The following is a 144,179-nucleotide window of genomic DNA, read 5'->3' as shown; positions in this document are numbered from 1 at the left end:
ATTCTTGGTAAGTCTCATTTATATTTAATTCAAGAGCTTAATGGAAGAACCGGCTAAATTGCAATTTAATAAATTTGAATAAATGAGAGGTAAATTTTATGCGCTCTCCTTTTTGTTTTTTCGCTCAATATTTATGTCTTTAATAAGTTTGCGAAGACATACATCACAAAACTTTTGGAAGACAATTTATTTGATTGCAGCTCGTTTAAAAGCAAAATTTGTGGGTAGCAAGATTTTAATGATTTTTGTAGGTAGCATTTTAATAATTTTACGGAGGATTTTTTATGTTTTTCATCGAATATAATTTTGTTTGAAAAGATGAAATAAATATCCATGTATTTAGGCTTACATTCATTAAATAAATTTTTGAACCATAATTTAGAGCAAGCTGGCATTAAATATTAACTAGGCTTGTTGGTCCGAAAACCGATAAAAACAGAGGCAGTGTGAGCTAAACTTTTTGTGGAGTTTTTACCGGAATTTGTGATTTTTAAAAAAAGTATAATTTTAAATAGTGCTGATTGTGGTCAAAAATTTTATATCGTTTTGTTACATCTAAAGGTATTTCTGAATTTAAAGTATTTTTATTATTTTTATTAGAAAGAAATCCAGGTATAGTTGTTGAAAAACACAAATTATTTAAAATTTTTTATTCAAAATTTGCAGCTTCAACCAAAAATATTAAACTTTAAAATTTTTTCATACAATCAGCTTTGGGCATTTTTCTATCTTAGTAAACCACGCGATTTTGATTTGTTACTTTATTATATTTTTTTAACATAATTTAGGTAACTTTTTCACTAATTTCTGACGTTGAACACCTATCAACTCTTTTTGTTTTCATTTTCAGCACCTTAGTCGTGAATCTAAATTACAAAAACAAAACGCTTGTTTAAAGAATAAGATCGCATTCACCTTCAAAAAGAATTTCTTTTAACAAAAGTAATCGACATTTGCGCAAAATGGAGGCAAAAACCTTAAAATCCTTCCATGGTCAGTACGAGAGAGATAGAGCTCTGATGTATTTCAACGAAAATATAATCTATATCAGCATCGAAATCTCTACTGGCAGGGGGCAAAATAAAGTTTAACTGCCTTTCACGGTGATTCGTGAATATATAGACTTAATCTGTCTCCTCTGAGTTATTCTGATTTCTATACAAAAAACTGTCATTAGTTTTGTCAAATATGTAAGCACACATATCATTTTGAATTTAACACTTAAAATGTGTGCACACATCTTAAAGATTGATAATAAGCCCCTTCTTATTTTCAAATTAAAAATAATCCAAAAAAAATCGAAAAATAATTGGTAATAGGTATATTATATTTATTGGTGCTGTTTTATTATGTACTATATATACTAATATACGTATCACAATACCTATTTTAAGTACTGGAGTAGAAGGTTTTTACAGCCCAACAAATGAGATGAATACCGGAGAAATTTGTTGATTATTTTAATTTATGCCTTCAAGAAACAGTCTCGAGCAATAAAATCATTCCAAATGATACTGAATATTGTTAATCTTCATTTTTAGAGCTAATTTGTTAATTTTCAATTATTGTTAATTTTCACTTCTAAAATGATGTTTTGCTTAATCTAATAACGCAAAGTCATCACGAAGAGCAACAAATATCAAGAAATAAAAAAAAACTGGCATTTTTTAAAGTTAAATCTTAACAATTGTGTCCACATATCTTTTTCAATTTTGTTTATGATTTCGTAATGTTGATCGTAACCGATTTATGGATTATTTAATTTTATTTCAACCAGCAAGAAGAACGAGCATTCAGCTAGCAACAATAATAATGAACTGGAAAAAAGCACAAAATAATATTTACTTTCATCGCGACTTAGCTCAGAAAAAAATTATTATTTCGGTTGTTTGGCTGAAACACAAAGTAATGTGAGCCAGCAACAAATAAATTATAAGTTGAAGAGGCTTAAGTGCAATCTTTTCTAGTCTTTCTTAATTATTGATTCGTGTAAGAAAAATATAAATTCTACCAAAATTATAGAAGCTGCTGTTTTAAGTTTTTCATTTTTACCAATTTTTTTTTCGCCCCACTCCTTAGCGGTCGATGAGGAGCAAGTGACTTACTAGGGTTGCTTGAGGACTATTTATTGCCGAGGCACTCAGCTGGTTCTTCTATCCAATTAATACTAAAGTAATGTCACTTATCTGGTTCTTCCATTGAGTTTCTTCAGAATTAATAGATTTAGTTGATGATATAAATGAATGTTATATATTTAATTAAAACTAAAATGAGAACTTTCTCATAGAAATTTTATTTTTTTAAAAATATCACTTTGCTGGTGTTTCATAATTTAATTAAAATAGAAAATCTGAAGTCACAATCAGTATTTCCGTCAAGGACTGCTTAGAGATATTCATTATTAATGAAAGTTTAGATATTTGTAAAATATTATTTCATTGGTTAGAATAATATTATCTTTAGGAAACTACTTAATCAAAGCTTCTTTATTTTTGACTTGATATATTCTTCAGTAAAGAAGAAAATAAGTAAAGAAGAATAAATTAAGATATAATTTTAGATAGTTTTTAATATCTACGAGTAAATCATTACAATATGATTAATGTCAGATTTTTTATACTGTAGTGACGTACAGTGTGTCAAAAAAGTTGACTACCCTAAGCAACTTTTGATCTAATGATCGGATCTTCACGCTCTGGGATTCCATCTTAATGGATCGAGGGGGTGATGTGAAATATGCTAATTAATCTGTGCAGACGATATTTTAAAGTCACAAAATCATACCCAAAAGCGTACTTTTTCTGAACAAATATGTTTTTTTCCCTATGGATTCGGATTTCTAACCTCTAAAATATGATCTCAATAGTTTGGTCACGAAAGCTATCCGAAGTTTGGACCCCTTAATGTTAATTTTACTTCTTGCCTAGTTCGCTATACCTCGAGAACTGCTTAAGTGAATTGAAAATAATTTAGCATACGATCATAAAATTCTTCAATTGAAAAATATTTCAATACAAAAAACATATTAATTTTAGTAAATATCTATTATTTTTTATTATTTTATTTAACGATGGTCGAAAAATTTTAAATTTTAAGGTATACAATTCTTTCATCATTTTCAAGAAGATAATTTTACATGGCAAAATACGAAAATTTGAGCAAAATCGTTTTTTTTTTTTTTTTTTTTTTTTTTGCATTGGTTCCTGAGAAATTGGATTTCACAAAAGTCACATATTTAAAGTTTGATTTCTCAGGAACTATTCGACCGATTTCAGTCAAAATTTGGTATTTTGCTATGTAAAATTGCCCTCTTGAAGAAGATACAAAAATTTGTATATTTTACAATTCAACATTATTAAATAAAGCAATAATAAATAGTTAGTAACAGTTATTATTTCCATGGAATTATCTTTGATTAATCAAGTTTTATAATTGCGCGCAAAAATTTATTATAAAGCTATTGGTACCATATTTCCCAAATTGGCTACCCTTCATATTCCGATGGTCAGAAATCTGAATCCGTGGAAGAAAAGGTATGTTTATTCATAGAATGTACATTTTTGCGTCAGATTTCGTAACTTAAAATATCGTCCGAACTTATTAATTATCATATTTTAGGTCACCACCATGTGCTATTAAGAATGAGTCCTAGAACGTGAAGATCCAATCATTAGATCAAAAGTTATTGAGGATTGCCCGTTTTTTTTTTAAAAAAAAATAATTTTTTTTCCCCGCACTATACGTTTGTACTTATATCAAATGTATAATGTTTTCTGTTGATACCGATATTATAATATTTTTTTTCATGGAATTATTTTTGCGCAACTGAAAAAATGTGTGCTGTATTTGAATAAATCACTGTAAAATACGTAAAAAAGTTAATTTAGGATTGGATTCTCTAAATTAAAGATCGCTCCTCTAATTGAATTAAGCTAAATTAAGATCCCTCTTCCAACTTGACACTTTGTTCTTAAACATTACTTACCTAATTTGAAAAACAAAATTAGTAGCTATCAAGTCGACAATTCCAAGCTCTCAAAGCAGGCGCCAATTTTCCAGACTTACTGAATGTGAAGGAGAAAAAGCAAGAGTAATTTGGAATATAAAACGCGAAGTTGCTGAGCAATGTAAATATGAAACGCAATGTAAGAGTTTTTCGTTAGCAACCTTACGTTTTAAATTTCAAAATCACTTTTATTTCTTCTCTTTCTCGCCTGGCAGGTCATGAAAATGGGCTCCCATTATTGAGCACTTGCTATAGGTTGACTGTTATTTCCAATTTGTACATTTTTGAAAAGAATGCAGTATTTAATCAAGTAATACTACTTCCATTATTTCATTAAACCAGAGTAAAAAGGTATTTTGATTACGTTTAAGGTTTAAGTTACTGAACATTTTCAATGATTTTGTTACGCACTACTTTATTTTAAGTTTTAATGAATAATATAATATTGTGTTAATTAATTTCCGTTGAGTGAGCGAAATAAGTTCTTCTCTTTTTTAACAGTACAACTTTCCTTTTCTCTTGGTAACTTTATTTGTTATAAATATTGAATTTCAAACATTATACTTTCTTTTAATTTTAAAATCAATACAATGTGATTACTCAGAATTTCTTATCTAATACATAGGAAAAGAAAGAATTGTTTTATCAGATTTATAAACGTCATTTCGAATAGAATCGTCTGTTACATTTTGCAGAGATAAATTTAGTTAATAAATATAATTATAGATTACTTGTTTCAATTCTCGCTTTTTTCTTGTATTTTTATCATTATTTTCAACTCATTTTCATTGCTACTTTCATTAAAATTTGAAATGCAAAAAATAAATATCAATCAGTTATAAAAATAATTTGGTGATATTTTTAAAGTATTTTTTAGTTTCAATTTCAAAACCTCACTTGGTTTAATAAAATTATTCGAAATTTCATACATTCTAAAGAAAACAAAGCATTCAACTATCAGTCATCATTAAACATGTTTTAGTAATTATATACATTCTGAAACTATTTCTCTTAATTTAATCTTTTAATTCTCAATGATATTCAGATCTCATCAAGTTACCTTCTTTTTATTTCTATTGTCAGAAATTGTTTAGACTCAAAACGCATCTAAATTTTTATTCCTTTCGAATGAAAAAATAAAGCAAGATTGAAAACATTAATTTTGAGAATACACACATCTGCTCCCACTTGACGTTCGCATATATATAAATTAAGAGCCCTACACTTTTCTTATAATGCACCCGAAATTACGACTAGTAGTTAAGATTTAATTTCACGGAAAAATAAGATTTATCTTTATAGTTTTCTCTAATTTATCTTTCAAAGCAACTGCACTAGGCCACTATTCCGTGAACATGATTACTGGGAAAAGTTATGTGTAATTTATTAAAGGAAAGGAACGCAAAGCAACCTTTATAGAAGTTGTAAAAAAAGAACGAAATAGTGATAAAGGAACCATCAAATTATGTCCATTCTTTTTGGAACATTAATTAAATTTAAAAATTATTTCACATAAATTTAGTCAGAGTGATTTTTCATAAAAGAAATATCGTGAGATAATTCAGGAAATTTTTTTAAGTAATATGTTTTGCACAATGTCAAAATTTGTATTGAATGAAATGATAAATATATGCACCGAATTGTTTTTTTAAGAGAGAGAAAGAGAGAAAGGATAAATAAATAGATAATTAAAGAATTATTCTTTGAACATTTTAGTTACCTGCTGATTTACTTACTTTTGGAGGTTTATTTACTCTTAGCTCTTTTATTTACATTTAATATTTTTCTTTGTTATGATATTCATTATGAATTACTTATGGAAGCTCAAATGTGTTAAGGTTAAAAGTTATAGTTGAATTTGAATGCAGTTTTACTTAGTTGCTAAAAAGACTATTCATACTAATTGGTTTTAAAAGCTAATATCTTGAGTGATACGTTTCAGAAATTTAAATTATATTTCAATAGCGTTTAAGACATTTACTAAATTTTTATAGTTCATTTTTTGACACCTCTTTCTAAACTTATGAATTTTTTTCTTGAAGTTACCAAATGATTGTTTCACAGTTATATTTTAATATAGGGGAAGCTACCTTAACAACACTGCCAACCAATAAGAATTTTCAATTTACGAGCTACTGCAGTAAAACAAAGACAACAGACTAATATTCTAAAATCCAAAACAATTTAAATGTTGTAGCTTCCAGCACAATATTTATTCGAAAAAATTATTTTGATAATGTACACGAAATTCTACAGTTTAAAACAGAAAATTCTATCATTTTGTATGATGTAACAGAATTATCAGCAATGTAGGTCATTTTTCCTGATGTATAATTTTTTTTCTTCATCCAGCTAAAGTTTTAATTTATTAAGAAATAAATTTTGGAGTTATGAAAATATGTCCCACTTTAAAATATTTATAAGGTTATAAATTTTTAAACATGTCTTTAATTTTATATATTGCAGAGTAATCTTACTTGTTAGCAAGCAAAATATGATGCTGTGAAATACACATGCGTTAAATACACGTGGATTTCAAATAAGGTATATTTCAAAGTTTCACAGAGCTGTTACATTTCTGTTTAAAAAAAACAACTTTTATTACTGAAAAGGCATCTATACGTAAAATATTTTCACAATAAAATCAAACATACTGATCTTTTAGACAAATAAAAATAAATCACTTTTAGGCAAAGGATTAAAAACATATTTTTTCAAATTTTTCCATTTTTCTACTTGCAAACCAAAACTATAGATTTAAATATACTATGAAAAACATATTTACTGCAAATTATTTTAATTAAAATATTCTGTACAAATTTCAATTTTAAATAGATAAAATCAAGAACTGTAAAGGAAGATTTCTTAAAATTGTAAAAAAAGCTTTGAAACAAATATAGTCGAATTTGAAAAACCCATGTTCTCATTATTGAGTATAGAGTATTCTTAAAACTGAAACAGCTTTGAGAATCCATCTTCATTTGTAAATAAACATGAAGGCAAGATATGAAAGTGTAAATTACTGTCCTAAAGACATTATTTATTCCTGAAATAAATTTAAAATGAATGGAAGTATGGTAAACTTTTATCTAATTAGATTTCCGTTTAAACTATTTGATCGTTATAATCTAATAAATCTTAATATAAATTAACAAATCTTAATATAAATTAATAATTCCTAATAAAAATTAATAAAGCTTGAAATTTGTCTCAATTTTAGGGTGATATGTTATTTTGTCACAATGTGCCATCTTGATGTTATTTAATTTTGAACTAGTCACTATACTCGATAGTGCAAGGGTTTTCAATTTGACTATCATTTCTTTCGGTGCTGTTTTGTTATTTTTTTGATCAATTTTGAGTAACCCATTTTTACAGTATATCACTTGTTGGTTAAACATATTGAAAGGTTTTCTACCAAATATAGTTATCACTCGTTTAGCGTAATAGTTACAATTATTTTTATTCTAACTGAACACATTTTAGTAAGAAAATCTTTTCAACACACAGAAATAGAATACAGTTTAGTCTTCAGTGTAATTTTTAAACATCACAATTTTCTTGAATATTTAAAAATGCGCTCCATTTGGAAATAAACCCCGTGCAAATCATCCTTTTTTTCCTTTAATAGGAATTTTTTGTCTTCTGAAGATAAAAATAAGAATCACTTTCGCTAAAGCAAATTATCTGTTTGAGCTAACCAATTAACTAGATTTTTTGTAAAGAAATTGCTAAATTCCTTTTTATTAATAAGCCAATTAAGATTAATTTTATTAATTTTTTGAGCAAGAGTAACTGGTAATTTTTCGTCGAAATAAATTTTTTTGAAATGTGTTTTTTCTTTATCAGCCAAAAACTAGTCTCGATATTAGTTTATTTAACAAAAAGTGCAATCTAAGGACTTCACAAGTACAGAAATTTTCACTTTTCGAAAGTATCGAAAAATGAGTGACGTATTTATAAAATTTTTCATGAAAAAAATAAAACTTTAAAATTCAAACTTCAAAATAGCATAAAAATAAATATTTTACGTTGTTGTCATAAAATATAACCATTCTTTTAAACTCAATATTTTTTTTTAGAAAAATGATTTAAAATGTCTTTATAAATGTCAGAAATGTCTATTTTTAAATTTAGAGCTGTTTCTGTTCGCGATAAATTCATCAAGCTTTATCTGAGCTAAAAGTAACATTTTAAAAGATTGAATTGCGGAAACTTTAACCGCTACTTGTACAGTTTTTTTCCTTCATTTTGACATGTTTAGCAAAATAAATTGGACATTGTCGATAATAGAGGAACAGTTTGCTGATAATGTCTGTCAAAGCAAAAGATGGCGTTGACATCTGGAATTGATTATCAGATAAAAAGAGTTACCCACTTGAATGTATTCTTTTTTCCGAGCTCGTTAGGACTTCACATGTTTGTAGAATGATTGAAATTCTTTTGAAATAATAGAATTATATTTTCTACATATTAGCCTAAAATAAAAGGCGAAAAATGTCAATACATATAATAAACTTTCCTTTTTTAGGCACGGCCTATTAAGTTTAAACGTTTAAAAAAGTATTATGTTTATTTAAGCGCAAGTCATCTAGGGTCATCAACTGATTTTTCTGTATTTATAAATTGCAAGGGAGACAGGTGAGGAACAGTTCATTATTCTCCAATCGCTATTGATTACAACCTTCAATTGCTGAATCCTAATTACCCAAGTAGCAAATTATTGAAATATATTTTTTTTTTAGCTTTTCTTATTGGATATTCATTTGATAAGGTCCAAAACATAAGATCCAAGCTGAAATCTAGCTTAGAATCTAGCCTAGCATGAATCTAGCTATGTAATGCAGCATTACTTCGTGTTATTTAGGTTTACTGTCAAATAGGCTAATTGCCTCGATAATTACAATATATCGAAATGGAGCCGTGATGGCTCAGGGGATAGAGCGCTCGCCTTACATTTTGACGAACCGGGTTCGAATCCCAGTCGATACGAATTCCGCATCCGACTTGCACCGACCACAGTGCTGACGTGAAATATCCTCAGTGGTAGACGGATCATGGTTTAGAAACCCCTTGCCGTCAGGCTAACCGTGGGAGGTTATCGTGATTTTCCTCTCCATGTAACGCAAATGCTGGCTAGTTCCATCAAAAAGTCCTCCACTGAGTCAAATTTCTCCCAATACTCGATCCAGGAGCTCCCTTGTCTTCTGGATTGGGTTCAGAATTACAAGGCCTAGGAGTTGAACATTGGTAGTCGTAAACCTAAAATTGGGTCAGCTGTTCAACCACTGTAATAAAATAAAATTAAATATTGAATTCTATTTATTTTATAAAAATACATGGACCACGTTTTAGTTTCGAGATATCCTTATAAAATATCCTTCTGATAAGATCCAAAACATCTGATCTAAATTTAAGATTTCTAGTTTAGTAACAACGTGCTATTTAATGATACTGAAAGTAGGCTAATCATCTCGATAATTAAAAAATATAAGTATATTTTTTTCTATTCAGATTTTCTATTTACCTTATAAAAAATACATGGACCGAACTTATATGGTCCTAAAACATATAAAGATTAATACATAAAAAGCTTTGAAATTTAGAAATTTTTCAGAAGATCAGAAAATTTTGAAAATTCATTAAAATTTTAAAACTTTTCTGCTAAAAACAAATTACCTCTCACAAGTTGTGCATTGAATGAAATATTAGCAACAATTTTTTTAAAAATATTTCGACCATATTTTCGTTTTCCGAAATATTCTTGAATTTTGCAACAATAATTTCTCATATTAAAAGCGGAATGTTGCTGTTTCCTTTTTTCAATAAAAAAAAATGAGTAGAAAGAAAATAACAAAGTCACACCAAGGGAAACATCGGTTTTTATGAGTGCCTTTCTTTGATAGAACTTAAATTATTATTTTCATTAGTAAATAGATGCCTATTTGGTGTGGTGAATAAAATTTTGCCTATCACTTCTTCGACAGGGGTTCGATTCTCAAAATGAAAACGTCATATCTTACTACATTTTTCTTTCTCAGAATGTGTTTTTTATCGAACTTTCTGTAATATGCTCTGTGGAAACAGAGCCGGAGAGAAACTTCATGTCTAGAAACCTGTAAGTAATCAACTAAGTTTTACATACTTTGTTTCTGTAAAATTAACAAGTCCCATGTGACCATTTTCAATATTTTTACCGATATTTTCCACCTTTAATTTTATATGAGACTACTGACAAACCAATTCTCTAGATGGATTCTCAATATTTTTTACCAGAATACTACTTTTTTAGAAGATAATTTTGAATTCATATACTCGTAGATCACTTCAAATTTCACGATATGCAAAAAAAATTTAACTGTTTTTTGCAAGATAATTTGGCACCATTGTCAAACATTTTACAATTCTTTACTCGTGATCTCACTGACAGAGAAACATTTGATTAACGATGAAATCATAACTGCTATTGAAAACCCTGAATTCATACTTAATAATCCGTGACATAAGCTGTTTATCTCCAAATAATAACCATTAATCATTCCTAAATCTCAAATCACAGGTGTCTGTAATAAATGACTTTTAGACAGATCGCTCCTTCACCTTTGGTTAAAAAATATAATCGAAATGATAGAAAGTTTGAATACAGATAATAGAATCTTTCAGAAAAAAGATTCCTTTTCAAATATATTGAATTCAACACATGCATATCATTTTACCGTATGTTTTATTTCTGAAAAACTCAATTTATCAACGAGTTTTCGAACATTTTCATTTCAGGGTAATAAATATAAGATCTGAACAAAAGTATGGGAATTCCATATTCTTTAGAAAAATAATAATGAAAAGGAAAAATATTGAAATCAAGATTATGAAAGTTTCAATTAATGAAAGACCATACGCTGTTTGTTAAATAAAGTACTTACATTATTATGAAAACATTTAGTTTCTTGTTAAAAAGCATTTATATATACATAAAAAAAATTATTGATATCTCAAATAATGCTACATTTTATGGCCTAGTTATATTTTTTTATAAAAATTTCATTCAATCATGTAATTTTTTTTTCAAAGTGCACGAATAAATAATTTTTGTTAAATTGCCGTATTGTGTGGTAATGATATTTCTGGTAAAAAGAAGTAAAATGCTGGTACTAAAAATAAAACTTACATTATTCAAATTATTCTTTTAAGAAATATTCAGTTCTGATGGTAACAGTTAATAGGAAAATCTGGTTTTCAAAACTATAGTTTATAGTACCACACATTTCGTATAAAATACAAAACTGAAAAGAAAACTTAACCCATTAAATGGTTCCTATGCCATGCTCTAACCCAGCTATTCCTGAAAGGTGTTCCGTAAAACCGTAGGGTTCCGCAAAATTTCAGTGTTCCGAGAACATACTTTCTTCCTGCAATTATGTGACATTGCATAATAATATAAATTCGGGTTCGGGAATATAAAATTTGAAATTAGTTTTGCTCTTAAAGCTACAAATTTTTTAAAAGGCATTTTCAGCCCATTTTTTGTCGAAAAATACAAGTTTAAAGACGTTTATAGTATCAAGTTTATAGTATATAAAAAGGATTTTATTTTATATCCGTCGTTGAACAGGCAAACGAATTTTGGGTTTACGTCTACTAATGTTCAACTCCATAGCCTTGTAATTTTGAACCAATCCAGAACACAAAGAAGCTCCTTGATCAGTACCCCCAGAGGTAAGGATTTGTTACGGAAGCATGGAGGACTATGCAACATGACAGATTTAACGTGCAGCAGTCACCATTTACTACACGGGCAGTCTTCGGTCGGTGGGGATCGAACCCACGAACTATTGAACATGGGCCCAGTGCCCTACCAACCAGGGTATCCCGGCCTTTATATAAAAGGGATTCGCGTAAATGTTGAGACAAATTCCTTTTCAGTTATTTCCATTATCAGGATTAAAACGGCATAGGAACTCATGCCCAAAAATGTCGCCATACGCCACATGGGACACGTCCTTATTATGAACTGCTTCTTCGCGTGCTTCTGAATAGGTCGTAATAGAGAAATGTCCCGCGACACATGCAACGTCATTTCTGAGTATGGGTTCCTACGCCATGATGGTCCTGAAATGTATCCTAACTCTTCCAGAAATTTGTCGCAACATTTGTGTAGCTTCCTTATATATAACGTTTCTAAACAGGTACATTTAGTCCGATTTCAGATTTAAAATCAGCGATGGGAAATTATCCAATAACCATTTAGACATCTTATGCAACAGAAAACAAAGAAAATCTTCCCCAAATTCCAGATTAATTTATTATTTCTATTACTTTTACGAAATTATTGAAGCTAAATGCTGGTAAGAAAGAGTAAAATTGAAGATATTAATACATTATTTCTAAAAGCAATACATTGAATGAATTATGAAAAAAGATATGCATCATTAATAAAAAATTGCGCTGGTTTTTCTAATCAAACTTAAATTTGCTTTTCGGCAAACTTTCAAATTCAAATTTTCATAATAACTATTGTCGATGTTTTACCAGTTCTTTTTGATTTAAATTTCGATGAAAACAATAATGCAGCTTTATTTTCTATATTTTCATACACCAGAACTAATTCAGATCTGTATAAAATGCCTATCCAGCCCTGATAAATCAGAAATCTCATTTAAATTTTAATTTTAACGCATTGAATGCTCTCAAAATAATTAGTTGTCCTTCATCGGTAAATATGCATAGTTTTTCTTTATTTTTTAATTAAGGTCACAATTGCTAATAAACTGTATTTGTGAAATCGGAGTTCCGATAAAGAAAGTGAATCCCTTAAGGTTACTACGAAGAAAGAACAAATAGATACCGCTGCTCTAACCAATCATGATAAAATTACCAATTTTTACCACAGCGCTTGCGTCAAAATTACCGAGATTTTTGGTGTTCCCATACAACCAGAAACACTGTAAACTTTTCTATATTCTGGTAGTTTTGACACTACTTTTTTTCGTAGAGTGGTGTGTTCTTTATTTCTTGTTTCGTGTTCTTTTATTTTTTAAATCATATCTTTAATCAGTTTCTGTCTTTTTAAATATTTTTTTATGGAAAATGTTTTCTATAAGAACAACATAAATTTAAACATGGTATTTCATATCTGTATGACACAAAACATAACATTTATAAATCGAAAGTGAAAATTTTTAATGATGCTAAGCAGAAAATAATTTTTGTAACTTTATGATGAAATGTATTTTCAATTAAACACAGAAATAATAGAAAAATAAATACACATTTGATAAATCAAAGCAATCTTTGCATTTAAACTAAAAGCTCACTTCTTTAAATCTTTAAAAATCAGTCAGAATTTTATTTAACGATACTCTACAAGCCATTTACTGCAAATTATCTCATTTGACAACTTTGAAGCAACAATAAAAAATATTAATTAAGCTTTTCACATGCATTAAATACCCGATATATTTGTTCTTCTTTCATTTATGTTTACAACCCATGTACAAGCATCCTGTCTTGAAGTCCTTTATAAGCAGGATGAAATTCTCTCCCCCTTCCTCTGCCCTTACCTAGACTAAGGAACGAAAATGATTACAGGCATGATTTTCGAAATCTTATTTGCTCTCAACATAGTAATTACGCTGCCGTTCTTAACGTCTATTTTTTTTATTTGTCCATTTTTTGGGCTCTCTCCTAACATACCATCCACGAGTTTTTAATTTCACGGCAGCGTAGCTTTGCGTAAATAGAAGATTAAGATAAGCCCTGCAGGCGTTGAAAAGTTAGAGGGAAAGAAATTTTTAGAAACTGAATTATAGTGCATATTAGAATGTAAAGCTCTTCTCTAATTTCATTTCAGACCGTCGCGTAATGTACAGTTATTGCCATGGAGGAAAATTTATGATATTTGTTTAATTAGCCACTATGAAGAGTTGTATTCGCCGTAATGAAAAGTGGAAAAGTTTTTGAAAATGAAATATTTCAAATCAACAATTTTAATTAAAATTTAATGAATAAGTTATTATTCTGTCAGAAATGAGCACTTCCTAATTAAAAAAAATAAAACATGGATGTTTCGTATGAACTCTGAATATTTTTAATAAGAAGCGTTTAGAGTTGTCCCATTTCGTTATTGGAAACACTTCTTAAAACTATGAACATCGTTTTTAAAAAGTAATCCTTGGACAAAGTGTGTTTATTTTTCTATCTTTTTATGTACCATATTTTGTCTTAGTTATTCAAATATGTACAATAAATAAAAATGATTTAAACACTTTGATGAGTAATAACACATGCAGGAACATTTTTTTCCTATGTCTGTTTAAATTCAGTTTCGCATAGATTATTTAATTTTATTGCTCAGCGTTTTATGAATTTACGTATTTAATTGAAATGAAATATTACAATTCAAAACTTTTAATTTAAATCTAATGAATAGGTTGGTATTCTGCCAAGAATCTTCACTTTATAATTAAGAAAAATAAAACATTCTCTCTAAACACTGCATCTTTTTAATAAAACTATTTAGAATGACAATATTTAATTGTTGTAAATACTTTCGAAACTCTTGAATATTACATTTAGAAATTAACTTTTATACAAAATACTTTTACTGTTTAGATAGCCCTTTTATTTTTGTGTAGCATCAATTGTTTTCATCGGTCAAAGATGCGGGGAAAATAAAAATTATGTGAACAACTTTGAATTGCAGTAACGCATAAAGTCAATAGTACAAAAAAATAATTTGTCTTATACATATTTTATATGTTTATTTATGTGCAGCTTTTATCTACTCTGATTTTTCATGCATGGCCTTATGGATTATTACTTCAGCTTCAGAAGATGATCAGATTTTTTTATTCTCTTTTTTTTCTATGTCCTGTTATTGACGTATACAAAACTTAATTTATGGGTGTGTATTTTTTTAAATATATCAACAATGAACGAGATTTTTCTAATTGTTTTCTAAAGTACAATATGCGGTAGATAGGTAAGTGATTTATTTGTATCGCACTAGAACTGATCAATGAGCTATTGGCGACGGTTCAGGGATGATCCGGAGACATTTTATCGCAATTTGCTAAAGAGATTCTTTTTGAGAGGCCACTTTATCAATTTAGACATAGATTTGAGGGTGCTAAGAATTTCTTTAGATCCAGGCTTATCGACTGACCACAGAACTTACGATTCCACGTAAATCGCATGTATTCGGTGAGTCTTAGCGAGATCAAGGATCAAATTCTGAATCCTTCGGACTGGAGTCCCAAAACTGGACAACCATGGCCGAATCATATACATATATAGGAAAAATAATTTTGTTGTCTATTTTTATATATTAAGTAAACATTTTATCAATATGTAGTTCCATTTATTTTTCCGTGCTTGTTTATATATATGTTATACACCACTACATGTAGTGTTAATATACATTGTAATTTCGATTTTTTTTTCAAGCAGAAATACTGTCAGAAAATTTGGTCCTGAGTTGAACTATAATTTCGGTATGGGAAAGAATACTATTGAGCAGATTTTTTGCAACCTGGAAACGATGATAGATTCAAAAATTTTTGTTCCAGTTGAACCATTATCATTGTTAAAAAAGTAGATACTCAAATATCACATTATTTTCTTCGTTTTTAACGAAATTCTTTCCTGGTATATGCTCCGAGAAAAAATTTCGTCAAACTGATGAAATAACAATCATCATTTCTTCGATGAAACGAATTTCGTCAAAATTAAGGAAATAACAATCATCATTTCTTCGGTGAAACGAATTTCGTCAAAATTAAGGAAATATTTGTTCATCCAATTCCATTTCGGAAAAAAATAAAACCTCTTATTGTCTATTGTATCTAACTTTTTTAATAATCACTTTAAATTTGAACCACATAGGCGGCACAACACAACAAAGATTGATTGAACAGAGAGATAAATTACAACCCTACCCGAAACAGGAATCGAACACCGGCTCTTTCAGGTATGAGGCTAACTTCTTAACAACCATACAGACCGGTCAGCTGAATTAGTCACTTTATTTTCGATTGACTAGCGAGGCTTTGGTAAGGTTTCGAATAGAGTAAATATTGTGTCATATATTTGCTCTTGCTTTGTCACGAATCACTTGATTTTGTGACGAAATGTTTCTGAAAATTAGTATCAGTAGCAATAAAATTAGTAGAATATTGTTCAAGGATTGATGAATCGTCCAAAGGGAAAGTTTTATTTCTGAGAGTGATAACTTTCAATAAAATTTAAATTATTTCAAACTGCACGAAAATTTGGTTCAACTTGAATTAATATCACTGCAAAATTGCCCGATATTGCTGCGATAATTTTCAATAAAATTTAAAATATTTCAAACTGCACGAAAATTTGGTTCAACTTGAATTAATATCACAGCAAAATTGTCCGATATTGCTGTGATAATTTTCAATAAAATTTAAAATATTTCAAACTGCACGAAAATTTGGTTCAACTTGAATTAATATCACAACAAAATTGCCCGATATTGCTGTGATAATTTTCAATAAAATTTAAAATATTTCAAACTGCACGAAAATTTGGTTCAACTTGAATTAATGGCACAGCAAAATTGCCAGATATTGCAGTTCAACCTACTCTAAAAATTTCCGTCAGTGTACGTGATAAAAAAAATACAGCTAATAAATATTCCTTCCAACAAAAATACAAAATTTATTTTGGAAAATAAGAATGAGCGCATTTTTTTAAATCCTATAATCACTAGCTCTCGAAAAAGTTTATTTTAAAAAGATATTTAACAGTAAGTTTTAATATTACAAAAAATCCGTTTCATATCATTGAAACACACAATAGCCCCTCTGCGCAGCTTCTGCTACACAAGTACGGCTCATATCGCCGAGGCCAGAAGTCAGGCTGTTTATTAGCTCCTTCTTCAGATAAACTTAAAGCAAACAAATAAAAATACATTGGCTCTTTCTCCGCATCAATACATTTAAAAGTTTTTTCTTCCGTCTTTTGGCAATAAAAAGGTCCATGTTTTCCCCTAGAGGGATTTTTTTCCGACTTTTTTTTCGAAACTTGCTCAGTTGGAATTCACTATGATTTTCTTTTGAACAATCACAGCACGATCCAGTGCTTTCTTCCCCGGATAGCGTTTCTTTATTTTTTCCTGATAACTTGTTCCTCTTCTATTTTCTAGCGTTGATTTATGGAATTTTTTTATGTTTGTGTCCTTCTCTAAACGCACCATTCCATCAATTTTTTTAATGATTTTTTTTTCAAGCTGAAAACATTGATGCTGAATCAAATGTCAGTATAAAATGTTTACAACCATTAAAAAAGTATAAATTTATTTTCATTTCCGCAGTTAGCTATTCACACGAAAATAACCATAATACATTGAATATAATTAAAATTAAAGTTTTTTTTTTTTTTTTTTGAAATGAACGATTTATTTTCATGCACAATAATCTACCAAATTATATCTCATAATTGTGTCACATTTAATTTGTTTTCTTTTATTTAAAACTAGTTTGCGAAATTTCAGTTAAGGGAATTTTTGAAAAATCCCATACCACGCTGTCAAGAAAATTATCTTAAAATTCCGTACTGTTTAGTAATGACATTTCCGGTGAAAACAAAATAAAATGAAAACAACTGTAGTTTCGATTAATAAAACAAAATATACGATATTTAAACCATTCATTTGGTAATTTTTCATTCATATGACAACCGTTTACCGAAAATTCTTGTTTTCATAATTATTGTTCTGGATCTTTTTCAGGGCCAACAATTTACCACTGTAAAAATGCATTAAAACGGGAAAGAAATAATTTGCATACTGCAATTTATTTAATTTCAACCTTGTGTTTTTGTTTAATTTCTTAAAGAATAATAAAAACAAATCAGTATTATTTAATTTAGTTCGAATTAAGTGAAGTTTGCTACTCTTCCAACAGGTGGCACCACCACAACGCTTTACCACACATTTAGTAATAATTACAAAATTTAAAAGTAAATTTAGCAGAACAAAAATCTCTCCTCATGTAGTAAATGATGGCTGATGCAAGTTAAATCTTTCGGATCACAAAGTTCTACATGTTCCCATAGCAAATTATGCCTCTGGGGGATACTAAGCTGGAGATTGATCGTTTTCTTGTTCAGGTAAAAATTATGATGTGTGGATGAATGAATGAACCAGCCCTATAAGCGGATGTGGCAGAAGTAGAATTCTTGGCCATTAATGGCGCCATTGTAAGACAAGAACAATCGCACCACTTCTCTCAATAGCCTACGACAGCAACAACAACAGAATAAATATTGTTTTCTTGCCATGTTCTAAGGTACAATGGCATAATTACCAAATCATCAAATCAATTATTAAATGTAACCTGATTTATTACCAAGTATATGGTAAAAACATTTGTATGGCAAAAAAACAACATATTTATTGTTAATTTTACCAAAATCATCATCAAATTGCTACGGTTAAAATTACAGACTTTGGTGTTGCCAAAGAGACAGAAACGCGGTAAACTTCACTATATTCTGGTAGTTTTAATCATACTTTTTTTCTCAAAGCATTATTTACCTTATATTTCATAAAATAATTAATGCGTTTAAGTTTCTTTTTATAAAAAAAAAATATTTACTTCTAAGTTTATGAAAAAAAATGAGAAACAGTGCTCTAAGCACATTGAACAAGCTCATAATGCATATAATTGTTTTGGCAAAACGTATAGGCCGTCAATATCGTATCAAAACACATTCTTCATTGTAGAATTTATAAAATAATTGTTTGAACAGATGAGATTACTTACGAATCATAACGTAATAATCATGTGCTTCATAAACTAAATCTATTACTTATATGTGTTTAGTGCATAGTGTTTTGATTCTTTCTTATTGCATAAAGTTAACAATGACTAATTGAATAAAAATTCGCTACTTTCAAAAATATTTTGAAATCTTTTATATGCTTCGGTAAGTGTAATGCTGTGATTTATTATTTCGCAATACATGTATTTTTTTTAAATCCATGCAAAAAAGATTAGATATTATGATTGCAAAATATATTTGCTCTAGATTAATATGATTACAAAATACATTCCTTATAGATTATAGGATATAAGAAATATGGAATAAGTATGCTGAGAAAGAAAATATGATAAAAACTACCAGAATATGTGAAAATTTACTGTGGTTCTGGCTTTATAGGAGCACCAAAAAGCTTTTTTTATTTTTTTTATCGAAGTCTTTCGAAAATGATTTTACTAAAATTAAAAATAAAAATAATTTTATAGAATGTGATAAAATTATGCAAATTTGGAAAAATTTGATACTTTCATCTTTTTAAATTAGATAGTGGCATAAAAATCTTCAAATTTACTTCTCAGTTTCGTATTTTTCACTAAATGTATCGTAATAAGAAATATAATTTTAAAATTCTTAATAAATTATGAATTCTTTATAAAAAATAAATTATGGTAATAAAAAATCTAATTTAATTAATTTTGAATTTCCGGTAAACTGTTACCATATGATCGTAAAAATTACCAAATGAATGGCTTAAATACCGTTTATTTTGGTTTTATTAACCAGTGATATTTTTTAGCAGAGAGGTCATTACCACACAGTACTGTAGTGCTGTAATTCTTAGTGGATGAGAGCAACTTGTAGTTTCCATAGAGCAAGAAATACTGTAAACTATACCATGTTCTGATAGTTGTTACCATACTTTTTCTCTTTACTGCTTTGTAACATTTTTAACCAATTTTAAAATGTTTGATTTCAAATAAATGCTGATAAATTTGAAGATTTTTTTTACAACATGAATTTTACTGAACATATTGCCTCAAGGTTGGTAGTTTCTGTTGTATTTTTCTTACAATATATTTTTTTTTGATTTGTAACACCGTGAACATTAAAGTTCGTATGAAATTTACAGTTAAAATTGTGGCAACCGAAATGCTAATACTTTTTACCGTAAAGTTTTAGGATGCTTAATTATTCCTAAATTTATATTTCTTAGAACCAGAATTTCTTGTAGTACACAAATTTATTTTCGATTTTGTATGCACAAATTGTTTTCACTGATTTAGTAAGTTCACATTCTTTCTTTCGTTTTATTAGTTGTTATTACCAATATTGAGAACTTGTAGTAGCAATCTTTAATGTCCAGATTGATTTACCAGCTTATTTTTATCAACAAAACTTCTATACTGGCATTTATTAAACTCACTTTATTTATTTCATTTAAGAAAGCTTATATTTTTACGGGATACTTTAAAAAATGGCAAATACATTTCTTCCATAAAGAATGTTGCATTTAAAATCTGATTCTAAATAAAGCTTGCATTTGTTTTATAAACAGAAATAAAATCTGTGATCAGCATCTTAGAGGTTTCCATTAAAAGATTGGTGAACGAGATATATTTTTATTAAATAAATAAAATGAAAAGAAATGTATCTGAAGGAAATAAATGTGTCTTTGGTAAAAAACTGAAAATTTGTCTCAGTTCTCTATGGCTTTTAAAAGTATCGATTTAGTGTAATGTGTTTCTGTAATCCTTATGAGAGCTCGAAGTAGAGAGAAAGTAATACGAGGGGCTAAAACTGGATTTCAGAATAAAACGAAGCAAAATATAATCCGGTTACTTTTGATGTTCAATATTGAGTTACTAAATCGGCTAGATTCAATTTACTTGAAGAAAATACGAAACATTGGAAAAATTATTTGATTTCTTTCACATTTTGTTAGTATTTCTTTAAAAAAAACTTTCACATAAAGTAAAAACTTATTTAAGATTTACTCTTAAATCCTTTTCTGCTAACAATTGCTGGCAGTTAAATAACACTTCATCTTTCTTTAAAATATTTCGAAATATTTTTAAGAAATTAAATTATTTTTAATTTGTTTCCTAGTTTTTAAAGAATGATTTCTAATCGTTATGTTAGAAAGTGTTACAACACATTTTTTCTTCTGAAAATTGGAAAAATTCATTTTAATTTGTTTCAAAATTCAGTTATTTATTCAGTGAAAGGTGATAAAAAATTAATGAATATACGATTGATTTTTAAACCTGATTTATGAATATACAAATAATGAACTTTTGTCTTTGATCTAATAAAGCGTGAACAAATTTTTTTTTGTATCATAAAAATGCTGCAAACTTATATTTGATGCAACTACTTTTACGAGCCGGGATAGCCTGCTCGGTAGGGCGATGGGCCCATGTCCGAGAGTTCGTGTGCTCGAACCCCGCCGGCCGAAGACTCCCCGTGTAGTAAAGTGACTGATGCACGTTAAATCTGTCGAGTCTCAAAAGTCCTCCATGTTCCCATAACAAATCAATAACTCTGGGGGTACTGGATTGGAGACCGATCGTTCTCTGATTGTTCAAAATTACGATCTGTGAATGAATGAATGGATGTATCAATGGGTCCGCCCTATAAACGGGTGCGGCGTATGGCGTGGCAGAAGTCGTATTCTTGGCCATAGATGGCGCCACTGAAAAACAAGAGCTATCGCACCCCCTCTGCCTAAACAGGCATACGTCAACAACAACAACTACTTTTACATGTTGTACTAAATTACCGTACCTTGGTTTTAAATAGAAATATTTCCCATGGCGTGTTAAGAAATAATAATATTGAAAAGAAAAGAAAAACTTACACTGTTGATCTTCATTAGTTTTTTTTAAAAATCTAATAAAATTGTTGGCTATTTACAGATTTAAGTGAAATTAAAACTATTTATCTTATTAAAATACTTTATCCCTTTGCCGATTTGACATTTTCATTTTTACGGCTTTGAAATGTTCATACTTGTTTGTCCAACTTTGGTTTGAGCAATTCTCCCTGCCTTCAAATCAAAACTGTGAAAAAAAAAAACTTAAAAACATAGTAAAAAGTACCGGCACTCAGGGTGATATCACTTTTTACTGTAAAATAAACGTTTAAATTTTTATAATATATTATGAAACGAAGAAATCTGTAATTTACTTCATCACTGTGATGCAGTTAATATTACCGTAAAAATTACGGGATAAAATTTTATTTTAAGAATGGATATAGCAGTAAAAAGAAATTTGGCACTCTGAGTATGCCAATACTTCTAAACGATCACTTCAGGATTTATTTTTTACAGTGCATAATGTTTTTTTATGCAGTATAGAATATTTTTTCAATGTTTTCTTCGTTTTAACTTTAGATAACTACGTGTTTTTTAGCAGAAAAGAAATCAATACTGAATAGTTTGTTGTCAGAAAATGAAAGTAAGTTTTCCACATGTTCAAACATTTGAGAGGATGAATGAAACTGCGTGCAGATGGAAGGATAGGTTAGAAAACGTTTTTAGGTTTTCAAGCCTAAAAACTAATTTTTCGAAGTAACATTGACTTCTGCAAAATAACAAGAAATTTATGATCAGACTATACAGACGTTTACATTCTGTAATTAGCCACGTCTTTTGGGATCACTCATATTTGAGCAAATAGTAGCTTCTTAAAAACAAAGACAAGTACTTGTATAGCAAACCTGCTAAAAAAGATACTAGAAAAAAAGATTTAAAGTGTTATGATACCAATGTTTTGAAATAAAAACAACACTCTAATCAAGCAAAAGGATTTATCATATTATTTTCTAATCCAGTATAAGAAATATTTCATCAATATATCTCCTTTTGTGATCATATAATTGATTTTTACACTTTTGCATAATTTAAACCTTTTCGGAAACAATTAAATGTATACTATAAAAATTCTTAAAGTCAATTACAAAACGTATCATAAAATTAATATAACAGTAAAATCCATTTTCACCGGTAAATGTTTTACCGTAAGTCCTACAGTAATAATTATTTAGAGTGATTTACTAATTTCTCAGTAATTATTGGTGTGGAAATTATGAAACATCAGATTTCTGTTCGCATATTAGATTTTCGTTATGTTTATACCAGCATTTTGAGGGCTGGCACATTTTACTTTAATTTGATCCAGAAAGTTTTACAGCATACATCCTCGTTAAAAATTAACAAGATAAAATTTTGTATTCTATGAAATTACAAGCATATAAATTCAGAGTTTCTTCATTTTGATAGATGATTTCTTATCCTTTAGTTTCTGCAAAAAAAGGAAGAAAAAATTCAAAAACATCTTTAAACGAAACAGTTTTTGATTTAAATTAAATAGTATTTACAGTTATAATGTATATAATTTAACTATTAGGAATACAAGGTGGGTTAAAAGGTGAAGGTCCACTTTACATTGTTTATTTTAATAATAATGGCATTCTTTCTTCGCTGATAATGCATCAAAGTTATTTATCTTCCCCATTAACAAACAATGCAATTTCTGTTAGAAAATGCATAATAATTATCCACGAAATAATTTAAAAATAAAACTATTCTCTCACATATTTAAGTACCCCTAAAACATAAAAAATTAGCCATACATTTTAGGAATATGCTTGAGATTCAATTGATGTCTCTTTGCTACAAACTTATCAAGTTAATATAATATAAATATTTAACTAAGATATTCCCCTTTTCATTCTAATTTCATTTAAAAGACAAATATCATAGACAAATGAATACTTATAGAAAAATTAAAATCCTAATTTCTTATATTTTTGAGATAAATTATTATTTCTTCTTGAGGAAGTAGTCTTTCAAATATATAACATTATATATTTCATTCTTATTGTTGTCTATGCTGTTGTAACATTCATTTACTAAAGCGCCATTAAAAAATTGTAGACAAATATTTAAGGTGAATATTTAAATATTTAGTATATATATATATATATATATATATATATATTATATTTATTGAATATTATCAATATATCTTAGGCATTAAGTCGGAGGGGAATATTATTTTTTCATTTATTTTTGAAAACTAAATATTTTATGTCTTGTACGTGTTTAAACTACATAAAAATTTGTTCAATTTGCTTCAATGAAAATAGATGAATTCTGATTTTTAAATTTCATTTTGTAAATTTAAACCAGTAAACCTAGAACTTAACCATAGCCTAACAAAAATATTAAGTATAAATTGTATTGTTTTATCTGCGTGATTGTGATATTATTAAGTAAAAGAGAGAAAGTTATATGCATATTCTATTTCTGACACACACTTGTAAATCCTTCCATAATGAGGGAAATTTAAATAGACAATAAAAATATAGGATGTTAAAGTGCTGTTACATAAAATTTATGCTAAAGATACTTGCATTTTAGGGGCGTAGTCATTTCTAAGAAATAAAAAGAAAAGTAATAAATTAAAATGAAAGTATATATTAATAGTGCTGTCACACGTGATTAGCACGAAACATTAACTGTAATTTATAAACCTTAAAATTATGCCATTTAATAAAATCTTAATAAATGTAAATCATATCTTTTTATTCAACTAACTTGTCCAGCGAGTGGAAAAAATGATATTCTAATTATTCCTCCTATGATTGTCATTAAGAGTTGCATAGAATTAAAAAGAAAACAGTTATACACTTGCACCAACGTTTAGATTTTAATTAAGACTTCCTAAATTTTCAGGTTCGCGCAATCAAAAAGCATGAAAATAATTCAGATAAGAAGTGATGGGGAGAATTTGAAACCATTCACAACACCTCATAGACTCTTTAGCATTCATTGGTTCAAAATTAACTAATGTTTTACTACAATTGCTTTTATCTTTTTAACTCTGAAAAGTGTGAATTAGGGGGTACCCCTAGTTGCACATCCATTTCATCATTTGAATTCGTTTTTTTTTTGAAATTCTGTTTCAAAAAAAGTTTTTTTGAGCTCAAAATTAAGAAATAAAAAAATTATTTTACTAATAGTATTTTTATTTTCCTTGCTTGTGTGAAATTTGTTATTTACCAAACTTGCAAAAAGCTGTATAACATTTACAGTAATCTTCTTCAAGGCAATTTATCTGGAATACTTTTATTAAGTAAATCATTTACAGAGTCAACGTTCAGGTACCAATCTTCTGGGTAATTGTGAGAAACTTTAATACTGTAGAATTTTTTATTAAATCCGTAAAGCTTTAAACAGCAAATAAAGTTTAAAATTGCTCAAAAGTTTTCAACTTGTATCGGCTGTATGGAAGAAGCTAAATATCTCACTTTTTAAAATGGAAAAAAAAGGAAATCATAAAAAATAAAGAAATTGGGAAAAGAAATGTGAAAAAGAAATTTTAGAAAGTAATAAAACATATGGTTAAATTAAACGTTTGTAAAAACTTATCTCAATAGTAACTGTTTCGATACGGATAAAAGATTCCGCGGTGTCAACATAGTGTTAAGTAAATATCAAAGCTTCCTGCACATATTTTTGAAAAATATATTTTAATTAATCAATTTATTAAGTAGCTCTTCATCGATTAGGTCTTAACACAGTATTTGTGAGTTACGAAAAAAAATTTTTTTTAAAAGTATTTTGGTCATAATTGTGGATTCACATTCATAAAAATTTTAAATTTTCTAATTTTTCTTATATTTACCTAGAGTCGTCGATATTTCTGAAATGTGAACAAGATATTAAAATAATAATAAGTTCTCAGCAAAGTTTTTTCATATACTGAACATATCGAATAATGGAAAATATCGAATTTTTTAAATAAGGTATTACGTACCCGCTGTTTTAGTCCCTTTAGAAAATAATTGTAATTGAAATTACAGTGCAAAATACAATAAAATGAAGTGAAAACTTAATTTTTAAAGCTTAATATTAATAATAAAATCCCTAATTATGATATTGCATAAAAAATTTAAAAATACGAGTGGTGGGAAGTGTAAAAAATCTTTTCTCTAAATAGAGATTTCTACACTGATGAAGAACCCGATTTTTCATCACTAAATGATTAGAAATCCACATTGCACTCTAATTAATTGATATCAGATTACAAGTTCTACAATTACTTTAGTATTTTCTTAAACTCAAACAGTAGCTGTTTTATCATTATTTTCTTAGAAATAAAATAATTATGATAATAAAATCATGAAAATAAAGTCATGAAAATAAAATCTCGAAAAATAAAATAATAAAAAAAACTATTTTTAAAGCTGTTCATTACATGAGATTAAAGAAGAAAACTATTTTGTTTTTAAAAGTATAACACTACGATTTGCAAGCATGATTAATCGTCTCGCAAAAAAGTTCAATAAGTGTCATTAAAAAAAACAGGTTGATTTTTTTTATAAATATTTTTTCATGTTAGAGAATAGAAATTAAAAATTATTTTGTCGTTTTCGAAGTAATTATCAACAACGGAATCATGACAGTTTAAACATAATTGAGTCGCCAAGATCTATACGTCTCGCAAACGATTTGCGACGTAACGATTAAGCAATTAAATTAAACATTATCACGATATTTCAGATGAAAAGCTATATAGCCTTGCCGTCCCAGCAAAAACATAAGTTCTGGCCATCTTCGAAATTACTGACGGTACTGATTGAAAAGTGAAGGTGCAAATTACTGTCAGCTGGGTTGATTGCTGGGCCACCCTATGAACTTTTGCCAACATTGTAGGAAGTGTTGGGCCTGTACATTACAAACAGCCGCATCCCGTCAGTCTGAATCTACCCAATGGGCCACCAACTTAAAGTTGTCTGCTGCCGCCAGTGAAGCGGTCGAGCGAGCAACTGTAACTGTGAATTTATTGTTTAGAAAAAGAAGCACGTTGGATTCTTATAATTTTCAAAAAAGGTAAGGTTTTATTTTTTTCTATTACATTGAAGTTATTATTTTAATCATTTTTGATTTACTATTGTTCAAATATGTTTACGACGTGCAGATTTCGGTTTACAAAGAACCGCGTTTGAAGTGCTGTTTTGGCGCTATGTTTTAGATTGGCAATCATCTTTATTCAATTAATACATCATAATTAACATCTTTATAAGATAGAATAATAAAAAATATTAAATTTAATTCAATGAAAATGTACAGACAAATGTTTTATCAACACCAAGATCGCCGCCAAATTTTTAGCGACAATCGAGCAGTAGCACGCCAAAAACAAATATAAATTCTGTTGTATGATGACTCTTTAAGTGCAATTCATAATATGTTGTAGCATATGATATAAATCAGGTTTATCTAAGTATATTATGAAAATAGGTTTGTATAATAATCAAGAATTTTCATTAAAACTTATTTCTTTATGTTAAATAATATTTAGATTTTAGTTAACTAATTGCTGTTAGTAATATTAAAAATTGTTTCTGTTATATGTATTTCATTTTAATGAAATTTTTGAGCTAAATTCAAGTGTAAAAATAGGTAAAGGTTTAATAATTTATACTAAATAGTTAAAATTAAGATGAAAAATTTATTTGTACATGTTAATTTAAATAATAGCGAAGAATCGTGTTGTGAATTCTTAAACAACCTAAAAAAAATATAGATTATGGAAAGTTTTTTAGCACGCAGTTGCTCATACTTAATTGTATATTGGCTAACCCCACTTATACAAAAAAAAAATATTACAAAATTCTTTTATATTTTGAAATCAATGTTAAGTTACTTCATAATTTTTGTTAAGAGTTAAGTGAATAATGTTTTTATTGTGAATTTCAAGTTAATATTCATATAAAATAATGCCCGATTTTTATAGGGATTACAAAAATATATAAAAGTTCAATACAATATGAAAACAAAGTTCATACTCAATAAAAATAACAAACAACTCTTTTTCTATTAGTTTTAAAAATGTTAGAAAACCTGTTAGCGCTCTCCATGAATTTCTGTAGGTTTTCTTATTTCTTGCTGTGTTTATTATTAATTTAATGAACTCGCACTCGTATTGGTAACATGCGATCAAAATTTCTACTTTTCGACTAGTTAGAGTACTAAAATCTACAGGAGCTCTGTACTTGTTGACAATTTAAATTACAATCATTTCCTGACCGCTATAGACAGAATATAATACCATTTTATTTACAAGTACAACTTCTTAAAAGGATGTTTGACCACTTTCGAAGTAGCCGAGGTGCTTCAAATTTAACTTGTATTCTATTGAGAAAACAAGTTATAACTGCTTCCAAATCACTGAAAGCTAAATTTATAATAATTTTTTGCAGAGAATCTTTCAGTGGAAATAAAAGTTTTTCAATTAACTCCTTGAAAGATTTTCAATGCTAACCTTATATTTTGTGATCCTAGAGCCGAACTTAGAAAATTTTGTTGTTTTATTGTTGACAATTCTGTTAAGAAAATTTCCTGACCTACAAGTTATTTTTCTCATTCTAATTTCTGAAAATTTTCATTCAAACGTTTTGAGTGCCCGTTGTGTAATGCTTTTTAAATTTTTGCTGAAAGTTAAGCGAAATTTTTTTTACTGTATATCTCAAGTTAATATTCACATGAAAGTAAGACCTTTTTTTTTCTTTTACCTCTTTAAATGTTAGAAAACCTGTGCCACTCCTCCATGAATTTCTGTAAGTTTTATTACTTAATGTATTTATTATTTATTGAATTATCTCGCTTTCATGTTTGTAACAATGGTAACTTGCAATTGAAATTTCTACTATTTTCCAACTGAGTGAAGTACTGCGTCTCTGTTCTCATCAACTTCACTTTCCAAGTAGCTGAAGTGCTCCAAATTCAACTCTTATTCCATTGACAACTTACATCTTATCACTTAAAGGAATTTTTTTTTTTCTTAAACTAAATATCAAATCCTTATATTGAGCTTTGTATGGAAGTGCTAGACTAATATAATTATTAATAATAGTTTATTAGACACAATATGCTTTAATATTAGATTCCATTGAACACTAATTTAAACGTAAATTTACGAGTAGTTTGAAACACGGCTTAACGAAAAAATCTAGCCGCTTTTTTTTATTGATAATTTTCTTATTTTATTTTCATAATCTGTTTTGGCTTGAGCAAAATAGTTGTTGTTTGCCTGTCAGTCTGACCACAGCAAAGTGAGGGTTTAAACGCACATATTTTAAATTATTGTACTAGGGGGCGAACCATATGGAAACGACAAAAATTTGATTATAATCAATTTGAAAAGTTTTTTTCAAAATAAATTAAATTTCAAAAATGACTTTTATGTGAAACTGTTCTATTTTACATAAATTAAATTGAGAAAAGCAACTATTACCAACCAATTCCCCTGATACAAATTTTTAAATTTATTAATAGTTAAAATGATTTATCAATTAACTTATTTTTTTTTTCATCATCTGCAGAATCTTTGATGTGCATAAATAATTTAATATTATTTTGAGAAGTAATATTTTAATTATTATTATTTGAATTATGATTTTAAAGAAGGATTAAGGACATTTTAATGTATTAAGCGAATTCATTTATAAAGTACAGTGAATTCTCACTTATGCACCAGTCTTTGGGACCAAGAGAAAAAGTGTATAAGATTTAAAAAACAGTAAGTTCATGCAAATAAGAAAAGCTTCAGATTCAGCAAAAGCTAAATTTACAATAATTTTTTGCCGAGAATCTATTAGTGGGAATAAAAAAATAAATTTCAATTAACTCTTAGGAAGATTTTCAATGCTAGCCTTATATTTTGTGTTTTTTTTTATTGTTGACAATTCTGTTAATAAAATTTCCTGGTCGAAAAGTTATTTTTCTCATTCTAAATTTCCTGGCCTACAAGTTATTTTTCTCATTCTAATTTCTAAAAAATATTTTAATTTTTATTTAATCTTTCTGGGTGTCCATTGGGTAATACTTTTTAAATTTCTGCTAAGAGTTTAACGTAAAATATTTTTACTGTATACAAGGTAATATTTACATAAAAATATGACCTTTTTTTTTTCCTTTTAGCTTTTCAACCTGTGCCAGTCCACCATGAATTTCAGTAAGTTTTTTAACTTTTATCATATGCAGAATCTTGGATGTACATAATTAATTTAATATTAGGTACTTTGAGAAGTAGTATTTTAATTATTATTACTTGAATTATGATTTTAAAGAAGAATTAGGGACATTTTAATGTATAAAGCAAATTTATTTATAAAGTGCAGTGAATTCTCCCTTATGCATCAGTTTTTGGGACCAAGAGAAAAAGTGTATAAGATTTTAAAAACAGTAAGTTCATGCACATAAGAAAAGCTTCAGATTCAGCGAAAGCTAAATTTACAATAATTTTTTGTGGAGAATCTTTAAGTGGAAATAAAAAAATAAATTTCAATTAACTCTTTGGAAGATTTTAAACGCTGACCTTATATTTTGTGATCCTAGAGGCGAACTTAGAAAATTTTGTTGTTTTATTGATGACGATTCTGTTAATAAAATTTCGTAGCCTGCAAGTTATTTTTCTCATTCAAATTTCTAAAAAATATTATTCTAATTTTTACTTAATCTTTCTGGGTGTCCGTTGTATAATGTTTTTTAAATTTCTGCTAAAAGTTTACTGAAAAAATTTTTTACTGTATATCTCAAGTTAATATTTACATAAAAATAAGACCCTTTTTTTTCCCTTTTAGCTCTTCAAATGTTGGTAAACCTGTGCCAGTCCACCATGAATTTCTGTAAGTTTTATTACTTTTATCATCTGCAGAATCTTTGATGTGCATAAATAATTTATTATTTTGAGAAGTATTATTTTAATTATTATTATTTGAATTATGATTTTAAAGAAGGATTAGGGACATTTTAATGTATTAAGCGAATTCATTTATAAAATACAGTGAATTCTCATTATGCTTCAGTCTTTGGGACCAAGAGAAAAAGTCCATAAGATTTTAAAAACAGTAAGTTCATACAAATAAGAAAAGCTAGATAGAAAAGTTTCAATAGCTGAATAAAACTACAAATAGTCGTGAATAGCGGCTAAACCTTCTAATTGTTTTTAATGATTTCGAGTAATGTTTTTGTCATCTCTGTTTCCGCGTAAACTGAGTAATAGTAATCGCTATAGCTTTACATTCCTTGACCAAAAATTAACGTTTTAATTGGTGGTGGGAAAGACACTGCTAGATAAATTTTGAAAGCATATGGGTGGTATATATGGTGGTTTCAATGTGGGTGGTGTGATAGATAAGACACCTTATTCAAATTCATATAAAAAAATGTCTTCCTAGAAACAATAAAGGTGAAAAAAATCCCATAGGGAAGAAAAATGAACTGTATTACTAGATCCAGTAACTTATTTCCTTTTATCTGTAACGAAGATTGTTTATTTGCTTTAAACTGAAAACTTTTTCTAAAAAATGGGATTATTTTTTTCTATTTAAACAAAAAATAAAATCAAAATTTTAGACTTTTAAAAAAAAATTGTGTGCTGAATTGAAATATTTATTTTCTGAATGATGCATAAAGAATTATAATTATTATTATTTTCCTATATAATGATCAAGGTCCTTTGAAAACCTTTGTATATATGCAAAAGGCACATAAAAGAGGTGGCGCAGAAGTGATTGGTCACTGTATGTAGTTTTATATTTTAATAATGGTTATTAATTTTCATTTTAATCGTTCACTTCCCTATTCAATGAAAAAAAGTGTTATATTTATAAATTTTATTGATGTATATAAAATATTTTTTTAAAAATTTTATTAAGTACAGTAAGATTTTGATTGTGAAAACACAATCATATTTAAAAACCTACCTTGTTAACATAGCTTAAAAACGTGTAGGTTAAAGAGAAAAAAAAAAAGTAACGACAAAGTACTGATTTGAAGCATCTTGAAACTAACCTGTACAATATTGAATGCCTTCTAAGACATTATTTGGTAGAAAAAATTTTTGCGATAAGAACAATTTTTTAGTCCAAGCAAATAAAATGCCCCGTAAAAGTTAAAAAATTCTTAATAAAATGTGTAAGTAAATTTAATTTATGGTAACTAAGAAATAATGTTAATAACACCTACATTTCACTTATTTATCTATTCTTCAATAGTACAAAATATTTTTATTTGGCAAAAATATATACACCTACCTTTTTAAAAACAAAAAAGTTTTCTTGAAACAGAAGTTTAAAATGTAAACACATTAGGAATCTCTAAACTAACATTTAAGTGCGACAGAAGCAAAAAGATTATAGAAATCTTACGATTTTATGAGTTAAACGAGATGAAAAACATCAGAACCAGTTTAATTGCATATTGAAATGTTGAAGTTTTTAAAGATTCTTTTTTAACTTTCCGCCCTATAAACGGGTTGTGGTTGTGTGACGTGGGCGACCCTGCTTCACCACAGGTGCCCACTGGGTAACGAGAAGAAAGTAGTAGTTCTGGCATTCCTGTGGCCAATGGGACAACCCCCCAATGCCTGCAATTTAAAAAAAAAAAGGGGAAAAAAGTCTATAATAAGGAAACGCCCATTGTAACGCTCCTGTCCTTGGGCAATCAAACAGGTTTAAATGTTTTCAGTCTAATTTTTCTCTGAATTATTCATTAGATTTAAATAAGTTTTGTTTCTTTTTATTTGTGGCCCATAATGTGTGTATCCTATTACAGAGCTTATTTGCTAGAATTCGAAAAGTATATGTTGAAAGTGGTTAATGTGCAACTCCTGCTATTCTAATCTACAGAAAATGACAACTAATTTTTCTGTATCAAATAAAAATGCAGTGTACCTCCTCGAGAAGGGCCAACCGTCCTCACTGCCCTTTGACGACACTGTCTGATAATATTCCTTTTAAAAAATTTAATGTGTAAATGATGATTACACACTTTTAAAATTATTCGTGTTAATAAGTTTGATTCAGATACCATTACAAATATTTACTTTGTTAATTCTCAACTGGTTAAATTTTTAAAAGATTTTTTTAGTATCAATAAGTTTATTAAAAGATTTTTTAAAAAAATTTGAAATGAATATTTTTTTTAAAAATATGTACCTTTCAATATTTATTTTTAATTAATCGTTTATTAGTTAATAGTTTAAATTATGGAAAAAGCCTTCAAGTTTAACAATATTTTTTTCTATTGCACAATGTTTTCTATTGCACAATGATTTTCTATTAGCATGTTTTTTTTCTTTGTAAGCTACAAATTTTTCTCATTTTGATAATGGGTGAGAACTACTTTTTGAAATATACATGTAAAATAGTAGGTATAGGATGGTAATTTTACAGTCGTTAAGAATCGAATTCAGCTGTTACATAATAGTACACATTTTGTTAACTATTTACGGTGTTAATTAAAAGCCCTTTAAAAACTCGGGTGTACCCTTTTTTTTTTAGGAAGCACCTTTCCCTTTTTTATTCCTAGGCATAGTAATGGAGTATTTAACAAATATTTTTTGTTAAAAGAAGGAACTAAATTAATAAAAAAATTTGAAGAAAAGAAATTTCATCAGAGATGTAAACAATGTTATTAATATTTATGTAAACTTTTCTTTTTTTGTTTTACATCTATACCAGTTATATAAAGACATTACGGAAATCGTGACATTGGTCAAATCTGTCGTTATTCTTATCTAGTTCTTGTGTTTTTTATATGAGGAAAATATTAATTTCACAAAGCATCACCATTAAAGTAATTTAAGAATTTATTGATTTATAAAGTTATTACAGAATTGTAAAATTATCTGCCTTTTTAACTAGCAAATTTTGAGCAACCTTTTTTCATATGGTTTCAATTCTGGTTTCAATTCAATACATATTGTTTTGATGCCTATTTTAATATAAAAAATGTTGTAAATTTTGAAATTTTTTTTGTCAAGGGTATACAATTAAAAATTTAATCATAAAAGTAAAGCGAAAAAGAAATACTATTGATACATTCGTGCATGTAAGTAATATATATTTAAAAGTAATTTTTCTTCTATACCTTTCCTTGAAACAATAGTTTACATTAGAATATCATAATTGTTTTAAATATTAAATGCAATAAAATTGAGCACCATAAAATTAATGAAGAAAAAACTGCATGTTTTTTAAAATTAAATATTTTCTGAGAAAAGGTGAGCACAAAATTAAACACCCTGAATAACTTTTCATTTAACAGTTAGATTTTCATGTACTAGTTGTCAATCTTAATGGGTTCGTGAGTCAATATTCAATAATTTCATTCAGAAAGGAATTTTATGTTCAAAATCTTTCTAAATTATAAGACAGGTGTATGTTTTGCATGGTGTTACTAATTTGAAGACTAATTTGATGAGTCAAAATTTATCAATGAAATGATAAAAGCAAAAACTTTTCGATAGAAATTTTAGTTTTAAAAGCTCATTTTCACAAAAATACTTATGTTTTTAAAATATACGATTTGCATAATTTTTATTTTATTATCCTCTCTTTCAGGAGAACTCTTCTGTGCTATTCCAAGTGATTCTATGTAGACAAAGATATGATTTCTCTGTTGTTTTTATTATTTTTAATATTAAATTGAAATTTGTGTAATATTTGTATTGATTAAGGTTATGTCTTTGTATTTATATGTCTTTGTATAATAAAATGTTTGCAAGAGACAATGTTGATTATTCATTTAACTAATTTCAGGGTACATTCAATTCATTACATGACTGGCTACATTGGTACATTTTTGTCCAATACACCTATTTTTTGTTAAATTTGCTGCAAGACTAAATATAATCAGTAAACATGAATTCATGATCATCTCTGGACAGCCTCTTAATATTATCGGCTGTAGGTTGTATTTATTTTTGTATAGGGTACAATAGTATCACTAGATTCCTTAAGAACACAGCTTTTATTTTAAAACATATATATACTGACTACAAGCTATTATAGACATATATATTGATTTCAAGTTAAAACTTGAAAAATTACTTGTGAGATACAGAATTTTCATAATTCTGGACAGCAGTTTTATTATTCTGCTTTTAAGTAGAATATCACTGTAAAGAAAAGATTATTACATATGTTTACCTAGTTTAAAAATGTATTGATAAGTGGAAGCATAGATTGTGCACAGCAAATCTTTAGGACTATGGGGTTGAACTGTGTAAAAAATATTCTTTGCATAAAACAATTTAAATGAAAAAATTAACCTAGAAATATTTTCTTAGTTCATATATTAATAATTTATTCAGAAATGTATTAGATAGCTAGATATTTATTTAGCTAATTGAATTAAATAAAAATTAGGTTTGTGGGTTTTAATTACTCCTGTAACTAGGTCAATGACCTCTCGTAAACCTCTATAAACTAAAGGGATGCTGCTGGGTGTATATAAATTGCTGGCCCTCAATTATTGATTCATTGATTACCCTCTACTGGAAAATGTCGGGCAATCACTCACCCAGCGCGTTTTAGACAGTAACTGCTGGGTTAGGTACTACCGGCCATCGATAGGCCGGTATTGTTGGCTCGACAGAAGGCCAGCCATTCACTTTAGTACAGTTGAAAGTGACTTTTGCCGGCACAGACCCGTCGCTTTAGCTGGTGGCAAACAGCAGTTTTGTGGAGCTGGACCTACAGATTTGTTTTTGCTGGGGTATATTAGTAGTATTCATTGTTTTTACATATTTTCGGAAATGAGAGAGATACCTTTGAAAGACGTTTTCAAGAATAAGTAACAAGATTAGACTACACGACTCCTAATGGTGTAGTTTCACTTATTAATTTATATACCTACAAAAGTCTCATATACGTTATTCAATGAGAAAATTGTGAGGGACAGGATTCCAAATTTCCAAATTTCTCATTTCCAAATTTCAAAATGCGAATAAAAATTTGCTAGTTTTAAGTTGAAAAATTTTAACTTTAAAAAAAATTTATTTTGAATAAAATTTGCTTGATATTGTGGTTAAGGATAAATCTGTAAAAAAAAAATCATCTATGTAAGATTAAATACATTAATTTTTTTGGAAATCAATTCTGATTGTGTTCTATGACATATCCACTACCTTCAGAAATGAACTAAAAATTGTCTTAAAGAAACAGGACCACCTGTTTTCCCCAACAAAAGTTTCCTTGATATTTCAAAGAGGAGAAAAATGGTTCGCACAAAAAATACATAAATAATACTTCTTAAAGACATTTGACTTCTTACCAAACAAATCTAGGAATAAAATACAATGTAATTTATATTCATAAATTGAAATTCGGTTGCAAATTCTTATTGTTAATTAGAAATGAAATAATAACTATTTTTTAAAAGTTATCCAGTATATCTAGTATGCTTTTAAGTTAAAACAAATACAGTCGATGAATTTATAATGATTCCTTCTGTTGACAAAACAAAACAAAACTGAGCCTTATAACTTAAAGTCATTACATAATTAAGGTAAAAAAATAACATAAATAAAGAATTAAACTCAAAATTAAAAAAAAGAAAAATGGTTTATTTACTTTCTGTAATATTTCTATTATAATCGGGAGGATAGAATAAGATTAATAACAGAATAGAAATAAGAATAGAACGGATTCAAACTGAACTCAAACAGTTTCATATTTAATGTGCAATACAATCAAAGAAAATACCAATTTAGAAAATTTATCTGAAATTTTTTCACAGCAATGTTACTAATTTGTTAAATTGGAATATTTTATTTCAAAGCGAAAAAAAAAAGTTGATTATTATTTTCGGACGGATTTTCCTTTCATAAGAATTAAACAAAAATGTAAACTTAATATTGATTGCTATATTTGAATAAGATGCTTGGTTTAGACGTTCTAATAAGTACTAAAATAATATCACATTTATATGATAGAAAACGGAGCTTGTATACTGATCGTTATAATGGAAATTTCATTGTATTTGGAGTTTGTTCTTAACACTGTAGACTGTATTTAAAAAAATAGTGGTTTTAAATAAAAAGATATAATATTAAATTCTTATTTACTTTAAAAGACTAAGGGAAACTTAAGATTTATCTATAGGATTAACAAAATGAATTATGAGTTTTTGCTTACCATTATAAACATCTATAAGAATGCATTTCATTTTAATAAATTAATTGCACAAAACATTTTCATAACAAACTAAAAGTAATTAAAAGTAAAAGGTAAACCCTATGTAAAAACTTTGTTTTTTTATTTCTTCTTTTCAGTCGTCAAAATTGAATAAATAGTACGTATATTAAGCAAGTTTTAATAAAGAAAAGAAAAAGAGGAAAACTAACGTTTACCGAATATATATATATATATATATATATATATATATATATATATATATATATATATATATATATATATATATATATATATATATATATATACACACATATATATATATATATATATATATATATATATATATACATATATATATATATATATATATATATATATATATATATATATATATATATATATATATATATATATATATACACACACATATATATATATATATATATATATATATATATATATATATACATATATATATATATATATATATATATATATATATATATATATATATATATATATATATATATATATACACACATATATATATATATATATATATATATATATATATATATATATATACATATATATATATATATATATATATATATATATATATATATATATATATATATATATATATATATACATATATATATAGTGTGTGTGTGTGTGTGTAAGAAACTTAGAATTTCGAATACAAAATGTAGTTTAAAGTTAAATACTATACAGATGAAAAAATTAACAGAACCATTTTATATTTTTTTGAAGTTGGAACCAAATATAAATTACATTTATTGAATGTAAATTTACAAAGGAAATATTGAACTCGTTACTTTAATTACTTTTGTGGAATTTTACAGGAAACTTTATGTAAAGACTTTTTGTTGTATTAATATATTCTTATATTAATATTTAAAAATATATTGTTTCAAATTGTAAATAAATTATCACGATAATAAATTTGCTGAAAAAATATTTAATCTTTAAAATCATTATTATCTATTTTTGATTTGGATGCATTCATTTTAAAATACTTATATATTCTTCGTGTTTTTCCTTATCGTAATGTTTAATTAAATATCTGATCAAAAATACTTAAAGTTATTATAATTTTTACAGAATTTTCCGTTTTTCATGTTTTTATTTTGTATGTATGATTAAACTTAGTAAAAGCAAAGATATTTTCCTTTCACAGATTTTGCAATCAGAAGTATCTATTTTTTTCCTATTTATAATTAAAAATTAAAAGCATCTATACATATATGCACACAATAAATTAGTGAGTTACAAAGAAGTCAATTAAATAATTGTATTATCCGGAAAACTAGTAAAGATTTTCTGAAGCTAAACGTTTGAAAAAGACAATATTACACACTTTGACGCACTGTCAAAAAAGAAATATTTAACGAAATATTCATTACCTTCAAGGAATTCTGCAAAGTACAAATATCGCAGCATAAGAAAAATAATTAGTAGCAAAATATTATTATTATTATTCATAGCTATATTTTAAAATGAAGTAAAAGACGCAAGATAGAGTTCTAAATTTCGAAAATACTAATAAAAAGAAGAGTATGTGTCTATGCCTCCCCCTCATGACTCCAGAATCTTCTGCCCTGACATTCAGACAGTGAGTGCAAGAGGCGATTTTATCCCCTATCTATAAAATCATTTAAAATATTCACTAATAATAAATCATAACAGACTAATTAAATAATAACTGATTTTAAAAAAACCTATATATACAAGTTTAAACAGCTTATACTCATTTTGGACAAACTGCATAGTCTCAAAGGTGACGTTCAGACAGTCATGTTGTTTGGTTGCCTGCAGGATTTCAACCAAAGAATTCCGGGTTTGTAGTACAATGCTTTGACCATTATAGCTGTATATTTCTGTCTTGGGAAACTTAAGAAGCTTTATATAGTGACCACAGCAATGACTCATCATGATACTATAATTTCCGATTTGAATGATACAAAGGTTTGCAATTTAGGAAATATGGCCCCAAAGCTTTTATCAGAAGAACAGTAATTTCAATTTTACTTTTACTTTAGTTCGCTAATGCGTAAATATTTTTGAACGAATGGAATGTATGTTCGTATTAGTTTTATTAATTTTTTTTTAGATTTATTTTACTTCATTTTAGAAATCGTTTCAGTTTTATAAATTTATATTAAACGTCTTTTAAGTTTGCGAATAATTTAATAGTGTTGATCAATACAAGTTGATCAGTACCCGTTCTAAGTACGAGGTGAAATAAAGTAAATACTCAATAATCAGTACTGTAAAATACTACAGTAATGTTAATTTTAGCAAAAATTTTATTTTTTGTGCAGGGTTCAACTAAATGAATTTAGTTTTCCTGTACATAGTTTTTCTGTTTTGTTCAGTTATATTTGATTTTAAACCATTTTGTTATTTCGAAACATGCTTTATTTCATAACTATACAAAAAAACAAACATCTGGTTTCAAATAGTTTCAAAAATTCTACTTTGGTCAGGCAGTTTGCCAATGTTACCGCATAAGTGTTGATCATTTTATTTTAAACCGTTGTTGAGCCGACACAATGTTTTTGGTTTGCGTCTACTAATGTTCAACTCCGTAGCCTTGTAATTTCGAACCCAATTCAGAAGACAAGGGAAAACTTGTATGAATTATTAGGAGAAATTTACAATCGCGATCATCCTAACCCACATTTGGGCTATTTTGAGAGGAAAACCATGAAAACCTTCTAAGGTTAGCCTGGTGGCAAGGGGACTTTAACCCATGATGCGTCTATCAGTGTGGATATTTTACGTCAGCGCTGTGGTCGGTGCAAGCCGGATCGTACCAACGAGCCATCGTTGGGATTCGAACCCAATTCACGTCATTGGAAGGCGAACGCTCTATCCCCTCATCCTTTACGACTCTAATGTTGATCATTGAGTTTATTTAACGTAATCTTTAAGAAATAATTAAACATTAAAGGAAGATCAATAAATTCGTTTTTTATTAGCGAAATCTATATACTAGCAAACATCACTGATATATTATTTGAAGTATTTGATAACGCAGAATAACGTATATTAAAATTAAAAAAAGAACGAAAATTCTATTTTTCGAACATCGCTCTCAACCGATGTAATTGAAATTTGTAACTAATAGTTTGGTTAGGGTGCTAAAATTGCGTGGTTAAGCGCAGAAAGCAGGTGATCACCTTGTTTCACTCTGCATTTTTTATATAACCCTCTCCGTAACTTTAAATATAAATAAAAAATTAAAATTTCTTTTTAACAAAAGCAATGTAAAAAGCATGTTTCAAATTAGTTTAAACATTACGAAATGAAAATTTTAAATTTGTTGTGCATTGATAGAATGTGAATTACTTAGTTTTTGGAAAACAACAACGCCAACCTGAAAATTTTTTATATCAAAATGAAACTCAGAAAAGTTTTTTTATAGGTCTTATGTACCTTACCTTCAATCAGACCAACTGCTAAAATATTATATTATCATATTATTTTTAGAATGAAAATTGATTCGAAAATTAATATTATCAAATTAATTTTCAATTCTTAAACTACATAATTATATAAATGAGCACTCCCTTGGAAAGGCATGTTTCGAAGATAAAACCTTTCATGTAATTGGTTGCCTCTTATTTTGAAAGAAAGAAATTTAATAAAAATATAAAAAAGTATCAAAAACTTATCAATTAACAATTATACGTATGTATAACTCTATCTGGATGACACACAAAATTGTTGAAAATAGATATTATATTCTTTAATAATAAGAGTTATTTATGTTTAAGGACATTGATAACTATCTCGGTATAAATTAAATAATTCAATATGCCATCTGACTAAAACACCTGGTACATTTCTTTGAAAATTATTTAATAATTAATTAATCTCATCATTATCATTTATATTCTTAACACAATATTGCGCATAATGCATGTTATTATAAAATAAAAATTTTTAGAAAGTGTTTTCTTTTTTAAATAATTTTTTTTTATAGTTACAAATTATCGCTCACACAAATTTTAAGCATCCATACTGTTTTAATTTACCTGTAGTTGTTGTCATTGCTGAAATGTGAACAAAATATTTAAATATTATGATCGCTGTAATGCAAATTATATAATCTGAAATTATCAAAAAATTATCTATAAAGCTTCATTTTATTTTAAATATGATTTTACGTACCTGCTGTTTTACCTTTAAAAAATATATATGATTAAAATTACAGAATTGTATCACATAATCAAAATGATTCTTCGTCTTACGTAGAAACTGCCCGAAATGTCACTCAAAATTCAAGGTGAGTTTTTAGAAATAATTTTTTTTTAGATTGAGAAATTATAAATATTATTAATTTTGTCAATTTTGTAAATGAATTTACAAGTTATAAATTATGGGAAGATTTAATAATTGCCAGAACAAACAATCAAGTTTTGTTTTATCTGAAAAATCGAGAATTGTATTAGTTTAGATAATGTTTAAATTTAAGATTTTTCACCTTAATTAAAAAAGTTCTTAGTTAAAAAAGCGCTTAACTTGATTTAAAAACTTGATTAAAATTTAAAAAAAAAGATTAATTGTGATAAGTGGAATAAAATAATTACGTTCTGTCCAGATAATTATGACAACTCGTACATAGCCCTGCATTTTGTAAGTATCATTAAAATTGAAAAAAAGCAAGTAACTGACTAAAACAGCAACAAGATCTTGATTGAAATTTGTATTTGAGATTGCATTTTTGTACTGCGCTTTTAAATTGCGCTATTGTTGCTTGCACTTTTAAGTATCGTAAAAAGGATTTTCATCCAGTTGCAGTTAGTTATCACTCATTTGGTGATATTTTTCTGTACTTCTCATTTGTTATTCAAATTTATTCAAATAGTTTTTTCAGTTGTAGTTGTATTTCTTTTTTTATTTCATGATTCCTTCTTAATTTCATGTTTTTATGATATTTTAAATCGAAATTTATGTAGGGACACATTACCCATGAACCAAATTTTGATGATACATGTCCTTAATAGAGAGATTAGGCGAATACTTTAGAGAGACAGTACCAAAAAAAAAAAAAAAAAAAAAGGAATTTTTGAGAGAACTGTGGGTGTCCTTAAATCTCTTGCGTTTTATATAAAAAATAAGCCTCAGTATGTTATTTAATGAGAAGGTTTTTTTATTCAGCTTAGGGAAAAATCTATAAAAACATAATTAAAAGATGAAATGCAATGTTTACCAGTCACTTATTTCTTTGTAAATTAAAACTGATTATGATCATATAGCAATTCCACAACATTTAACAATGAAATAACTATAAATTTCATTAAAATATTTTGAGAATTATATAAACCAACAAAAATATCTGAGATAATATTAAGAAAAGATAAATGATCAACACAAAATTAGTGTTTACAACTAACCCAAAAGTTTGCTTACTTACCGTATAAATCTAACAAAATATTATATTTCAAAAATTTACATTTTAGGAATTGTAAATCAATTGAAAATTAGTAATAATCAGTTATATTGAAAAATCTAAGATAAAATTCTAATTTGCTTAAACAAATCTAACAAAACGTGGTGTAATTTTATTCTTACCATTATAAATATCTGTAAGAAACAATTTTATTCAATTAAACATTGTATCAAAGATATAACTAATACTAAACTAATAAAAACCAAACCTAATTACACCATATTCACTCATTTTGATTTTAGTCATCAAAAGCTGAGTAAATAGTATTCTTATCAGGCCACGTTTAAGGGCGAAATAAAAAACGAAAATAAGTATATAAAGCATACTTTTAAAAAACAAAATTACAAAAAATATATAATTCATTAATTATAGAAATTTACAATTATAAGACGTATTTTAAGCTTTTATGGTTTTATTCAGGTTTTTTTTTTTAACTAAACAACAACTGTCTAATTCCGTAATTGTCAATTTAATTTTCATAAATGGATAATCTTCTTACCATATAAAAAACTGAAACTCTTTCTGTTTTTAAAAGTTAAAGATTTTTTATAAAGCAATTATTTCTAAAATGAATGCCTGTAAATCTGTTTATGCATTTATTTCTAATAAGATAATTTTTATAACTAGTTAGGAATTAAATATGTTTATATCAATCTTCGAATATCCAATAAGTTTTTGCGTGTTGTAATATTATAAGAACAATTTTAAAATTAGGCTATAATGATTTTAAAAAAAAGGTAACTAACCCTACATTTAGACATAATTGTACGATGCACTGTGTAACAAAAAGTATTTTCTTTTTGAATAATTATTCAATAAATTGCACGAATAAATTATAATTTGAAATCAAATCTTATATGTTGTCACATGAAGCAAAAATAGCAAATCCAATCCATATTATTAGTTTATGAAACACGACTACGTTACACTTATTCATACAACGAAAGATTAATAACACTTGAACTGATAAATTACAAATAAGTTACTTATCAAAAGAGAAAAAAAGTGTGTTTTGTTCTTACTATCACCAAGATCTGCAGAAAGAGTTATTTATAAAATTATTAAACTATAGATATGTATAAATAGCGATTCTACTAAGCTCTTAACATAAACTATGGTTGTGTGAATTTACTTACAGTTTTATGTGGAGACATTTTATTGAAAAAAAAATATTTGTAAATTGAAAAACTAAATATAATAAGATAATGAACTTAATGAATAAGATAATTAAGGTAATGCTACCTTTCTTCGTTCTATATTTACAAAACTTTTTTATAATTCTTTCTCCTTCAGATTTCTGATAGGACATTTTATAAAATCTAATTTAGGTTAATAATTTTGCAGATTTGTTTTATCTCTATCATCTTGATATGAATAAAACTGGAGCGTGGTATAAATAAAGATATTTTTCCTCTTAATCTTTTGATTTTTGAAGTAAGTATCGCTCCCATATTTTTTACGTTTGTACAATACATGTATCTAATCATATGTGAGCAAAGTAAATTATCAAAAACGTTATCTTAACACTTCAAGACTCATCACTTTTTTGGACAAAAAACAAAAATAGAAACTTGACACTACGCACAGTCGAAAAATAATTCAACAAAATATTTATTACCTTCCAAAAATTCTGAAATTAGAAGTATTTCTACATAAGAAAAATGTAATTATCTTTCTTTTAAATTATAAAAGGCATGGAATTATTCTAAAGTTTAAACATATGATACAAGTAAAAGGAGATGATTACATGTCTCTGTGTCTTTCTTATAACTCCAATATCCTTTAAGCTTACGTTCTGAAATTTACGTAGCATGGGGAAATCTTAAATTTTAAAAAATTCTTCAAGAAATTCACATTGTCTTTTCAAAGAATTTTTCTCTCTGATATAGCATTAGCCATTGCTAAATTAAATTGTAGATGATTCTGCTTCTTGTTCCTAAGATTTGAGTGACAATATCAGCATTGTTTAAAAGTTCACAGGCTCATTTAAACAAATTGGAACTTACGCCATGTTCTTGAATATTTAATTATTTTTTATTCATTGGTATTATCTATTGACATATACTGATACTGGATATATGTTGTAACATATATTGATTCCTGAAATTGCCTGGTATAGGCATTTTCAATAAACAATATACTCGTAGATTGCATGTGATAGCCATTCAGTCAAAATATTATTTCTACAGTTACCTGAAAGTATACATTTATTTTTACTGTTGTCTCAATTTTAAATTGCATTTCTATTTAGCTAAATCTAAAATCTGAGGAAATTGAAATGAAGAAAATATCATCCACAAAAAGCGAAAATAATGGTGAAAAAGTCATACTATTTGTGACGATTTTAATGTTTAACTAATTTATGACAGGTGTCATGTTAATTGGTGCTGATTTAGCTGGTTTTGGAAATAGGTTTTTTACGGCCACCTGAAATGGATAAGTAACGGAAAAAATTTGCTTGATTGTGGAAAATTATGATTATCATAAGCTGATCTTAAGCAACAGCATCATAACAAAAGTTATCAAATAAACTTAATTTTTATTTTGATAGGATGAGCTTCTAAAAATTTTGATAGCATTTTTTTTATTCCAATAAGTGAAAGCAACTGGAAAGAGCAACAAATAATAAAAAATAAACAAAAAATTAGACTTATATCAAATTTTTTAATTCCTTAATGTTTCTTTCAGTTTTGTGAATGATTTTGTAATGTTGATAAATGCTAGTTTAATGATTATTTACTTTTAGAGTTCTACTTACTTATTAGAACATGTATTCATCTAGTTTCATTATGTATTTAAATAATCTTTGTGTAGATATAATATATCTACTTTTAATATATATTTAAAGAGGACTTGCAAGTTGATTGTTTATATAGTAGTGGATTTTCAATTATAAAATATTAATTAATAATTTATTTCTGAATGAAATAAAAAATACAGCAATTAATCAAAAAATTACGAATACAGCAAAATCATTCATTTTTCATATTGTAAAGTATTAATCTTTCATTTTATGGAAGAAAAAAGTACCTCAAATTTTACAGTTTTGTAAGAAAATTAAACAAAGACGGAATTTAATAAACTTTATATATCTTACCTCCAATCTTGCCAACTGCAAAAATTATTTTGTAATAAATTAAATAACTTTGGAAAGTAATTTTTCTTCGGTTTCTTGCAAGATCACAAAAAACTTATTTCAAACAAGATAACAGCTTTTAATATACGGGCGTCATATATTAAATTAAAATTATTTTGAGAAAGGAAGAAATTGTACAGTTGCAATTTAATTTTAAGTTTATAAATTATTAATTACCTTAAAAATTACTTAAGTAAATGGAATTATCCAATTTACATAAATATTCTTAGAGTAAAATATATGTATATGTTACAGTTAAAGCATATAATGCAGTTATTTCATAGAATACCTAGTTATTCTGTGAAATAACTGATCGTGTTTGTTAAAGTGCGTAATATGTTATTAATTTGACACTTTAACTAGTTATTCTATGAAATAACTAGGTATTCTATAAATTAACTAATGAGAGACAGTTAAAGTGTAAAATAAACAATTTATCTAAAATGAAATAACTAGGTATTCTATAAATAAACTAATGATAGACAATTAAAATGAAAAAGAAGCAATTTATCTAATTTATGCAGCGTTTAAATGGTATTTATGGAAACGTACCATAAAATCATTTGTTACAACAAGGATTGCTAAAATGACACTTGGAATTAAAAAGAACATTATTTCTAAAACAAAAACATTTTTTGTTGACACACTGGGTTTTACACGAAAATTTTTTAAATCCCTGACTAGTACCTAAACTTTGAGATGTAGCATATAGATTATTTTATACTTTAACGGGCTGCAGATCGTTATTCTAAGAAATAACGGTAACATATGTTTATATGTTTAAAAATATTTATATATATATATATATATATATATATATATATATATATATATATATATATATATATATATATATATATATATATATATATATATATATATATATATATATATATATATATATATATATATATATATATATATATAGGGGAAAGTTGGACAAAACGGGATACCATTATTGTTTTTACTTACTACGGAAAATCTGTTAAAGAGAACCACTCATTATTTTACTTATACTTACATCACTTATTGAAGCACCAAAAAAACATATTTTAAACTAATTTTAATGACTGTGAAATAGAAAGAAAAAATTATTTTCCAAACTCTTACGTATCCCGTTTTAGCATACCTGGGTCGGACAAAATGAGATAGGGTTTACAATGCTTAATTTTTCGTATAAAATTAACTAAAAAGCATAATTAACTGACAGAAAACTGCTAAAAATGCTGCTAGAATTTCTAAAAATTGTATTAAGGGGATTTTATTGCATCTAACATTTTTATATTGACTGTTGTTTTATAAATCCATTCCTTCAGTCCCTGACATCCAGGGGCTGAAGGCGATGAGTTGTATGTGAGGAGAAGGTTAGGATCGTTACATTATTTTCTCTTGCCAAATGTACAAGTTCCAAACTTTTAATGTGACAGTTGTGTCCATCAGGCTTCTTATGCCTAGGGTTGGAAAATTCTACGAATAACCCAGCTGCACTGATGCATGTTTCAATAGTAACCAAAACTCCTCAGTCGGTTGAAGACAAACTACCCACTTCCTGTCTGCCTCACTGACTCACCAATTTTGTAGGCTTGTTTGGCACAGTCAGAATTCCTGTTTCATCATCATTATAAATATCATTTGGAGAAATCTTATGTCTACTTAATAGAGAATTCAAAAGTTAAAAAAACTGCTTAACTCAGTGCGATTAAACCCTTTTGCTCGGGCCATACTCGTGATTCAGGATTTCGGAGGCTAAGTTCTTCATGTTTGGGAGAAATGATTGCAACCAACACTTTCCAGCCATTTTTTTCCTGTGTTAAAATTATGCTTAATATTTTCTCTCTCAGTTAATTCAAATGCTTGCATTCATATGTCCGTTAGAGTTATACTAAATAATCTCTCTTCTAGAGCTATTACATGTCCATGCATTTTTTCTTGTTCAGCATTGAGTACTGTCTCATATCTGTCCAACTTTTTCACTGCTGCCAATAAAGGGGTCCATGTACTTGTACGAGACTTTTTTACCATTCTTTCAATAAAGTAATAATAATACAGTAGAAGTTATAGGTCAACAAATAAATAGATGTATAAAACGGGACATAAAAAACTCTATACCGTTTTATCCAACTCATAAGTGTCCCGTTTTGTCAAACTCAGACACATGCCTGAACATGAAAGAAAAATTAGATTGACTATACATGAGAATACTCGTTAATACTCGCTTCATTAGATGCTCGCAGAATACTCGCTTCATTAAATGCAATACTTACCGGAATTGTAATCCCATATATATAGGCAGTACAATGTGAAAAGCAACGCAATTAAATGTAGAAAAAGGCAAAGAAAATGGAGTAAAAAAGTTCTGAGACCTACAACTTTCTATCAACTAGTGATCTCGAGATGGGACGCACTGAAAATGATATAATCACAGTCAAATAACAGGTTTCTGTCATCGTCCGCTGGATAGCTGCATTAGTCTGGCCCCTAGGCGACGTATCCGGTTTTGTCGGACTATCCCGTTTTATCTAACTCTCCCCTATATATATATATATATATATATATATATATATATATATATATATATATATATATATATATATATATATATATATATATATATATATATATATATATATATATATATATATATATATATTAAGATATAAAAATATTTTCAGGATTGAAACCTAAAGAATGTTTGCATATGTGTCACAATAAAAAAGTAATTTCACTTCAGTTTTAATAAAAAAATGAATAAAATAAACTTTGTTCGGAATCATAACAAATATCAGTAAGTAAGTTCTCACGAGTCATTCAGTCTTTTTAAATAGTTGTGCAACTGTTTTTTTTATAGAAAATAACCAAATTTGCAATGATACTTACTCACGGTTTTAGATTCTGCAAAAACAATAGTAATAAATGAGTCGTAATAAATAATAACATTACTTTTCTTATATTACTTCTCAGATTCGTATATAAAGACAATATTGCTTTATAACACAGTTTCTTGGTAATATATGAACTATAAACATATCATTTATTGTTTTTTTAGTCTTTGTGTTCGAAGTAGAATATAATCATTTTAAATTACATTTAAAACATATAAAACAACACTGAATTTTGCAATAAGTAATAAAAAATATTCTTCATGGTTAACTATTGTTTTAGATAAATGTCTTAACTATCTATTTTTTGTCCAATGTTTGATCTCATTCAGAAAAAAAATCGAGAGTATATTTTTTCTATAACTTTACTTTTGAAAAAGAGAGCCATAAATTACCAAATGCTGAAGAAAAATATATTTTCCGAGAATCGAGGCAGTAGTTTTCTGGGAACTGGTTATTACATCTTAGAATGATAATGATCTTAACCGAATAATATTGTCTTGTAGAACTACGAGTATATCACCAAACAATAAATTACAAATGCCTCTAATATCGACAAGTTATTTTATATTTGAAATATGTTTATTTTATTCAAACAATCTTGGAATATTTTACATGGAAGACATATAAACTTTATGCAAACAAAATTAGCATTATTTTAGAATGAAAAATATTTTCTCGCTTTTTGGCCTTGATGCTTGTTCTTGGTTTAAGGTTACACTCTATAAAATTTCGCCTCAAGATTACGGCTAGTGACCGGTTAAAAATGTTCCTGTCTTTTAACGAGAAAATAAAGTCATGGCCGTTAAGTTACTAAACCAATAAAAACAAAAAGATGTCTCTAATTTTTCCCCCTATAAATCTTTCCACTGATCGAAAATTAATAAAAAAGGTATCTTTACTTCTGTTAAAATTGCCTCTTGTGCTGGTCTGGACGTTGTTTGAGACAGGGGATTGGTTTGTTAAATCAAGGGAGATGAGGGCATGGAAAGAACAAAAATAATGGGTTATTGCTATCTACAGAGGAGTTGGAGCGATGAGCAAATGTAGGGAGAGTTCCAGAGAGGTTTTTTTTTGTCGTCGGCTAGATTCGAATCTTGGACCTTTGTGCCTACAGCCTAATGTTGTAATTAACATGATATAGGATATGTACACTGCCGAATATAGTAGTTATGAAGCTTTATATAATAACCACCTGATTAACTTTGCTGAAGTTCGTTACAATTACGGGTACAAAGATTGTTCATAAAATTGAATTATATAATTTTTCAAATATAAATTTGCTTCTGCATTTATGAAGGAAATGAATCATCAGCAATTAAAAATTAACACAACTCAAAAATTAATGGATGTCGTTTTCATTCAAAAGATCTAAACCTTTACAGCAAATAGTTCTAATTTAAGAAATTCTTCTTGCTATTTCGACTTATAATTTTATATCTCTTAAAGTATTAGAATTCATAAACTATAGTATTAGTTTAGGGTGGGACGACATCATTAAAAACATCTTTAAACATCTTTATCGTCAGTAACACATTTAAAAATATTTAATTTATTTACTGAAAAACACAACAAATAATTTAAGATCAGCTTCACTCTTTTAATTAAAGAAAACTTAAAAGTGCTTTATTTATAAAAATTAAAAGTAGGAAAACAAAAACATAGATTTATACTGAAATTCTCAAATATTAAATATTTGTTGTGTTTATAATGATAAAATGAAGAGTTTGTCTCTCTTTCTATGTGTAAGTCTATCTTAAGCCAAATAAGCTACCGTTTTGAAATTTGGACAACAGCTGCAAGGCTTTAGTTTAAGAATACTTTTAACTTAAGATTCTAAATATGTTTCAAACGTTTCATTTAATTTGATCGGAAGCTTTTCGGTTGCAAATTAGTCATAAATACATGTTAACTTTTGACATTTCTGTTTTCTCAAATATTTTAATGATAACACTAGTCATGTTTGCTAGATCACTACTTTATTTAATCAAGAGATGAGTGTGCTAAAAGACTGAGCGTGCTACAAGATATATTGCTCTAACAGTACCAATTTTGGTCAGAGGTACTACAGATATTATAGTAATAGATACTGTTTTAGTAGGTACAAAATATACTATTATAGGCATTTAATATAGATATTTCTGTAATTGAATCTTAAAACCTATGAAAGAAAGAAATTATTGTAGAAAATTGCTGGGTTGAGGTAAATTTTGATGATCATGAGTTAGCCTCGTGTAATAGTATCATGCTGAATGACAATGAATATAGTTAATCAATATTTGGATGATTAACTTTGCGTACTTTACTTAATAAAGCGTACTTTACTTAATTTTATAACGTAATGTGAGTGAGAAGTGAAAGAAATAATAGTAAATTGAAACTAATTCGGAAATATGTTGACTTTGCAATTGTTTAGTTTTACGAGTATTAGTTTTGTGAAAATTTCAATTTCTTGTAGCATATCGATTATTACTTGTAACTTTTCACCCTTATTTTTTTTATCCTGTACCCAAAAACTGTATATATATATATATATATATATATATATATATATATATATATATATATATATATATATATATATATATATATATATATATATATATATATATATATATATATATATATATATATATATATATATATATATATATATATATATATATATATATATATATATATATATATATATATATATATATATATATATATATCACACAACAGAGAAAGAGAGTTTATACAGTTTAATGAGTTTATCTTACCAACAGGTTTGAGAGATTCTAAAGAAACATTTGAAACTATTTAAATTAATTTTATTTTAATCGGTTAAAAATACTTAAAATAAACGAAATATGACGCATTTTTTATGTTATAGATAGTATACTCATAACAAAATAAATGGTTACCTGGTAGTAAAGCTGAAATATGAAGAATAACGATTTATTTTTTTAATAAACAGATTTCAGATTTTTTAGCATATTTGTCATTTGTGATAAATCTGAAAATTGAATATACTCAGCTGCAAAACCAAATTTTTATTAATATATTATTTTGAAACCTGCACATATTTACAAAAAACGTGAAAAACGGGGTAATGTGTCAGTAATAATATGTATCGTGCATTATGTTAGCGATCAAAATGTGGATGATTTACAAATTAAAATATAGATGAAAGTATAGATTCATTTTGTTAATATAATTTAATTTGAAAGTATAATTCATTATATATTGAATTTCAGTCCACTTACGAATTTAAATTTATTGCCACACTTTAAAAGATGTTATTATTTTATAGCTTATTTTGTTCCTTTAAAAACCTATCAATGCAAAAATCTATACTGCAAATTTTCTTTTGCATTAGTAATGCAACTCTTACTGCTATTCAACAAATAAAATGCTGACAAATTAAATTAAAAGAAAAGACTTACCCTCTGGTATATAGTGTACTTTGTAAAATTGATAAGAAATATAAAGCATTAATATAAAATCAATAATAAAACTGAATCAGTATATTTTTTCAAAACAATCATGCATCACTTTGAAATAATTATGGAAAGTCAAATACTCACATGGGTTTAAATCTAAAACATTAGGATATTACATTTGTTTTATTTTGAAAAACAAGTAGGGCTTATAACTTAAAATTGGGAACACCTCAAATTTCGTAAATGTTTTGTTCAATTAATTTTTAGTGCTTTACGTAAATTTTTTATTAGTAAACAAGCTTTAAATGCTTCTTTTGCAATTGTATTATTACTAAAAGTGATTTCAAAGTCAATTTTGATTTTATTAATACATAATTTCTGGTAAAAAAAATAGTTGAAAAGTACTGATTACAGTGGTCATTTGCATTAAATGCAACTGCATACAAAATTCTTCATTGAAATTACTTTAACATATAGAGAAAACATGGAAAATAACAAAAATTAATTAAAAGAAAAAGATTTATTCGGGCAAATCCATTGCTAAAAATCTGTACAAAACGGGAAAATTGTCTCTCTCTTTCTCTTTTTAATAAATATTCATTTTATAAATTATAAAAATTGTGCAATTAAATATCAACCTTATAAACTATAAACTTCTTTAAATTATCCACTCTAATATTATTAGCTTGCGCACAATTATTTTCTTGAAAATCTTTGGTAACTAACAAATCAAACGCGTTTCAGTTTTGCAGTACGAAAGAGCTACAAAACAAACCCTCTAACTACACTTTTAACTCCATTTGCGCTTCTGTTTTCATATTTTGTAATCTGTCAATCTTATTACGAAAATACCTTGAAAGAGAACTTTAGGACTTATGAACTTACAATGGACAATGAACTTACATGTACCGGAATCTTAAAAGTTTCCGGTACATGTAAGTTAATTTGAATTCGCTACTAGCTTTAAAGATTTCGTTTCGTGTTTTTTTCTGTTTCTTCTTCACTTTTTGTTCTTTGCGTGATGTATTCTTTATTTTATGTGTTCTATTTTTTTTGTGTCTTCCTGACGCTGTTGTGTTGATGTGTTTCGCTCCGTACGTGTTGTTACAATATTGGAGAGCATTCATTTTTGCGGATGTGGTCGTGTGAGATGGTGGGGAGATTGAGTCTTTTAATTTTCTTTTGTTTTCTGGTTTTTAGGATATATTTTTTAAAACATTTTGGAAGAAATTTAATTTTGGTAATTTGTCTTCTTGTTTTTTTATTAATCTTTGAAATTTTTCATGTTCTCTCTATAAATTTGCAGCCTATGCGTAGTAAATGAAAGTTATTCATTTTCTTAATTTTCTTCGTTTTTCTTTTTATCCTTTTTGTATTTATTGTGCTATATATATATATATATATATATATATATATATATATATATATATATATATATATATATATATATATATATATATATATATATATATATATATATATATATATATATATATATATATATATAGAGAGAGAGAGAGAGAGAGAGAGATACATATATATGTATGTAGTATAATCAATAAATCAGTACTGGGCAACACTAAAAAATCGTGCACAAAACTAGATAAATGCTGACACCAATAATGAAGCCTAAATAATTCAAATGTTTTTTTTTTATTTATTATTATTTGTTTACTTTCTCGTTAGCTTTACGTTATTAGATTAAGCAAAACGCATTTTTATTATTATTGTTTCATTTCTCACTTCCCTTGCCGGCAATCCTGCTTGGGATGCCAAGTGAATTTTATGGCAGAGGGTTATCGTTTCGTCTTTTTCAGTTGGTACCATCTATGGCCAAGAATACTACTTCAGCACACTCGCGTCCCAACCCGTTTTACAAGGTGGATCCATTTACGCATTCATTGATTCTACCACAAATCGTAATTTTTGCCTAAAACAGAGAACAATCAATCTCCAATTCAGTACACCTAGAGGTTTGTTATGAGAACTTGAAGAACTTTGTGATCAAGATAGGTTTAACGTGCACAAGTCACCTTTTATTATAAGGTGATTCTTCAGCTGGCTGGTTTCATACTCCTTTTCTCATGAAAGCGAGTCCAATGACCTTCTATCCCGGATAAATTTTTAGTAGTTTATCACGTCGAAATAAAGACTAACTGCATTCAGTAATGTCTGGTATGATGCTGCAACTCAATACAAATCATGATATTTAAATTTTACTTTCTCGTGTACAACTTTCTCGTGTACTTATATTCAAGGCATCATAAGAAATCTATCATAAAAATGTTCAGAATTGGTTAAGCGGTAATCTGCTCCAAATTAACTCTAAAATACATTGTACCGATATAACAATATAATTGATACGTTTTAAAACTTCATCTATTACAATAACGCCAGTAGTGCCCGTTACCAAAAGCTAGCATTAATGGTGTTTATCATAGTTTGACGCCTTTTTACAGTATCTCGTAACGAATAAAGAACATTTTTCCTATTTTTTTTTTCCTAGTAAATGGCTTATTTTTAATTTCAGATTTTTATCCATTGCTAAAATTTGATTAAACACCATTGACGCCAATAATTCGTCGATTTTTTGCGTTCAATAAAACGAATTAGTTCAATTTCACTACTTATTTTGCCTTTTATTAAATTGCTTATTATATTACTTCAATTACTAAATATAGTAATTAACATTGTTGTCAATAATAATAGAGAAGATTTCGCAAGTTTACATCAGCTTCCGTTCGCTCTCGTACGTATACGATAGATTAAGTTTTAAAGTAGCCAGATCATGTTATTGGTCGAAAATGACATAATTACATGTGGGCAGGGAGATGTTATATATTGGCTTGCGTTTACTTAACTTCGGCTACATATTTCCTTTTTCACGAACTTATTTCATTCTTGTAAATGTTTAGATTTAAATTTTTATATTGATGACGTTTGACTCTAATAAAAATTGTCAAAATTTAACTCGAATAGTAAATAGTATTCCGTTTGCACAATTTTAATATTTAAAAGACTTATTTATTTAGTTGTATGCATTATACATAATCGTATGGATTATACATTTTACGGAATTTGCTCATGCACATTTGCGCACATGCCTCAACTCTGGAAATGCGCGTGTGCCTGAGAATGGTATCTAACTACACTGGTTATCATAAATTAAGGAAAAATCACAAAAATAGCGATAACTCTTTCAAAAGTAAGCCAAACCGTGCAAAATTTGCATATGTTGTCCACTAAGAGTAGCTGAGTAAAATTGCAATATGCAAATTAGTGGCGCTGCACTCGGCTTACGTCATCTGCCTGGAGCATAAAAGTCCAAGTTTGAGAGAAAGCACACAAATTTTACTGTGATTGCGACATTGAAAATCTGAGATAGCCAATTCGTAATAATGACCTCTAGGCATCATTTGCCTGAAGAACTACGATGGAGAGCCATCGGGAGACTAGAGGCAGGGCAGAGTCAATCAGAAGTGGCCAGATGGCTAAATGTGAGTCCATCTGTGGTTCATAGACTTTGGAGGCAATTTCAAACCACAGATTCGGCATCTAGGAGGTTCAGTCAAGGACGGCCAACTGTTACGACCAGTGCCGATGACCGATATTTGACATTAAGTGCACGCAGGAATAGAACCGCTACTCCGACACATCTTAGATCCTCTCTTGCTGCAGCCACCGGAAGGTTGGTGTCAACGTCAACTGTGCGCAGAAGGCTCCACGAAGGTGGTCTGTATGCGAGACGACCAGCCATTTGCGTGCCGCTCACATCACGCCATAGGAGAGACCGTTTGCAGTGGGCCCGACAACATGTCCACTGGACGTCAGATCAATGGAGGCCTGTTCTCTTTACGGATGAGTCCAGGTTTAGTATAGAAAGTGACAGTAGACGTTATTTGATATGGAGAGAACCTGGGACCCGTTATCATCCATCAAACATCCGTGAAAGAGATGCATACGGAAGAGGCAGTGTCTGTGTTTGGGGAGGCATATCCTTAGGAGGGCGCACATACCTCCATGTCTTTCCAAGGGGAACCGTGAATGCTCAGGTTTATCGAGACAACATCCTTGATGCTTATGTGCGCCCATATGCCGGGGCAATTGGTGATTGCTTCCTGTTACAGGACGATAATGCAAGACCACACAGAGCTCGCATTGTTGATGATTATCTTCAACAGGAAACAATTACTCGCATGGAGTGGCCAGCTCGATCCCCGGACTTGAATCCTATCGAGCACGTTTGGGATGCTCTAGGGAGGCGTGTATCTGCCATCAATCCGCCCCCTCAGACCCTTGCCACGCTTGCAACTGCTTTACAAGAGCAATGGCTCTCACTTCCTATTGAACTGATAGACCGCATAATTGAAAGCATCACACATCGCTGTTTGTGCTGTATTGCTTCTAGAGGCAATCATATTCCATATTAAAGGTACTTTTTCTATTGCAAACCGATACTTCCAATTTGTTTATTTTATACATGTGCTAATTTCTATACTACTATTAATGTCTGATAATTTCTTTTTATGTTGTTTAATACCTTACTATGTGTTGTATATTGTGGGTAAGTTTCATAAAATTCCATGTGTAATTTCTTGAGTTATCGCGATTTTTGTGAATTTTCCTTAATTTATGATAACCAGTGTATGTCGGTAAGTAGCATCTTGAATATACGCGATAATTGGCAGTTGCTTAAAATCTTGTGCACGGAAGGAAGCATAGGGGAGCTAACATAAACAAGTGAAATCTCCCTATCATTAATAATTTTTCTACGTTACTCCTCAAAGAATAATTTTATATAATTTTGCCATTGTTATACATATATATATATATATAAATATATATATAAATATATATATATATATATATATATATATATATATATATATATATATATATATATATATATATATATATATATATATATATATATATATATATATATATATATATATATATATATATATATATATATATATATATATATATATATATATATATATATATATATATATATATATATACCAGGGTGATTCTAAAAAGATGGGCAAAATTTTAGGAAGGGATAATTAACACCCAAGCAAACAATTTTCATCAAAGAATGCATGGTCGAAAACAAAACGCAAAACCGCTAGAGGGCATCAAAGTTTATGTTTTTATATCAGGCAAAAACGCACAAAGAACGATGAAGTTAAGTTATAAAAGTAAATTTATTGGCATGTGATTACAATAATTGTTCAAAACAGTGGCCGGCAGCGGCTATGCTGCTATGCACGCAGTACAACTGCGAAGAAAAGATAGGGCATATCACGAACTTTCCCTGCAGCGGCCAAAAGCTTGGCGACAAGTAACGCAGAGCAGTAACTCACAACAGGAATGGAGCTTTTACGTTTGCATCAAGCAACTTTCCAAATGCGACAGCACCTTGGCGTTTTGCTTTCGACCATGCATTTTTTGATAAAATTGTTTGCTTGGGTGTGTACTATCACCTCCTAAAATTTTGCCCATCTTTTTAGAATCACCATGTATATATATATATATATATATATATATTAACTTAAACATTCAAAAACAATGTAATATAAACTATAGAATGTTGGCTTGCCTGGAATGTAGTTAACTACAAAAATATAAGAATAATAAATTTAAATACATTTTATACGAAAGCAAAATTATAATTGTTGAGCCTACTAAAATTTTTAAGCAATTTAAATAATTTTTCAGCCACATACTTACATGGATTATAACCTGAAAATATTTAAATGTATCGAGTGGTGTATAATATTTTTTGCAATAAAATATTGTTTGTGACCTTTTGTTTAAAAACTCAGAGATATATTGCTGAGCTAAAAATTCAAACTTTAATTCTTACTTGTTCCAAGGATTTCTTCCACAGCTGCAAATGATAAAATTTTTTTAAATTCATAGTATTTTGAAATAAATATTTAAGTGGTCTCTAGTTGAAAAATAACCGTCATAAATTAAGTAATGTACATGCACATAGTTAAAACTAGAATTTGTTATAATCAAATACGAAATTCAATATTTATTTTTAATCCACATTTCCTCAAAGACATATCCGTCTGCAATTAATTACATCGCATTTTCAGTAAATGAAATAAAGCTTAATGTGATAAATGTTGCTAAAACTTTATTTTAAATCGTATAAGTGTCTAAACAGCATTAATATGCCTTGAGATTCATTCATAGAATTCAAACAATTTTAATATATATATCACATATCATATTATATATCACATTTATTTTATATCATATATTATATATCACATTTATGATGTATCATATATCATATATCAAATTTTAAAATGTTATGAATTGTATTGTAATCTAATTAAGATGTATCTTTACTTTTATGAATTATTTTACGTAGTTCTTACAAAAATAATAATGCGTTTAGAGTAATTAACTAAAAGAGATTCAGTTTAAATTTAATTTTTACATAGTTTGGATTATATTTTGTTTTTGCAAAATTAACTTACCAAAATCCTTTACAACTAAATACATAATATTACATTTAAGTAAAAATAAACTCTTAAGTCATTCTAAATCACACATTATAATAAAATCAGTTTTTGAGACCTAAATTTTCAATGAGCTATACCACTTTAAAACTTTTCCTAAAAAAGTGACTTTTTTTAAAAAAGGGAAAAGCGATCAAACAACAAACTACGGTACACATGCAGTACTGCAGATTTAATAATACATAACGTATCATAACTAACTTTTCTGTTCCTCTTCTCTAATTTTTTATTTTTTTCAATTTTTATTGCGAAGTTTTTCAATTCTTGTTAAAAATCTAGATATTAGTTCAGTGGTTTCCAATCTATTTTGACTCATCTACCCCTTAAACTATAACTGGAAGCTCACTGTCTCCCAATACCAAAATACGAACAGTTTACAGTTATTAAAATTTAGTTTCTTCTTAATATGTTTTAAAATGTTAATAATAAAATATTAAAAGTTATGATAGAATTTAATTTTTATGCTCCCAAACTGTTTTAACAAACTATATTTGTGCATAAACTAATTAAAGAAAGACGCGTCTTTCTTTGCTAAATTTTGAATACATGGAGTAGTGTTACAAATTTCCAATAGTCACTTACAACATTTTGGACTGGAAAGCTTGATTCCTTAGGATATATCAGCAGGAATGAAAGTAATGCCTTGAAAGCACATTCTATGACAAAATTTTCCATTGAAGATCAAATTTTTGTGACTGATTTCTTTTTATCCGTAGTTTGAAAATCCATTTTTCAAAGCGTCCGAAACTTTTCCATCAGAAATTGTTTAAGACGATATTTTACAGAATCCTACTCCTCACTTGTAAATTCAGGTAAGTATTCTTTAGATTAAATTTTCTGAAGATGCAGCCTTGTTCAAAGCAAAACGCAAGAATGAACCTTTGATGAGAGAAATTTCTTCCTGGTTGTAAACCATTATTTTATTTTATTTTACTAATTAATTTACTAGCTATTTTATTTTACTAGTTTACGAATTATTTACATATAGCATGTTGATTACGTCTCGGTAACCATTTAAATTAAATCTTTTCTACATGAAGAAAGAAATTCAAGTAAAATATCTCATCGTATGGTATAATCACCTCTCGTAAAAAAATCATATTTCCAGTAGTAAAAGCTAAAATTTATAGTTATTAACCATTAATTAGGAATTTTTCTGTTCATTTTTTAACGGTTTGCAACAAATTATAGATTTGAGAATTATGGTTCTTATTATAGCAAAATTAAAAAGTAAATTTAATGAAATGAATGACTTTATGTCAGCTGTAAGATATCATACCAAACTTTAACACATTTACCTAATTTTATCACATATTATACAACTGTATTTTGTTGCTAATTTTGCCAAGACCATTACCAGAGCATTTCGATTAAAATTACCGAACTTTTTAATATTCTTAAAAGTACCAGAAGCATGCTAAAATTTACCATGTTTGTATTGTTTATACCATACTTTTTTCTCAATATATATAAAGAGATTAAATTGAGTAATATATTGATAACAGCATATTTTTTGAGTGCAAAATAGAAGATAAATAACAAATACTCTAGTGAATTAAGAGTTGCGGAAAAAGAATAGTACAAAATTCTAAAATAAAGAAAACGTGGAAATTAATTAATCAGAAAGAAAGACGCAAAATCTAAATTCTCAGCTTAAAATTAAAATAAGTAGGGGAGAGTGGGGTCAATTGTAACAGTTTTTACTTAACTACTTTTAACTAACAAAAAATCCAATATATTATTAGTATTAATTGACAGATGAGTAAAGTAGACTATCCTCTACTGGAAAAAAAATAAATACCTTATTTTAAATGTTATTATATTAGTTATTAACAATTTTTGACAGTCGTGCACTTGTTACAATTGTCCCCACTTACGGGGTCAATTGTAACAGTTCACAAATTCAACTAAAACATAGCTAATTATACATATTGTCATAGTTGTGATATATTTTTTCATTGATCAAAATAGTAGTGATATTTTAGGAGTAAAAATAATAATGAGCAGAGACCTAAAGGGTTAAACTTTTAACTTTAAGGCGTTAAAAATTTCAATTCATGCTGTGAAAGGTTACAAATAAAATAATGCAGATGCAACATAACAGAAATGATATAAGAAACTATTGGTGGTTCTTAAAGAGTTAAGCAATGGTTTGTAAACATAAGATTATTTATTTTAAGCTGTTACAATCGTCCCTTCACTTATTGTTACAATCATCCCCAAGACCCCATTTCAGCTTCATTTGTTAAAAATAATGCGAGTTAATTAACAAAAGTAATCTTTTCTTTTTGAAATGTTAATTAAGGTGTCCACTTACATATTTGCTTAATAATTTTTATTTGTTTAAACAAAATTACTTTGTTACAATATAATATATAATACCAAAAAAAGTACTTACGTAGCGGGAAAATATTTTTTGTGATGTAACTCTTTCAAAAGTGCATAAAAATGGTTGCCAGCAGGGGTCATCATATAGATCTATTAAATACACCTTGTGCGCCACCTAAGAACCAAATCTTGAACCCGTCACTCGAAATTTTTGCTCTGTTACTATCGTACCCTGTTACAATCGACCCCACTCTCCCCTATCAATTAAATTTAAGTAATTGATCAAAATTAATTAAATTTAGTTATTAAATCAATTCTTACATGATGGTATGTAGTCCACTAAGAAAAATAAAGTTGAATATCCATTAAATAAGCATTTTTATTTATTATCTTAATTATAAGTTATTAAGTAAAAACTCTAAACTGTGAGATATTTAAAGTTATACTTACACGGGTTTATATCTAAAAATTAGAAATGAAATATTAAAGTATTATTATTATTATTTATTTTTCATACCTATCAAAAATAGGTATTATAATTTTTCATTCGATATATCAGACCGAAAAATTTTCGGATCAAATTATGGTATAAAATACCGGCACTTTGGGCACATCATCTGTAAAATACATTTTACTGTAATGAAATTTAATTTTATCGTAAAATATTATACCTTATTTTTACAGAAATAATAATTCAATTAAAATGATTCAGTGATTTTATGAAAATTCAGATGTAATATCAAACTTTTTTATCGTAACATGTTTCGTTAAATAGTACCGACTCCCTAAATACTTTTTACCGTAATATGATCCGTAATTTTTTACTTTTTACTGTGTATTGCTATATATAAATACTTATATGTATGGAAATTATATATATTTATATATATATATATATATATATATATATATATATATATATATATATATATATATATAGACTTACCTCAACAATGAAAACTATTTTGCGACTTAACTATTCTTCATAATTTAATTTTATTTTCTAATAATTTTTAAAACAGTTTATCATAATTTATAAAATAAACAAATTTATAAAAGTTTTAAAATAGTTATAATAATTTATTAAAATGTCTCCTATTATACCTTGAATGGAATAACGTTTTTCATGAGAATTGAACCAATGCCTAGCACATAGTTTATATTTCAAAACAGAACAAGTTAATGTCCATAATATATTAGAGTAATATTGGTCAAGAACTATTAGAGTAACACTGTTGATCATAAATGGGAGGAGCTGCATTAGATAATTTTTTCAACAGCACTATCTCACTGCAACGAAAATTTTTATGCGAGGCAAATATAATAGAAAAAAACATGAGCAAAATTTTTATCATTCATATATTTTGTTTTCATCTATGAAATGGGATATGTTTGAAATTTTTTTAAATAAATAAAAGTTTACAGAGCTATTACAGAGACAAAAAATAATGCGTGAAATGAATAATAAACACAATTATTTTTCGTGAAAATTTCCAAACATGCTTTCATGATAATCAGATACAATAGCTGTGTGTAAACTGTTCCAGGATTGGGATACATTTAGATATTTTTAACTGTTTAAAAAAAATCTAAAATCAGTTTAAAAAAATCCTTATACAACAAAAGGAAAATATTCAAAAAAGTACATTACGTTAAAAAATCCCTTTTTATCTAAAGACAGCTATGCTAATTGTATTTTATAGCAAATAAATATTTATTTTAATAATAGTTCCAAATTGTATGTAAATTTGTAAAGGTATGCGTCTGAAAACACAGAGTAAACTTTTGCACGCAAATTAGTATAATGAAAAACATGATTTTTTGGAACAGGTATTAAAGTGTCAAAGCATAATTTAATATTTTGAACTTGAATATAAATTGAATATATATTTTTGAATATTTGATCTTATATTCAGTCATGAAATAAATATGTATTAAAAGTAAAAAATAAACATTATATGAAAAAGCTTTTGAGCAACCTAAAAACTCATAAAACTAAATAAACAGCCTTTACCTATGCCATGTAATGGATTTGCTGCAAATAAAAATTTAATAACATGTGATTGAAGAACAGTTATTTTTTTAAAATCAAAACAGCTATTATTTTTATCCTATAATTCTTAGAAATAATTATTTTAAATTTTTTATACCGCAGATCAGAGTTCAAATTATAAGCTAATACAGCATTTCTTATGAAACAACGCACTAAACAACAATTGTGCATTTAATCGTACTTGGGAAAAAAAAAGATTTTTTTAAAATATTTTAAATTTAATTATATTTTCTTAATTATATTTAATTATATCTTCTTAATTATATTTAATTATATCTTCTTAATTATATTTAATTATATCTTCTTAATTATATTTAATTATATTTTATTTAATTATATTTCTGAATGCTGCAAAAAAACTTTAGTAATTGCTCTCTGTAGCCTAACTGCTGGCAGTGATATTGGCTTTGTTGCATTTAGGCGTATAATGGTCTATCACATCAATTATTTTCCTGCCTTTTTTAAATTATTTTTGATTTAAAAATAGTTTACGAATAAAAAAGAAAAACAGTTATAAAACGCGGGGTTTCATTTATGTTTAATATGTAAACGTAATTTTATTTGAAATTTTTTTATTATAAGAATGAGAAATAATATTCTAAGCCGTAGTTAGAGCTATCTTGTTGAGAAGGTTCCGGTCTGCAGTAGAAGTTAGTTCAATTGGTAACAGAAAAAATTTAGAATTAGTGAAATTCTAGTATCTACTAAAAAAACTTCGATGTATTTTTCATGAAATAAAATTTGTATTAAGTTATTAAACAGCTTACTTGAAATTAATACATTTCCCATCACTTACTTAAAGTATTTAGTTGCATATGCTGCAGTACAAATACTTAGAATGTAACGTCAGCAGCTATTTCTAACATGAACACATTTTACTTCGGTTCAAAAAAAGTAACGAATGCCATATATTATAATTAATTTTTCCAATTTTTTAAAATATTTTTCTCAGAATCTCAAATTTTATATTACTTTTATTGATTTTACAATGTGCTTGAATATTATTAAAAACATTTAGAATAATCAGTATAATAAAAGTAAGTTGGTGATTGCAAACAATATTATATGATCAGCTAATTACAAAATATTAAAAAATTATCGACACTCATTCCACAAATCTATCTATATTTGTTGTCAAGCAGCTTAGTCTGCTCCATTGAAATTTTAAAACATATTTCGTTAAATTTTAGTTTAAATATCGCTTAAATTTGTTGTAATTTTAATACAATAGTTAATTGTCTGAGATTGTATTCATACTTAAATGCTAAACATTGTGAAAATGTTATAAGGAAACGGGTAAAAAACTTTTTTCTTCGGCTTGGCCTGTTTAGCTTCATGCATTCTGTAAATATTTTTATATTATATATATAGAAGTGAGATATTTAAGTGCTAAGAGATTAAGTTTGATGAGTTTTGACGCATGCATTTTTCAATTAGCAATTTTTCAATTATAAGACAATTGAAACCTGTAGAATAATATTAAGATTTATATATTGATATTTTTTGTCCGTTACATAAGAACTTTCAACAGCGCATTTGAGTAATGTTCAAAAGAAAGCAGATTCCAGTGTTTTTTTTTTTAGCTCGATTTTGGAACGAAATTTTACTTGTCTCTGTGTGACCGTAGCGTTCTTGTTTCTGACTAGTGAACTTCAACAGTTTGTCTTGTACTCGAAAAAAGAAGCAACACTGACTCTTTTTTCTTCTCGTTTTTTTCGTTATCCAGAGTAAATTCCTGTTTAGACACTATTATGTGGGAAGTACAGGTTATCCTCAAAGTGATTTAACGATTTAGTCTTTTGTCCTGTCTTTTTTTTTAATTCCTAGTTGATGAAGAGACTGGATCTGAAATTTAATAATTATTTTAGAGAGGCACTTGTTTTTTTTTGTCTGTGATGTTATGTTTTAAATTCTACCTGAATATGTTCACCGACAATACCAGTAATTGTTTGGAGCAATTACTTCTGATCAATGCTAAATCGTGTAGTTTAGCATTATATTTCTTTTCGAAATGCTGCGTATTTGGCATAGATTCAGTAATATAAATTCATTTTTTGGTAATAATTTTTTGTATGAATCATTTTATTTACTTAGAAAAAATGAACTTAGCATGCAGAATTATATTATAATCACCATATCATTGATAATATTGAAAAAAGAATTTACTTTTCTGAAGGTAGTCAACTACAAAACATAAATTTATAGATTGTTAAATTCTTATGATTTTTCAAAATTAAAAATGTGCATTTAAATAAATATTTATTTATTAAATAAAAAAAATGATCCAAAATAACGCACAACTTACGAGGATTCAAGTCTAAAATTTAAAACAAGTAAAATTAAGACATTAAAGATACACAATTATTCACATTAAAGATATACAATTATTGAAAATTTTTAAATATATATATATGTAAAAGAAATATTTAAATAACCCACAGATCATATGTTAAATTTTAATAGTAAATTAATAATCATACAATAATAAAATAATTTGAAAAATGTACTTTAATTAAAATTTTAAACTATTAAAATTTAAAAAAAAACCAGTAAACCAAATGCTTTTTTTACGAATATGCCAAACGACTTAAATTATGAAGCAAATTAAAATTGAGATTATAATTATATTAAATTATAAGCTCAATTTTAATTTGCTTTATAATTTATATGAAATTTTTTATTCAATTCTAACTTAGTTAATATTCAACAGAAACTTATTCAGTGTCAACTTGATTATTATTATAATCAACAGGTATCAATAATTCAATTTTAACTTGCATGATAATTATAAAAAACATAGGTTTTTAGTCAACTTAATAAAGTTTTCTCATCTTTCTCCAACCAATTATAATTTCAATGTGCACTGAATAACATACATTTTCTCTTTCAAAATCATAAAGTGTAATTTCAACAACTTTAACCTTACGTACGAAGCCAATTTCTGCGTTTTGGTAACAAAAATGTATTTGTATACTTTCCGTTAAATTCGAAAACATTTATATTTTAAGTTTTTTCTAGACTATAAAATTTTATTATAATTTAAAACTATGGACAAAAATAATATTTATTTACGATATTTTAGTTTTAGAAAACTCACATTAATAATTAATTTTAATTAATTAATTAATTAATGTATATATTAATATGTAACATTAATATACACAATTAATATATTAATGTATAGTTTCGTTAATAAAGTTCATAAAAATGCATTTTAAAATAAGATATTAAAATATTTGTTAGCAAACAACTACTTACACAATTTCAGTTTGTTTTCTGATTTAAAAATTTTACTAACAAGCTTTGTAATTCAAATATTAATTACAGCAATTGTTTACATTTTATAAAAAATACTTGTAACAAAATTTAAAGATATAGTTTATCTGTTTTAAATAAGCATATTTAACTATATTACATACTCTCTTCATTTTTGCAAACACTCTTTTTTCGTTTATAAAACAATTATTTACTTCCATAATATATATATATATATATATATATATATATATATATATATATATATATATATATATATATATATATATATATATATATATATATATATATATATATATATATATATATATATATATATATATATATATATATATATATATATATATATATATATATATATATACAAAAAAAAATTTTATTTACATAACATTTTAAAATACTTACCAAATCCAAATATAGGGGATGCTGTAAATCGTAAAAAAATTTTGTAAAAAACAAAGTGAGCAAGTCATATACTACAGAAATTGGTAAAATATTAATTATCATAGCCTCTCCAGCATATATGAAAGAAAATCATCGTGTCAAAAGGTGTCGTATGAATAAAAATAAGGTGTTACTTGATACGTAAATTTGGTGCTTGTCTTATTTATATTTAAGATCTCTAAGTCTATAAACAAAGTTTGAATAATGACAATTACGATATATGTAAATCAAAAAACACTTCTGATGAATAAGTATTTTTTTTTCTCAACCCATTCTTTCAAATATGTTTCAATAGTATTTTTTTAAATAAAAATTCATAAAACGGACAAATATTTGTATTCCCTTCAATAAATTTAGTTTTCAATATCTTTGTAAACGTAACTATTTCTTGCATTTGTCAATATATGACAAAAAATAATATTTTACTTACTCTACACCGCATTCTCAACATTTAATGCTGCCTCGAGTTCTATGAATCATAGAATTAGACTTTTAGAATGAAAGCAAAAACATGTTACTGTGCATTGCATAAATGATCAACTCTTCCCCTATTTTCAGTCAAAAATCTCCCTTTAAGTGTATTTAAACGATTCGAAAGTTACTTTTACGTTACGTATAAGTACAAGAACACTTTTTTTCTGAAATTAAATCTAAACAAAATATGGTAATTGATGTGTGATTCATCGCAAAATATTGGTTATAAAATAATGTAAGTAATAGTTACCAAAACAACTCATTAACTTGAAATGCAACTAAAAAGGTGGTTTGATTTACTTACACTCAGTAATACTTGCTAGAAATAAAATGTTTATAATTTTAGGAGCCAAGTAAAAAGCAAAAAAAAGTCACTATTAGGAAATTTTGGATACGTTTACAACTTACTTAGACCACATATGCATAATGTAACAATACAAAGGAATGACATTGTATGTTCCAAAACTAAAAAGAGAGAAAAATATTTCGGATGTTTAAATCTTATAAATATTTATATAAGTATGCTTTTCAATAGATCATACGAGCAGGTTTTGAAAGATAAGTGTAAAGTTATTTCGCTTTTATGCCTGCCTTTTATGTTCTTTTATTGCACTTCATTTGCAGATCTTATCTGCTATTTATTTATTTAACACAATTATGTTTACTGAAGATAAATAGGATTTATATTTAAGGCTGTAAGGAATCACTAATAATTGAAAGTATTAAAAAAATATGTAAGCTCAACTGAATAAAAACGCACCAAATATTTGAACAAAGTAAATAAATGAAATCAGCCACGTATCATTTTATCAACTTTTACAGTTAACACTTTTAAAAGCTCGAAAAAGTGTCTTTAATTTGTTTCACGGTCGCTTAAGATAAAAACATGCTTTAACCCATTAAGGAAATTAGCGAAATTAAACTTTAACGATTCTACATTATAAATAGTGTTTGGAGATATCTTCTACACATTACACAACATAGTATTGCACTCTATCTATGTTACTTTTATCTTTCAATATACTTTCGATCAAAACGAGATTTTCAGTCACGTTTTTAAACAAACAAAGAATATTCAATTTTGTTAGGCTACCAACCTCATAAATTCATTCTAAATGAATAATTTAACACCCTCGCGGCTTCTTTACAATTAATAAATTATTTAATATTTAAACCCTCGGTTATCTGAAATATTTTGTTATCTTTAATCATTGGAATTTAAAGTTTGTAGCTAATTCCAATCTATTTTTTACTGTGAAATATGCCTCAAAATATATTATTCACAGTATTAATATCAATGAATATTGAATATTAATGATTAAAATTTAATTTGATGTCTTTCTTTCAGACCACTTAATATCTTTGGAGTATTAATATGGAAATATTACTGCAACGGAAATGCTGCAGTAGTTAGTAAACTTCTTTAGAAGCTTGTACATTTAATATAAAGTTTTGAAATTTTAGGTTGTACTTTGACCTATGTGTTCCTATTCCATTTATATAGAAATATTATTTTTTTGAAACTGGAGCACCTGTCAGTAGATTTCCCAAAATTTAGGAATCCTTTTTTTACAGTCTTATATTTTTGTTTTACAATGCAAAACATATTGTAAAAATATATTGCAAAATATATTGATGCAAATAGAGCATCGGTTCAAAAAATTCCTTTCAAGCTGAAATACTTATAATGGTTACATTGGGAAACCTAAAACATGGTAGATGAATTTTTTTCAATTTATATATTATAATAGCATTTTAATCTATTTTTGCGAATACAGGCCCTTTATAGGAAGGGTTGTAAGACTACACCGTAACCTAATATTATTTTAATATGTTTTAAATTCATTTTTGAAATAATAGTTTCGATTAAAATATTTATATGACGGTAATCAGCCTTACAATTTCAAATGAATCATTTTCCTTACTTTCACTAATAATGCCGCTTAGTTAAAGTATAGATGAAAATAATCATATTTACTTTATTTTTAATTAAACTCTGATATATGTTCGGTAAATATAATTTATTTAATTGCATGAATACGTTTTCTGTTTGAATCTAACGTGTTGATTCACATTTTATAGTTCCTATTTTGATACTTTACATTGCATGTCAAATTTTATTTTTGATTTTTTTCCTTATATTTAAAATTTTTTCAACAAAAGGGAGCGATATTCTGTGGGATTTAAATAATTGTAAAATTTTATACAAACTTAAACGAATTAATCTCGACAGTTCAAATGAATCACTGAGCAAATTAAAATATAAATAATATATTAGTGTCAGATTTTCCACACAAAAATGTGGATTCAGCTGCTTTTGAAATACCTCAACATTTCACGTGTCTTCAATTATTTGTAGAAATACATTGAAATATGCATGCTATTAGCTAATTTTTCTGCACCCTTATGACGGGGATGTCAGTGAGTTATGTTTCAGTGGTCAGTGAAAAAAAATTGTTTGCATGTAACCTAACAAACAAATGTCTACATGACTGACAAATGTCTACAAATTGTTATGACGTACAACAAAGAACTTATGCCTGTGGTTTATGATAACAAAATAACAGCTTAAATCTCCTTCAGCTTGAATTTCCCTCTTCCCGTTAATTTCTCTAGATTTGTACTTGTTGAATTAGGGTGGAGTGACTTAACGTTGATTGAGTGCGCGGATATTTTTTCATTTGCACCAAAAGACCTATCTTTCTGCTTTTTAAATTTTAGATACCTAGCAAACTCCCTATTTTGAGCATCTAGCCTCTGTCATTGTTTTAAATTTTACTCTATTTTTGTCTATATGTTTTAGCTCCTTCTATGTCAAGCTGATTGTTTTCATTCAGTTTTTAACTCACACTCACCAAATTAAGCATATGGCTGTAAATGTATAACGATATACGAGATTATAAATGTATTTTGAAATTTACTCGGGCTTACACTTAAATCTAAAGAAAATATCTATTTTAAATAGAGTGGAGAAATCCCAGTAGTTAACCATAACTAATATATTATTCGAATCAAAACAAATATAATGGTTGACTGTGTTTTGAATGTATTTTGAGAACAAATAGCGTATTATGGTTTTTTCTCTAATTAAACTTATCCGTGTTGTTGTTAACATTTACTATCCAAGCGTATGCTTTGGATTTATGTGACAGGAAGAGAAAACTTTTAGTGTATTTCATATAGAGACTTAACAAAATTCTTTACTTAAACGCATTTTACTTGGAATATAAATAAAAATATATTATAATGAGTATAAATATGATTGCCACGATAAAACAATAAATATATTAAAGTTTTTTTGAAAAAAAATATTGCTTTCCCTTACAGTTTGGGTGATAATAGGACGCATGCGACTTACAAATGTGTGTGTTTTTTTAAATTTTATACATGATATATTCATTTTGTTATTTGTTATTATCACTGAATTGGAAAAGCCAGAGCACCAGTACCACTTGTGACTCAAATTAAAACCAAAATTAATTAAAAGTTTTTAAAAAATTAAAAGTTTTTCTACTATTTTTAGCGATTCTTCATTTTTGAAGGGAGATGCTCAATTTGCTTGAAATTATGGCAAAATTAATCCTTTACCCAGTTGTTTATAAAGGAGCCTACATTTTGCCATTTTGATTTCTTTTTATTTGATATTTGTTGTTGTCAAGTGAATAAATGCATTATGAGTTGAACAATTCAGCATGTTATAAAATATAATACTATGGCAGTGATTTGTTTTCATTTTACAAGTATATGCATTTAACTGTTGGTCAAGAGTTATCCACAGATCTTTTACTGAAGTTATAAACTAATCTCATGTCCAGCTTTTTCTCTGTCCTTTTGCTAGTTTCATGATGCATAATCATGATGCATTTATAAGTTCAGTAGACAAAAAAAATTATCTCCCTGAATAACTTTCGTCCTAATGATCGTATTTTCCCGAACCAAGTGCAAATCTTAATGGTTCCTCAATATGCTAACTAATTAATAACTTAGTTAGTTAATTAATAACTTTAGTTACTTAATTAATTAGGAAGCTTTCAGAATGTGAACGTTGAACTCTTTATGTGACATTTATTTTTTTAGAGTTGTTTTAACGTCATTTGTATGAAAATTTTGTACTAAAGTCAAATTTACATAAAGTAATAAAATTTATGAAGAATTGTAGGGCTAATAGCTTTTACACCTCTGTTCGAGTCTCTTAAAGAGGGGAAAAAAGATCCAACAAAAAATTTCGAGAACCTGAAAAAGATAGCGATTATGATGCACAATCATAAGGTCTTATAAATTTCACGATATTTCGTTTCGATAAAATTGAAAAACTTAGTAAATGTTAAGTGGTATTTTTAGAATTTTTAAAGAAATTAGCTACCTATTAATATAAGAGTTCACTTGGGAAACTGCCTATTATGCATAAAATACCCTACTTCCCTACTAGGAGGCTCAAGAATTTTCACTTAATAAGATTTGCGAAAGACACTAAGTGAACTTGGTTTGATGTAAAAAACGTGGATATTATTTATACATTCATTTTGTTAGTTTAATCAAAAAGTACAATTAAAAATATTAAGGAAAGAATTTTTTTTTATAATACCTCTATTTAAACAAGAGTAACAATTCTTAAACTTTCAACAATACTTTTTTAACTCTGACTCTTGAGATAACTTCTTTTGCCGAAGATTTTGTCCCTTTTTTATTATTAGTTAAAGCTAGGTTACGCATTCTTGATAGCTTTGCATTTTATATTTGAAATTTCAAGTCGAATGACATGCATGAATTGACCCCAAGTTCAAAGAAACAAAGTTAAAGAATTGCGAGGCTTATTTTTAACTAAAAAAAATTAACTACTCCGATCAATGAAACAATTATCAATGAATCATTAATATTCTTGCTTACGAATTATGAGAAGAAATTTGTATTGATATTTTTTTCAAAACGTGTGTGTGTTAAAACTATAATAGCCTAATGTTAGGAAAAGGAAACAATTTTGGAAATGATGATTCTAAAAATAGCATGGTTTTGGAATATTTTTACATCTTTCTATTTAGTTGCTGTTTATCAAAATGAGACATATCTAGCATTTTTTCTGATATAGCAATATTTTTTGAATTAGCTAAAGTTGAGAAACATTATAAAAAACAATTTAAGCCCAAATTTTTGACATTATCTTTTTTAAAAGGGAAACTTTCTTAAAGTTAGCGGACAAGAATAACTTTGAACGTTAAAATGAAATTGCATGTCCATAATTTTTGCTCATTTAAAAAAAAACAAAACAAACTGTTGTATTTTTTGCTCTGCACTTATATGCATTTACTTATCATTACTCAAATAAATAAGAATTGATAAGAAATGACGATCAATAATTGATCTTTATTTATCGAAAGAAGTAGTATGCTTAGTAAATAGTCGGCTGTTCTACATCAAATAATTTTGATCAGTAGAATTATTTTTAATTTCTTAACAAGATTTAATTCTCTACTAACTGGCAATAGCTCTAAGTTTATTTTCAATAATGACGTGACAATAATTTAAAAAGGAATTTTACTTTAAGGGAAAACATAAATTAAAGTACTGAAACAATTTATTAGTATATCAATAGCAAAATAATATTCGTACAGAGTAAAGAATAATATTTTGAGAAATGTTAAATAGTTGGTAAAGCAATTCTGCGAAACTGGGGCTTAAATGTAATTAACACAATTATTTAAAGTTTAAGACGATTCATAATTTTAAGATTCTTAACTTTTAAGATGATTAAAAATGTAGACTATGTATTCGTATTAATAATTATAAAATATATATTGAAAAAATTAATAAACTTAGTATTCCAAACTCGAACTCAACGCATTTACTCAACGCGTGCGTAAGTCAAGTTCATCGTAAGTTAACTGAATTTAAATATTAATAGCCCCATTTAAGTATTTCTTTATTGTCTCCATATTTCTTTTAAGTAATTAATTTTATTTTTTCTCGGCTTCTAACAAATAAAAACTATTGAAACTTAAGATTTTGCGATAAAAAGTTGGTATAAACCATTTATTCTTCGTAATCTAAAATTTTTTTACCCACAAATAAATTAAATAATAAAAATAATAAGTAAATATTAAAAGTTAATTTCTGCATGAAATTATCTTTGGGTAAATGGGTTTTATAAGTGGATGCAATTTATTTTTGAATTGTTTAATTCGTTTTAAAAATATGACTAAAAACGCAAAAAGTAAAATAACATTAAGGGGCCCGAACTTTGGATCGCTCTCCTGATCAAACTATGGGGACCATATTTTGAACCTATATACCCCTATATTTTGAAGGTTAAGATTCCAGATATGAATAAAGAATCCAGATAGATATATGTTTATTCAGATTGAGTACGTTTTTGTGCCCGAATTCTTAACTTAATAGTGAGCACTAAATCATTTAAATTTTTGAGGTCACCAAGAACCAATAGGATTGACATTTATAGTGTCATAATCTGATCATTGGAACGAAAGCTATTCAGGGTGATATCGTTTTTTTGGACACTGTGCATATATTCAACAGTTGATCAAATGTTATCTACAGCTCTTTCACTGAAATTATAACCCAATGTCATGTGCGGCTTTTTCTATGGTCTTTCACTAGTTGATTGATCATGATGCATAATATTCATTCGAATAACGCTCTTATTCTTTTTCGGAGCATAGTTTACAATTGTGGTATCACTTTTAAAACAAAAACTTGAACTGTAAACTTTTTTACTCGTCAAATGTTCTGGGATTTCCTGCTTGTTTTTCCTTCGAATGCCTTACACAGTGATGTTTCGTGTCATAAGAAGTTATCCTAAATTCTAGAAAGGAAAAAGTGATCACGAATAACATTGTGTTCTCTTAGTTCATATGTTAGATCATTTACAACTCTCATATTTTGATTTTCTTCGGGCTTTGAGCCTTTTTTTCCAGTAAGAATTGAAGCCTTTAACACATTTTTCTATCAAATGAGTTCCCAAATTTTTAATTCGTATTTTTTATTCCATATTTCCTGAAATTCACGAACAACAGCAGGTTTGCTCTTGTGCCTTTTATCTTGTCAAGTTGAGTTAGTACCTAATCGATTAACTTGCGAAATTTCACAGAATTTTTCAAGTAACATGATTACTCGAAATATGTGTAGGTCAGTTTATTGATCGTACAAACTACCAGTTGATTAACCAAGAGATTTGTACACTTCAAGTAATAACAGTAAACCTTCCGATTCTTGAAAAGCTGTAATATCTAAAATTTGCCAATCTTTTAAATTAATTCCCCCCTTTTAATATTTGAGATTAGAAATTTTGAGTTGTGAAATATAATATGGTTTGAAATGAACTTATTATACCTTGACGTGGCTTAACTTGTAACGCTTGAAACAGTTTTCATAACATTGGCATTTTTGATCTTTCTTGGAATGAATTTTTGTCTCTTGCTGAACCCCCAAGCATTAATTCTGTGTAACCAAAAAACTTTAAAAGTTTTTTTGGTGCTGATTGAACTTAAACCACAAATAAACTTTTTCTGGTAAACAGTGTATCTAAACTATATATTTATAACAACATTATTAAAAGAAGTACGTAAGATTATTTCCTTTTATTGCTGAATTAGTTTGTCTTAAACGATTTTCTTGCAATTTTTTATGCAAAGCTTGAGCTTTAACAAAACACTGTATTCATGTGGAAAATCAAAATCAAAAATCAAATATATTCAAATATAATTAAAAAAACTTCACAATTCAAATATTAAGACTCTTTGTTTTTACAAAATTTTGATTTGTTTGATAACCTGGTTGGCAGTTTTCCCAAAGAATGCTCATCTTTTTTCCTCTCTAGAGGCATAACACCTTAAGAGTTTTCACAGATTAGCTTAAATATTTTAGATGATCAAAGCGATTAATACGGCATTTTAAAATATTGAAAAATATCATTTAGTCGGAATAGCTTTAAAGAAGTTTGCAATTAATTCATATTATGAAATTAATTGCAAACTTCTTTAAAGCTATTCCGACTAAAATGCATCTCTGTTATTTCAACTAATTTTGTTGCAACAAAAAGTGGTTCATTTGAAAATAGTTTTAGGAGTTTTGCATCCATTTAAAACTCTCAGACATATTTTGTAACTAATTTTGAAGCTTGATTGGAAGAAAGAGTTGGGTTTTGAAATAAAAAGATGAAGCCAATTACTTTACTTATTTTCTTTTTAATCACAAATCTAACAACAATAAAATACTCCATGGTTATTTATTATATTATAAAAATACAAATATCTTGCTTTTTCTGTTTTAATTGGATCTAAATTTCTTACATTATTTATGTGATGCGTTTGGCTCCAATACTAAAATGTTAAGTTTTTTTAGTATATAGTAGCAAGAGTATATTTAAACTGTTTTATTTTAGCTAGGCTATCTTTGACATCTTTGTAAATCTTTGCATATTTTGGAAATACGCTTAAATAAAAATGAAGACATTAAGCACTTTAATGCATATATTACTTTAATGTCATTTTAAAATAATATACAATAATGAAAAAAATATTGAACTATTCAGGAAGACATTGATTAATTGTTCCTGATTGAACCTCTCTGTCAAACTCAGTTTTAAGCATGGAACTTGGAGAGTAATTTTCTTTTTTCTAGTTATCCCCTGTAATGAAAATGTTAAGTTTAATTATAATGTATAGAAAAAAAATAAATCTAAAAACGATTTTTTTTATTTATATTTTATCTCTCTCTTTCAAAACATGTATACATTAGTGTAGAAAAATAACCAATTTCGTTTTCCTAAATATGAAAATTGTCAGCTTCTGTAGATCAACAGGCTTTATTATTCCGATTGATGATAAAACTTTAATTTTACATGAAAATCATAAATCTGAAAGAAAAAAATATATTTTTTCAAGAACAAGCCAGCTGAAAAAAAATAATGATTAAATCCGTTCCCCAGAGCCTAAATGAAAATTTTTTATCAATGTTGTTAAGTCAAAATGAATATGGTAATGTTTAACTCAAAATTACATATGATAATAGCTATTCTAAAGAAAATTACATATGGTAATAATTACAATACTTGGAATTGTATATAGTACTAAATAAAGGTACCATTGTTATGTTTGAGATTATTTAAAAATTGTGCAGTGAAAATGGAGCAATACGTATAAGAGCTCGTTATATTGGAAGAAATTCTAAAGCTGTTTGCGAGCGAAACAATGTTATATAATACTTGTTCATTAATTTAATATATTTTTAAGAAGCATTTAAAAATTCAAATTCGTGAAATTATCAGTTAAACGGCAACAAAAGTAACAAGGTACATTACGGGGTTTGGTGCTCTTCAATCTGCTTTCTATTGGTGTTTATTCTCACTGTGACACAGAGTGAAAAATATAGTCTAAACTACTAGAATGTGGTGAAATTCACCGTATTTCTGACTGTATGGGAACATTAAAATCTCGGTAATATTTTCACCGAAGTGCTTTGGTAATATTTTTGGTATAATTAATATTAAAATAAAGTTTAATAATATGTTATAAAATTTGGTAAATGTTTTAAAATTTGTTATTTTTATCATGATACATTAGAGTATTGCATTAAAATCAGTTATTTAGTTAAATTTACTTTCTGGTTTCGAATTTTTTTGCTTAATGTGAGGCAATAAGAGCTATAATTTTGTAAACCAGAATTTACGGTAACCGTGTGAACGGAAGAATTGCTATATGAATGGTTTAAATATCGTTTAGTTGACCGAAATTATAGTTTTGCTTTACCAGAAATATCATTACCATACAGCACAGTAATTTACCAGATTTTTTTTCTCCGTGTAATAGTAATCAAATAGGGCAAAGACCTTAAAAATAATTATTTTTTTAAAAATGAACTATTTCTAAAGTGCTAAATATTTTTTCATGCCTTATTACAAAACATAAAATTTTTATTATAAATCAGTGTGTATAGCCAAATTCGGAACTAAAACATTCAACATTCAATGATAATATTTCTGTTTAGAAAAAAAAATGGATTAATTGAGTGAGAATTTGTAAGAATTGAATAAATTTCGTGAAACTGTTTTTTTCTTTGTCTGTTTCAATAGTAAATACAAATTGTTTTTGGTCTACTCAAATCTCTTTTGTTCTCTGTAGGTAATCAATTACACATTAACTACTAGAATAATATTTTCTTCAAAACTACGTGTTCTCTCGACAAATTCATTCCTCATGGAAAGTTACGAATTACCCTGCATTGTTAGTACCTGTTACTAATACCCCTGTTACTATTATCTAAATTTATTATGCATTATTTTAAAAAAAATCAAAAAAGGTTTGAAAATTTAGTTTGAAAAATGTTTCACTTTCAAAATTAGCATTTAAGATGAAAATGTTTTTTCAGTTTAGAATACTTCAATCCAAATTAATAAGTCGCAATCATAAAATTGGTTAACTATTAAACTTATCTCAATTAACATAATTTCTCTAGTCACACATTTTAAACTACTTTATATTTCAGTATATTTATTTAACTCTCTAAGCAGATTCTTCATAATCATCATTATTCGCTTAATTATATATTGTAAAGCTAAATTTGTATCAAATTACTTAAAATGTTTTATTTCTAAAAAAAATATTGATTGTATTCATTTTATGAAATATATTACATTGCTTCAATAAAAATATGTCTGAGCACATTTCTTTGTTATCGCAATTTACAAGCTGCATGACCATTATTAATATGGGGAAAATAAAAAAAAATAAAAATAATAATTAATCAGTATCGAACTGCACCACAAAATTATACACAACATTTAAGGCATGTGCCGACAAAGTTTAATAGCTTAGTGGAAGAACCAGTTAAGATCTACTTTCATGAATCACTGAAACTAATATTCAATGGTAATATGACATAAAAATAATATGGTTTCAGCAACATGTATATGTTTAATCTAAGAAAATTGTGTTTGGTTTAACTTTAATCTTAACATAATTAAACCACTTTAGTTTTTAGTATGCTAGCATGATAAATCAATCTTGCCTTCTAATAAATCAATAATAAAATAGTTCGGACACCACTTTTTTTTCTTCTTAAACTGATTATAGCCTCTCTAAAAATGACACTTACATAGTTTTTCTACTAACTTCTTCAATTAATAAAGTTAACACAATTTTAATTAGCTTTTCCATTTTAAATTATTTGAAGCATTTCTCAATGGTTTTTTATTACTGCATTAAACAAAACACTGTTCTTTGAAGTTCATCCCTTCATATAGAGATGAACTGTACTTTACGTGATATTCCTCGTGGCCAACTCATGGTAGTCAAAATTTTAGTAGTTTTCTCAATCAAGTAATTTTCGCCGATGCATATCCCATTCAAGTGACAGTAAGACAGTTATTTCCATAGTATTGGTCTTAAGACTGATTAGTATTGATGCGATTTTAATAATCACCAAATACTTACTGAGTGAAATAGTATCACTTTTCCATTAATTTTGTCCTTGAATTTATAACTAACTTTTTGTTTAATTTCAATTACCATGGGTTTTTAATTATTTACTTTAACAGAAACACATTTTAAAAGATTATTATGCACAAAATTAACACATGTCATCACATAGCTTTATAATTATAATAAAAATTAAGAAATATTATTTAGATGACGTAGTCCATGAATTAATGTTTATTGAATTTACCTTAATGTTTATTGACACCTTAATGTTTATTGAATTTATTTGACACAGTGAACAAAAAAAATTGAATATTAAAGTACCTGCAATAAACTTTTATTTATTAACAAGTGCTATAAACTAGCAAATATTACTGATCTTATATTTAAAATACTTGGAAAATTGAATCGTCTGTAATTTAATTCAAAACAATGGATAACGCTTAACCAATCAGAAAATTCCATTTTGTTTTTGCATTATCGCGATTGAATGGTTCGTCATAGAAAGTTTAAATGTCAACAATGGCCTTGCCAAACTTCTTTGCTTTCAGTCTGATTGTTCAGGTGCCTATAAAGGACGCACAGACAGACATACATACAGACAAGCAGACGTTTTTATGCATATAGATTACCAGGAGTGTGAGAAAGGTCAAGGAAAGGGAAAGGACTACCAGGAGACTCTATAAAAAAGAAATGTTAAATTATTATTAAACCACAAACTACGTAGATTAAAATTTAACTTTCCTAAATGCTTTTTTTAAACATTGTTTTGAATTTTTCCCTTTTCCTTTTTTGTAATGATTAAAAATTACCACGTATAATATTATTATTTGTTAAATTATTATTTTAAAGAAAGTAATTTAAAAAAAATCTTTTTGTCTAAATATTTTGAGGATGTTAAATAAACGTTTTTATAATTTAAAAAGCTAACATAATGGTTATGTTAAATTCATTTTAAAGGCTTTTCATATAGGGGCTCATATAAAGTTAACTCTTATGCATAGTTTATTTAAAAAAGGTATTATAGTTCATTGAAAAATATATATAATTTCAAACTCAAAATGAATTTCATAAGCTACATAGGCCACTAGCGACATTAAAGATAAGTTTTAAATTTATCTTTTTATTATAGTAGGTTAGAAACTAATAAGAATTTTAGCAGAGAAGTATTAACCCTTTGTAACTTAACAACTCTGATTTAAGAAATATTTAAGCGGATGTTACAATATATCATATTAAGCGTGTAAAAAATAATCAAAAAATTAAGACCATAAAATTAAAAATTTATTGATAACAAGCATTTGTTGAGCATCTCCACTATCGTGAAAAATAGCACAAAAATTCCAATATATTTAAAACTATACATATATATAACCCAATATATTTAAAATTTTGAAATTGTTGCTTTCATGGTAACAAAGTCTCACACCACATTTTTCAATCCCTCCTTAGCCAACTTGTAAAAAAAAATTGTATATCCTGCAATTATGTCGTGGAACAATTCTTGCTGAGCGCATTACTCGAATAATATTGGCAGCTGCACCAAGACGTGGTTCCCCCGAGTTTGTAATATTTTCTTTACCTGAATTTGGTTCAAGTTTATAGGTAAATCCAGCTCATTATATAATTGAATTTTCATGTATGTTGCAGATGTGTAACGCGGTGTTACAAAGGGTTAAGACTCTATTGGAAACAAGTACATTTGTAAAACATACGTCAGTAAAATGTAAAATGATCCAGTGGAATAAAGTTTGCAAAATGTCAATGGATAAATGGATAATTTGGTAATGGATAGTGTGATAATTGACAAAAGTGAAGTATGGCAATGAAAAAATGGGTAACATGGTAAAGGATAAATTGGTTAAAATAGGAAAGAGCGTAAAAAAGGAATAAATGAAAATAAATTTTAAAATTTTTTATATTGCTCAAAATTCATTTAAAGGAGATGTTTATAAGATTATAATTTATGTTTTTAGCTGTGATTATAAATTTGTACTTTGTAATGAAAAGTTAATTTTTGATCAGTTCAGAAAACAATGTTGAATTTTATTTAGAAACTTTTCAAAAACCGATATCCAATAAAAATTTGCGTAATTTCTTACTAATTCTGAACCAAAAGATCCTTTAGGGATGATTTTTGAAACCCATAAGGAGTTTTAATATTTTTCATACTTTGGTAATGCCTGAAGGTTGTAAAAAAAGTGGCAATGCTTAAACTTAATGCTTTATTGTAGAATTAATGGTTACTAATGTGAACAGAGCATATTTTCTGTGCATATAAATTCTTAGTTGTTTTATATATCATCGATAATTGTATAAATTTTGCTAAGTAATTTGAAGGTCCTATTTCATGAAAATGAATGATGTGAGAAAGAAATAATAATTAATTCAAAAATAATTCATTAAATTCATTGAAAGAAAATTAAATAATAAAACGTTTACAGCATACTATCACAATTTATTCAATTAACAGGGATATATTTCATATAACTGACTTTTTATCTGAAAAGAACACTAAAATTAATATAAGTGGAACACTTGCTGTGTTACTTGTATCTTTACTCCTTTTGTACGATACTATTAATGACTGTTTTATTTCACTTATTAAATGGGTGTAAAAAATATTTATCTTCATAATTATCACCATTCATGAAAATAAATATTCATTTTTAAGAGAAGGTTTCAATCACGGAACTCAAAAATTAGTAAATAAAATAAGATTTTTCTACCAATTTTAAATAAATTTTCCGTAAGCTTTTAAATTAAATGCCTTTCTGTAAAATTCACGTGTTTTATTACTTAACTTTAGCATTATATCTCAAGTTTTATTTATACATTAAGAAAAAAATCGAATCGAATCAGTAATTTCATACTATATGCTTAAGAGTAACAATATTTTAAATAAATAAATAAAATTATACTTTTTGAATAACGCACATTTAAAAAATTGCTTTTAGATGTAATATGGTAATTAATTAGAAATTTTTTTAATATTCTTCATATTTTTCCTTGTTAATCATTGTATTTATTCATTATACAACCAATTCCGTTGTTTCTCTCTTCTTAGTACAAATATATTAATTTTTTTTTCCAAAGTGATTAATCTATTACGTTTAAATTACTTAATCAAAAATGTAAGACATGTGTTTAACATACAGTTATTAACTGCTAGTTTTTACCATTTGTTTGAGGCCACTTATATAGATTTTTTGACATTTATATATATATATATATATATATATATATATATATATATATTACATTGCTTTTTTATAATAAATTTTTTTTTCTAAATTTTCTGCAGTAGTTCTTATTTCAAAGCTTCCAAAATTCTCCTTAAAAATTTTATAATAACACTGATTAAAAACGAATCCTCATCAGGTGTCATGATCACTGTAAAATAAAAAAAATAAAAGATCTAGTGCATTATTTTTTATTGAAAAGCGAAATTTTAACATAAAAATACATGACTATCATTTAGCATTTTATGACAGGTCGCTCTAAAAATTAAAGATTCAAATTCATTTGAGAATCATATATAATGTATATGTATTCATATATATATATATATATATATATATATATATATATATATATATATATATATATATATATATATATATATATATATATATATATATATATATATATATATATATATATATATATATATATATATATATATATATATATATATATATATATATATATATATATATATATATATATATATATATATATATATATATAGATATATATATATATATAAATATATAAAATTATTATTTTAATTACTATCATTATTATTGATATTTAATGAAAAAGCTCTTTTGTGTCAAATAATAACTAGAAAAGGAAATTTTACTTCAAATTAAATTTTTTGTAACTTTGTTTCGAAACTGATTATTACATTGATATTTAGAAAGACACTCCTGTACAAAAAATATACTAACCAGTAGTAGTCTTTTCTGAAAATTAAGAAGAGATTATATTGAATATGCTCACAATTAAACAAAATACTTTTAACATAAAATTGATTAATTAAAAAGGAATCTATATGTAGTAGTATTTGATTGCTTAAAGCTATTTTCTAATTTTATTGGTGTTGAAACATTTAAAAACGACCTCTCAAAAGATTATCAGTAAAACGAAGGTTAAAGAAGAGCTGAGGAAAGATTCATCATTGAACTTAATAATATTTGACTTGTGAACTTTCCTAAATTTTCGATGGAAACTTAATCAACTCTTGAAAATCCTTAATCAGTTTGAAAAATATTTAAATGAAACTAAAATCGTGTATATGAACAAACTAATCAGTTTTTTTTTAAAAAAAAAATCAAGATATTATGGATCTTTCGAATTAAATCAAGTACTTAAAGCAATTCGATTAATTATCGAAAGAGAGTGAAACTGGAATCTCTGTATATTTGTTGTTGAAGTTGTAGTTAATTTACGTCGCACTAGAGCTGCACGATGGACTATTAGCGACGGTCAGGGAAACACCGCTGAGGATAATCCGAAGACATGCCATCACAATTTTTGTCCTCTGCAGAGGGGATGGCACCCCCGCTTCGGTGGCCCGCCGACCTGCACACGAAGTCGAGCACTTTATGGTAGAGCAGTTTAACGAGAACAAATACGGCACACCCTCTGTCCCTACGCAGACTAATCCAAGAGGTGACCCACCCGCACACTGACCGTAGCCAGTCATGCTTGACTTCGGTGATCTGCTGGGAACCGTGTCTTAACCATAAGTCCACAGCGGGACCTGTATATTTGAATTTTATGGTTTGAAACTGTTTTATTATTTTTTTGGCAAACATTTAAAAACAAAATTTCAAAAGGTAATCTTGAGAAAAAAGATCAAGGAATAAAAAGAAGCTTAGGAAAGAACCCTCATTTAAACTAGTATTAACCCGGGGTAGTGTAATTTTCGGAGTTTTAAGATAAAAAATTTAAAAACGTGAATAATTAAAAAAAAATCAAAATCATTTTTAAGATACTGAAGTTGTATTAAATAACACTTATTCAAGAAAAATATTAAGTTAATAAAAAAATAAACCATTGGTAGATAAAATAAAACATTAGAAAATAAAATAAAACATTGGTAGATAAAATAAAGCATTGAAAAATAAAATAAAACATTGGTAAATAAAATTTCAAAAGAATATAAATAAAAGAAATAAAGAAGCTGGGTAATGGATTATCATTCAAATTAATACTAACCAGGAGTTGTAGACTTTTCTGAAATTTTAATTTTAAAATTTAAGATCGTTAATAATTCATAAAAAACAATTGAAACATTGAAAAACAAAATTTAAAAAAAATCAATAGTTAAAGGGAGTCAAGAAGTTAAGAATAGAATCATCATTGAAATTAATACTAACCAGGAGTTGTAGACTTTTCTGAAATTTTGAATTGAAAATTTAAGATAGTTACAAAAAACAAATGAAACATTGAAAGGCAAAATTTAAAAAGAATAATCAATAAGAGATGGTTAAAGGAAGTAAGGAAGCTGGTAGATAAATAATCGTAAAATTTAAAAGGAATGTCATTAAAAGATGGTTAAAGGAAGTAAGGAAGCTGGTAGATAAATAATCGTAAAATTTAAAAGGAATGTCATTAAAAGATGGTTAAAGGAAGTAAGGAAGCTGGGAAATTTAAAAAATTTTAAAATTGATACTAACCAGGAGTTGTAGACTTTTCTGAAATTTTAGATTTAAAATTTAGGATCATATTTAATTTCTTAATAATAATTACAACATTGAAAAATTAAATTTCAAAAGAAAATAAATTAAAGATGGTAATAAGAAGTTAAGAAGCTGGGTGATGAATCATCATTAAATTGAATACTAACCTGGGATGGTAGACTTTTTTGACATTTTAAATTGAAAATTTAAGATGGTAAATAATTCATAAAAATTAATTACAACATTGAAAAACAAAATTTCAAAAGAGTATCAATAGCTAAAGGGAGTCAAGAAGTTAAGAATAGAATCATCATTTAAATTGATACTAACCAGGAGTTGTAGACTTTTCTGAAATTTTAAATGGAAAATATAAGATAGTTAACAAAACTCTAATGAAACATCGAACAAAATTTAAAAAGAATAATCAATAAGGAAGTAAGGAAGCTGAGTAATTGAAAATCATTAAAATTGATACTAACCAGGCGTTGTGGACTTCTCTGAAATTTTAAATTTAACATTTAAAACATTAAATTGAACATTGAAAAGCCAAATTTAAAGGGCATGTCAATAAAAGATGGTTAAAGGAAGTAAGGAAGGTGGTAGATAAATAATCGTTAAAATTTATACTAACCAGGAGTTGTAGACTTTTCTGAAATTTTAGATTAAAAATTTAGTATCATATTTAATTCGTTAAAAATGATTACAACATAGAAAAATTAAATTTCCAAAAAATACATAAATAAAAGATGGTTAAAGGAAGTAAGGAAGGTGGTAGATAAATAATCGTTAAAATTGATACTAAAAAGGAGTTGTAGACTTTTCTGATTTTAGATTAAAAATTTAGGATCATATTTATATCGTTAAAAATAATTAAAATGTTAAAAAATAGAATTTCAAAAGAATATAAATGAAAGATGGTTAAAGGAAGTAAGGAAGGTGGTAGATAAATAATCGTTAAAATTGATACTAAAAAGGAGTAGAAGACTTTTCTGAAATTTTAAATTAAAAATTTAGGATCATATTTAATTGGTTAAAAAAAATTACAACATTAAAAATTGAAATTTCAAAAGAATGTAAGTAAAAGATGGTTATAGGAAGTTAAGAAGCTGGGTTATGATTCATCATTAAATTTGATACTAACCGGGAGTTGTGGACTTTTCTGAAATTTTAAATTAAATATTTAGGATCGTATTTAATACGTTAAAAATAATTACAACATTGGAAAATGAAATTTCAAAAGAATATAAATAAAAGATGGTTAAAGGAAGTAAGGAAGGAAGGTGGTAGATAAATAATCGTTAAAATTGATACTAAAAAGGAGTAGTAGACTTTTCTAAAATTTTAAATTTAAAATTTAGGATCATATTTAATTGGTTAAAAATAATTACGTCATTGAAAAATGAAATTTCAAAAGAATATAAATAAAAGATGGTTACAGGAAGTTAAGAAGCTGGGTGATGAATCATCGTTAAATTTGATACTAACCAGGGGTCGTGGACATTTCTGAAATTTTAAATAGAAAATTTAAGATGGTATACAATTCATAAAAAATAATTACAGCATTGAAAAACAAAATTTCAAAAGAGTATCAATAGTTGAAGGGAGACAAGAAGTTAAAAATATAATCATCATTGAAATTGATACTAACCAGGAGTTGTAGACTTTTCTGAAATTTTTAAATGAACATCTAAGCTTAAAAAAAATCAATTGAAACATTGAAAAGCAAACTTTAAGAGGAAAATCAATAAGAGATGGTTAAAAGAAGTAAGGAAGCTGGTAGATAAATAACCATTAAAATTGATACTAACCAGGAGTTGTAGACTTTTCTGAAATTTTAAATTGAAAATTTAGGATGATAAATAATTCATAAAAAAGTAATTATAACATTGAAAAACAAAATTTCAAAAGAATATCAATAGTTAAAGGGAGTCATGAAGTTAAGAATAGAATCATTATTGAAATTAATACTAACCAGGAGTTGTAGTTTTTTCTAAAATTTGAAATTAAAAATGTAAGATAGTTCACAAAAATCAAATGAAACATTAAGAAGTTTTTTTTATAATAATCAATAAAATAATCAATAAAAGATGGTTAAAGGAAGTCAGAAAGCTGAGTGATTATAGAGCATTAAAATTGATACTAACCAGGAGTTGTGGACTTTTCTGAAATTTAAAATTTAAAATTTAATTTATGTAATTTCTCAAGAATCATTTGAAACATTGAAAAACAAAGCTTAAATGGAATATCGGTAAAATAGGGTTATAGGTAGTAAGGATTCTGGATGATTCATCATCATTAAAATTGATACTGACCTGGAGTTGTGGACTTTTCTGAAAGTTTAGATAGAAAATTTAAGATCGTACATAATTCGTAAAAATTAATAAAACATTGAAAAATGAATTTTCCGAAGAATTTAAATAAAAGCTGGTTAATGAAATTAAAGAAATTGGGTAAAGAATCATCATTGAGGTAGATACTAACCAGGAGTTGTTGACTTTTCTGAAATTTTAGATCGCAGGTTTAAGATCGTAAATTACAAAGAAATCAATTGAAACATTAAAAAGCAGAATTTGAAAAAAAAATAGATAAAAGAAGGTTAAAGAAAATGAAAAAGCAGAGGAAAGAAATATCATTGAAATTAATACTAACCAGGAGTTGTTGACTTTTCTGAAACATTAGTTTTGGAATGAATGGAAATTGGGAATGAAAATTGAAAATTAAAAATAATTTTTAAAATTTCGATTTTATTTGAAAGCAAGTTAAGCATCAGATTAATCACTTTTTAATTAATATAAGGTTTTCTTCATATAAAATATATTTTAATAATTTTAATTAATTTTTAAAAGACAATGAAAGAGGATTCTCTGCTCATGACAATTTTATGGTTTCAAACTATTTTTTAGTTTTCCTTGAAGTTGAAACAATAAGAGGTGAAATTTTAAAGGAATATATAAAAAATAGTAGTTTAAAGGAAATAAATAATCTGGAAAAATTATCAACGTTTAAATCAGTACTTACCTGGAGTTGTGGACTTTTCTGAAATTTTAGATTGGAAATTCAAAATCCCAAATAATTTATAAAAAAAACTATTTATATGAAATTTAAGTCTTAATTATAAAAAAATCATTTATTTTTTTAAACCATTATTTTAAGGTTCTTCATATGTAAACAAAATACACAAAACAATTGAGTTTATTTTATAAAAAGAGTAAGAGAGGTATTTCTGTATATAAGAATCTTATGATTTGAAATTATTTTCTTGTTTCTTTAGAGTTGAAACATTTAACAAAAATGAAAAAGAATATCGAAAAATAGATGTTTAAAATAAAGACAGAATCAGAGGAAAGAAACTCATTAAAAATATTACTAATTAAGAGTTGTGGATTTTTCTGAAATTTAAGACTGAAAGTTAAGAAATTTTAAAGATTTTATAAAAAATCAATTTTTCTTATAAGAAACTAAAGTCGCATTCATGATTATCAATGCGAATAAATTCACTTTAGTTATAACTTCACTTTATTTTTATCGGAGAAAGAAGTATAGAAAGTTTATAAAAGTAAAAGGGGAAAAAATATATACTAATTTCATATAAAAAAATGATTTTAGTATGAAATTCAGAATCAACACAATTATGTTTTTTTCATTCAGAAGCTATATTTTATGCAATCCACCTTAATTTAAGAAAGAAAATAACTTTTACCAAACAAAACCTTCTACAAAGCAGAAGGATTACACATCGCGCAAAATAAAAAAATTGCCCTTGCTCGATAACTTTTGATAAAAAAAATAGGATTCCAACTTAGCAGGTCGCAATCTAAACATTTGGAGTGTCTAATCTTAAATTTAAATAAATATTAACGCAATATATATTTTTAGCTAACGTTGTGTCTTTTGTTCATCATGCCTATTTTTCCCCTGGTTCAGTTTGACTCGTAAAATATGAAAGGTAGTCGCAACCTGGAAATCATTGTCCCAAAAGTTTAGGCACGAAAAAGGTCTGAAATTTTTAACTCGTGATGTTCATTTAACTTTTTTCGTATTTCCCCATCTCAAAGAAATTATATTTTTAAATTTTTATTTTTTGCTAACTAAATTAATATTTTTGTTCAAAAAGTTTTTGGAAGTATGTCATGTAAATATCAGCTGTAAGCCCCTCACGTTTTGAGGGCGAAGATCCCGAATCCATCAAAAAAAGGTATGTTTATTCAGGATAAGTTCCTTTTGTGATACAAGCTCCTTTTTCTGATTTGTGTCTGAGTTTTTGTCTGTGATTCATATGCACAACTTTATTAAACATTCAAAGTTTTGCTCTCAAATACTTAAGATTGAGTGATAAATGTAAAATCTGATTTTTAGATAAAAATATTTAGGGGTTTTAGTTTTTTTTTACTTTGCACACTGTATATTTCATATGTCTAATAATGTATAACAATATGTACGGCTAATTGTAACTATTACCATTAATACATTTAATAATTTTATATCTGCCACATGTCACATTTTCGCAAAACACATAAGGTAATTGAGCTTGCAGTTTTTTTATAATCTGACGGTAATTAGAAAATTATGGATCGTGAGCTATCATATATTAGTATATCATACAACATGTGAAAATAGTTTGGAAGTGGTCAAATAACTCAAGAAATATATTTCAGATTAAAAAAGTGAAAAAAGTCACATACAATATTTTTAAAAGGTATGCAATGGTAATCGAGAACTTTTAGTAGAGTGAGAGGCAACTTTGAAATTATAAAAATGAAGCCTAATTATTTCATTACAGATAGGATTAGTCAGAAAAAACAACCCTATTTGAGATGAGGGTTTATTTATATTTCTATATAGATCTTGCTGTAATTAAGAAAAATAGTTCGGGTGCATTTCAGAAAATATATTTAAGATGCTTTACTTATACTTCATAAATACTAAGATATTTAAAATATACATGAACCTATTTTGAAAGAAATTGATTTATTTGTATTTAGTTTCAAAATGTATAACAATACGTTCAAAATTGAAATAAACCAATACATTTGTGATAGCAAGTATACGTAAAATAGTGTTACCTGGAGTTGTAGACATTTCTAAAAAAAAGGCTTGAATTTTAATAGCTTGCTTACACTAATATAATAAAAATAGGTTAGCAATTGACGCATATGTACAAAGGTCAAACGTAAATAATTATGTAAGCAAGTTAATACTTTCGAAAGAAAATTAGTGGATTTGATTTTATGTATCTTATTTATTTGAAGGAAGAAATGATACCTGACTTATGTATCATTTATATATTTTAATAAGAAATGTATTCAGAGTGTTAAGAGTTTTAGCAACTTTTAAGAGTTTAGCGTTTTTAAATATTCATTATAATATTTTGCTTCTACAGTTTAAATAAAGCTCGATTAAAATGTTGAAAGCATGTTTATTTATGTTGAGTGTGTTTTTTAAACAAAGGTTGGTAGAAATTAATGAAAAGTGAAGGGGAAAAATGCTAGAGGATATTACAGGCCTTTATTTTCAAATATATTGTTTTTTTTTATTTAAAATTGATGCATACGTAACCTCACACAATTTTTGGTTTTAGTAGATTTATACGTTTTTATAGTTCTATAGAATTTCAAAAAAATGTTTTTTTCAAAAAGTTTTTAATCCAGGTTTGTTTCATAATATTATATGGTTACGTATGATTACGTATGTACATTACAATTTTTGCTTTATTTTCTTAATAATGACTTAATTTTTTCTACATTTTCTGTAATTGTTCTTATTACAAATCGTCCAAAATACTCCTTAAAAAGTTTATGATATTGATTAAAAATGAATCCTCATCAAGAGTTGTAGACATCACATAAAAATAAATGAGTTAGTGTATTATTTTTTATAGAAAGGAGAAATTTTCTTTATAAATTACGTGATTGTCATTTTGTGAAAAGGTTGTTCTAAAAATTAAATAAAGATTCAAATACATTTGAAATACTACAATAATTTACACAATAAGCTATTCTTAGATTCATCAATAATAAAAGACTTAAATAGCCATAAAGATAAAAAAATATCTTTTATTGATTGTAAACTTTTTCAAAGTTCAGCGATACTTGAACTTTTGAATATTCCTTCATTGTGAAATTGAATCCTCATTAATCTCGTTCTGAGAAATCTCGGCATATTTTTTTGTTTGATTTTAAAGTGATTTGCACAATATGATGGGCTGTTAGAATGGTTAGAATTCAAGAAAGTCATGTGTCACAGGTTCATATCTTGGCATTGGCTGAGAAGTCCTTCGCTCTTGCTTCTTTTATTTATGATATGCTTAATAATTGAATTTTTGATTTTGATAAATTTTAAGAATTTTTGACTTTATAGATTATTTTTAAAAAGAAATTCTTAAGCCAGGGCATTTTCCAGTGAATTTTTTTGACGTTTCCTAATATTATACAGAATAAGCCAGAACAATTCGATTTCCATAGTTATAATTGACTTATACATAATTAATATCCTTGACCAAGTGAGGATAAGAATTTTCTCAATTTGACAAAATACTCTCTCTGAATGTAGTTATAGATTTCGTAGTAAGAAAAGAAAAGTTTGAATGTTTTGAACATTCATTTTTAGTGTGCTTACCAGGAGTCGTTGACATTTCTGAAATATTAAGAAAAAAAGGATAATTTAATATTGTATTTAAGTTTTTAGTATGGCAAATATGAAACTTATATTTAATGAACGAAAATTCCTAATACTGTAGTTTAGGGACTTTTAGTTTATTTTCTTTGATACACAAACAATAGACCACTTACACTTTTAATCAAATTTTAAACAAATATTGTCAACATTTATTGAATAAGCATTAAAGCTTAATTACTCTTTTTAAAGCGAAATAAATTATTTGTATTATGTTGTGTCAACGCTGTTTATAAGAAAATGTTTTGAAATAATTGGTACTATTAATAAAAGTTGTTTTTTTCTATTTGAATCGTTTTATGTCTTCCCTATGAGTAGATGTTCTTTTTAACATAGTAAAACTGTAGCAATAACCATAAAATGTTTGTTTAAATTTAAAATGTCCATATAATCTCTATAGAATGAATTATTAAGCATTTTCATTAAATACACATGGTGCAGCAGAAACAAAAAGATTTGACAAATGTAACACATCATAGATCCTATTTAATTTCTTGTTATATTTGTGTTAATATATTTTTGTCTTCTACTATAATTATAAAATATTTTATAACATAGATCGTAATTTAGTTTTTTTTTTTTACATTTTTACACAGTCAAGCAGAAGATCTGTCAAGTATCTGCTATTTTGGAGTTCATTAAGCAAGGAAAACGGCATTGTGAAATAGCTTGTTTAATCTGTACACAATCATTGCACACAAGACAGATTAAAGGTAGAAGACTTGCGAGCCATTGCTAAAAATTTCAATAATCCTTTTTGTTTCTACATTACATCAAAAAATGGCAACTTTAAAGCAGATTAACAACAACTTTTATGATAAATTAATTAATTAATTAATTTTATTTGTTAGTAAAGTTTGACTGTTATTATTAAACGTTATACTTAATTAATTAATTTGTTTTTATAAAATTATATAAAAAATTAATTTCAGTGTTTTTTTTTGTCATAGCATCGTTTTTATAGTATTTGTTTCAATCTTAAATACTGTCAGAATCCTATTTTTGATTAAAAACAGTGTTCTGATAATGCTTATAAAAATAAATTGAATATATTACACTTTTGTTTCCTCAAAACTATTGTACAGTCAGTATATTTTACTGACTGTATAAGCGTTTTATTTTAAATTTAAATAAAAAAAAAACAGTCTTAATTTTAAATTTAACTAATTATTTCCGAACAAAAAGAGACAAAAAATAGCAAAAAATATATTTCACGATTTCATGAAGTGAAACTACTTTACGTTATTAAAGCATATTGTTTTGAAGCTTAAAAAAATCAACTAAAAGAGTAAAAATATAGTATTATAAGAAATTCAAACAAAGTCAGTATAAGTCGTTCAAAATAAGTTCGAATTAAATTGGAAGTGCAATCTAGAAGATATTTAAATATAATATTTACAATAATTATAAACATGGGTTTTTCAGGACTCAAAATTTCTGCACTTTTAAAGCTTTTCTTATATTAGATCCCCTTAAAAGTCGTATTTATTGTACAGTAATATATTTACAAAATTTGGGAAAACGTAATAGTTTTTCCCATGCTTACCGGGTGTAGTTGACATTTCTATAAAATAGAAAAAAAATGTGAACATTATTATTTACCAGAAGTAATTTTTAAAGAAACTTAGCAAAAACAGGATAGTTAATACTTCCCACATGATTTTGAATGTTCAGAAAATGGTTTAAAATAAAAAAAGATTAATGTTGCAAATGTTTCTTCCGATATTTAAAAATAAAAAATAATATTTACGGCTTCTTAAAAAAAATTAAAAAGAACTGTTATAACTTAATGCCTCATTTAAAAAACATGTTATTATGAATGAGATATAGTGCGATATTTAAAATATTTACACATTTTCTTAACATTCAACTCTTCTACTCTCTGTAAACAAACATAAAGCTTTGCGATCTTTATTTAATTTCCTTATTTAAAAATTATATTAATCTTTTAACTCAAACTTTAAGCAAGAAAATAACGACTAGCTATTATATTTTACATAATTTTTCTTCTTCATGTTGCTTATTACTTAGATTAATAAACTTTTAAATTTGTATATTTTTACTGCGATTAATAGTGAAATTGGACTTCAATTTGGATATAATTAAAGAAATTAGGTTTTCTATTAAAAATTAATTGTAGGCATTCTTGCAAAAACAGGAAATTGATTTATGTTATTTCAATCAGTTAGATAATATATTTTTTTATTGTTAGACAAAATATAAAAACTTAGATTAGAGAAAATAAGTGTTAGATGTTAAATAAAACTTACCGGGAGTTGTAGACATTTCTAAACCGTCATGAAAAATTTATAATTAATAGAAATTGCGTTTAACACATTAAATAAATCTTACATCAAAACCCAATATAAAGGTTTTAGTTGTTAGACAAAATATGAAAATTCAGACTAAAGAAAATAAGTGTTAAATGTTAAATAAATCTTACCGGGTGTTGTAGACATTTCTAAACCGTCAAGAAAATGTTATAAGTAATAGGAATTGTATTTAGCACATTAAGTAAATCTTACATCTAAAACAAATACAAAGGTTACGTTTAAAATAAAAGTATATATTACGTCTACACTGTAAGAGTTTTCATACTCAAATTATAGTAAAATGAACGGAATGGTAGACTTTCTTACAAAAACAGGAAAAGGATTTATGTTATTTCAATCAGTTAGGAAATATTTTTTTTGTTCGACAAAATATAAAAATTCAGAGTAATGAAAATAAGGGTTAGATATTAAATAAAGCTTACCGGGAGTTGTAGACGTTTCTAAAATCATGAAAAATTTATAATTATTATAAATTGCGTTTAACACATTAAATAAACCTTACATCTAAAACAAATATAAAGGTTTTAATTGTGAGACAAAATATGAAAATTCACACTAATGAAAATAAGTGTTAGATGTTAAAAAAAACTTACCGGGAGTTGTAGACATTTCTAAACCATCAAGAGAAATTTATAATTAATAGAAATTGCGTTTAGCACATTAAATAAATCTTACATCTAAAACAAACATAAAGATTTTAATTGTTAGACAAAATATGAAAATTTAGGCTAATGAAAATAAGTGTCAGATGTTAAATAAAACTTACCGGGTGTTGTAGACATTTCTAAAAAGTCAAGGAAATGTTATAATTAATAGGAATTGTGTTTAGCACATTAAGTAAATTTTACATCTAAAACAAATATGAAGGTTACGTTTAAGTTAAAAGTATATATTACGTCTACATTGTAAGAGTTTTCATACTCAAATTATTGTAAAATGAACGGAATGGTAGACATTCTTACAAAAACAGGAAAATGATTTATGTTATTTCAATCAGTTAGGAAATATATTTTTTTGTTCGACAAAATATGAAAATTCAGATTAATGAAAATAAGTGTTAGATGTTAAGAAAAACTTACCGGGAGTTGTAGACATTTCTAAACATCATGAAAAATTTATAATTATTATAAATTGCGTTTAACACATTAAATAAACCTTACATCTAAAACAAACATAAAGATTTTAATTGTTAGACAAAATGTGAAAATTTATGCTAATGAAAATAAGTGTCAGATGTTAAATAAAACTTACCGGGTGTTGTAGACATTTCTAAAAAGTCAAGGAAATGTTATAATTAATAGGAATTGTGTTTAGCACATTAAGTAAGTCTTACATCTAAAACAAATATGAAGGTTACGTTTAAATTAAAAGTATATATTACGTCTACACTGTAAGAGTTTTCATACTCAAATTACAGTAAAATGAACGGAATTGTAGGCATTCTTACAAAAAGCAGGAAATTGATTTGTGATATTTCAATCAGTTAGGAAATATATTTTTTTATTGTTAGACGAAATATGAAAATTTAGATTAATGAAAATAAGTGTTAGATGCTAAATAAAACTTACCGGGAGTTGTAGACATTTCTAAACCGTCATGAAAAATTTATAATTAATAGAAATTGCGTTTGACACATTAAATAAATCTTACATCTAAAACAAACATAAACTTTTTAATTGTTAGACAAAATAAGAAAATTCAGACCAATGAAAATAAGTGTAAATGAAATAAAACTTACCGGGAGTTGTAGACATTTCTAAACCGTCATTAAAAATTTATAATTAATAAAAATTGTGTTTAACATTTTAAATAAATCTTACATTTGAAACAAATATAAAGATTACGTTTAAAATAATAAAAAATATATATTACATCTACACTGGAAAGAGTTTTTATTCTCAAATCACGGTAAAATGACCGGCCACAGTCTGTCCATCTGATTAACCATAAAAATTATGGTTAGGAACATGTTTTTTTTAACATTATACTTGCGCAGTTTACAACAGGTATGGTTAAAAAACCGCAAAAAGAAAACTGTGCGGTTTTGTTACCGTTTACAACTAGCATAGTTCTTGAACCATTAAAACGAAACTTAAATGGAAATTAGAACTCTGTGGTTACTACCCCATTTATGCCTGAATAGTAATTTCGTATTCTATTAGCCCATGGTCAACGTTTGAAGAGTGCAGAACATTCAAAACTGATAATGTATTGAAGGTATGAAAGAAATATGGTACGCTGATTTTCGAACCCCTAGTCAGCCGATTATGAAACTGGCAGATTAGATTGTCATCTATTAGGTCTCTGCCTCTCCTTTGGTAGCTCGATGATCCGAATTATATAATTATATCAAACTTTTATATACATTATTTCTTATAAATAAAATATTTTTTAAAGTTTAAATAACTATCCTTGTAAATAATTTTATCTATATCTTTGAAAATATTCAGAAAAACAACTTATGGTGATTAACTTCGTTATTAGAGTATCCTTCCTGTAAACGGACAACTCTCATAAGAGGACATTTTTTTGTCCCAAGAATGTCCGTTTAGCCGAGGTGTCACATAAAAATGTTTTAAAATATGATATAATACCTTCAAAAAATTTTGAATCTAAGAAAAGTTCAAATGATAAATATTTACTCTTTCTCGCAAAGCAAAAAATTTTAAGCATTAGCAATAAATGATTTTTTTAAATAAAACTTTTCAAATTTTAATTATTCCTTACAATTTTTCAATTAAAAATTAAAGATTTTATTATTAATTTTATTACTACTAGAGATTTGATTTTCAATCATGAAATGTATCTCTGACTCTTAAAAAAATAAATTTAAAGAGTAAAAATATAGTATTATGTGAAATTAAAACTAAGTCTGTCTAAGTCGTTCAAACTAAGTTCGTAATTAAATTGGCAGCGTAATCTAAAAGATATTTAATTATAATATTTACAATAATTATAAACATGGGGATTTCAGGACTCAAGATTTCCGCACTTTTCAATTTTCCTTACATTAGACCCCATTAAAAGTCGTATTCTTGCACAGTAATATGTTTATAAGAGATGTGAAAGCGGAATATTTTTTCTCATGCTTACCGGGTGTAGTTGACATTTCTATAAAATAGAAAAAAAAGATGTCAACATTATAATTTACCAGAAATAGTTTTTAACGAAACTTAGAAAGAATAGGATAGTTAATACTTCCCTTATGATTTATAACGTTCAGAGAAGGGTTTAAAATAAGAAAGATTAATATTGCAAAAGTTTATTCTGATATTTTTAAAACAAAAAATAATATTTACGGCTTCTTTAAAAGAAATTTAAAAAAACTGTTAAAACTTAATGCCTTATTTGAAAAACATGTCATATAGTGCGATATTTAAAAGATTTACACATTTTCTTAACTCTCTTAATAGTTTTCTTCTACTCTCTGCAAACAAACATAATGCTTTGCGAACTTTATTTAATTTCCTTATTGAAAAATTATATTAATCTTTTAACACAAATTTTAAGCAAGAAAATAAAGACTAGTTATTATATTTCACAAAATCTTTCTTCCTCAAGTTGCTTATTACTTAGATTAATAAACTTTTAAATTTGTATATTTTTATTGCGATTAATAGGGAAATTCGACTTCAATATGGATATAATTAAAAAAATTAGGTTTTCTATTAAAAATGAATTGTGCACATTCTTACTAAAACAGGAAAATGATTTATGTTATTTCAATCAGTTTGGAAATACTTTTTTTTCATTGTTCGACAAAATATGAAAATTTAGGTTAATGAAAATAAGTGTTAGATGTTAAATAAGACTTACCGGGAGTTGTAGACATGTCTAAACCACCATGAAAAATTTATAATTAATAAAAATTGCGTTTAACACATTAAATAAATCTTACATCTAAAACAAATATAGAGGTTTTAATTGTGAGACAAAATATGAAAATTCAGACTAATGAAAATAAGTTTTAGATGTTAAATAAAACTTACCGGGTGTGGTAGACATTTCTAAACAGTCAAGAAAATGTTATAATTAACAGAAATTGTGTTTAGCACATTAAGTAAATCTTACATCTAAAACAAATATAATGGTTACGTTTAAAATAAAAGTATATATTTCGTCTACACTGTAAGAGTTTTCATACTAAAATTACAGTAAAATGAACGGAATTGTAAGCATTCTTAAAAAACAGGAAAATGATTTATGATATTTCAATCAGTTAGGAAATATTATTTTTTATTGTTAGACCAAATATGAAAATTCATATTGATGAAAATAAGTGTTAGATGCCAAAAAAACTTACCGGGAGTTGTAGACATTTCTAAACCGTCATGAAAAATTTATGATTACTAGAAATTGCGTTCAACACATTAAATAAATCTTATATCAAAAACAAATATCGATGTTACGTTTAAAATAAATGTATATATTACGTCTACTCTGTAAGAGTTTTTATTCTCAAATTACAGTAAAATGAACAGCAGCAGTCTGTCCATCCGATTAACCATAAAGTTTATGCTCAGGAACCTGTTTTTTTTACCGTTATGGTTTTGAAACCATTTACAACTGGTATGGTTAAGAAACCGTGAAAAGAAAACTGTTTCGGTTTTGTTACTGCTTACAACTAGCATAATTTTTAAACCATTAAAATTAAACTTAAATGAGAATTAGAACTTTGTGGTTACTACCCCATTTATGCCTGGATAATAATTTCGTATTCCATTAGCCCAAGGTCAAAGTTTGAAGAGTCCGGAACACTTAAAACTCTTATTGTATAGAAGGTATGAAAGAAATATGGTGGCATCAACGCAGAGATTCGGACCCCTGTTCAGCTGATTATAAAATCGACAGGTGAAATTGTCGCCGATTAGCTTTCTGCCCCTGTAAGTACACAGCTGCGCAGATCAAAATGGGTTCATAAGGTGGGTCCCAACGGGAGCGGAAACAATACTGATTCTTAAACAGTATTAGGAAAAATATATCAATAAGTTTTTTTTCCGACTCTTAACATTTTGAATATCATCTTCTTATGGTTATTTGACTGTTTTGGTTGTATATGGGGAAATAACAATGAAATAAATAGTTATTTAACCATTTTTGCCGCGAAACTTGAAACAGTTTATGGTAATAAAAAGAAAAGTTTGCGTGTGCCAGATGTTAACTGTGTGTCAATTTCAGAACCAGTTACGCCTAGAGTCAACAAATTTAAACTGTCAGCTAAGAATTTTAAAAGTCGTCCATATATTCAAATCAGTGCATTCTGGATGGGCGTTTGAAAATCAATTTATCATTTACATCTAACTTCAGATATCACTCATTATAAGCACGATGGAATATATGAAGGTTTTTCCCTCAAACGTTAAGAACTGTAACAAAGAGTAGCATATTTTTTTTCCGAAATATGACGAAATTTAAATACTTTTCAAAATACTACTTCAACAAATCAATGTGGAAATTAATTTAACTACTTTTCAGATGATGAGTTTATCTCGTTATGCTTTTACTTCATTTTATATCTTTTTTTCTGAAAAAAGTGTCGAGTAGAAATAAAACACAAAATGCATTTTGTCTTGATACGTAAGTTAATAATTCTCATATATAATTCTCATTATTTTCTTATTCTTAAAACGTATCTCTATATGATGCATGTTAATGTGATTGACATAAACCCTTAATCATAATAAACTAACAGAAGATTTTATCAGATAAGTGTTATTGCTTATAATTTCTACATATTTGTGTTTCGTGAAATTGCCAATGTAGTCTCTAGTAGCATCTTCAATGATAAAATCTATTGTGTCACAGAATTAAATAAACAGAAAAATATATTATAGTTAATAGTCTATTTACTTTCAATTTTAACGTAGTTTATTTACCTATGCACTATTGCCACACAACGCGATGATCCTGGAAAATCCGGGAGGATTATCCTAAGACATGCCATTAAAATTTTAATCCTAAGCGGAGGGGACATCTCCCCTCCTTTGGTAGCCCGACGATTCGCGTGCTAAGTCAATCACTTTACTTTCCCACCGAAAATATCTTTTACTTTCTTATCAATTTGAAGACTGTGTTTAACACAGTTATTTAATTATTTTCTTTGATCTGCAGCTACATCTAGAACTATATATTTATATCAAAAGTTTTTATACATTATTTCTGATCAAAAAATATTTTTTAAAGTTTAGATATCTCTCCTTGTAGATAAATTTATCTATATCTTTGAAAATATTCAAAAAACAATTTAGGGTGTTAAACTTGGGGTACCCTTCCCGTAAACGCAAAATTCATAAGCGGATACTTTTTTATCCGTTAAGCCTAGATTTCACTTGAAAATGTTTTAAAATCTGATGTGATACCTTCAAAAAATTATTTGAATCTATGATAAGTTCAAATGATAAATATTTACGTTTTCTCGTGAAGTAAAAAATTTTAAGCATTGACAATAAATACTTCATTTAAATAAAACTATTCAAATTTTAATTATTCTTTAGAATTTTTCAATTAAAAATTAAAGATTTTATTATTAATTTTATGATTACTAGAGATTTGATTTTCAATAATGAAATATTTTGCTGACACTTAAAAAAATCAATTTAAAGAGTTAAATTATAATATTATGATAAATTCAAACTAAGCCAGTCTAATTCATTCAAGCTAAGTTCGAATTCTATTGGAAGCGTAACCTAAAAGATATTTTATTATAATATTTGCAATAATAATGAACATAGGTTTTTTCAGAGCTCAAGAATTCTGCACTTCTGAAGTTTTCCTTATATTAGATTCTATTAAATGTCGTATTTCTGGTACGGTAATATATTTACAAAAGATGCGAAAATGCAATATTATTTTCATGCTTACCGGGTGTAGTTGACATTTCTATAAAATAGAGAAAAAAAACGTATGAACATTATATTTTGCCAGAAATAGTTTTTTAAGAAACTTTGAAAAAATTGGATAACTAATACTTCCCACAACATTTTGAATGTTTAGAAAGGGGTTAAAAAAATAAGAGAGATTAATATTGCAAATGTTTCTTCTGATATTTCAAAATTAAAAATAATAATTACGACTTCATTAAAAAAGTTAAAGAAAACTGTTATAACTTAATGTCTTATTTAAAAAACATATTATTGTGAATGAGATATAGTGCGATAATTAAAAGTTTTACACTTTCTCTTATAATTCAACTCTTCTACTCTCTGTAAACAAATATAACGCTGGCTATCCTTATTTAATTTCCTCTTTTAAAAATTATATTAATCTTTTAACAAAAATTTTAAGCAAGAAAATAATGATTAGTTATAATAATTGATATAATTTTGTTTTCTTCATGTTGCTCATTACTTAGATTAATAAACTATTAAATGTGTATATTTTGATTGCGATTACTATTGACTTTGTAATTAATTCGACTACACTATGGCTTTAATCAAAAGAAAATTGGCTTTCTATTAAAAATGAATTGTACACATTCTTACATAAGCAGGAAAATGATTTATGTTTTCTTCAATCAGTTAGAAAATATTTTTTACTTGTTAGACAAGATATGAAAATTCAGACTAATGAAAATAAGTATCAGATGTCAAATAAGACTTACCGGGTGTTGTGGACATTTCTAAACCGCCAAGAAAATTTTATAAGTAATAGGAATTGTGTGTAAATCTTACTTCTAATACAAATATAAAGGTTACGTTTAAAATAAAAGTATATTTTACATCTACACTGTAAGAGTTTTCAATCTAAAATTACAGTAAAATGAACGGCAGCAGTCTGTCTATCCGATTAACCATATAATTTATGTTTTGGAACATGTTTTTTTTTTTTTTTTTTTTTTTTTTTTTTTTTTTTTTTTACCATTATGGTTTTGAAACCGTTTACAACTGGTCTGGTTAAAAAGCCGTGAAACGAAAACTGTTTCGGTTTTGTTACCTAGAGTCAACAAATTTAAACTGTCAGCTAAATTTTAAAAGTCGTCCATAAATTTGAGTCAGTGCATTTTAGAGGGGCGTTTGAAAATCAATTTTTCACTTAAATCTAACAACAGATATCACTCATTATATGCACGATGGAATACATGAAGGTTTTTCCCTCAAACGTTAAGAACTGTAACAAAGAGTAGCATATTTATTCTTCAAAATATGACAAAATTAAAGTACTTTTCGTCATACTACTGCAACAAATCACTGTGAAAATGGATTCAACTACTTCTTAGATGACGAGTTTATATCTTTATGCTTTTATTTTATTTTTTATCCGGAGGTTTTTTCTTAAAAAAGTGTCGAGTAGTAATAAAAAAAATGCATTTTTTCTTGTCACGTAAGTTGACAAGCAATTTAATTAAAAAATACATAATTCTCATTATTTTCTTATTCCTAAAACGTATCTCTATATAATGCACGTTAATGTGATTGACATGAACTTTTAAACATAATAAACTAACCGAAGATTTTATCAGATAAGAGTTATTACTTATGATTTCTACATAATTGTTTTTCGTGAAACTATCAATGTAGTTTCTAGTAGCATCTTCATTGATTGTGATAAAATCTACCGTGTAACATATTTAAGGTATCCGACTACCTTAAGAAAGAGGATTTTCACAAAAAATCACTTTTTTATTTTATTGCTTTATAATAATGCCCAATTTTTCTAGTTTTAAAAACTGTTTTGTTTTTGAGTGCACGTCAAGCAGAACTTTAGTTATAGCTATTTTAGTAACAGATGACAGCTGTCCAACTTACCGGAAATTACAAAAATGAAGCCGGTAGTAGGTAATAGTTTCTGATCCATTTCTATTTGTGTCTTTATTTTTCTTAGATATTTAATTTTTAAAAGCTCTTAAACTCACGGCTAATAATCTGAATTATATTTTAATTAGATTTTACGTTTCGTGGTTACTGTTTGTGGGTAACATAAAAAGTTAGCATATTTTCTGATAGTTTGTTTACATTTGAAGCGTACTTTCTATATCTTGATTTTGATTTGTTTTGAAGAAATTTATTGATTTCTTTCAAAAAAATTTGTTATTTATTTTGATGAATTTATTGAAATGGGTAAAGGACGTACTTCTCGATCTAAGAAACGTAAATATTACGGTAATCAACATGCCACCAAAAGCGATGATTTGAGTAAAGTTGATTATACCATTTATTCAAAATTGTGTAAAGCAGATGAATCTATTACTTCAAGCTCTTCAAAATTATCGATTTCTATGGATGTCAATAAAGAACTGATGCCTTTGGATGAGAACAATCTGTGTGGCAATCGAATAATTGATATTGAGATCCTAATGGTGATATTAGCTTCATTATGTTGTCCGGTTTGCTATGATAACAAATTGCATTTAGAAGAAAATTCTAGATTTGAGCTATTATAAATATTATAAAAAATATTTTTTACTTCTAATTATTAATAAAAACTATATTTAGACATATATATTAAAGTGTGAAAATACAGTAAGATGGTTGTTTAATAAAAAATTGTTCCTGTGTTAAATGCTTTATAAGTAGTAGACTTTTGATGTTATTCACTAAATACTTTAAAATATCGCTAAATAATACGTTAAAATATCGCTACGTTAAATAAAACTAAGAAAATGTGTGAAGGAATGTGCCCCCTATAAAATATAATAACTTCCTACTGACAAACATTCATAGTTTTTAGAAAAAATGTAATTATAAACTTTAATTGTGTTTTTCTCAAAATGACAATTTTGCTGTTTTTGTCTACGGAAAACAAGATAACTCAACTAATTATAATAAATTTGTCTTCAAACTTTCAGAGATTGTTTCTTGTATTGGTGGTTATGTAACAGACCTCCAGAATTCAGATAACTGTATTATTTTTTGTTTTATGAGATATTTTGCAGTAGATAATGTGAAGAAAATGTGAAAAAAAATGGAAAAATATGCTTAACACTCCATAAATTTTTTTAATTTCATGCTATCATTTAAGTTGAGGTTCATAACACTTCAGAGGGTTATACGAAACGGCTCAAAAAGTTTGATAGCTGCAGGTACAATAGTTTTTTGTGTAGAGTGTTTTCCGTTAATGAGTTATTTTCATTAAAATTATCTAAAAAATACTCTTTAAACAAAAAATTTCCTGTATATTAAAATTTTCTCTATTAAATATGTTTATTTAAATTAATATACAATATAAATTGCAATAATGTTGTGAAAAATATTTATTTTTCAAAAATTTTGTCCCGAAGGTAGTCGGATACCTTAAATGAACCGAGAAATATAGTAGAGGTCATAGTTTTTTTACTTTCAACTATATCGTAGTTATTTTACCCATGCACTAGAGATACACAATGCGATGATCCTGAAAATCCGGGAGGATTATCCTATGACATACCATTAAAATTTTAATCCTGTGCGATGGGGACAACTCCCCTCCTTTGGTATCCCGATGATCCGCGTGCTAAGTTGAGTACTTCACGATTGAAATGTTTCACGGGGACTGATACAGCCCACCATTGCTAAGTAGATTGATCAAAATAGCCACACACCAGCTCGCTGACCGCTGTCAGTGATGCTTGAATTCGGCGTTCTATCAAAAACTGTGCCCTTACAATAAATACGCTACGAAACAACAGGAAGAAATAAATACATGACAAAAATACTATTTATCGAATAATATTGCTGATGTCTACACAAAAGAACACTATGGAAAGTTATTTAAAACACTAACACAATTTTTAACTCACAGTTTTTAAACTTTAATTAACATGGAAGTATTTGTGTGCACTCTACATAACGAAAGTAAGGAAAATGTTATTGAGGGATTAAATTAAAATTGTATATTCTATATAGCTGTTTCTCTGCTTCAAACAGTATTTTACTCTTCAAATCAATAATATTGTGGTAATTATTAGAAAATTAAAGATATATATATATATATATATATATATATATATATATATATATATATATATATATATATATATATATATATATATATATATATATATATATATATATATATATATATATATATATATATATATATATATATATATATATATATATATATATATATATATATATATATATAGATATAGATATATATATATATATATATATAGATAGATAGATAGATAGATGGATATACTTTTTCAAAAGCGTTGTAACTACATTAGAGCAGTTTAACTTTATGATAATTATGTTCATAAACTAAAATGTTGTTTAAAATCAAATTTAAAACCTAATTTTAAATAAACATAAGTGTTGCATTTGAAGTAAAACCTACCAGGTGTAGTTGACATTTCTGAAAAAATCATACAGATCAATTGTGGAATTGGAAGTCGCATATAAAATAAGTCTTGCTTTTTTAAAATAAAACTTACCGGGGGTAGTAGACATTTCTAAGAAATAATGAACAAATTTGTAATTTATTGAAAGTTACATAAAATACAAACTCATTGAATATAATTTTAAAAAAATAAAGCATATTATATAAATGCTGCTTCGTATTTGTAGAAGATTTGTAGTTCTGAAAATCCGAATTTCGAACTTATTAAGAGCAAACAAATAAATAAATAAATAAAATAATAAATATAAACCAAATCTTGAATCTACAGGCAACTGAAATTTTCAGCAGACTTAATTTATTGCCTTATCATAAATTAAATTTAATAAGAAGCGGAACAGCAAAAGTTTATTGCACTTCTAATCTCTAACATAATCAATCGTTATAACAATATTTTGTAATTACTTTAGTGTCCCCCCTGGTACATTACACTATGACTAATAACTAACTATGACTATTTGAGCCTCTCATAATTTGCATCACTTGCATATACCTTATAGCATATATAACGAAGAAGTAGTTTATACTATAAATATCACGACTTACTGGTTGCTGGTATTTTTATAATTCTTTACATTTTGTTTTGTTGTAATAAAATAATCATAAAACTAAATTGCTATACATTCTTTAGAAGTTTTCTAAGTGATCCCAGCTGAAATTGAATATTTCACTTACCAGGAGTTGTCGTTTCTATAAAGATAAAAGTGATAGAATCATTTGCTAGTTTTTACGTGATTGCTGATTTGGAAAAATATATACATATTCGTGATGAAGGAGAATCAGCTTGTCTGGGAAGTAAAGGCGGCATTGTGAGCAATTCTGACCATATTGCCACAATCCTGCCGTTGATCTCGCAAATTGTGCTACCTCAATCTCAATGAACCCCTTAGCCTACAGCGGATGTTGCGGAAATGTTTTTATATAGAAGTTATAAGAAATTATAGTTTAGAATAGTACATTTGTACACATTATAAATTTTTACACGCAATAAATATAGTTTGAAAATAGTATTACCAGGATGATGTTGAAAGTCATCAAAACTAGATGAATTTGAACTTGAATATTTTTAAAATCTTACCTGGAGTAGTAGACATCTCTACAAAATGCAAAGGTAATATGGAATAATTTTAATGTTTTACTAAAATAACATAAGTAAAGAGATTTTTATTAGAATTATAAATATTTTATAAGTATTTGACATTCGTTGTTGATAATTATGGCATTTAATTGTTTAATATTGATTTCATTATTTGATACGATTAATATAAATTCTTTAATGTTAGATTAAATTTGTAAATTTTGATATGAAACGATAAAAAAAGACTTCGCTTTTTGCATATTTCTTTACATCATGCTGTAGATATAAGACGAAATTGGAGTTATGCTCTTTTTTGCAAACTCTTAAATAGTTATGAACTATATTACAAATTATGCATTAAAACTGATGTTGTTCCCACAAAAGAAATTAAAAAAACAAGGCAAAAAGGCAAAGATTTCGGCAAAAAATATTAGTTAAATCATAAAAATGTATAGTATGTGATATAGTATTTCTTAAAAGAACGTAAAGTTAAGAAAAGAGTGCTCTTAAATCATTTTGGAATAAATTGTCTATTATCCAGTTAAAGTTTTATGAACTAAATACAGTTCAAATCTCAATGAACTCTTTAAAATGTGATATTTTCAACAAACATATAGTCTTCTTTAACTGTATAGGAATAAAAAATCAAATATCCAGCCTTAGTTTTGTATGTTCTAAGTGTAGTTTAAATCTTTATAAATTTTAAAATATAATATTGACAAAAATGTTTTCCTAAATCGTACGCGAATATAAATCCAAATAGCTTAACATGAAATTTATCTTCATATAAACTAAGGGCAGTTGATATCTGTTTCATAAAATGTTATTTTATTTTTCTAATCCTTTCACTGATAGTAATGCGACTTTTGATATTCTCAGTACAGACCAAAAATGCTCAATGAAAATAAACTAAACAGTTTCTTCCGATAAATACCCACCATATATGGCTTTGTTAAGCACTAGGACAATTTTCAAGTGTAAGATGGTTCACTATAGCTAGCAGAATCCTTGGGGTTCAATTGACCAAATTAATGGAGTTAGCTTTCTTTATTATGAAATTAGATTATCCATTCTAGTTTTATAGGAATTGTAAATCAACTACTATAGTTTCTTCTGGGAACCTTTAATTTAATCTTCGGTTTTCTCACTTTCTGTTTTTTTTCCTCTTTTGGTTGCACTTTCATAAACCTTCTAATACTATTACTAATTTCAAGAACAAGCTTGGTTAAAAGAAACACTTCTGTGTTCGGTACTGTGGAAAGAGGAATAGGAAAAAAAATAATTTAGATGTGGAGATTCATGACTTATTATAATTTTATTTCGAACTTTTTTTTTTGTTATTGAATTTCTCAAACGCACAAATGGCTCAAAATAATTTTTAAAATGTTTATTGTATTGATAAAACTAAAAGGCTTATCAGGAATTGTAGACATCTCTGTAAAATAAAAAATATAAATAAATAAGGTGACTTTAGTTTTAATTATAACTATAAATTCTTTTAAAAAGTCATACGATTAACATTTAACTCTTGCGAAAAAATTTCAGATGTGTTTGAGAATCCACTGTGCACATTATTAAAATTAGTCTTGTATTTACAAAAGATAAACTCTTAAGTCACTATAAAGTTCTGCAATATATTTTACTTAATACTAAAGTGATACGCTTAGTAATACACTTAAAAATAGAAAATAAATTCTGATCTCTGTGAGTTCAGAAATCCTTAAGTTGAGTATTATGTTCTCATGCAATCAAAGCACATTCCCCAAAACGGAACAACACTGTTTCACGAAACTGCTTCTTCCCAATCATGTCCCAGCTATCTGCATTCTGAAACATCAGATTTATCGGATTTTGAAAATCATTTGTACTGTTGTGATTTTTGTTTTAGTTAGTTAGAGAGTGATTTTTCTTTTAGTTAGAATAAACGCTTGTCAAGTTAAGGTCCTAAGTTCATATCTTGTTGTCATTCACTATTACTTTTTAACTATATAACAATTTTTTAAAAAAAATTATAAATTTATATTTAGGATAAAATTTAAGACTTTTGATGTAATTATTACCCTATGATAAGTAAAAATAGTAATTTTTCATATTATTGAAATATTTGCTATAAATATTTCACTACGGATAAATTCGTCCAAACGAAGGAATGGAAAATATGGGGAAAAAGAAATTCAAATTTAATTATTACTTGAAATTCAAACCAAGTCGTATTTTATGCTGGAATTCAGTCAGAAAACTTGTAATTTATTCACTAACAATATTTATAATAACTATTAACGTAAGTTATCTAAGTCTAAAAAGTTTTTGTCCCTTCAAGATTTTCTCAAAATTCAAGAAATCTCCTTAAAATTTATATTTTGTGAATCGCAATATATTTTATAGGAATTTCTAAAAAATTTTTAAATTTACCGGGTGTTGTTGACATTTCTGTAAAATAATGTGAACTAAGTAATTTACTATTTAGTTATTATCTATTGATTTAGTAATTTTTTTGATCATATGATTACAGTTTAACGGAAATTCTGATTTTCAAAATTATAATTCTATTTCTACACAGTTAGTAAAAAACTGAAAAGTAAATATAATCAGATGGTTTCAATGATATGCTATATGCATGCAGATTTTGAAATTAAGTAAGAAGAAGACATTTAATTTTGACATTGAATTTAAGAATGAAAAGACACTTATGCATTGTAAGTCACAGAATGTATCATTCACTGATACTATAAATATAATCGTGCATAATTAAATAAAAATTTTATAGAAGAATTAAATTTTAAATGTAAAGTGTTAGATCTTCAAAACAAAATATCAACCATTTCCTTTAATTATTTGTAGATGATATGGTACCTGTATTTCAAGAAGAAACTTTCACTAAGCATTGTAATAAAGTAATTTCAATGAATAATTATTAGTTCAAAGTTCAGAATAAATCTTTGGATTACCATTTATTTTTAATATTTCAAGGAAAATATCAATGAATTTTGCTGACTTGCAGCTCTGTTTAATTAAAACCGCAATTCTCCGAGAAATTTTGTCATGCTTAATAGTAATACTTATCTTGAATTGACTAAATAGGTTAGATGTAGATTTGTATCAAATTTTTTTAATTATTAATGTTTTCCAAAATTTAAAGAAAGCTAAATTTTAAAACATAATATTAATTTAAAATGAAGCTTATCAGGTGTAGTAGACATTTCTAAGAAGTTATGATTGAATTTGATAGTCATTGGATGTTATAAATAAAATGAATTAAGTATGACATTTAAAATGAAACTTACCGGGTGTAGTAGACATTTCTAAATAGTTGTAATTGAAATTATAAGTCATTGAATGATGCACATAAAATAAACAATGTAGAACATTTAAAAAGAAACTTACCGGGTGTAGTAGACATTTCTAAAAGTTATGATTGAATTTGTAAGTCATTGGAATTTGTATGATATAAAATAAGAATTACATTTGAAATGAAACTTACCAGGTGTAGTAGACATTTCTAAAAAAGTTATAATTAATTTTGTAAGTAATTGGATGTTGCACATAAAATAAGTTACATTTAAAAGTGAACTTACCGGGTGTAGTAGACATTTCTACAAAGTTATGATTGAATTTGTAAGTAATAGGATTATGCATATAAAATAAATTAAGTATTACAGTTAAAATTAAATTTACCAGGAGTAGTAGACATTTCTAAAGAGTTATGATTGAATTAATAAGCCATTTCTTGTTGCACATAAAATACATTAGGTATTACATTTAAAATGAAACTTACCAGGAGTAGTAGACATTTCTAAAAAGTTATAATTGAACTTATAAGTCATTGCATTTACATAAAATAAATAAAGTAATACATTTAAAATGAAACTTACCGGGGGTAGTAGACATTTCTAAAAAAGTTATGATTACGTTTGTAAGTAATAGTAATAGTTTGTAAGTTGCTCATAAAATAAATTATGTATTACAATTAAAATTAAATTTACCAGGAGTAGTAGACATTTCTAAAAAGTTATAATTGAATTGGTACGTCATTGGATGTCTCATAATATAAAATAAGAATTACATTTGAAATGAAACTTACCGGGGGTAGTAGACATTTCTAAAAAAGTTATAATTATGTTTGTAAGTAATAGGATGTTGCTCATAAAATAAATTATGCATAACAATTAAAATTAAATTTACCAGGAGTGGTAGACATTTCTAAAAAGTTATAATTGAACTTATAAGTCATTGCATTTACATAAAAGAAATAAAGTAATACATTTAAAATGAAACTTACCGGGGGTAGTAGACATTTCTAAAAAAGTTATGATTACGTTTGTAAGTAATAGTAATAGTTTGTAAGTTGCTCATAAAATAAATTATGTATTACAATTAAAATTAAATTTACCAGGAGTAGTAGACATTTCTAAAAAGTTATAATTGAATTGGTACGTCATTGGATGTCTCATAATATAAAATAAGAATTACATTTGAAATGAAACTTACCGGGGGTAGTAGACATTTCTAAAAAAGTTATAATTATGTTTGTAAGTAATAGGATGTTGCTCATAAAATAAATTATGCATAACAATTAAAATTAAATTTACCAGGAGTGGTAGACATTTCTAAAAAGTTATAATTGAACTTATAAGTCATTGCATTTACATAAAAGAAATAAAGTAATACATTTAAAATGAAACTTACCGGGGGTAGTAGACATTTCTAAAAAAGTTATGATTACGTTTGTAAGTAATAGTAATAGTTGGTAAGTAATAGTTTGTAAGTTGCTCATAAAATAAATTATGTATTACAATTAAAATTAAATTTACCAGGAGTAGTAGACATTTCTAAAAAGTTATAATTGAATTGGTACGTCATTGGATGTCTCATAATATAAAATAAGAATTACATTTGAAATGAAACTTACCAGGTGTAGTAGACATTTCTAAAAAAGTTATAATTAATTTTGTAAGTAATTGGATGTTGCACATAAAATAAGTTACATTTAAAAGTGAACTTACCAGGTGTAGTAGACATTTCTACAAAGTTATGATTGAATTTGTAAGTAATAGGATTATGCATATAAAATAAATTAAGTATTACAGTTAAAATTAAATTTACCAGGAGTAGTAGACATTTCTAAAGAGTTATGATTGAATTAATAAGTCATTTCTTGTTGCACATAAAATACATTAGGTATTACATTTAAAATGAAACTTACCAGGAGTAGTAGACATTTCTAAAAAGTTATAATTGAACTTATAAGTCATTGCATTTACATAAAATAAATAAAGTAATACATTTAAAATGAAACTTACCGGGGGTAGTAGACATTTCTAAAAAAGTTATGATTACGTTTGTAAGTAATAGTAATAGTTTGTAAGTAATAGTAATAGTTTGTAAGTAATAGTTTGTAAGTTGCTCATAAAATAAATTATGTAATACAATTAAAATTAAAGTTACCAGGAGTAGTAGACATTTCTAAAAAGTTATAATTGAATTTGTACGTCATTGGATGTCTCATAATATAAAATAAGAATTACATTTGAAATGAAACTTACCAGGTGTAGTAGACATTTCTAAAAAAGTTATGATTAATTTTTTAAGTAATTGGATGTTGCACATAAAATAAGTTACATTTAAAAGTGAACTTACCGGGTGTAGTAGACATTTCTACAAAGTTATGATTGAATTTGTAAGTAATAGGATTATGCATATAAAATAAATTAAGTATTACAGTTAAAATTAAATTTACCAGGAGTAGTAGACATTTCTAAAGAGTTATGATTGAATTAATAAGTCATTTCTTGTTGCACATAAAATACATTAGGTATTACATTTAAAATGAAACTTACCAGGAGTAGTAGACATTTCTAAAAAGTTATAATTGAACTTATAAGTCATTGCATTTACATAAAATAAATAAAGTAATACATTTAAAATGAAACTTACCGGGGGTAGTAGACATTTCTAAAAAAGTTATGATTACGTTTGTAAGTAATAGTAATAGTTTGTAAGTAATAGTAATAGTTTGTAAGTAATAGTTTGTAAGTTGCTCATAAAATAAATTATGTAATACAATTAAAATTAAAGTTACCAGGAGTAGTAGACATTTCTAAAAAGTTATAATTGAATTTGTACGTCATTGGATGTCTCATAATATAAAATAAGAATTACATTTGAAATGAAACTTACCAGGTGTAGTAGACATTTCTAAAAAAGTTATGATTAAATTTTTAAGTAATTGGATGTTGCACATAAAATAAGTTACATTTAAAAGTGAACTTACCGGGTGTAGTAGACATTTCTACAAAGTTATGATTGAATTTGTAAGTAATAGGATTATGCATATAAAATAAATTAAGCATTACAGTTAAAATTAAATTTACCAGGAGTAGTAGACATTTCTAAAGAGTTATGATTGAATTAATAAGTCATTTCTTGTTGCACATAAAATACATTAGGTATTACATTTAAAATGAAACTTACCGGGTGTAGTAGACATTTCTAAAAGTTATGATTGAATTTGTAAGTCATTGGATGTGGCACATAATGTAAATTAAGAATTACATTAAAAATGAAACTTACCAGGTGTAGTTGACATTTCTGAAAAGTTGTGATTGAATTTGAAAGTCTTTGGATGTTTTAAATAAAATGAATTAAGTATGACATTTAAACTTAAACTTACCTGGCGTGGTAGACATTTCTAAAAAGTTATGATAGAATTTGTAAGTCATTTTATGTTGCATAATATAAATGAAGAATTACATTTAAAATGAAACTTACCAGATGTAGTAGACATTTCTAAAAAAGTTACAATTAAGTTTGTAAGTAATTGGATGATACACATAAAATAAATTAAGTAATACATTTAAAATGAAACTTACCGGGGGTAGTAGACATTTCTAAAAAGTTATGAATGAGTTTGTAAGTAATTGGATATAGCATATAAAAAAAATTAAGTATTGCAATTAAAATTAAATTTACCAGGAGTAGTAGACATTTCTATAAAGTTATGATGGAATTTGTAAGTCATTGGAAGTTGTATAATATAAAATAAGAATTACATTTGAAATGAAACTTACCAGGTGTAGTAGACATTTCTAAAAAAGTTAAAATTATGTTTGTAAGTAATTGGATGTTGCACATAAAATAAGTTACATTTAAAAGTGAACTTACCGGGTGTAGTAGACATTTCTAAAAAGTTATGATTGAATTTTTAATTAATTGGTAGTTGCACTTAATATAAATTAATAATTACATTTCAAATGAAACTTACCAGGTGTAGTAGACATTTCTAAAAAGGTTATGATTAAGTTTGTAAGTAATAGGATGTTGGCATAAAATAAATTATGTATTACAATTAAAATTAAATTTACCAGGAGTAGTAGACATTTCTAAAAAGATATAATTGAACCTATATGTCATTGCATTTACATAAAACAAATAAAGTAATACATTTAAAATGAAAATTACCGGGTGTAGTAGACATTTCTAAAAAGTTATGATTGAATTTGTAAATCATTGGATGTTGCTCATAAAATAAATTAAGTATTTCGTTTAAAAGGAAACTTACCGGGTGTAGTAGACATTTCTAAAAAGTTATGATTGAATTTATAAGTCATTGCATTTACGTAAAGTAAATAAAGTATTACGTTTAAAATGAAACTTACCGGGTGTAGTAGACATTTCTAAAAAGTTATGATTGAATTTGTAAGTCATTGGATGTTGCACATGAAATAAATTTAGTATTACAATTAAAAGGAAACTTACCGGGTGTAGTAGACATTTCTAAAAAGTTTTGATTGAATTTGTAAGTAATTGGATATTGCATATAAAATAAAATAAATTAAGCATTACAATTAAAATTAAATTTACCAGGAGTAGTAGACATTTCTAAAAAGTTATGATTAAACTTATAAGTCATTGCATTTGCATAAAATAAATAAAGTAATACATTTAAAATTAAAATTACCGGGTGTAGTAGACATTTCTAAAAAGTTTTGATTGAATTTGTAAGTAATTGGATGTTGCACATAAAATAAATTAAATATTGCAATTAAATTTAAATTTACCTGGAGTAGTAGACATTTCTTAAAAGTTATTATTGAATTGATAAGCCATTGGATGTTGCACATAAAATTAGTTATGTATTACATTTAAAATTAAACTTACCAGGAGTTGTAGACATTTCTAAAAAGTTATGATTGAATTTGTTAGTAATTGGATAATACAAAGAAAATAAAATATGTATTACATTTAAATTTAAACTTACCTGGAGTAGTAGACATTTCTAAAAAGTTATGATTGAATTTGTAATTAATTGGTAGTTGCACTTAATATAAATTAATAATTACATTTCAAATGAAACTTACCAGGTGTAGTAGACATTTCTAAAAAGGTTATGATTAAGTTTGTAAGTAATTGGATGTTGAACATAAAATAAATTAAATATTGCAATTAAAATTAAATTTAGCTGGAGTAGTAGACATTTCTAAAAAGATATGATTCAATTTGTAAGTAATTGGATATTGCATATAAAATAAAATAAATTAAGCATTACAATTAAAATTAAATTTACCAGGAGTAGTAGACATTTCTAAAAAGTTATGAATGAATTTGTAAGAAATTGGATGTTACAAAGAAAATAAATTAAGTATTACATTTAAAATGAAACTTACCTGGTGTAGTAGACATTTCTAAAACAGTTATGATTACGTTTGTAAGTAATAGGATGTTGACATAAAATAAATTATGTATTACAATTAAAATTAAATTTACCAGGAGTAGTAGACATTTCTAAAAAGATATAATTGAACCTATATGTCATTGCATTTACATAAAACAAATAAAGTAATACATTTAAAATGAAAATTACCGGGTGTAGTAGACATTTCTAAAAAGTTATGATTGAATTTGTAAGTCATTGGATGTTGCTCATAAAATAAATTAAGTATTTCATTTAAAAGGAAACTTACCGGGTGTAGTAGACATTTCTAAAAAGTTATGATTGAATTTGTAAGTAATTGGATATTGCATATAAAATAAATTAATATTTACATTTCAAATGAAATTTACCAGGAGTAGTAGACATTTCTAAAAAGTTATGATTGAATTTATAAGTCATTGCATTTACGTAAAGTAAATAAAGTATTACGTTTAAAATGAAACTTACCGGGTGTAGTAGACATTTCTAAAAAGTTATGATTGAATTTGTAAGTCATTGGATGTTGCACATGAAATAAATTTAGTATTACAATTAAAAGGAAACTTACCGGGTGTAGTAGACATTTCTAAAAAGTTTTGAATTTGTAAGTAATTGGATATTGCATATAAAATAAAATAAATTAAGCATTACAATTAAAATTAAATTTACCAGGAGTAGTAGACATTTCTAAAAAGTTATGATTGAATTTGTAAGTAATTGGATAATACAAAGAAAATAAATTAAGTATTACATTTAAAATGAATCTTACCAGGTGTAGTTGACATTTCTAAAAACGTTATGATTAAGTTTGTAAGTAATTGGATGTTGCACATAAAATAAATTAAGTATTAAAATTAAAATCAAATTTACCTGGAGTTGTAGACATTTCTAAAATGTTATGGTTAAATTTATATGTTATGATTGAATTTATAAGTCAGTACATTTACATAAAATAAATTAAGCATTGCATTTAAAATGAAACTTACCGGGTGTAGTAGACATTTCTAAAAATTTATGATTGAATTTATAAGTCATTGGATGTCGCCCATAAAATAAATTAAGAATTACATTTAAAATGAAACTTACCAGGTGTAGTAGACATTTCTAAAAAAGTTTATGATTGAATTTGTGAGTAATTGGATGTTGGAATTGGATGTAAAATAAATTACGTATTACAATTAAAATTTAATTTATTAGGAGTAGTAGACATTTCTAAAAAGTTATGATTGAATTTATGTGTTATGATATGAATTATATGATATAATTGAATTTATATGTTATTATGAAATCATTGCAAGTACATAAAATAACCATTATAAGTCATTGCAATTTCATAAAATAAACATTATAAGCCATTGCAATTACATAAAATAAATTAAGTATTACATTTAAAATGAAACTAACCGGGTGTATTTGACATTTCTAAAAAATTACGATGTAGTTTGTTAATCAGTGAATGTCGCACATAAAAAAGTATTTCACTGAAAATAAAATATTTCAAAAATGTTTTTAATGAATATTTAGGTTATCGAAGGTATATTGTAAATTCGAATCCTATAACTCAAATTTAAATATAATTCATAAATAATTTATAATTAAATTCGAAATATATTAATTAAAAACAATTTAAATAAGTTCTATGAAATATAAGAAATTTCTAATGTACGAGGATGAGTGCTTTTTTTCATTCAAATTTTGTATCTCCGAGTAAAAAATTAAATAAGTAAAATAAAATTTAAAAAAATATGTATAAAAGATTATGAGCGAAATATTGAATCTACAGGTACCAAAAGTGCGGATCAAAATGTAATTAATTGTTTTTATTAATCTTATTCTGATAGTAACCATAATAACTGATTACGCTTTTTTATGCGAATATAATTTATCAGTATTAACTATTTCGTTTTGATGCGTAATTTCAAGCAATATTCGACAACTTTTAAATGAAATATTGAACAATGGATGACATTAATTAGATTTTTCATCTTTTCATAAATTTCTTTTTACTTGATTACGTGGTTTTATGTAATAATTGAAAGCGGATCCTGATTTGATTATTACATGTTATGTTTAAACATTGCGCTACTGCCCTATGGTCAATATATCTATAATGAAATTAACATGCCGATATAATTCAGAGTGCAATATATAAGTTTGGAAACAAATTGTAAGGTACTAGTCACACTTCAAGTAAGTTACGCTTTCATTTTTAATAGTGCACCGCACTATGACTAATAACAATTTTATGACTAATCATACCCCTAATAATTTAAAGAAATTTTGATGGTAAGTAGTAGTTTGTAGCATAACTGGCTTGCTTTACTGGTTGTGGCTGATATTTCTGCTAAATATAATGGTTATCTCATTAATATGTCTTTGTAGTTGTAAATTAATTTAAATCGCTATACATTCTTCAGAAGTTTTCAAAAGCTTCTGAAAACTAAAATGCAGTTTTTTTTTTTATTTAGACGGAGTTGTTGTCGTCTGTCATAAAATTATAGATCTACAACCTTAATTAACCTGTTGCCTAGAGAGGGATGTTGTGGAAATGCGTTTATGAAGAAGTTACATATTATAATAAAACTTTCAAACTTTTTAAACTTAATAAATAAAATTTTGGATCTGAATTGACAAAATTAGGAATCATCTTACCTGGGGTAGTAGACATCTCTGCAAAATAAAAAAGGAATTTAAAATGATTTAATGTTTTAATAGGCAGGCAAAAAAGTTCTTTTCTAAATTCTAAATAGTTTTACCAGGCGTTGTTGTCATTTCTGGAATTTAAAGACATTTGCATATTATTTGATGCAAATGTTAAGACAAATAAAATTAGTTTAAGATTTCTGGGACTTGTGAAAATTAAGAGAACAATTCTCTTTCAAAATTTTAATTTGCTGGAAATCATATAAAAAATTAAGTGATATAAATTATACTAATATAACAAGCGAATTAAATAACAACTTTTTTTTTGATGGCAGATATTTCTGCTCCAGCGTGATTTTATACCATATGTAAATGTATGCTTCTTTAAACTTTGTTCTCACTCTGTGGTTTCCTCCCTCTCTCTCTGTCTTTTTTAAGTTGCGTTTTAATTGCCACACGAACTAACTATAAATTTGAAGCCATTTGAATACTAAAACAATTCAGTATTTGGAATTATGAAAAGAGGAAACAGCACCAAAAATATTTAGAAAAATTAATGGGCATAAATACACAAGAGTAATTTATTTCTCTTTGATGTTTTGTAAATGGTTAAAAGATAATATAAAAAATGTAATATTTTTTGTAAAAATTTAAAATTCTACAGCTGTTGCAGTCAGTAAAAAATTTTCTAGATAAATTTTGAAAAATAACACATTCAATATTTCATTTAACAACATTTTTTATGAAATAATTTTTTTCCCGATAAGGTAGGAAACCAGTTGTGAAGTTTTGAAATTTCAGAAATGTATTGTTTTCTGAAATGCTTTTGCAAAAAATGAAGATAGTGCAAAAGAAAAAAAATCAAGAGTGATATACTAGCATTTATAAAATTTTTAGAATGTATGATTTCCAATTATCGAAAACTACAGTTTTTCAATAATCAAAATATTTCAGTTTTTCACTCCATCTCTTATAAATGTCTGTAAAGCACCGAGAGTAATGAAATGATACACCCTGGGAAAGAGAAAAAGAGGAGAACAGAACAGGAGATGTTAAAGAAAGCTTGGGCCAACGGAGAACTGTATACATACTACTAAATAAGAAAGATCTTTATTTACCTGGTGTTGTAGACATCTCTATAAAATGAAATCATAATGACTAAAATTTATAGAAAACTTGTTTATTAAAAATTAAAGTAAATGTGAATTAATTTACCTGGAGTTGTAGACATCTCTAAAGAAATAAAAAATACATAAATTTGTAAAGGAAAATAAATTCTCGAAACAATTAAAACTGAAGAGAAAAGGGCTTACCTGGTGTTGTAGACATCTCTATGAACGGAAAAAAAATGACTTAAATTTGTATGAAAATTAATAATGAGAAATTAGTGTAAAATTTTTCATATATTTAGCTGGTGTGGTAGATAGTTCTATAAAATAAAAATAAATAGAAATTTGAGCAAAAGGAGATAGATGTAAGTTAAAATAACTTCATTAGTGCATCTGGTGCCTCAGACATCTTAGTTCCATAAAAAAATTCACCAAATTTATTCAAAGAGGGATAACGAAAATAAATAATACGAATGACTAGTATTTACCTGGTGTTGTTGACATCTCTATAATATAAAGTTAAATTGCTTGCATGTTGAATTGAAAGTGAAGAAAAATTAAAAAGGGGAATATATATTCACCTGGTGTTGTAGACATCTCTATCAAATGAAAAAAAAAGTTAACTGTCTGAATATCATAAGATTACGGTATTGAAAAACTAAAATAGGTGAGATAGATATTTACTGGTTAGTATTTACCTGGTGTTGTAGACATTTCTATAAAATGAAAATAAAGTGACATAAAGTTGCAGAATAGAAAATCAGGAGCAAACTAAACAAAAATTATTAGTATTTACCTGGTGTTGTAGACATCTCTAAAAAATAGAAATGAAATGACTTAAACTTATGCAAAATATGATTATGAAAAATAAAATTAAAAGAAATCATTATTTACCTGGTGTTGTAGACATCTCTATAAAATGAAAAAAAAGTTAACTGTCTGAATATCATAAGAAAAATTGAAAAACTAAAATAGATGAGATAGATATTTTCTGGTCAGTATTTACCTGGTGTTGTAGACATTTCTATAAAATGAAAATAAAGTGACATAAAGTTGTACAATAGAAAATTAGGAACAAACTGAAAAAAAAATATTAGCATTTACCTGGCGTTGTAGACATCTCTATAAAATAGAAATGAAATCACTTAAGCTTATGCAAAATATGATTATGAAAAATAAAATTAAAAGAAATCATTATTTACCTGGTGTTGTAGACATCTCTATAAAATGAAAAAAAAAACAGTCTTATTATCACAAAAAGAGGGTAATGAAAAACTAAAATAGACGAGATAAATATTTACTAGTTAGTGTTTACCTGGAGTTGTAGACATTTCTATAAAATAGAAAAAAATGACATAAAATTTGATAAAAAAGTCAGGAGCAATCTAAACAACACGGATTAGTATTTAAATGGTGTTGTAGACATCTCTATAAAATAAAAATGAAATGACTTAACCTTAAGCAAAATAGGATTATGAAAAAAAAAGCAAAAGGAATCATTATTTACCTGGTGTTGTAGACATCTCTATGAAATGATAAAAACGGTATTATTATGAACAGAAGATGGTAATGAAAAACTAAAATAGGTGATATAAATATTTGTTGATTAATGGTATTGTAGATATCTCTATACAATGAAAATAAAATGGCTCAATACTTTAAAACAAGTGCTTAGGGAAAAAAAAACTTTACGAGGAAAGATTACTAGTTCCCTGGTGTTGTTGACACCTCTATAAAAATTACATTATGTAATTTGTAAGAAAAAAATTTGACAACAAAAAGTTCAAACACAAGTAAATAGTGTTTACCTGGTGTTGTAGACATCTCTATAAAATGAAAAGAAAACGAGTTAAAAGTGGGTAAAAAAAGACTACGGAAACATAAAACAAGCGTGATTAATTTTTAACTGGTGTTTTTGACATCTCTGCATAACATTAAAAAGTCTTGATTTTTTAAATTTGTAAAAAAAGTGGTAGCTAACAATTTAATAATTGTGATTGGAGCTTACCTGGTGTTGTAGACATCTCTTTAAAAGAAAACCAAAATTAAAAATTTGCGAAGTAATAATAACAAAATAAAATGATAAAAAACTAAAAGTGATAAAAAACTAAATGGAAAATGATTATTATTTACCTGGCGTTGTAGACATCTCTATGAAGGAAAAAGAGGAGATTAAAGTTAATACAACGAATTATCCCGAAAAATCAAAATAAGAGTCAATTATATTTTACTGGTGTTTTAGATCTGTATGAAAAGATAATAAAATTAAAAAAAAAATAAAAAATAACGAAAAAAATAATAAAATGGCTAGTATTTATCAGGTGTCGTAGTCATCTCCATAAAAATTGAAATAAAAATAATTGTTCAAAAACTGATAACGAAACAAAGATATTAACAGTGATCAGTATTTAGCTCGTGTTGTAGACATCTCTATAAAATGACGATAAAGTAAATACGTAAAATGAAAGAAATTAAAATCAAAGTGATTATTATTTACCTGGTGTCGTAGACATCTCTATGAGGAAAAAAAGGAGATAAAAATAAGTAGAAAGAATTATTACAAAAAATTAATTAAAGGATATTAGAATATTTTGCAGTTTTAGACATCCCTATGAAATGAAAATAAAATATAAAAACATTTTCGATAAGTGATAACGAAGAAGCAATAAAGGGGGCTACCTGGTGTTGTAGACATCTCTGAAAAATGAAAGTGAAATATAAAAAAAGTTTCAAAAAGTGATAACAAGGAAAAAATAATAATAATAATTTGACTGATAAGTGTTTACCTGGTGTTGTAGACATCTCTATCAAATTAAAGTAAATAAAAATAAATAGTAAGCATTAAATGAAAGTTGAATAAGAAATGATAAAAATATTGTAGCGAAAGATATCATTATTTACCTGGTGTCGTAGACATCTCTATGAAAGAAAAAAGGGAGGATAAAAATTGTACGGAGAATTATCATGAAAAAGAATTAGACAAGGGTATTTAATATTTGCCTGATGTTGTAGACATCAATATAAATTTAAATTAAAGTGAATTAAATATGTTTGAAAAGTGACCACAAAAAATTTAAACGAGTGTTGCTATAATATACCTGGTGTTGTAGTCATTTCTGTAAAATGAAAATGAAGTGAATTTGATTTGAAGCAAAGAGATTTCCAAAAAACAATAGAATTATGAGCGACTAGTTTTTACCTGGTGTTGTAGACTTCTCTAAAAAATGAAAATTAAATAACTTCAATACACAGAAAAGTTATCACAAAAAATTTAAAAAAAGGCTTAATTATTGTTCACCTGGTGTTTACATTGTTAAAATTTTAAAATGTGTAAAAAAAGTAAACACGAAAATTTAAAAGAGTTATTTATTTTTACCTGGTGGTGTAGGCCCATCTATAGAATGAAGAGAAAATTACGTAAATTTGCATAAAATGTGATAATAGAAATTAATGAAAATTGTAATTATTTTTACCTGATTTTGTAGACATGTTTTAAAAGTGCTATTATTTATTATTATATTTTTACGTAATTTCAATCTTAGATCAACCAGAAGAAATTGTTCATAGTAAGAGCAATGCTTTATTTACCAAGAATATACACAGTTATGTCTGTCAAAAATAATGATTAAATGATCACTTAAAATAATAATAATATATGCAAACGTTTTACCAGCTTTACTTAAAACACTATGTCAATATTTAAATATTTAATTTTAGCATTACTTAAATATTCATCCTGTTAATTTAGTGACCTAAAAAGTGATCAAAAATGTTTTCAAACTTAGCTTCACTTGAATTTAAACTATATCGGTATAACAAAATAACACGGTCTCAATATTAATTCCTCCAGTGTTAATTGGCATAAAAATCACCATTAGAATATTCAATGCCTTTTTGCATAGGAAATGTCATTTTAGAAGCTAATTATAAAAGGTAATTATGCAGGTCAAATTTTCAATTACAAAAGGAAAAAACAACAATTGTCAAAGCTATGTTATTTTGAAGAATATATCAGGCTACTGATTAATTCCTTCATTTAATATTTACGTATAAAAAGCTGAAAACAAAAATAACACCTATTTAACAAAAACGAAATAAATTTTAATGTATGAGATTATTTTATTTTATTTATAAGAAAAAAGCAGCCATTTTTATCTCGTAGAAAGATTTTTTAATAGTCTAGAAAATAAAAAACAAATACATTCATCTAAAAACATTTTGCGGTAACACTCTAGTTTTAAGCAATTTATTTACCCTGATTATAATAAATTAAGGAAAAATCAGAAAAATGACCATAACTCAAAAATTTACAACAAGAATTAAATGAAACTGGCACACAATATAATGTCTAAAAGACATAAAAAGTATTAACCAAACCATTATGGTGCTACAAAATTCACCATATGTATGAAATGAATAAATCCTATTTGTCAGCTCGGAATAGAAAAAGTCCTTTCGGTAAGGAGTGTACCCACCATTAGCAATTATACAGCAATGTGTGATGCTTTCTTTCAAGTTAGTGGCCAACCAGTTCCATTCAAATTGTGAGTCATTATTGCTGCAAAGCAGTTGCAAGTCCGACAAGGGTCTGAAGAGAAAGATTGAGAGCAGCTACACATCTTTCTAAAGCATACCAAACATGTATGATAGGATTCAATACCGATGGCACTCCATGCCCTGAATTGTTTGCTACTGAAGATAATCATCCACGATTCAAACTCTGTGCAGCGTTGTGTAAACGTCCTGTTGCACCAGCATAAGGGAGCGCATAAACATCAAAAATATCATCTTTATGTACGTGAGAATTCGGGGTTCCGCGCAAAAAGATATGCATATCTGCGCATCCACCCAAAGAGATGCCACCACCCATAGACACTTCCTTCTTGGTATGCACTTGTTTCATGGGTGTTTGTGAATGATGTCAGGTTCCAGATTCACTCCTAATCATGCAACGTATACTAACACTTTGGAGGGCAAACCTGGACTCATCTATGAAGTGAACAGTACTCCAATAGTTAGCTTTCCAGTAGACATGTTGTTGCGTCCACCTCACGCACACGGGTGGTTGGTTAGCAACCCTCGTTAGTGAAACCTTCTATGCGCAGTAGAGGTTAACGCCAATCTTCCGGTAACTTCACAAAAAGAGGATCTGAGCTGACTCTGAGTTCCGATTCCTTTCATTCATGCACATAACAATAAATATCGGTAAGCGGCACTCTTTATAGCATTTGCCGTCCTGGGCTGAACTGTCTGGATTCAGAATCAGTAGTTAGAAATTGTTACCAAAATCTATGAAACGCAGAGGGTTTCTATGAGCCACATTTAGTCCTGTGGACTCTGACATTGTACTGCCTCTAATCTTCCAATACATCTTACCGTTGTTCTTCGGGCAAGCGCTGCCTGGTAGTCATAGTTACAATTTGACTAACTCTAAATTTTTATTTTCGAAACACAGCAAAATTCGCAGACTTGAAATCAAACATACAATTGAATGCGTATAGCAAATGTTGCCATTCCATTACGACCCTACTAATTTGCATATTGCAGTTTTGCTTAGAAATTTTTATTTCGTGGCATTGTCAAATTTAATTGGCTTTTTTTTTGAGAGAGTTATCTCTATTTTTGTAATTTTTCTTTGATAACCAGTAAAGTTATCATAAAACTCGAAAAGTGCGTTGGGAAATTGAATAGTTTTTCTTTAGTATAAGTAATAACATGTGCAGTCTTTAAAACATCAGATTTTTTTTGAAAGAAAATACCTCTACATGACGAAAAGGCCAAAAAATGCGTTTTATTAATGATTTTTTTAAATAATTTTTTAAACGTATTAGGAAATGTTTTAATTCTAATCAGGTATTGAGTTTATAATTTGATAATTCTAACCAGTAATTTTGGTTTTAAAAATTTCTGTTCTTATTAAGACACATTAAGTGAAAATACTAAACTGGCAAGAATAGTTTTCATGCCATACTGATCAAAGCATGAAAGCATAATTATTACCATGATAAAATTATGGAATTTCCCTACATTAATTACCAAACAGCATTGTAATAGAACTATATTTTATTGTTAATAACCTGACAGTCATTACCAAAGTGCTTCAGTAAAAGGTATGTTGCTCTTCCATGCACCAATAGAACCAGAAATACGGTAAACTTTACCACATTCTGATACTTATTTTGTCACTTTATTATGGAGTGCGGAGTTCTGTACCAAATACTAAAATATCCGTACAACAAATAAATAAAACGAAAAAACATATTTAAAAATTATGAAATCCTGCTTTTGCCGTATTCATGGAAAAATCAATATTTTATAATATATTAACTAGAACTGCAGATTATAGATTTATCAGTATACTGAAATTATGTTCATTTCAAGTTTATGCATTTATTTTACATGACATAGTCCCTATTATTTCGTCACAGTTTCAGATACACTTAAAATATCATTCACTCGAACAAGTCTAGACACTCTTATTACAGATTTAATCAAAATAGCGCATGTAAAATTAATTCCTCTAACATTAAATGAGCTTCGTGCCATTTTACAGAATATTTTGAACAGTGTAACACGACACAACTAAGTGTTATAAAATAGTTTAACAATTATGTATGAATTAGGGGATTGTCTAGAAAAATACTTATTTAAATAATTTCTTGGTAATTCTTTTCAAATTGTATGCTTCATGGACAAGCTGATACGTATCCATCTTAAGATGGGTGGGCTTTTTTGAAATCTTAGATTATATTCGTTGAATGCAAGAATACAAACAATATTAGGCATGCTTTAGGTGGAAAAGGATTGTTTATTCATAGAATTGTTTATACAAAAGCCAATTTACTCTCTTATCACAAAAATATGGAAACTCACTTTCTATGTGAAAAAAATTATTAGATGTTAAAAATGTATGTTAAAAATGAATCTTGATAACTTTTGGTAAGAATTCATTCACAAAATACTAAAATGAATAAGTTAAGCATAAATTAAGGGTAACAACATATTTTTAAAGTTTCCCGTTTTGCTTGGAAGTTATTTAAATTAAACTTTAACTGTGATTGATGAAATAAATTTTTAGAATAGATAGCTCATATTTTTCAATTACTTTATTCGATGCAATGAGAATCAATTTGCTGCACATAAAATGTAATTTTTTTTCTTAATATTGTTCTCAGTAGTTCTATTCTTGTATATTTTTTGACTCTGTATGCAATGAACAGGAATGTACATGTTATGAATTTTTATTCTTTCACTTTTCTCGATAAATTTTAAAAACAGTAGAAACCACTGCACTACTGCTTTGAATTTTTAAAATAAGTCATTGTTTATTGTTATTATTGACTCCGAATATTTGTTTACAATTTTGTAATGCAAAGAAAAATACATTACTTTTAAGATAATATCTGCTCTGTCAGGAAAAATTATTGAGAAAAAGATGATAATTGATATTTCAAACTTTGCCTTTCAATTCCAATAGGAAATCAAATGTATTTTGCAATTTTGCTTCAGAGTCTTGCAGATAAAAATAAAACACCGATCTTTATTTTCTCATTGCAATAATTCTATAGAACAATATGGAACAAAATATTCCCTTACAACTTATGAAAGTTTTTGCAAACATGCAAAAACAGAAAGAGAAATCGTTTTTTAAACTTATCGTCGATTTACTTACAGTTCCTTTACTTATTTTCGGTTTTGAAAATGCTGATAGTCTTGTTTATGCTTTAATACTTAACCAAGAGAACCATTCAAAAGGCTTAATATCTCCCTCTTTATCGTTATCAGGGATCATAATTATAAAATTATCAAGGATCCTGTATCATAGTCTTTAGATAATTCTTATTTTAAATCACTCAGGATTTTGGGAGGATTTAGGTGGTTGATTCATATCGAGCACCAAAACTTTAAATTTTAACTTTAGATTTTATGGAAACTTTTAATTACTTACCAAAAAAATCTAGAAACAAATGAATTATCATCAGTAAAAAACGTTCATGCAGCGATTAAAATTATAAAAATTAATAACTCTCTTGAAAATTAAGTAAGTTTTATAAACATATCTAGGATATTATATTTGGAACAATTTCTTACCATGATAGAAATCTGCAGAAAAAAAGGAAGAAAAGTGTTCAGTTTGTGTTTTGACTAGTTTCTTCAATTGATATAAAGAAATGTGTTGAAAATTTTTTATTTAACATTCTGATAAAAACAAATATATAATGTTTATGAATTTGAAATTAACAAACACGATATTTCTTTAAAAAGTATCAACAGGAAAAAACAACATATTTTTTACACTCCTTGTTACATTTGTTAGTGATCTTTTCCAAACAAATAAGACTTGAATGGATTTTCATGGTTTTGCTCAAAATTTGTTCTTTCTTTCAAATATTTGTTTTAGAACTATCTCTCTTTAAAAAATTCACATAGATCGTTATTTGTATGAATTTTGTGCCATCAATTAAGATTTTTAAAATCCTTTTTTAAAAGGGTATAAAAATATTATTAAAGAAATAAAGATTAAGGTTCCAAGAATTTCCTTTGAAATTAAACTTATGCTTACAAGTTCAGATATAATATATCAGTATTTGTGAAACTTGAAAATAAAATTTTATTCATACCCTTAGCAATATCTATGAAGTGAAGGAAAACATTAATATAGAGGATTACTTGTAAATAAAAGAAAACATTAAAATAAAAGAAGGAAACCATTAAATGGAATATTTTTTAACAAATAATCCTGCATAGTGACAATATATCATCTTCTTATTGCTAATGGAAGTTGAAATTTAGTTATGCATAACATTACCACTTCTTCACTAAAATTTCATCATAATTACATTTTCTTAGAAAAAAGTGTAAAACACGCACGTCCTTTTAATATTTAATTAGCTCTTGTTCATAAAGCTTTTTCTATTAATATTTGAATCTAGGAAATGTTAAAAAGTAGAGATGGTAGAAAAAAAAGCGTAGAAATGAAAAGATGAGTAAATATGTCATATGACAAAGAGTATTTTTGTCATATCAAATTGTATTCTGTGTATCTTTATTATCTGTGTAGTTTCTCCAAAGTTTAAATAAAAAGAAAGATTTTGCTGTGATTAATGTAGTTGGAAATGAAAAATGTTCTCTTTAAATGAAAGCACATTTTTTAGTGTGTATTGAAGCTAAAAATAACTGAAATAGTGTTGATACCATGGAATTCTTTTTTCTTAAAAAAATATTTCTTATGTTAATCTATAAGTAATTTGCACATAAATATTTTTACTGTAAATATTTTTAAAAATGACAGTCCAAATTAAGTAATTTAGTATTTAACAAATAACTTTTAGTATGCAATAATAAATACACTCACAAAAAATTTTAATAACTTTTGCAACATAAAACTTATGTTTTGTGATAAGTATTTTCAACTCTTACACAACTTAAAAAAGACTTCACACTTTGCTTTTAAGTTATGATTCTTTTTGAAAATTGCAATCAAAAGCAAGGTATACTTTTATGAAAAGAAATTGGTTTAATAAGCAATAATACATTGGATCCATAGAAAAATATTTAAGGGTACAGGGGACCTTAAAAACCAACTTTTAGAGTTCTACATTTATGAAACTCACAGTATTTACTTATAATATCTTTAAAAAGCTGTACACAAAATTTCAAGTAATTTGATTAATAATTTTTAAAGTTACTGAACTTTTAAAATTTTAAACTTAATTTTAAAATTGAATTGTCAAAACACTCCACGCGGGTTAAAATTCACTGCAGAATCATACTTTTTTTTATATGACTCGTTTTTGATTTCCAAATAAAAGTTACCATCATTCAGTGGCTAATTATATTGCTCTAGCTCAAAAAACACATTTTTTATGCATTTAATGAAAATTTCAGGAAAAATTTTAAAAATCTTAAACTTTTTTCACTATAAACAAATTTTATCAAAGTTCTAGGTAACAAAACATGGTAAGTTTTGATAAAATACATACATAGTGCACATAAAGCAAGTTTCAACCAAAAAAAAAATTTAGACTCATGGAGCATTTCGAAAACACAAAAATCCGTCAAAATTTCATTTTGAGAAAATAGCATTTTTCTTAAATGTATTTAAAACGTTTTGATCATGGAACAGTATCTACTCGTGATCATTTTTAAATAGGTCCCTAGACCTTTGTTTTAAAGTTTCAATTTTTTATCAGACAAAACAAAATGTTCTAACAAATTTAAATAGTAATGTACAAACAAATAGCATTATAGTAATTCCAAAGTCACCGAAGGCGAGATATTTCAGACATTAAATGACATTAGATTAGATTTAACAATAATAAAATCTTCTACACAATGAGAAAATTCATGTTCAAAACATTGAGAATATAGTAAAATTTACCGTGATACTGACTCGATAGAAATATTAGAATCTCAATATTTTTTACCGAAGAGCTTTGGTAATGATTCTGGTAAAATTGAAAATAAAATATGGTTTTTTTCTATTGAATAAATGGTATTTTTACCATATGCTTGGTAGTTAGGTATCTTTCGTACTTATGTTACCATATCTTAGTAGTTTTGACAATACTTTCTTTCGGTTTGTCTATTGGCAGTGAAATTAGAAGTGATCGAAATTTTTGATAAATTTGAAATAAAAAAAAACAATTTACACCTAATTTTTCGTCTGAAATATAAATTTATTTTAATGTTTACGAAACAGGTATTGCACCCAACAGAACAGGTATTGCACCCAAGAGGTGGGCAATAACTTGTTATATGTGAGATGCCGATCAATTTACAATCAGACCGATCTGTCTCAGATTTCAACTCATAAGCTGAAAAAACCATTTGACTTCTGATATTTTTCAAAAAAATTTTTTTTTACTTCAGGGAGAGTTTAAATTTGAACCCATTGTTAAAATCTATGCATAACTTTTAATCTAGCACGGTCAGGCATACATTTCGATACGTCCTATCAACTGTATTCTTTTAATGTATTCTGTACTGTATTCTTAGTTTTGATGAATTTTATGATGTTTTTTCCTTCAATGTACTTTTTTTTAATTTTCCAGTTGTATATTTTTATTCATGTCTTATTTTCATAAAGAATTTCATGAATTATTATTTTTCAAAATTTTGCAATATGTATGGCTCTATCTTCGCTGGATAAAACACAAATTTTTGATCCATATATAATTATCGAACTTATTAGGGTTTCATATATCTGCATTTATATTTTCTGGAAAGTAATTTGCTTTTTAGCAATTCATAATTTACGAACATTGCCTCATCTCCATTTTGCATCAGTTCATTTATACAGTCATAGATTTAAAATTTATGGTTTATTTCGTCACCGAAATAAGGAAAGCTACTTTTAAACGGAACAAATATAGTAAAATTACCGGAGTGTATGATAATGACAATTCTTGTAAAAATCATATTTCCCTTGTTAGAAAATCAAAATATACTGTATTTGAACCATTTATTATTATATTATTCCCTTCATAAGCGAATGGTTTACCAAAAATTCTGGTTTAAAAATTATAGTTTTCATTACGAAATAGTTTGTAAAAAATGCAAAACTGGTAATTTAATTCAACCGAATAAATGGACTTGCTGTACGATATCATGATTAAACTACCAAACTTTACTTCATTTAGAAAATGATATAATATATTACAAAACCATATTTATTGTAAAATTTACCAAATTCTTGACCACAATGCTTCCATAAAGAGTATTGAATTTTTTTGGTAATACCATTGAGCCAGAAACATGGAAAATCGTACCATATTCGGGTAGATTTAGTAATATATTTTTTTCTTAACGTATCCCTAAGAAATTAGTCATAAATTTTTAAATTTTGTAGTTTTCTTCCCTCTTACGATAATGATCTGATCATCAGATGTATATACGTATATCCGTATGCCCTCAATAAAGTTTCTAGAAATAACAAAGTACTGAAATATATCCATTATATTAGCGCAATGCTTCTGACTTAAGAATAATAATTTCTGATAAATAATTTCATTATTTATGTTGCTTAACTTCATTTCACATAGAAGAAGTTTGTGTGTGTTGTTAAATTATAGTTTGTGTGTGTTGTCCTTGTGCTTAAGTTTACATACATTATGCTTAATTTCTAGGGCTTGTTTAGAACTTTTCATGATAAATGTTTTTGACATAGAAATTTTTGCTCAAACTTTTGATTTGTAAATGCAAGAACTATAGTTATTTAAAATAAAATAATGCTAGCGTTTCACACTATTTTCGAAATTGTCATAATAGACCATTTCGGCCAATGAAGTATTTTGATTTTTTTTAATTATAAAATAATAATAATACTTTTATTTCTTACCTTCAATGTAGGCTGGAAAAAAAGTAGGAAATCGTATTCAAAAGAGTATTAATCAGTCATTATGTATTAGTTTAAAACTATTATAGGCAGAACTTTCTTTTCATTTTGAAAATATACAAAACAACGCAGTTAAAATGTGAATCACAAGAAAGCTAATTCGAATGAAGCACTTTTTAGAACATGATTAAATAATTGCTTGTTATTAACGAAAGTGCATTTATTTGTTACATTGCATAAAGCATCGCAATTCAAAGTGATTATTAATGGAATGGATATTATTAAATTTTCTAAATATTTTCTAATTTTATTTGTTTATTTTTTGGTTGAGAAGCCATGTAACAATACAAGATGCACATGTATGTATGCTGCATGGTAATGGGTGTACCATTACCATGTAGCATACATACAACATACATGTGCCATACAATGTACAAACTATCAAGTGTTAAACGCTCTCGTTAAATAAAAAAAAATTAATCGAAATATTACGGCATTTTTAAAGTTAATTTAGCCAATAATGCTATATTTATCTTCGAATGTTTACTGCGCTATTTCGGTTTAAGCTTCAAAAATAAATTTTGTGTGTTTAGTCAATTATTTGAATTCAATAAAAAGGATAAGTCAATAGACACGCTTTATCTGATTTTTTAAGAACATTTTGCCGAAAACAGACATTAATTAAAAAAGAAGCAAATATTAGTTTATTTATCAGCTATTGAAAAATTTTAATTTGAAAATAAATATTTATGAATAATTTAATTTTCGAAAAATTTATTCTTTAGACTAAATAATTTTCTTTAAAAATATATTTTTTTGATTATTTTTTTTTTTTGAAAAATTATGTTTTTAACATTTATACACTGTTTTGCGACTCATCAGTATTTTTATCGAAAGCGTTTCGTTATTTCACTACAGCAGTCTTTTTCAAAAATTACGAAACTATTTCTCTGGAATTTCTTTACAAATGAACTCAAAAACACAAGATATGGATGTGAGTTTTAAAAAATATATCTATAGAGAACACTTACATGAATAACTATTTTCTTAATTAAGTTAATTTAAAAAAAGAAATTAAAAAAAATAAAGATTCTTACTTTCAACATCTTTAGCTGAAAAAGCAAAATTATTGCTTATAAAAATGGATTAATAGCTCCTGAACCATTTATGAAGAGATTCCTAAATTTAGTCATGGACTAGATGGTGAAATTTTGGCCCCAGGTCTAAATCGTTGAAAAATTCCAATTGCACTGTTCGAAATTCCGTATAAAATTATGATAAAAATCACTCGTACTTATTAAGTACTGATATTTCTTACCGTAAAATCTATTTTTACCGCAACATGCTACGGAGCAAAAATCTGATATACCGTAATTTGTGTTGTAATAGTTACTGCAACATAACTGAATAGCACTAATTAAACAAAAAAATTATAATATTTGCAAAAAAAATTATAATATCTTACGGGAAAATGAATTTTACTGTTGATGCATTCAAAGAGACGCTACTTTATACCGCAATTTGATCAAGAATTTTTTACAGTTTAGTCCTTTCTTATGAAGAGATAACTATATATTAATAATCTAATAAGATAATATTCTTCCGCATATTATCTATTTTAACTTCAGAATTATCTATTGTTCTGAATTAAATTGTAGGCGATTCAGTTGAAGACTGTATTACATGCTCTTTAATGTTTAATAATTCTTTTACTAGTTCAGTAATCAGCATGGAAGTTTACGTGACCGAACTATTATTGAAATTATCCTCAAGCACATGTATATTCGGTGTATAGTTGTGCTTTAAAAACATGTTTTTATAAAACAAAATAGTTTAAAATTATTAGTAGCTAAAATAAAAATACTAAAGGTACTAAAAAGCAAGACAAATGTAAAAAAAGTATAGTGATTCGCTCATGTAAATCTTAAGAAAACGCCTATTGTTATCAATGCCATAAAGCTAATAAAATGTATGATAGTACTTCTAGTACTATGGTAACCAGTTAATAGGTACCAAATATAGACAAATGGGTACTACGTAGGTACTGTGGTAATGCTATTTTTACGGTCCACCGACAGACATAAGTTTATTGTAATAAATTTTGATGGCATCGAGCAACAGCATCATAACAAATGTTATACCTGCCAAATTTCACTTTTTCCTAGGATGAATTTTGCAGATGATAGTGAAATAATAACCGAAATACAAGTATAGACGAAAATATTTTTATATTTCACAAGGTCGAAACTCATTATAGTAAGACTACTATGCATTTGTAAAATTTCTCACTATTTGTATGCAGTGGTGGTCAAAATAATGTATATTTAATATTATTATGCAAAAGCAAATTAATAGAATAACAACAAATTTCGCTACCACTTTGAAGATTTAAATATATATAAAACGCCACATGTATATAAATAACTTACCGCTTTGTTTGATACCTATAAAAAGAGATACTAAGTGTAGATGCAATGAGTAATTTTATAAACATCAAATAAATATCCTTACGAATCTATTTCTATAAATATTTGCTTGAAGAATATCAACATAATATAATACGAATGTCTATGTCGTACATTTTCCAAAGATATTGTTAGCAAGTTGAAAACACCCGTTTTTTTCTTCTATTGTGTATATGATAGAAAATACAGTAATATTTTGAGTTTAACATAAAGGTGTTAAGAAGGGGCATTATCTCTTTTGCAATTCAACCTGCAGGCTATTTTCTCTTGTATTTTAGCCAGATCTTCTTGAGTTTTGTCAGTCGGTTTCAGCTAAGAATACTTTATATACTTACTAGTATTCTTATCTCTAATATTTTATGTGGAATCTGTCCCAAACACTAGCTTAAAATCGAAATTATAATGTACTAAAAGTAGCTGCTTCCAAAAGTTCATACCAATAATCTACGTATAAGATTCATTAATTATCTATAATTAAAAATAAAATAACCAATTATAAAAAAAGGCTAATGTTTTTAAAACTTTAACCATACAAAAATGAATTGAAGTTTAACGTCGCATTGTATCTGAAATGCCGGATATGTATTGCAAAAGTAATAAATATTTCTTTATTCAACTAAAATATTACAGAAAAATAGTTTACCTTGTGGGATGTAGTGAACTAAAGAAACAATCAGTGTATTAAATTTTCAAATTAAAATATTTTTTAATAAATAAGCATACAAATATATTCACAGGATATATTCTGCAAAATTATGCAAAAATAATAGGAATAATGATTTAGGATAAATATTTTTTTTTTTTAGTTTTTGGAGAAAATTCTAATGCTTAAATACAGTTTTTTGCCTAAAATCTGAAGAGTAAATATTAATTGTATGCTCTGCTAGTGGTAGATTTTAAGAAACCAGTTCCTAATTCGTACCACTTGCTCTTAAAATTGCACCAAGCTGAAAAAATTGAGCAATTATAATGAAGCAAATTAACCGACAGTAAGTAACACGACAAAACATGTTTAGTATTATTATACTTAATTAGGTAAACCATTAAGGAGTTAAACCCATGGATAAATTTGTACAAAATATTCTTGATTCGCACTACTCTCCATTGAATGACACGGAGTAAACTGATTTTTTTAAGGTGGAAAGCTGTATCCAGGACTTATCATAAGTCTAAATAATGTTTAACCCCTTCCTTCTCGCTCCCGTAAAAATGACGGGGTGAGATTTCACCCGCTATTTCTCGCTCCCGTGATATTGACGGGCTGGAGTGTTCAGTAGTAACGCGCGGATAAGAATAAAACTAATTTATTTCTTTTGCCCGGAAGACATTTTATTTCTCATTTTACACACCTGATGGCAGTACCCGGATATTTTTAAGGTAGTTGTAGATAGTTAGTCTATTTTGAACTAGTTGCAGCACTAATCAAATACGTAATACAAATACAAAAGCCAAAAAAATACGTACTTCTGTGACCGTTTTCTTGAAAATTAACCGATCATTAAGGGGTTAAGAAACACGATGATTTGTTCAAGAAATTTCAAGCATGAATTTTGCTCAAGAACTTAAACAGAATTAATTATGAAGCAATGAAACAAATATTAGATGTAATATCAGATAGGTAATAGTGATTTGGTTTAGATATGTTTAACTCCACAAAGTAAACACTTAATAATTGTGCCATGTCCTGCATTGAATTAGCCCCCCACACAATGCAAAATTCATTCGTCAATTTCGTTTCAGTTATCTTTCTATCCTCGTGTGAATTTAATGCTTTGTTTAGCACAAAACTAACATGTTTCTGTACCTCGCTTTGAGAAACAGTTTTCTTTCATTTCAGCTAAATATTTATGTCTTTTAGTAGGTTTAGTAGGTAGCTATTTATTCGTAGATTATGGAATTAGGAAAATACAAAATTCATTCCATTGAAATCTTCAGTAAGGAAGAATGCATTCGATTAATTCGCATCTACAATCAAATAATCTGCTTTTTAAATTTAATTTAACTAAAGAGCTGAAGAATTAATGGAGCACAAAACTCAACAGTACTTTTAAATACCTTGACAGATTTTGTAATTGCCGCTGCCTTCTTACACTCTTAGTCACCCATTTCAAAGATTGGAAACTTGGAATTGTTAAATATTTAACCAGGATCAGTCCACAAAAACTTTTGTTAAAATTTTAGTACAGTTTAAATGGTTTGAAAAATAAACTACCCAGTTGTTGGAAACGATGATTGTGAGAATTTATCATCCCTTATCGCCTCTGCAGAATTTATATATTTTGAATAAATTGAAAAGCCTTACAAGAAAAGTAGAACCAGTTGGATATTTTGAAAAGATCGTTTTCAGGATTCGTTTTTTTTCTCGTTTATTTTTTTTAAATAAAAGAGGAAAGATTGCCTGATGATCTGCTCATATTATTTTGGAGTTTATATATGTGGCCATGCTTGTGATCTTTCAAAACGTTGTCTAATATAGAGGTTAATTTTTTACTTACAATGAAATTGTTTTTTTTTTATACTTCGATCATCAACTTTTAGTTCAAAAGAGGACATGATGATGATTTCAAACCCTTTATGATCATAGCACAATAACTTCAATAAATTATTATCTCAGCTTCTGTATTAAATAAATTTCAGATTTATCAGTATAAGATCAGATCAGCATAACCACGAATTGCAATGCTTCTCACATGCCTAAACTGTAACAGATACTCATATCTATTGATGACGGATCCTCTGAATTCAGTACTTTAGATGGATGGCTAGTGCTGTTGTAGTTTGAGTTTTCGATGACTCATACCGTTAATGAAATTGCTTTAACTTTAGTTAAATTCTTTATTTTGGATAAGTATTATTATGTGTGGGTGTGTATATATAGTGATAAATATATAGATGAAAAATTTCAAACTACCATCGTAATCATTTAACTTCGCGTAAATTTTAAGTAGAATTACTTTAAGAAACAGTACATATGTAAAAACCAAATAAACGAAATTTACAAAATATTGCTAGTAAGTATAATTCCCAGACTAAAGATGAAGAAACTAACAATTATACTTACAAATATTGAAATCTGAAATACCAAGCATCTTAGATTTTGTGATGATAAAAGTTTTAATATAATCTTAAATTTAATTTTTTTAATTTTTAATATTTGGTACTTGCAAATTTGAGTTGAAGTGAAGTGATTTTGCCTAACCATGTGATTTACATCGGATATAATTGGACACCTGTCAGTGACGCCAGGCGTGAGTGTTGAACCTGATTAGCTTCTGAATCAATAAATACCTATAATGACGTCACTTCCAGGTATCCATTTTTTTTTTAGAATAACATAATGAATTGTAAGACTTATCAGAGATTGTATATGTATACTTTTTGGAAAAGATTAACTCTATTTACAAATTTTAAGTAATTTTGTGTAAAATGAAGTAATTAATTATTGATTAATTATGAAGTTGTAATCCAACTTAGTTACAATACTTGTTGGCAAATGATAAATATGTGCTGATTCCTAGCCCTATGAGATACTTTGCTTATCACATTTAGTTTAGAGTTTTTAAAAATTATAATAATAATAATCGGAGCATATTGTTAAATATTTTTTCAGAATTTAAAAAGAAAAAGTAAAGGGGCGTTAATTTGAAATTTGAGTTTAATTAATCTACTGTAAATATAAGTTAGAATTAATGCATGCATTATTATAAGATTTTTGCTAAACATTTGAAGTAGAAATATAGTGATTTTTGCCCTCTCTTAAAATACCTCTTCGTCATGTTTATTGCATCAGATTGATGGCCATTTCCTCAAACTATAAGAAGCAAATGTTACTATGATATTTATTCTAAGAATGATTTATCGCTTAATGAATCCCCAAAAATTGCATGGTTTCATAAATGTCAGAACCAGCAATTCCACACACCGTGTATGCGTACACGAGTATATGCACCAAATTCGGAACAAAACTAAATGTCTTTAAAACCTCCGTCAAAATCCTATTCCAGCTCTATTTCTCAAAAAGTAAGAGTTTTCTATTGTACTTAATATATATTTTATAATATAAGTGATTTATTACCTTTCAACTCTATTTAATCAAAATTAGTTACACTGGACACTTTTTATCTAATTATTTATCTTTGCGTTTTATTATTATGTATCTAATTATTTATCTTATGTCAAGTGTGTTTTTAAGCTTTAAAATTTTAATTCACTATTTTTTTATTAGTTTATTTATTTTCTGATAAAACCTAACAACAATATTAATGAAAAAATTAGGAAATGGCAACAGATAACGAAAAGTAGAAGTTGTATAGTAAGTTCTAATTCTGGGCAAGATAAGTATCAGATAAAAAATGTTTGTTATTATGTAAAATTTTTACATAAAAAGTGATTATGGGAATGTAATTTCTAATACTTTAGTTTCTATAAATAACGTAATACAATTGATACTCTCAATTTGCAATTTCGACAGGTTCTTTCCGTTTCCGTACAAATGCACACTATACACAAGATCCATGTTAAGTACTCTTATTAGTATATTGGCTAGTTCATACGAAAACTGATAAGTGTTTACCTAGTGCTGTAGACATCTCTATAAAATTAAAATTAAGTAAATTAAATAATAAGTATTAAGTAAAAGTTGTTTAAAAAGTGATAAAAAAATTAAAAGTAAGAAATTATTATTTACCCGGTGCTGTGAAAGAAAAAAGAAGGTTAAAAATTGTTCGGAGAATTATCATGACAAAAAATTAGACAAGGGTATTTAATATTTGCTTGGTGTTGTAGATATCTCTATAAATTTAAATAAAAATGAATTAAATAAAGTTAAAAAGTGACCACAAAAAATTTAATCGAGTGGTGTTGTTATAATATACCTGGTGTAGTAGTCATTTCTGCGAAGGGAAAATAAAGTGAATTTAATTTGAAGCAAAAAGATTTCTGAGAAACAATAGATTTATGAGCGACTAGTTTTTACCTGGTGATGTGGACTTCCCTATGAAATGAAAAGAAAGTCACTTAAATTTGCATAAAATGTGATAATAGAAATTATGGAAGAAGGTGATTATTTTTACCTGATTTTGTAGACATGTCTTAAAAATGTTATTTTTTATTATTTTTTTATGTAATTTCAATCTTAGATCAACCAGACGAAATTGTCCATAGTAGGAGCAATACTTTATTTACCAAGAATATACCCATTTATATTTATCAAAAATAATGGTTAAATGATCACTTAAAATAATAATAAAGTATGCAAACGCTTTACCAGTTTCACTTAAAACACTTTGTCAGTATTTAATTATTTAATTTAAGCTTTGCTTAAATATTCATCCTGTTAATTTAGTGACCTAAAAAGTGATCTAAAATGTTTTAAAACTTAGTTTTTCTTAAGTTTAAAATATTTCTGTATAACAAAATAACACGATCTCAATATTAATTCCTCCAGTGTTAATTGGTATAAAATATCACCATTAGAATATTCAATGCCTTTTTGCATAGGAAATGCCATTATAGAGGCTAATTATAAAAGGTAATTATATAGGTCAAATTTGCAATTGTAAAAGGCGAAAAAAAAACAATTGTCAAAGCTATGTTATTTTGAAGATTATAACAAATACCTTGATGATTGATACCTTCCTTTAATATTTACGTATAAAGAACTAAAAACAAAAATAACACCTATTCAACAAAACGAAATCGAGTGCTTCAATGATGAAATCAATTTTAATGTATGCGATTATTTAATTTTATTTATAAGACGAAAACAGCCATTTTTATCTTTTAGAAAGAATTTTTAATACTCTAGAAAATAAAAAAACAAATACATTAATCTTAAAACATTTTGCTGTAATATTCTACTTTTAAGCATTTTACTTAATTAAATCAGAAAAATGACCATAACTCAAAAATTTACAGCTAGAATTAAATGAAACTAGCACGCATAATCATTTCTAATAGACATAAAAGTATTAACCAAACCATTATGGTGCTACAAAATTCAGCACATGTATGAAATGAATAAATCATATTTGTCAGTTTGGAATAGAAAAAATACCTTCGGTATGGAGTATGCCCACCATTAGGAATTATACAGTAATGTGTGATGCTTTCAAATTTGCGATCTACCAGTTCCATTCGAATTGTGAGTCATTATTGTTGCAAAGTAGTTGCAAGTCTTGCAAGGGTCTGCAGATAAAGATTGAGAGCAGCTACATTTCTTCCTAAAACATTCAAAACATGCACGATAGGATTCATGTCCGGTGATCCAGCTGGCACTCCATGCGCTGAATTGTTTGCTGCTGAAGATAATCATCCACGATTCAATCCTCTGCAGAGTTCTGTAAACGTACTTTATCATGAAATCATTACATGTTGCACCAGTATAAAGGCACACAAGAACATATAATACATTATCTTTATACACGTGAGAATTCAGGGTTGCTCGTGAAAAGCCTTTACGTCCACTCAAAGAGATACCACCACCCATGGACACTTCTTCCTTGGTATGCATCTGTTTAATGCGTGTTTGTGGATGACCCATTATGCAGATGGTTCCCGGTTCGCTCCAAATCAAGCAACGCATATTAACACTTCGGAGGGCAAACCTGGATTCATCAGGTTGGTGAACAAACCTCGTTTGTGAAACCTTCTTTGTGCAGTAGAGGTTGACGCCAATCTTCTGGTAACTTCACAAAAAGAGGATCTGAGCTGACACTGAGTTCCGATTCCTTTCATTCATGCACATAACAATAAATATCGGTAATCGGCACTTGTTATATCATTTGGCCGTCCTTGGCTGAACTTTCTGGATGCCGAACCAGTAGTTAGAACTTATTTCAAAAATCTATGAAAAGCAGAAGCTTGTTATGAACCACATTTAGTCCTCTTGCATCTTCTATCTGTCTTGGTACTGCCTCTTATCTTCCAATACACCTTACCGTTGCTCTTCTGGCGAACGATGTTTGAAGGTCATATTTGCAATTCGCCTACCTCAAAATTTTTATTTTAGAAACGCAGCGAAATTCGCAAGCATGCAATCAAACATACAATTTTATGCGTATAGCAAATGTTGCCATTCCATTGCGGCCCTACTAATTTGCATATTGCAGTTTTGCTTAGCAACTGTTATTCGGTAGCATTTTCAATATTCATTGGAATTGGCTTTTTTTTAAGAGAGTTATCGCTATTTTTGTAATTTTTTTTTGATAACCAATGAAGCTATTATAAAACTCGAAAAATGCTTTGGGAAATCGAATACAAACAGTTTTTTTAATATAAGTAATAGCATGTGAACTTCTTAAAGCAGCTGATTTTTTTTGAGAAAAAAATACCTGTACATGACGAGAATGCCAAAAAATGCGCTTTGGTAATGATTTTTTCTAATAATGATTTTAACGTATTAGGAAATGCTTTAATTCTAATCAAGTATTGAGTTCATAATGAGGTATTGCTTACCAGTAATTTTGGTCTTCAAAATTACAGTTCTTACAAAGACACATTAAGTGAAAATAATAAACTACATTTATTACCAAACGACATGGTAATAAAACCATATTTTACAGTTAATGAAACTAAAAGTCATTATCAAAGTGCTTCGATAAAAATTACGTTGTTATTTCATGTTCCAATATCACCAGAAATAAGGTTACATTTTACCACTTTCTGGTACTTATTTCCATACTTAGTTTGTCACTTTATTTAGAGTGAGGAGTTCTATACCAAGTACGAAAATATCCGTACAACAAAATATAGCAAAAAATATATTTAAAAACTATGAAATCCTGCTTTTGCTGTATTGCGAATTAGTGGAAAAATCAAACTCTTATAATCTATTAACTAGAACAGCAACTTAGAGATTTATTGTTATATTGAAATTAGGGGGAATTCCAGTTTAGGCGCTATATTGTTATATACTTATAATGCATTATAGACATAGTCCATAATATTTCCTCAAATTTCTCAGATACACTTAAATTATCATTCACTCGAACAAGTCTAGACGCTCGTATTACAAATTTAATCAAAATAGCGGATGTAAAATTAATTCCTCTAACATTAAATGAGCTTCGTGCCATTTTACAGAATATTTTAAGCAATGTAACAAAACAGAACTAAGTGTTATAAAATAGTTTAACAATTGTGCATGAATTAGAGAATTAATGAGAAAAATACTTGTCTAAATAATTATTGGATAATTCTTTACAAATTACTAATCTAAACTTGTGACATTTTATTCAATATCTGAATTATAAATGAAATTTAAATATCAAACAATTTGTCATTAAGGTCATTAAAGCTGAATATTAAATATACGAAATTTATCTAAAAAATAGCTTAGCTAGTAAAAGTAGGAAACTAAACTTTGGTTTGAATTTGAAACTTCTTTTATTTATAAATTTTCGTGAATTACATAGATTTGTGAAATTTATTTTAGGCAATATAATGACTGATAATTAGTTACATAATTTTGCGAGATTATTTCAATTATTAAGTATCAATTAATAATTTTACAGTAGCAATAAAAAAAGAAAGAAATGCATAGTTTTTATATTTTGAAGGAAAAAAAAACTTAAGCCATTGATGATAATTAAGTTATATTTTCCGATGTATATTTTACTCTGAATTACATGATATCAAATGTATCAGATGTAGACTATGTATCAGATGTAGATTTCTATTTATACCTATTCACACCTCTATCTAGGCAAATAATGACATCGATTTTATACATTTTTTGCTCTGAATTGAAACTTTTTTAAAAGAATGTTATGAGAGTGATAATTTGAAGGTTATAAAATTTTAATTTATAATATGGGCATTTTTGAACTTATACCGCTTTGCTGACAAATGATGTATTGAATTCAAGGTAATATTGTGCTTTAAATTGAATGCAATAGAAATAAAGTCAATAGTAATAAAAGTTTTAATGTTGCGATAGTAATTTTACTTTCACAACTTTCAAATTATTAATTCAGTAATTACTAATATTACTTTAATCTTAATTACTAAGTAAAATTTTTCATTTATGTATATTTAAATGTTTGCCATTGGCATAGTTGGCATTGTTTCTTTTGTAACTTTTGGATCGGTTTTGGTTTTATTGAATTTTTTTTCGTAAAATTCATTAAAATCAAAACTTATGTTATCTAACTAAACAGTAATGAGCATGCATACATAAAATTTGTAAATTATGACTTATACCCATTTACACATACAGATTAACTGTTTATTCAATTGACTTGCGATTGTTGTTTGTTAAATTTAACGAGATAAAATACAATATAAGGCATTCGTCAAATTTTGAGATAGATTTATTTAAGTTTTTCTCCTCCTTTAAAGCCATTTCGCAAAAAAAAATAATCAAATAATTTTTTTACGTTATTGCTTAAAAACTTCTTTCATTTATTTTATTTTCAAAGTAGCCTAAGTACCCTTAGTTTTATCCAATATTGAAAACTCTTAACGTTATATGCTTATTTATCTGCTTAGAAAGTTAAAAATAAAGATATGGTTGGCTACATATAGCAAATGTTTCCCGTAAACAACATCCAAAAATCTATCAGTATGAGTTAATGTTTTTTAAAAACTTTTTTTAATAACCAAAAATGGCTCCCTACTTCTCCTGTAGACAACATCAAAAAATTATCAGAATCAGCTATTGGTTTTAAAGCACTTTTATAATAGCAGAGAAATATGTTTCCTACTTCTTAAGTAAACAGCATCCAAAAATCTATCAAAATTACCTATTGGTTTCTATACACTTTTCTTAATAGCAGAAAAGGTCTCACTACTTATCAGGTAAACATACAAAAATCTATTAGATAATCAGCTATAGATTTTTAGCCTATTTAATAGCAGAAAATGGCCTACTTTTATCTTAAACATTATTCGGAATACTATCGGTATTGGATTCTAAACACTCTTTTAAAGCAGATTTGAGCAATTGACTTTAAAATGAAATTATAACTCTCTGTCGTTAACGCTGATAGTTAAGTATTTTCTTAAAACTGAATGCAAGTATGGATCATGAGATATTGTCGGACTATAAGGAAGTGCTACATACCATTTCTTAAAGTTATGCTTTATTTCTGCTAAGCAAGTAATTTGACCAGGAATGTGGAAAACAACAGCATAGGAAATAAGTTATTTCCAGAAAAATATTTAATAGAGTAAACAAACAACAAACATAAAACTTATCGTAATATTTTACTAATTATCCAAACTCCATGTGTTTTTGACATTAATATCATTTTTATAAGTTACGTTATACATTTTTATAAGTTTTTATAAGTTTTAAAAAATAGATTTTTATAGAAGTTTCATGCTCTTTCATTAAATGTAAGTGCAATTGTAACAAAAATGTTACAGAAATTTCCATATCTATATAACATTATAGTAATAAATAGGTAAAAATGTATTTTAAAGCATCATAAAAAGCATTGCACTATAAAATATCATATACAAATGCAAATATCAATTTAAGATCTATTTTATGATTTAGTAAAAAGCAAAACATTCCCATAACATCCGTATTGTACGTCAAGGAGTCATGGAGGTAAAGACTCCATAATTTCGTGGAGAACAGCAAGATTGTGGCAGTGTGGTCAGCACTGCACACAATCAGTTCTCGCTTCCCTGACAGTTTTTACTTCCCAGACAAGCTGATACCTATCGATCTTAAGATAGGTGGGCTTCAAACTAAAATGTGAGAGATTGCCAAGATAAGAAAAAATTACAATTTAATGTTCGGTACGATACTTACCAGAAATTGTTGTCGCATCTTTTTTTTTACATATCTTTTGCAAATCGATTATTATAATTGTATATAATACACTGAAGAGCCAAAAGAAACTGGTACACCTGCCTAATATCGTGTAGGGCCCCCTCGAGCACGCAGAAATACCGCAACGCGACGCGGCATGGATTCGATCAATGTGTGAAGCAGTGCTGGAATAATTGACACCATGAATCCTGCAGGGCTGTCCGTAAACCAGTGGGAGTAAGAGGGGGCGTGGATATCTTCTGAACATCACGTTGCAAGGCAATCCAAATATGATCAAAAATGTTCATGTCTGGGAGTGGATCCAAGAGCACTCTTCTGTCTTTAGACCACCAAAATTCCCAGACATGAACATTATTGAACATATTTGGGATGCCTTGCAACGTAATGTTCAGAAGATATCCCCACCCCTTCTTACTCCCACTGTTTTATGGACAGCCCTGCAGGAATCATGGTGTCAATTATCTCCAGTACTACTTTAAACATTGATCGAATCCATGCCACGTCGTGTTGCGGCACTTCTGTGTGCTCAAGGGGACCCTACACGATATTAGTCAGGTATACCAGTTTTTTTGGCTCTTCAGTGTATAATAACCTGATAAAACTCTTTCTCAAACTTTTGGTGTAAATATAAATATTACTGAAAATTGGTATTAACAATGCTTAGTTTAAAAATGTCTAGAAAACTATATGAAATAAGATTTAAGTCTCGATAGATAGTTTAGTAGGTTAAAGGGTTTAGTCAGAGTGTCCTGTCCTGTTTAGTCAGAGATTCCTCAACTCATCAGCTTTATGTTATGTCTTAC

At 26.8% G+C, this 144,179-nt stretch overlaps 2 protein-coding genes and 6 long non-coding RNA genes across 51 annotated transcripts; 1 reads left to right on the top strand and 7 right to left on the bottom strand.

Annotated features, from left to right (window-relative positions):
- Positions 1-22,630: 22,630 nt before the first annotated feature.
- LOC147813769 (uncharacterized) lies at positions 22,631-25,861 on the bottom strand. Its single transcript, XR_015432272.1, has 4 exons — positions 25,621-25,861; positions 25,489-25,506; positions 24,215-24,235; positions 22,631-23,100 (listed from the first exon to the last, which is right to left on the bottom strand). It is a non-coding gene; the product is annotated as an uncharacterized LOC147813769 (long non-coding RNA).
- A 513-nt stretch (positions 25,862-26,374) lies between these two features.
- Positions 26,375-34,386, top strand: LOC147813768 (uncharacterized). The gene is made up of 4 exons (XR_015432524.1): positions 26,375-26,696; positions 29,790-29,823; positions 30,452-30,496; positions 34,217-34,386. It is a non-coding gene; the product is annotated as an uncharacterized LOC147813768 (long non-coding RNA).
- Positions 34,387-66,319: 31,933 nt separating this feature from the next.
- On the bottom strand, positions 66,320-67,383 carry LOC107444701 (uncharacterized). The gene is made up of 3 exons (XR_006225114.3): positions 67,241-67,383; positions 67,137-67,151; positions 66,320-66,340 (listed from the first exon to the last, which is right to left on the bottom strand). It is a non-coding gene; the product is annotated as an uncharacterized LOC107444701 (long non-coding RNA).
- Positions 67,384-75,305: 7,922 nt separating this feature from the next.
- On the bottom strand, positions 75,306-83,674 carry LOC147813767 (uncharacterized). Its single transcript, XR_015432523.1, has 3 exons — positions 83,488-83,674; positions 82,215-82,229; positions 75,306-75,473 (listed from the first exon to the last, which is right to left on the bottom strand). It is a non-coding gene; the product is annotated as an uncharacterized LOC147813767 (long non-coding RNA).
- A 751-nt stretch (positions 83,675-84,425) lies between these two features.
- On the bottom strand, positions 84,426-108,944 carry LOC107444703 (uncharacterized). The gene is made up of 28 exons (XM_087160092.1): positions 108,926-108,944; positions 108,832-108,849; positions 104,948-105,368; positions 104,310-104,327; positions 104,213-104,230; positions 100,557-100,574; positions 99,818-99,835; positions 97,260-97,277; positions 96,946-96,963; positions 96,773-96,790; positions 96,050-96,067; positions 94,695-94,712; positions 94,525-94,542; positions 94,208-94,225; positions 94,036-94,053; positions 93,723-93,740; positions 93,550-93,567; positions 93,379-93,396; positions 93,067-93,084; positions 92,894-92,911; positions 92,170-92,187; positions 90,567-90,584; positions 89,015-89,032; positions 86,970-86,987; positions 86,601-86,618; positions 86,433-86,450; positions 86,264-86,281; positions 84,426-84,448 (listed from the first exon to the last, which is right to left on the bottom strand). The coding sequence occupies exons 4-28, from the start codon at positions 104,323-104,325 to the stop codon at positions 84,426-84,428; spliced, it is 453 nt and encodes a 150-aa protein (XP_087016218.1). The 5' UTR covers positions 104,326-104,327; positions 104,948-105,368; positions 108,832-108,849; positions 108,926-108,944.
- LOC139426943 (uncharacterized) lies at positions 105,877-121,420 on the bottom strand. Of its 43 annotated transcripts, none has more exons than XM_087159204.1 (26): positions 121,168-121,230; positions 120,991-121,008; positions 120,890-120,907; positions 120,693-120,710; positions 120,578-120,595; positions 120,471-120,488; positions 120,289-120,306; positions 119,925-119,942; positions 119,800-119,817; positions 119,600-119,617; positions 119,299-119,316; positions 119,107-119,124; positions 118,994-119,011; positions 118,896-118,913; positions 118,798-118,815; positions 118,686-118,703; positions 118,588-118,605; positions 118,490-118,507; positions 118,373-118,390; positions 118,280-118,297; positions 117,996-118,013; positions 117,898-117,915; positions 117,801-117,818; positions 116,796-116,813; positions 116,692-116,709; positions 105,877-108,552 (listed from the first exon to the last, which is right to left on the bottom strand). In XM_087159204.1, the coding sequence occupies exons 3-26, from the start codon at positions 120,903-120,905 to the stop codon at positions 108,494-108,496; spliced, it is 471 nt and encodes a 156-aa protein (XP_087015330.1). In that variant the 5' UTR covers positions 120,906-120,907; positions 120,991-121,008; positions 121,168-121,230; the 3' UTR covers positions 105,877-108,493. The 43 variants fall into 43 exon arrangements, with proteins under 43 accessions (XP_087015330.1, XP_087015329.1, XP_087015340.1 ...); XM_087159222.1 differs by lacking the exons at positions 105,877-108,552; positions 117,898-117,915 and adding exons at positions 115,026-115,043; positions 115,126-115,143 and having other exon boundaries at positions 121,168-121,418; XM_087159203.1 differs by lacking the exon at positions 116,796-116,813 and having other exon boundaries at positions 121,168-121,418.
- LOC147813766 (uncharacterized) lies at positions 111,290-112,218 on the bottom strand. Of its 2 annotated transcripts, XR_015432522.1 has the most exons (4): positions 112,119-112,218; positions 112,021-112,038; positions 111,921-111,938; positions 111,290-111,839 (listed from the first exon to the last, which is right to left on the bottom strand). It is a non-coding gene; the product is annotated as an uncharacterized LOC147813766 (long non-coding RNA). The 2 variants fall into 2 exon arrangements; XR_015432521.1 differs by having other exon boundaries at positions 111,921-112,038.
- Positions 121,421-131,231: 9,811 nt separating the features above from the next.
- On the bottom strand, positions 131,232-143,708 carry LOC147813765 (uncharacterized). The gene is made up of 3 exons (XR_015432513.1): positions 137,569-143,708; positions 133,237-137,485; positions 131,232-132,572 (listed from the first exon to the last, which is right to left on the bottom strand). It is a non-coding gene; the product is annotated as an uncharacterized LOC147813765 (long non-coding RNA).
- Positions 143,709-144,179: the final 471 nt, after the last annotated feature.

Source organism: Parasteatoda tepidariorum, chromosome 3 (assembly GCF_982258835.1).
Source record: "Parasteatoda tepidariorum strain Cologne lab strain chromosome 3, Ptep-v5.0, whole genome shotgun sequence".
Taxonomy (NCBI): Eukaryota; Metazoa; Arthropoda; class Arachnida; order Araneae; family Theridiidae; genus Parasteatoda; species Parasteatoda tepidariorum.
The sequence above is the reverse complement of the archived record's forward strand: the minus strand, read 5'-3'. Positions and strand labels throughout refer to the sequence as shown.

What these genes read in the sequence shown, in the direction of transcription:
- LOC139426943 (XM_087159203.1), bottom strand. Translation starts at nt 121,220, where the DNA reads ATGCAAATTTACGTAATTTTCTCTTCATTCTATAGATGGGCCTACACC.